Consider the following 102182-nt stretch of genomic DNA (forward strand, 5'->3'; position numbering starts at 1 on the left):
GTGCACCTCCAAGACCACTAACCCAGCACAGGACCACAGCCCTACACCTCCTAGCTACTCACCGCTCCCATTACATACATGCTCTTTGTCTCCAGACATGAAACCCATGTAAAGCATTAGTCAGCATTTTTAGGCAAAAAAAAAAATATCATCTCATCAGAAAGTGTACCATGGGAGTCTTCCTTTAAGTCACCTGTATGGAAAAGAGATCTACTGCTGCTTGTTGTGAAGCTGCCCCTTCTCCCCAAAACTTATCCCAAGTGGTTGTTCAGAAGCCCATCAAGAAGAACCTCCATGACAGATAACAAGACAAGAAAGTGACAGTAACTTCAAAGATTCACTCAGGTTTCATCCCAAAACATTTCGAGAATAATTTTTTCCAGGATAGTGCAAACCACTGACTGGATTCTGAGGGGCATCATATCAGTTATGCACAGATGAAAGTGTTATTCGAAAGATAAAGTGCATGATCACTCCTTCCACAGAATACATCCAATTTATCCTTCAAAAAAACTCACCTCTTAATCTGTCACAAAGACTAACCTGCATTCAGAGGCTCAAAGTAGCACAGCAGTAATCCTCTGTCTACCCCTCCAGTATCTACATATGCAGATTAAATGAAAACAAAGGGAGTATCACAAGCATTACACCGATGTTACTCCCACCAACTCAAAAGGAACACCGTGTCTGACTGCGCAGAAAAATGGAATGGTAAATAAAAACTAGTTTCCTTCACTGGCAAGTTATACAACAGCTTTCCACAAGTAACTGCATTAATGGCTCTGTGGGGGACCAAGTCAAGACAACAAAAGCATTGAACATTCTGCAATTTCAGAGTAAAAAGCTCAACATTACGAATGTAACGTGCTGGCCTTTTGGCTGCAGCTGTGGAAATTGGACAGCAATACTTCAGAAGTTACAGAAATACTTTTAATAAAGTAAGAACCATTATGTGCAAAGAAAAGCGCCACACAAATTAGGGAGCTTTCAGCTACCAGCAAAAGGAATTTAAAACAGCTTCAGTTTTGACAACGGACTCCTGTTTGTGACAATGTTTCTTGTTATACAGAATTTACAAGCGACATTCACAAGTTATGATTTTTTTTCTTTCATAAAGTATAATTTGAATTACAACATTTGCTTTCCAAGCTGCATCAGATCTACAAGGAAAGAGATCAGGTGCTAAGAGATTCCTGGACATGCTTCTCTTTGTCATCTTCTTCATTTTCTTCTTTTTCTTCTTCTACTTTCTCCACCTCAGGTAGAAGTCCATCAAGGTTCAACAGCAAACCTTCACTTGTTGAAGATCTAATAACCAATTTCTGCACAAAAGGACCTAGAACAAAGAACACCACCAATTCAGTCACTCCACCACTTTTCAAGTCTCCAGGCTGATTTATCTTAGTACTAATCTGTACTGTGTCAACCACATAACCAGAATCAGAACTATACATGTAGACACATTCCCCCAGCACAGAGAGTTTAACATCCTCCCTGGCAGATTGGGTTCAAAAGGCAATTCACACCGTGGTGCCGTAACAGGTACTAATTTGACGGCTACCTTATTCCTTCAGTACCTCAGCAGCAGCTGACATCACTGGTGCCCCTGAGCCTTAGAACATACAAGAAAAGCTTCACACACACACTCCTCCCCAAAAAAAAAAAAATAATCAAATACAGGTGGACCTCACTTCAGGAAGTGGTCCTGACTGGCAAGATAGGGGGAAAGTTTGTGGATCACCCAAATGTTCCTACCTGACTACGGGCATAAAAGAAACCATTCCTAATTTAGGATCCTACCATGAAATGCTAAGGGAATCTTTTGACAAGAAGAACTACAGAAATTGTCAGATTTCTTTACAGAAGAGTAAATCTACATTACACTCAAAGAACATGTGCCTGATGGTATTTTTAATCTTGCATTAGATCAAGTGACTCACAGAGGGATGCCATTTTAGTATTAACTACATAGCTGCATGAAGACATACTATTACACATGGGAAGTCTGAAAGGAACTAAGGAACACGTATCCATAACTAGTTGGTCTAAGTAATCTGATAGTTAGCAAGCATATCTGGACTCCATTGTTGTAAAAATGTGTTAATTATCAAGTCTGCTTCCTATAAACAGCAAGTATTGTTAATCAAGACACTAAGAGAACCACCAAAAGAATCAAGCTTGATACCACGAAATCAGTAGAAATGCTACTAAGAGTGGAAAAGCTTACCTTTACTTAACTAAGTTGGCACAGTTTACATATAAACTCATTAAGGACAAATAAATACCACCACTTTCTACTTCTATTTACTTGTATTTCATGTCAACCAACTCCTTATATCTTTTCTTTGGGCTGAAATGTTTCCAAGAGCACATGTACTTGGCTTTTCATGGTCTGCTCTCTGTACAGGAGTTCACTGTTAACAGCATCAGGGGGAGAGATACAAGACAATTCTTTTTGCAGACATTAAGCCAACATAAATATAAAAAGTTGTTTTCTTAGCTTAAACAAGGCTATTCTTCCATAAAATTATGTTCATTAATCACCACCTACACTCCAGCTAAGCAGATGACATTTGTTTAAAGTTTGCCTCATTACGGCAAAGAGCAGAGAGCCTGTTAGTTGTTTGCATTCTTTGCTCAACAAGCAGAACCCACAGGAACAATATGCAAAACTCACACCTTTACTCCTTTGTAACCTGATCCTTTTGCTAAGAAATTAAAAAAAAATAACAGCTTTTCTCTTGGCACAGCATTTTAAATAAATGCCTTCGTAATAGGAAAAAAAAAAAGGTGATATATCTTCAAACAGTAGCTAACCAGACTAGATGTTAACTGAAGCACAGGTTTTTGCTAAGGCAACTGCAGGTGGATTCTGGGTTCAGGTTCTTTGCATTGAGCCAAAACAGGGTCACACCAGTGGGGTAAAACCAATGCACGCAGATGCTGAAGGCCTCCAGGTCTCAAACAGATTAAAGCCATACAAGGAAATCCTTAAGCATCAAGCCTGCAAACTTAAGTTCTGTACAACATCCCACTCCCCTCCTCACACAGACATTTCATAGCACCGCAGAGTTACCATCAATAACAGCAGATTCTATTCACGCCCTTACAGGCCGTCAAGTTCTTAGGTCTTGATTTACTGCGTTGCCTGCAGCTCCCTTCCTCTGTCCCAAGGCAGACAAAGCAGCACGGTCATTTAATAATGACCCAGTAACACACACTCATCTCAATTTTGTTGCTGTAACTTGGACTACCACATTAGAACAGCTACTTACCATCAGTCAATGGCTTGAATGTGCAGATATCATGGATAACTGCTTTTAGATTGGCAATGATCTGCTCAGTAGGCATATCCAGCTGGAAAAGGATAACACAGAGTCAGCCATGGTGACACTTAAAGCCTAGTTCAGGAAGTCTGAAAGCACTAGGTACACATTTACTCTACATTTGGATAATTTTGTTTTTCCATGTTCCCTGTTCAGTTACAAATCCCATTAATATCCTTAATTTAAATGACTCAGAAGAGTTTTTTGTACGTGGTTATATGCTCATCATTATTCTCCATATTTCTTCTCACGACATGAAATTCCCACAGCTTTATAACAACAGATAGCCTTAAAGAGGTAAAAAAGGCTTAAAAACCAATATACGTACAAGTGTTTTTGTAAAAACGATTAAAATAGTCTGAGTAAAGAACATTCAAGAAGTAGCTCTGAAAGACCACAAAACAGATCAACTCAAACACAAGCATCTAAAATTGAAGATCTTAAAAATGCTTAATAGAACCAAATAAATACTTCAAAAACCAGAGTTTCTTTACCTTTTCTTTCCCATTTTAACATATTACATGGAATTTCTACTTTTACATAAAGTACATGGAAGCAGTGAGCTCTAAACATATACCAGTCTGTATCTACCCTTTCTACATGCTCTGGTTCCTGTCCATGGCATTTTTGACCTTCCAAAAAAACCCAAGGACCGACGGATGGCTCCTTGTTCAGCCCAATGTCTTCAACTAATGGAGAACTTAAGCACACCTCACTTCAGACACAGCAGTCCTCACTGCATCAGTCACAGATACTTGGAAGAAAGCCAATACTGTTGTCAAAAAAATTAATACCTCCACAATCTTCCCTCATACACCAATCACCTTCAACCGTGACCACTATTCACCTCATCTGGTCTCTCTTCAAGAATGTGCAACTTACGATCAAGAGACAGGCCAACCTGAACACCCTTGGATCCACACCAGCACTGACCTATATCAGCTCCCCGAGAGCTCCACATGCTTTTCTCAGACTTGATGTTCTTCTGCTATAATGCCCTGCTATGCTTTATTTAATCTGCTGTCTGGTCTCACTCATATCATCCGCGTATCTTTATTTAGAATAAAAAGATCAAGTCCTTTATCTAGAAGTTTCAGCTATGGAATTAAAAATAGCATTTTTCTTATAGAATTAACTCCATTTCAGTACACAAGTATCACTGGGGTCCCCCGTTCCTTTCTGCCACCTCTCAATATAGCATGAGCAGATTTTATCAATATCTCACTTATCTGTGAACACATTACATCTCAATAGAAATACTGTTATAATTGACTACTCTCATTCCAGACCTGGTCCATTAATATCTCTTTACACTCTTCCGGCAAACTCACAATCCAAATCCTCTGCTACACCAGCCAGGACATATTTGTCTTTATCATTATTACACTGATTGCCAAATGCTTAATCATTCATAAATTAACTGATGTAAAAATCTGTTTGTTAATGCTGAGAATTTCACTTTGCTGACAGACTCACCATGCTGTACAGAATTAAAAATAAAGGAATACTCAAAACAATTTAAGCAAAACAATTCATTGTTTCATTCATTAGTTATTGGTAATAACTAATTAGAAACTCTACTTCAAATGAAGGTTTGAATTGCATTCACTTCCAAACCTTACACTACATCCAGGTCTTAAGTGAATCTTCAGTTGTACAATTTCAGTGAGCTACTTGGCATTCACCATCCATCACAAAGTCCAGAAGCATTCATAAGAGACCAAACCGGCAAGCTGCTCCAAACAAGTTACAACTTCTTACAAGGATTTAGAAATACAACACATACTGAGACAAGACTAATTTCAAAATATCAAGACATTAGTTAATACACTTTTATTTGTTAAGATAGGAAAATAGGACACAAGTGACTTGCATTCAGTCAGACAACATGACATATCCCAAAAGATCACATGCTGTAATTTACTATCGATGCTGACAGCTCCATAATGAAGGCAGGTAACACTCAGAGGGTTCCAAGTATTTCAAAATATCCTCCGCATCCAAATAAATATTCCAACTTCCAAATAAATATTGCACAGTAAATCCTCGTGTATACACAGTCATGTGTATCAGCACTTATTTAGTTTAATTCAAACCTTTGCCAAAACTGACAAAAAAGTACTCTGAACCAGATCTTTAAGGCTGTGCAAGCTACTCTGTTCAGATCGATTGCAGTGAGAACTAAACATCTTAAAAGTCCTAAGCCTTCCTGAAGAATAAGCACATCCGCAGAGGGAGCTGACTATAAGCAGACTATAAATAAACTACAAACTAATTTATAGTCCACTTTGTATTAACACTGATCCAGACATGTTTCTTCCAGCCTTTACTTCAGCTGAGGGCTTCCCATATCAAGTCATGAGGACTTAAAACTCCCATAACAAAGGCTGCAATCATCAGGTAATTAAGAGTTTTAGCATCTTCACTCAGAACTCAGGCACCAGCTTTTCTGGAGAGCTATAGGACAAGGCAGTCATTAATAACTACTGATTCCAAAAACGGAACTGGAATTTTTATGGTTTTATCTCATGTAATTTAATAGACCTGGACTGCCTGGTGACCACTCAGTCAGAAAGCTGAATCAGTTCTCGAAGCACCTTAACTGGGTTTATAGTTGTGGCATTGGCAGGGGGAGAGTGGAGGCAGGCAGAAATCTACTCCAAGTCCCCTACTACAGCTGTTGAGAGACAAACCAAAAAGAATAAAAACCCCACAGAGATCCAAAACTGCAGGTTTGGCTTGCTCAACAAAAAGATCTAGAATTCCAACTATCCACAAAAAATACAAATTAATATATTCCAGTCAAATGCAAGAAAAGAAATGAGTTAATGAAATTAGACGTGAGTTTATAGCTCCATTTTCCAACCAGGTATCTTTTGTCTCCTCATGCTGTCTATTAAGACGTTTCCCTTTTTCACCTATTTTACTTTTTCATGAAGGTGAGACTTCTGGAGCACAATGAACTGCCAAGCAATTACCAATAGTAATCTGACCAGCGTCTCATAACAACATGCAACCTCCACATCATTATAATATAACCAAATTTTCTCTTAGTTTGAACACAAAACACTTGACTCTACTGAACTCCGAGAACTTGTTGTCAAATGCCTCTACACAAAATGTTAACTACACCTATTTTAAAAGTCAGGTTTAGAGCTACTCCTAACAAGTTTTATTTTACTTTGCAGCAGCATAATGCAACAACCCCACCTGGCCGTTATTCTGGAACATGAGGCACCCTACATTACACAGCAGAGGCAAAAACGTGCCCCTCTGCCTTCAGGAACAAAAAGAAAGCCCCTGAACCAAGAGGTTAAGTGTTGACAAACACAGCAGAAAAACATTCCTGCACCGTTCACAAAGACATCTGGAGGACTGACAGTATCAGCAAGAGAAGAACACTGATTAATGCTTTTATAGGTTTCTGCTCAGTTACGAACCTTCCTCAGAAAGTCAGAATAAGGGAATCAGAGCTCTGTGTAGGAGCCTGTAACAACACAGACCATGCAGACAGCATTTTCTCATCCTAGCACTCAAGGGAGATGCATTTCCGAGGTAGCAGCTCCATGCAGTTTGCCGGAAAGAAAAAAAAAACGTAGGCATGGAAATATCCTTACTGTGGCTGTTGTAAAGCGTTCTTCCCTATTCCTAGTTTAACTCGCTACAGCTTTTCCATGTCCTTGGTTCTTTTTTATTCCAGACTCAAGCCTTTTGCCAGTATGATACCACTAGGAAGATATTATCCCTTCAGAACCTATGCAACATCTTCAGTTCTGAGGTACATAATTTAAGGATGAATATCTCATCCTGGACTTGTTACTAGGTGGAATAATTTAGAAACAGCACTGCAGACAGGCAAGCCTTTCCATGTGATCTCAACTACAGAACAACTCAAACAGGTAGAAGACAACTGCTACAATCTATGCTTTTTGCATTAATCCCTTCACGCCCCAATAAACATATTTCATCCCTCAAGCATTTGAAATTGAAAGTGTTAGCAGCTCTTCCTCAACTGTGGGATTTCTCCCCTCCCCTGCTTTAACAAATTCAGAGCTAAGGATCCATTAGTCTTTTTTTCTTTTTCCAAGGGACACTGACACTTCAGGCCTTCAATCCCATTAACAGCCAAGGGAAGTGGACGCTACCCCTACTGCAAACTGGCATTTCTGTTTCCTGCCTTAAATCTCACTTCTATACACCTCTATGTTCCGTGTACCTAGTTCAAGAGCTCTCCAGTTCAGTACACATCTCTCCATACTTCTAACCCTGTGAATAAAACAGTGCTCCCGTAAACATGCCCCTTCCCAGAAAATGCATCCTTCCGAACAAACCATACAGCTCCTGAAACCATCTTGCTGCTTTCCACAGAAGAACCATTTCACAGGCAGCTCTCTGCACCGACAGGAAAATACACCAGAAATTTGTTCCTGGTGTCACTTTTGAACTCTGATCTTTCTAAAGAAAACTCCAACGTGGGAGAAAAAATTTTGTGATGATCAACAGCACCCTGTCTGGACTGATGACTTACATCAAAACCCTCAAAAAAAATTAATCTGGCCTCTGCAGATAGCTTAACTCTGAAGGAGATATCCCGAGCATCCTCATTTGTCTCCATTCTGCTTTAAGCTCCATATCTTAAAAGAACATTTTACATTCCAAGTTTCACAACTTCAGATCTACTAATTAAAACTTAACTGCTGCCAACTTCTGGGCTTTTCAAAGACATCTCAATTACTACTAAGGAAACTCCACTGAGGGTGCTGACGTACAAGGGACTGCAGCACTACATCAGGCCACTGGCCATAACTGAACTAACAGGCAACATGAGACAGCAACACTAAAGGGAAAACATCTCTTTGAGAAACGCCAGCTTGGCGGACTCCCAGAAACATCTACACTACTGTCTGGAATACAGCAACAGATCTTCACGCTTCTGTGTAATTCATGAATTATTATTTTCACACTGACAAGATTTAAAAAGCTCTTTATTTAGCGGTGAGGAGATATGCATAACCACTCAAGGCTCTCACAGCCTCCCAGAGCCTTGCCTGCAGTTGATTTCCTTCCAGCGCCACTGCGCGAACAATAGGAAAACTAGGTCAGGTAAAGTATAGTAACTAGAGAGGGTGGAGACATTTTACACAAGCCATAACCACTGAGTAATCCCTCTGCCCACAATTCGAGACACCACAGTGTGACAGAGCATGTCACACAGTGCGTGCAGTTAAGTCACCTCTGCCATGCCGCTGATGTTCATTTAGCACATCTCAACTCTGTCTCCAAGTAAACTCTCATCATACTGCTTCTGACCCAAGATTAAGAGTTCCTTCAAGAGAACCTACTGTTTACTTGTACAGAGTGACACCTCTGGCTGCACATCTCATCTCTGGCTGCATATCTTCTCAAGTGCTACAAAACTGCAGGGCTGAGCTGCCCAGACACGGAACCTAAGGTAATCTGTAACACCAACATCTTTCATCAGTAACAGGATGTGGTTTTAACTTCAAATATTCTAGCTACAGCTGCAGGACACTAACCAGAACCAACTGCAATTGCACTAAATACTGTCAAGACAGAGTTCTTCATTCACCTTTATTAAAAACCCTATTTTTTTTTACTACACAGAAAAAGACTTTACAGTAAGTTTAATTTGCAGGCATTTTTTAGGCTGATACACAGTATAAAATGGCTAAGCTTTAGGCAATCCAAAGCAAAAATTAAAGAATACAGTCACAATACTTGAAACAAAGGCTGATCTATGGATTTGAGGCATTTCACACAGTCGATTAAACTCACAACCAGTTGAAGATACTTCCTGCCTGCATCAAAGTACAATATATAACACATTTTACCAGAATAGTCCCAAGAACCTCAGTTTTGATTATCATACTGATGAGCAAGCCCTTGAAATTCACACGCACAACTCCAAACAGCTAGCCAGAATTAATAAGCTTGCTTATCTCTTAATACTGCCAGACAAAGCTTCAGAGGTTATGTAGCCTGTACGTTTCCTTTCTGCGCCAGTATCAGTTAAAGGAAAACTAAGAATCAGGCAGGATTACAAAGACAAAACAGAATGAAAACAAAACCACACAGTTTGGACCAGGGAAAATGACATAAATATTAAGAAAAACATAGCAAGGGCCTAAAAAAAAAAAAAAAAGATAAGAGATAAAAAAATACTCATATATAAGAGTATAAGATAAGAGCTTGAACTTACAACCCATAGTTCATTTACTTAAAAAAAAAATGAAATAAACTTTATTTTACTCACAGAAGAGTGCTGAGGAAGGCAGGAGGAAAGGGAAGCCTATGTTAAAATGTCAACTCAAAAGGAGATAACTAGGAATAGTATCTTTTTCATCCTATTTTGTTCATTATTACAATTCCTTGTCAATATAGTGGCAAATACAGATCCCATTCTTGGTATCCGTAACTCCTCCGCATCAGGTATGCCTTGCTCTCAGCTTTAGCAGAGCCATCTTCTACAGCCACGCATTTAACAACATACAGGACTCGCATCACGTGAAGATGTCACACAAAGATTTAAGAGTTCCATTTACTTCACAGACCAGTTTAAAAATATATTAAGAATCTCAGAACAAACAGATTAAAAACATGTTTTCCCCCCCTCTTTTAATACTAACTTCAGTTCTGCTTAGTAGAGAAAACTTAAGAACTCTACATAAACTTACTCTTGCTATTCTTGTCTTGATTACACGCTCATCTTGTACCATGTACTCAAGACCTTCTCTGAAGAACTGCAGCATTTTGGGAATATCATGGCCCATGGAATCTAATTTTTTTTAAAAAAAGGCAAAAAAGTTGTCTTGAGTAATGCTTATTAGTGTGCCTAAGCATGACATTAGTAAGAGATAATTCAATCTTTCAATTAAGGCAGTTAAACTCCAATTAAAAAAGCAGTTTCATGGAAAAGACAGTGGTGTCCTCACACATACAGCGTAAATCATTTCTATCTTCTCTCCTCCTTCATTAATCAGCAGACATGAATAGTTAATACAGCAGGTAATGTAACAAAGGCTTCACTTCACATAAATAACCTGTTCATGTACATAAAAACCAAAGCTTTATTACCTAATGCAATTAAAGCAGCTTGAAAGACTAAAACCTGCAGAGTTAGGTTTATAACAAGCCCGAAGTCCTCCGTGAAAACAAAGCCTACCACTACATAGTAGCAAGGTTACGCACTACCTGGAATACATTGGCCCAATCCAGCCATTCCAAGTCAGAACAGCTGTTTCCCACCTCAGCTGCAAGGGCTCGTTTGACATATTTATACCATGACTCAATGGCTTCAAATACACACATTACTTGTTCCACACATCCTTTGATGGCTCCAAGAGAAGTCAGCCCTGGATAAGCTACAAACCAGGTCAGTTCTTTGTGGCATAACAGCTTTTGTTAGTTAAAAAAAAGTGTATGTGGAGTATTCTCTGCTGCAATGTTTTGGACAAGTTAATAGGTTTGTCTCGAATGTTCAGAAATTTAAAAACACTGCCTGCAGCTTGTAAAACATTAAGACAGCAGAGAAGCAAAATACAGTTCAAGACTCAGTGCTTCACACAGCGTGCACAGGCTCTATGTTTGAAAAACAGCTTTTTTTTTTTTCTTATCTGAAATAGGCCCCTGACACATAGCTAAAAGTAAATCAGCAAGGGAGGACAAAAGTATTGAGAGACTGATACCAGTTGCTATGAAAACTTGACCTGAAGAAGAAATGTCTTGAGCATTATGAAAAAGGAGAGATCACACAGATGAAGGAGCAGGCTGTACTAAGGAAAAGCACAAACAACTCTCTTGTTGAGTAGCAATGTACAGGCAGAAGGGGCACACAATTGCACATCGGTTTGACAATATAACTATCTCAGCGAATATGTTTTTTTTCAAGTTGTTTCTCTCTTCCTGGATAACTGCACAATACTATTATGGTTCATCAGGACTAAAAATCATAGGGGCAACTAGCAGGCAAACTTACCTTGAATCTAATTCCACATTTGCCCATTGTAGGAGAAAAGAACAGTTCTAGATTCCTAAAACTATTATTATCCAAGACAAAACATGTGGTTCAGTCACATACAGTCTAATACTCAATGTAATTATACATCCTTGTCAAAAAATTTTCAGTGTCACCTCTAGAGTTAAATGTTGTTCAGTACTTGAGATTTATAAAGAGAAAATTGCTTCTTACTTCTTCTCGTGCTTGGGTATTTTCGCTTTAGTTTGTTTCTTAACGGTATTAACTTAGGCATTATTGCAGGAACAGCTACATAGAAGTCCACTTGGATTTCATCTTCCAAAATCTACAATAAATGCAATTAATATATTTAAGGAATACAATAAATTACGTCAGTATAGAAGTTGACCTACAAGCATGTCTGAGCACAGAAGCCCATCTCTCACTCTTCATATTGGCTACTAACTAGAAGCTAGAGTTTACTAGACATTAGGTTTCTTGCTCTCCCTGCCCCCAGTCACTGTTTAAGTTAGAGGATTTATATAATTCTTAAAAAAAAAAAACAAATACCCATTTGACTAATTCAACTCCTCCCACAACAGCAGCTCCATTTGCTCGAGCTATTTCAGCTTCTTGCTCATCCTGCGAAGAGAGAAAAAAATTAGAGTAATGTCTGTACTACCCATTAATTTGTATCTACAGTACTGGATAAGAGACTTATCTTTGACAACTAGGTATAAAACCAGGATATCTACAGGCTGAGAAGGAAAGAACGCTGTAAGGCAATCAAAGACAAAAAATATCTAATGCTGGTGATTTAATATAGGAACAGCAACTCCACTCCAGGTCCCAAGGAGAAGCAACAGTCAAGTCTCTTAGTCAGCTTCTACGGGAGAAGGAGAAAAGCCCATCTCATTTGCTGAGGAGCTTGATCAAAAACCCAAAATCTCCCACCTCGACCCCCGGCAACTACAATGAACCATCCACTGGAGGGAGCCAAGATCTCACTCCAAGCTTAAAGAAAAGCACAGAACAGGCTACAGAAAACCACTATGAAAAAGGCTGTTCAACTTTTGAAAAGTGCTACTAAACTTCTGTCCTCTGTGAGGTTTTGCTTTTAGTAGCCTGAAATATAGAAAAGTAAAAGGCATCAGTTCTGTAAAAACTTCAGCTCAAGCTTTTGATACAAGCAGATATTTGTGACTTAAAGCAAGAATCAACTTCTCCTCACGAGATTAAACTTAATAGCTTCACACTTCCACCCAAAAGCACTACCAAGTGTTTCAGTCACTCAGCCTTCTTCCACCTACACAACTTCACAAGGCACAGGATCTCCTATTCCACATGAATTTGAGTGCGCAGAGAAGGTTGTAAGATACAGCACCGAAGAACCTGGCATGCTTGGGTCTTCTCTCAGCCCTCCATTCTATAGGAGGATTCTCACCTTGTAGGTCAGGTAGAGATTCTTACAAAAATTAAGCCTAAAGAGTAGGCAGCTCAATCTGTGACAGTTCTCTAGGATTTCATACAGATATATGCCTATCTACTCTGTTAGAACAATTAACTGACAAAGGACAGCAGCAGAAGCTGAAACTAGTCTCATACAGATGCTACAACTGCTCTCCACACCGTTTTTCATTAGTGAACTCCTAGGAGAGCAGACAAAGGGCCTGAGGCAGTGGGCTGTTAAGTTGTTTAGGGGTTTTTGAGGAGAAGTTTCCTTCCCCTCCTCCCCCAAAGGTATCCTGTTACAGCACAAGTTACTGTGAGCAACACCTGCTTTTAATCTGCACTGCAGACCAAGGCTTAAGACAGCAGGCTTGGACATGGCTGCTGCACTAAACCATCTGAGTGTATTACAAAAAGGTGACAAAGGTTTTACTCTGTAAATGACCTTTAATCATCTCTTCCTTAGTCACTTCTATGCAGACGTTCACTCCTTCGGTGTGTAGCTAGAATAACCTACATATACTTAAACCTATCAGGATGAAGGAAATCCAATAAGATGTTTATTAATACATTAAGACGCTGCTGAAGGCGAATCCTAGACAGACTTAGGAGTTCTACAAAGCATCTGCAGAGTCTTCTCAATAGAAGATTTTCAGTACTTTGTACTGGGTCTGGCTTAGCTCCACAGCAGGCCTTACGGTGCTGTGCTTTGTGATGGTAGCTAGAAAGGCAGCGATAACACCCCAGTGTTTTGGCTACTGCTGAAAAGCGCTCGCACAGCACCAAGGCTGTCTCCCCAACCTCCCCCTGCAGCAGGCTAGGGGTGGGCAGGATCCTGGGAGGGGACACAGCCAGGACAGCTGACCTAAACTGACTGACCCAAGGGATATTCTGTACCATATGACATCTGCTCAGATATAAAAGCTAGGTGAAAGGAGAAGGAAGCGGGGCCATTCATTATTTATGACATTTGTCTTCCAGAGCAGCTGCTAAACACACTGAAGACCTGCTTCCTGGGAAGTGGCCTAACATCGCCTGCTGACGGGAAATAAAGAATAACATCTTTTGTTGTCCTTTGCTTCCGCACGTGTGACCTTTGCTACTGCTTCATTAAACTGCCTTTACCTTGACCTATGAGGTTTCTTTCACCTTATTTTCTCCCCTCCTCATTCCGCTGAGGAGTGATAGAGCAGCCTGGTGGGCACCTGGCATCCAGCTAAGGTCAATCCACCACATAACTGCATGGGAACTAGCTGCACTGTAAAAGCATGCTAGATACATAAAATAAGTAATTCGGGCTTACCCACCTCTGTGAAAACCAAGACCTTATTTGTTTCATCTGTAAAGCGATGTGGAAGAACAACAATGCTTGAAAACGGTTCCACTTTTTTCTAGTGAGCAAAGAAAGACAAATATTAGAACAAATAAAAAGAATTCATGACTTAAGGGGAAGTTACACAACTGCATGGAGTAGGTCCCCTAAATAGCAATCTTACCCACAATTTCCTTGCACAGAGGTCATTAACAAGCATGGTTTCTAAGTTTTGACTACTTTTTTAATGTCCAGTATATACTCAAACCTTAACTTGAGATATGAATTAATTCTGCTGCAGTCTGCCCAAGAGAAAGGGGCTGGGATCAGCAACTCCAGTGTAGGATTGCTACCAGGCCGAGGTGCAGCCAACAGCAAACATCAAGATGTTGCGGTTCCAGCTTATCTAAATGGTGTTTCTGATACAATGGCCAACGCAAACCATCAGGCAAGGAATGTCTCTCTCACCAAGCCTTAAGAATGCAACATAACCTCCAAACCAGGAGCAAGAGGTCTGTATTTTTTTAAGCATGAACTTTCTTTCTAGCTTTAAAGGACCCCGGTATAGCAAGAGGATATTTAGTTACAACGCAATGAAACCTGCTCTTAAGTGGCCTCTTTTCTACTTATGGGGGAAGCAGAGGCATTTTAGGGAAAGAATAAACTTGGCTAGACATCTTCAAATCACAAAGGTCAGGCAAACAAGCAATAGCATACTTTCAAGGAATATAATTAAAAAAAAACAAATCAAGACCAGGTGGACAGAGGCGAGAAGAAGCTTGCATTTACACTTCTCTCTATAAGAGTCATCACAGAACACATTATTTTGGTAACACATCTTTAAGTGGAAACCCTAAACAGATGCAAAGCTTAGTTTGATCAGTTCTATGCAGACATGAATTTGAGTCACATAATTTGTGACTGTTTTGAAAATCTGCTATGGTGCTCTCTTCACCTTAGGGGTATGAGAGATGTTTAATCATTATACACATAAAAAGGTACAAAGCCACCTGCAAAACCACGCATTATTCTGACACCAGAGAAGCTGCAAGAGGCAGCTGAGAAGGCCAACAGCAGCATCTGCTCTACACTGAAAACACTGCCTTCCCACAATAAAAAGAAAAAAAAGCATCAAAACTTGTACACTTTCAACCTACCTTCTTCTGTAGTGCCATATCTAGGAATACATTAATATAGACATGCTGCTTGGGGTAAGTGAAGTCCAGTTCCTGAAATTTTTTTAGCATACCCACAGCCTTTTCTACATCATAGGATGGTCGCTTATAATACCACGTCAAGTATACATCATCCACGGGCTTGCTCATCAGCGGCCGCCTGTTAGTTACTTGTTTCTTCTTTCTTTCTTCTTGCTTGGTCTTTTTTGAATCTCTTTTTGCAGTTCTAAGATAAACAAAAAAATATTGTTAGATCAACTGTAGAGTTTGGCACGTGTTCCAAGAGAAAAAGTAGATACTGTCATGTGTCATTCATTTAACAGGAAAAGTTCCACTCAAAGATGAACAGCAACCCTAAATTCACCTCAGTTACTTGTCTCAGATGACCAAGAAAGAAATCAAACATTCAAAAATCAAAAGCTCTGAAGGCAATTAAGCTCCTCAAACAACCTAGCTGCATTGGTGCGGCACAGAACCAAGCTTATGGCCTCCTACCACATCAAAGGGAAACCAGTTTAAGATAACACACTGACTTTTACAAGTCTGGCAACAGGCACTGTGCCCGAGCCACCTCCAAACTGAGTGAGTCTCTCACAGCTTCCCAGTAATGAGGAGCCCCATCTACAGCGCTTTTTTTTCTTTAATGAGTCATGGCAGTCCCATCTTTCAAGAAAGGTTTCTCCTCCCTTTCCTATATCATTTTGCATGCACTTAAAACACTAACCCCAATCCTTATTCCCCTACCTATTTTCAAAGGTTCTCAAACCAAGGGGGAAAAAAAATTGAATAGCTAGACACTCTGTTCCTCTGTTGACTATGGCAAAAGACTCTGCAACACTTCAGAATGTTTGGTGTACAGCACATTTCACTGTTCCGCACACAAAGGTAATTTTTACTTCTCCCGCTTACACCATAATATTAGACTTAAAGAAACAATGAATTAAAAAAATAAAAAGCAACCTGAATCAAGAGGAGAAACAGTCTGAAACCAATTCCATAAGCTTACCAGCTTTCATGCTGACGGTACTGCTTAAGCTGCAATCCAGCCAAACCCTCCAAAAGCAGACATCAAAAATATTAAATAAACCTTTCCCCATAACCGTTACATTATCACAAGAGTAACAGAAAACACTCCCTGTAAGCGCAGCTTTGATCGTCTCTCTCCAGGCTGTTTCTCTCGGAGCCAGCAGCTTGCGGGATGCCACCAAGGCCAAGCGGGATGTTAAAACCAACACTGCAGGCCCCGAAAACACCACACGTTCCTCCTGCCACCACCACCAGGCCACCCGGCGGCCAAGAGAGCCGCTTCGGATAAAAAACGCACTCACTTCGCTGCCGCAGCGTAGGGCCGGCCGGGCGGCGCGGCGCTCACCAAAGCGGGGGCGGCGGCGAGGCGCTGGTCGAGCCCGGGGACGACCCACCCACGACACGGGGCCAGTACTGCGAAGGAAAAGCAGACATCGCCTCAGCCAAGCGGCCCGGCCTCCCTCACCTCCCCGGGGGCCATCCGCCAGGCGCCCCGCCACCCCCGCCCGGGCAGGGCCCACCACTCCTCAGGGTCACCCCGCGACCAAGGAAAAAGCCACCGGCTGGAGATAAAGAGCGGGCAGCCAACAGCCGCGCTGTCCCGGCGGTGAGAGAGACAGCGAAGGCCCTTCACCTCTCCACAAGCAGCGGCCAACGGGCGCCGCCATCTTGCAGAGCCGCCGCGGTGCACCGCGAAAAGCGTTCCCCGCGGCGCCTAAGTGTGCCGTGAGGGGGGGGGGGGGGGGGGGGGCGGCAGCACTTCCGCCGGCGGCCGGAAGCGCACCGGTGCCCCGCTACCGCCGTCCGCCCGCCGCCGCTGCCGGCGCCCGCCGTTCCGCGAGCGCGCCGCTCCCCCTTCCCGCCTTGTGGCTGGTGCCCGATAAAAGCTCGGTTCTTAACCGGCCTGAAAGGCGGCCTCGGTACAAAACCGGGGTTGTCCCCGCAGCCCTGCGGATAAAACTGACACACACACACCCCGCCTCAAGAAGGTGTTCAGTGGGCAGGGCCTGTGTCAGAGACCCGGCATGGTGGTGGCTCCGGGGGGCTGCAGGCATCCAGAGCCACTTCCCTCCAAAACTGGCATGTTTCTGCCCAAAAGAAACATCTGTGTGGGTTAGTGTTGGCCGTTTCTCGCTTAATGTTTTTTGCTGTGAGTCCCAAGTAACTCAAGAAAAATATTTTCTGGCTCCCCATCACACTCATTCCCTTGCAAATGGGTTGGGAAGAGATCTGCCCGATCTACAAACCTACTGGTGGAGCAGCACCCGTTGAGAAGGACTTCATTTCACCACCTCCCCAGCTAGGCAGATCTATGCCATAAACTATAATCCTGCCTCTTGCGACATGCATGCTCATTAAAAGGGGGGCTGTTTGTTCCACACTGATGTGCTTTTGACTAGAAACGTCCTGACTCCTGCAGTTTCATTCCCCTCCCTGACAAATCCATGTCCAAGAAAATTCTTTAACATCCAGTCAAGTCCTTCCTGCTCGAAACTCCTGAGCTCAAGCTCATCCTGTCTGTTGGTTTGTGTGGAAATATTTGTAAAATACCTGACTAGCAATGACACTTCGTTGTTTTCTTGCGGTGCAAGATGATTCAGACTTTCCAGAGAAATGGCAGCGTTTGTCTCCATAGGGACCACGGGCGCTGCAAAGTGGCTGTTGGATGTTCACATCTCACCTGGCATTCCCTGATACGGCAGGGAGCCTCTTGAACTAGAACTGTTATTTTTAAATCAGACAAATGCACGTATATAAAACAAGTCATAACAAAACTGAGATGTATTTGTCCAATGTAACTATACACTCAGTGTCCTGGGAAAGGCTCGAGATAGGGAGATGTGAGGGTGATAAGGGGGAAAGTCCTCCTTGGTTCAAAAGTCTCAGGAGTGAAAAAGTACAAATTTAGAACACATAGGCAGAGCAGGTCTGGGGAAAGGGGTTCGTTTCACATGGCTGTTAGGCATGTATGTCTCCTATAGAGGTAGCGGATGTAATACAAGACTCACCATGTGACTCTTTAATATGCACCTGTGGTCTTCTGCCATGACTCCTCAGTCTCCTTCTGAGCCTTGTTAGACACAAGGTCGCTGCTGTAGGTCATGGATTTTGGCCCTGGGAGGGAACACAGGCTCACGGTTAACATGCACCCACTCCAGATCACTCCCTCACTCCGCAGCCTGCTTCCTATCAAAACCCCTATAGCCAAAGGAGCTACTGCAGAGGCTCCTTTGGTGCTTCCTGTTCTCTGAGCATAAATGAGCTTTTTTGGTCCATCACAAGTCCAGGCAGCTGCAGTAGAAAGCAAGTTCGAATAAAAAGCTCTTGGGCTTGATCTCTTGTCCCAGCCTGTGCTTCCCCTGCCCCCTGCTGCTCCCTCAGACACCTCCCTGCACCTCTCCGATGCTTTTTTTCCCTCCCAGCACCATTTTCCCACCTGGGCTGTCCCATAGGTCAGCCCGCAAAGACCTCCCTCCCTCCCTGCCCCTGGTTGCTGCTTTTATTTTATCTGTCAATCCATCTTTCCCTCACGGGAGGCCCAGGTTCCTCCTGACTGAACGCGGGAACGGCCACTACACGGATTTTGCTGTGCTTGGGAGAAGATGGGCTTCAACACGGGAGTGCCATTTACCTGCGCTTCCCTGCTTCGGCTGCCCAGAAGAGCATCCCCGCCTCACACAGCTCTGCACAACTGAAATGTAGGCGCTGGAAAAGATCTCGCAAAAAACAGGAGCTGCTGCCTGCGGAGAAACAAGCTGTGACGGACACTGAAGAGATGCCTGCCCCTTCAAACCCCACGCTGAACACGGGGGGCTGCCCCCACGGCCTCGCAGGCTGCCATTTCCCGCTGCCAACCCCGCGGCCCCCTGCTCCTCCTGCCTCCACGAACTGGGGGGGCTGCGGACCCCCCGAAATCCCCCTGCACCCACGGGGCACGGCGGGCCCTGCCGCTGACAGCCGCCCCCCCGGCGCCCGCCCCGCAGAGGGCTCCTGGCTGCCGCCAACATCATGAGGTAAAACCGGCGTGTCGTCTCGCCGCGGGCCGCTCGGGGCCCTGGCGGTGTCGCCCCGGGGCCGGTGTCGTTCCCCGCGCCGGGGCAGGTGTTGGCAGCTGCCGCGCGGGGTTGCAGGGTCCGGCGTGTGCGGAGGGCGAGCGGTGGCGCGGCCCCGCGTGTGCCCCAGGTCCCCGCGCTGCGGCCCCGTCCCCGCCCGCCTCCCGCCGCCGCCTCCCGCCTCCCCGCGCCCGTCCCCGCCTCCGTCTCCTCCGCCCTGCCGAGCCCCGGCCCGCTCCTCCCCGCCGCCGCCGCCGCCGCCGCCGCCGCCGCCGCCGCCCCGGCCCCGCGGCTCCGTCCCCGGCCCGGCCGCGCTCCCCGGCGGGCCGCCGCCTGCATGTCGTTGCTGCCCGCCGCCGCCGCCCCGCCGCCCTGCCGCCGCCGGCCCCGCCGCCCTGCCGCGCCGGATGCAGGTGAGCGCCGCGGCCCGGCGGGGCCTCCTGTGCTGAGGGGGGAGCGGGCCCGCGCCGCCATGTCGGGCCCCGCCAGCACCGGGGCCAGCACCGGGGCCAGCACCCGGGGCGGCCGCCGCGGCCTGGGCCGCCTCGCAGCCGCCGCTCCGCGCCCTCGCCGAGCCGTGCGTGCGGGTAGGGAGCGGGGGCTGCGGGCATGTCCCCGGCGAGGGGCGGCCCGGGGGGGGACAAGACCCCCGCGGGGGGCCGGGGCGTGAGGGGCGCGCGGGGGGCCCGGCGCTGGGCCCGGCGGCGGGGGCGTCCCAGGGGGCTGGGCCGCGGCGGCGTTGGCAGCCGTCCCCCGGGCTGCTCTGGGGCTGCCAGGCTCACCCCGCAGCCCCGGCTGAGGGCGGCAGCGGCGGGGCAAAGCCGGGCCGTGTGGGGGGAGAGCTGGGCCCTGCTCCCCGCCGGGCCGGCCGCCATCCCGCCCTGGGACCTTCGCCCGGCGCCGTGGGGACCCGGCGGTGGGGTTGGTGGGGATGTTCGTGGCGAGGGGAGGGTGTTTTGGGGGAGGGGAGGTTGTTTGTGGCGAGGGAAGGGTGTTTTGGGGGAGGCGAGGGTCTCCCCACTTTTTCCCGGTGGTCCACAGCCATCCCGTAGAAGGCACATGGCGGGAATGTCACCTGCAATAAAAGCTGGGCTTCAACCTCAGGCAGCAGTGACTGCGAATAAAATAACGTGCCTAAACACTTGAGTTTTTGTAACAGTTTGGGGCTTGCTTTCTAAACTTAAGTACTCTTGGTAAATATGGCGGAGGGCTCGGTTGCTTTCTGCCGGTTCGTGGCCACACTGAGTTTTTTCTGACTTTCTGAAATATTTAGCCACCAGCCTTTATCAAGCCATTTTTGAAACTTTGCATAGGCTAAGTATTTGCTTTGGGGAGTTACAACTTCTCAGGAGCTGGCCTGCTGATAAGAATTCTAGATAGCCTCGTTTAAGCCGGGGAAGGGGGGCTGCTGCGCTGAAATTCATGCCTGTGCCGTCCCCTCTCCGTGACGCTCTGCTGCTCAGCCAAGCTCAAACACGCTCCCTCGCAACCTGAAACTAACCTGGAGGGGAGAACACCTCATCCTGATGTTGCTCACAGTCGTACTTTGTGTGTGTGTGTGTGTGAGTGTGTAGACATAGCTGATAATGAAAGTGATGATAATGTGTCTATTTTTAGCTCTGCCACTCCTTTGAGATGTTTTTGTCCTGGTGCTTTTTATTTTTTCCCCTAAACAAAAAAAAAAGTACAGTATTTCTAACAACAAAGTGTTCCCTGTGACACAACCCAAGGAATTCCTAGAAGCTGTATCCCAATTTGGAGGGCCAGAAGGCTCTGGCGAAGGTGGAGCACGGCCTTTACAAACACAGCACTGCCAGTGATTTTATTTCTGCATTCTCCCTATCAAAATAGGAAGCGGTGGCGCAATTTGTACTGCCAAATGTCACTCTTCCGACACACAGCCCTCTTCAGGTACAGCCACGTGCCAGCAATACCTCACAAAAGCTGCAGGCAGGCTTTACGTGTGAGGTTTACTTTGCACGGTGTGCAAGCGCCACAGCCTGACCTGACTTCCTGTACGTAGCCTTTCTCCTTTCCACAGCCCTCTGCTTCGGACGGCTTGATTCATTAGTGAATGTAAACGGGTTCGGAGGCACCACAGCGCTTGCCTGTAGCTTTCTTTTCCCCCACAGAGGGTGTTGGGAGGTTATTTACAGTTTCGTTTTGTAATTTTGCTCCAGAGCAGATTGGCAGTGCATGCTTCTGACATCTTGTGGTTCTGTGCTCTGGAATAACGATATGCATCTCCATACACGTGACCCGCAGTATCGTGTCGATTCATCTGAACAGAACTTACGTTTGAACATCAACTCAGGCATTAAATCTCCTTGCCCGCTGTCTTCAAAGATGCTTGAAGATGATGAAAGTCCCATTGCAGTTTGACTGTTCAGTTTAACTGAATGGTGGGAATTTTGCAGTTCTTTGCTGTCTGCTAAACAAATCCCATTAAACACTTTCAGTTTTGTTCTTTTCTTACTATTAAAAGCGAGGGTGGCCTACTCTGAGTGCTTAAGTACAGCAGCTTAATTTATTCCATGTTATCTTTCCTTCCTACAGGGGCTCTTTCTAATTTAGTTTGTGTATTTAATTGAAGGATAAAGCACAATGTAAATGGCTGATAGGTTTTGCCACGTTCCTCGGCTAAGTTTAGGTTTCCTCTCTCCTTGGAAGCCAAGATCCTAATGTGTCAGCGGCAAAGGAGTGAGACTACCCATCATCAGACTGTTAGAAAAACTTAGTTTGGCAGTGGCACGAAAAACATCAAACTTTGCAGATTCGTTTTAGTCGCTGTTGAGTTTCCCACCAGGTCTATGTGGCAAACTTCTGCTGGCACAGCTCTGTCTGCAAGCTCTGTGACGAAGTGTGACCCGTGACTGACATAGCTGTGCCAGCAGAAGTCCCAGCTGTAGAAGCAGTTATCTGCAAAAGTGCACTTTTACTGATATAGCTTGTTTTCGTTTTTAAAGGGTGTTTTTCCCTATCCTGGTAGCCTGCTGCTCAGGGATGCAGTGTAATCAGACATTTATTTCCCTGGGAGCACAGGACATTTATTTCCCTGGCTTCGAAGGTATGGCTGGTCAGGGTGTATTTTCTGTGTGTGCCTCTCCTCTTCCCATCCACAGTCTGTAGGAGCTCGGTCACATTTGCAGTAGGAATTCTCTCCTGGAAGTAAGTGATGCTATGGCTCTACTTGTTTTCTTCCCCTCTGAGGGTGTTTATAAAACTTACATTTCACATTTCATGTGATAAGCTGGGATTTTTATTTTTTTTCCTATGGGGACTGTGGTTGTTTTTCATTAGCAACCTTGGTTTTGCAAAAAGCGAGACAGGCTTTTGACCGAGTTTGCTAAGCACAATAATATTTAGCTTTCACACCAGTGTTACAAGAAATAAGTCAGGAAGTGATCCCAAGGTGTGTGTGGACTCTAGTAGTAAAATGAAAAGCAGCACTGGCAAAAAAATCAATTTCCACACTGGGTAAGTCTTAATTTAAATCTAAAACACTGAGAAGAAAAACTTACATCTAGGTAGATCACAGCACCTGCTTTCCTTTTTTGTTCAGAGTCAGCGTGCACAAATGGGGAGTTGTATTTCTTTTTTCTTACTAAAACCTTTCTGAGGTCATTCTGTTTTTAAGTGGTAAAATTATGTGTCAGGAACGTGCTTAACTTTAGAGCAAACTTTCTTTAACTGCCAAAAAACCCTGCCTAGATCTGCTTTAATCTGTTGGACACTTTTGGGTTACTTAAGTTTAAAAGGGGAGATAACTACAAATAAATGGCTTGCTTACTAGTTATTGGGAGGAACTTTTGGGATGCCAAAAGGCACTCAAGGCACTGGATGTAACCTGATTTGCAGAATACTGAGAAAGCAAATGTAGTGGTGGAGCTTAGTTGTTTGGGAGCGTAAGACGGCATTTGAGAAAACTTTAAAAAATAAGTTAAAATATGTCTTAGGCATATTTAGATTCAGGAGGATTTACTGTGGATTTACTACTTTAGAGCATTAAATGCTAAGCCTCTTGTAATATTCCGCACCCCACCCCCCCCAATTCTGTGGTTCTCCTGATCATAGCCTGTAATCAAGGCTTGGGTGCTTGTTACTTGCTTGCTTCAATTTAACAGAACATTTCTCCTGTTTCAAGGAGATCTGCCTGCACTGTAAAGATGGCTCAGGCTAGTGGAGCAAGCTGCCTTTAAAATGCTGCACTTAACCTTGCACACGACAGCCAGCTGTCAGGTCTTCCTTCACTCTGGAAAGCTGTGTAGAAATTGTGACTAAATCCAAGAGCTGTGCATTCTCCTCCATTTATCAGGTTGTCAGTTAATGTACCTGTCAAAACATGCAGCAAGCTGTTCTGATGGTGCAGCTATCCCCACTGAGCTGATTGAACTTTGCTGGTGCCGGAAATGGGAATGCTCCCAGCCCTGCCACGCATCAGACCCTGTGTTCAGCCACTTTCTCTCACTAACCTGACAGTAAATAAACAAAACAGGATGGAGGCTGCAGGGTGTTCATGTGTTTTAAAAGTGTTGATTCTTAGATCCAACAGTGACAATACTGTGTAACTTCACCTTTTGATTAATTCTTTGGGTTTCAGTGATTTGTCTGTACAGCTTCTCCATCTCACCTGTAATGATAAAAAAAGAGACTGTCTTAGGATGTTTCTTTATCACTGCCTTTAGCTGGTGGCAAAGTTTCTGGAATTCTCTTGCTCTCCTTCCCATCTTAAAAGGCTTATGTATCTCTGGTCCTTGTCAACAAACTTCACACATGTACCTCCAGCCACAAGACCACCCCAAAAAAGATCAAACAGCTCAGAGGGGACAATAATCTCTGAAGTATCCTGCAGGAGATGGCAAAAAGACTTTATATGCACAGGGTTTACTGCATCCATTTGTGCCTTTTTCAGGAGTGCCTTGGTGTAGATCTCAGAGCAGGGTGCCGAGGACTATGTAAAGCCTTTAGCTGAACAGGCTGACTGGCTGTGTTTGGAGCTTGGTAAATTCACAAAAGGGCTATGTGACACCTACCTGTAATGGCAAGGTACTTGACTGGCTGTGTTTGGAGCTTGGTAAATTCACAAAAGGGCTATGTGACACCTACCTGTAATGGCAAGGTACTGGACATGACTTCGTTTCTGTTATTTGGGAGAAAAGTCCTCTCTTAGAGCTGAAAACAAGAAGAAAAAAAAATCCACAAAAAATACCAACCCCAAACTGGATAAAAGAGAGCACTGGAAGAAAACATCTCCAGAAAAGTTGCTCTGGAATCCTGTTGAGAAGAACAACTTTTGCAGTTGCTTGCGCATCTCCCTACAGAGGATCAAGAAGTAACTGAACAGTGTTCAGGCACTGCCAGAAAGCTTTCCCTCTAGGGTTCAAGAGTTGATCATTGAAAATACAATTAAAGGTAGGCAGAAATGCCTTATATAAGACAGAAATGCATTAAATGATGTTCTACAAGAAACAGATTTTATCCCTTTTATGAGGAGACATTAGACCAGCACTAATAAAAATGCTCCGAGATGAAGAAAAAGCAGCTCCAAACAATTTTAGCTACAACTCATGCGCAGTTAGTGAAGAGAGAGGTTTTTGAAGCTGTACGAAGCCAGCACCCAGGGCCAAGGAACAGAACCCCATTTAGCTGTTGCATGTTGTGCACACAAGTAATTTGACTAAAGCTTGTAACCTGCATGTGTACACACGGAACAGATAAGGTTGTGTGTGTTCACCCTTACTGTAGCATTTCCTGATGTAAATGATTAATGGCATTTTATGATGGCGCGGCATTGTAGCTGTTTATGCTTAGCATTTGCCACATGGCTGTCTTTCACATTCTGCTTGCCTGTAAAGGAGCTTTACCTTTTCTCTGAGAAAGGTATATAAAATGAGATTAAAAGGGCTGTAGGACTCTCTATGGATTTCCTAGGATATAAGAATACAGGATGGTATAGGCGCCTATCTTAAATGAAGTTAACGCTGTGTGTACGTTGTCTGCAGGCATGCTTCACAGATTCATAACACAGTCCTGTTAACAAAGGTGCTTGGACCATCTATGTTAGCAGCAGAGAAATTAAATACTTCTGCCTTTTTTGTCAAAACTAAACAGGTTGGGTAAAGTGAAACTTCCACTTCTAGCACAACAGTGAGAGCAGAGCCATAGGAGAGAGGAAGAGAAGGGTTTTCGCTCATTGCCCTGCTGCTGAAAGCAAGTTGAGGCTTGCTTGTGACAGTGATGGTTAAAAGCGGCTGTGTCAAAAATAGCAATCTTGGGATCAGAACAGCAGTACTGCTGCCTGGCTCCAGTTCAAGTAGATCCACTTGAGGGAAAAGTCTAGGAACATAGATGCCAAGCCTCAGGAGGGGGCATATACTTTCTGAGTTAATGGGGTGATGGATCTTCAGAAGGGGTTTTAGTTTTGGGTTCTCCCCACCCCCATTTGCAGCTTGAGGATTGATGAATCTTTGGCTGTTTACAGACAGAACCGATTAATCCTTCAGAGCACCCTGCCATCATCCCGGCTGACGTGAATCAGGATTATTTGTTACCCTGAACAAAGTATAAAGGAAAAATCTATTGTGCCCTCAGCTAAGAGCTGAATTTTTATGGAATTTTTATGGCTGGGAAGCTACTGGAGGCAGGTCTCCTCCAAAGAGCCCATGGGCCTGTGCCCTTCCTGAGTTGGGCACCCACCTGCAGTCTCTGGAGGCCTGTGTTGGAAGGGAGAATGGAACGCAAAGCTCCCAGCTAAGGGCCCTTTATCCTGGCCAGCAATCCTTCCCTAACTACCACTGCAAGTCAAAGCTCCCCAGTCTCCTACTTACAACCATCTGAATCTAAAAACCCAATTAAACTACCTTAAAAGCTTTTTAAACGCAAAAAATACTCACAGGCTGAGGCAGTTCTGCAAGCTGCCGAAGAGAGAGGAATGTTTAGCCTTGTGTTGCTGTGGAGGAAGGTTTTGTTGTCTGCTTTTGGGACAGGTGGGGAGGAGAAGAAGGTCTGCTCACGAAAAGTGAGGGGGAAAGGGAATCATCTTCTTTGTAGAAATACCCATGCTACGGCTCACAGCTACACACAGAAGGGATATGTAGCCTTCACCTTATAGGGTCCCAGCACTGAAAAGGGAGCTTTCCCCACGTAAAAAAATGGCCTTGGTTTTCTTCTTAAGACGTTTTGACAGCTCCAGAAGCCTGACTCAGTAACGCATCATTTTGAAAAGGAGGTTTTTACGGGCTGCTAAGCAAAGTTTTTTGAGTGCTACGATGTAGGCCTTTTGGGTGAATTTGAGACCCAGAAAGGCTCTTGTTTTCATTTCTTTGAGTGTCCATTACCAGCTGAAACAACCTTTCTTTAGCAAGTTTCTTCTCTGAGGGAGCCAAACCTCACGTTGGGAGCAATAATGTAAGTGTCATCCCTCTTCATTTTTTTCCTCTTTGCTTCGGTGTCAGGGTCCATCAAACATTTTTTTAGTTCATCACATTTCACAAGTACAAATATAACTACAAAAAGCATCGACTTCTGGTCAAGCTGTTAATAATAGTCAGGGCTTGTAGATTGTGCTCGTTTGCTGTTTACCCTTTAGGGCAGCTGAATGAATTGATCCGTTAGTTTTCCCCTCGCTTTTCAGGAATGCTTCCATCTGACTTAACATCTTTATGCCTTCTAATCACAAATTAATATTTTTTTTTCTCCTTCCTAAGAAATCAATCTAAAGGTTCTTTCAAAAGGCGCTGGCTTGGCGTTGGGTACATAGAGAAGCACATTGAAGACTTCCTTCTGCAGATTTTTAACTGTTTTTTCCATGTGATACTGGCAGGAAAATCGAGAAAGCAGGAAAGCAGAAAACATACTTTGTATGCTTTGCTGGACATCACCATCCTGTTTTGTAAACAGTGGAGAGGTCCTGCAGGTTTTTGTGTTTTCAGCTATGTGGCCTGCAGCCATTCCTGCTCCTGGTGCTAGAGATTTCATGGCCTAAAAAGGTATTTGAGAGCTTCCAGTGGAAAGGTCCCATTCAAATACTCTGGATGCATTTCTCTCTTCCATGTAAGCTAGGGAGTTTGTTCCTGCAGGGTGGAAGCAAAAGTACACCTGAGACTTGCTTGCCGTATGTACTTGCATGAAGTCAGTAAGCTTCCCAGTGGCACGAGGCAGGGTGTATCTCCTTCAAATAAATGTCTTTTATCTTGAGTCAGCCTTGACATGTGGAGAATACCCTTTGTTCTTCTCATTGCTCCAAGTCTGAGAGCTGGAGTAGAATTAAAACAGTCGGAAGAAAGCATAAAGTTGTCACCCAGTCGTCTGTGGGAAGAAATGCAGATAGGAACCATGGCCAGCCCTCTGAAACTGCCAGTGTTTCCTGGACTTTCGGAAAGGGTTGGTTCACTCACTTCTTGTCGGAGCACATATCGGTATGCACTGCTCAGCCCTTGCACACATGACACAGGCTGCTGCAAGATAAGTTTCCTATCTGTACCAGCAGGAAGCTCTAAAACTGATTTGCAAGGGACATAAAAGCATAGCAGTTGTCAGAAACAGTGCTGTCCAGGTAAAAGAAAACACTCTTTGCATTTTCTTAGACTCATGGAACTTGCAGCTCTGGGCAGGAAAAGGCCAATTGGGACAGTGTGGAATGTAGTTCCAGAAAACTGGTTAGTGCTTCCTCTATACCTTAAAATTCAATTTATATTTATTCTGTTACATGAGTTTACAACTGGCCCTGGAAGTAACACAGGATGAATTATCCACCCAGCAGAAATTTCCACTTGTGAACGCCTTTCCTCTAATCCCTTCTTGTTTTGGAAAGTTAAGAAAGCAAAAGGAAAACGGGGCCAGACGAATTCTCACATACCAGAATATAGTCACAAGTGCCAGGAAGAGTCTGGTTCAGATTGTCAGATGGCCCTTGGCTTGCATTTTTTCCTCCAACCAAATCATGTCTTACCACTGGGAGTAGTTCAGTCTGTAGGCATGCTTTTGTACCTGTGCAATGATCCTCTTCCTTCTCACTCTGGAGTGAAAGACTGGGAATAAGTGCAGTTCATCTCATAAATTAGGAATATTTTGAGTGGATGAGAGAAGCACATACATTAAGTGTTTGAGACCTGCGGATAGAATAGGAGGTTTGGTATTTTTACAGTACTACGATCTCTTTGACATATCTCAGATTACAAGATTATATAGCCTTTTTGCAGATTTATGGAGCAAAGCCTAAGTGAGGCTATGACCTTAGGATATCAGTTTTATTCTTTGATGTATGGTTTGACTTGAGGACTGCACAGTGACTAGTCCTGTGATGACACCTAGTCTGCAAGATGTTTTCCTGCCTGCTGTAGTACCCGTAGGTGCTGCCAAACAGAGCTCCCCCATGCATGTGAATGTGGAACCGTTCAATTTTTAATAGATGGCTATTTATTTCGTGGTGGCTGCTGGTATGGACAAAACAACCCTAGATGTGTATGCGGGGAGATGAGTATAACTCAGAAGTATTTTCTACTTGCAAAATTAGGTGTTGTGTTTTAAAGCCTCAAGCTGTCAACAATGCTACAGCATTCCTGAATATGTACCTGCCTCTTCCGCATACCCACTGTGTCTGTACTCTTGCTTTAGACTCTAAAACAGGGGGGGTGTGGGGGGGGTGTGCTACCCAGCAGTGAGTGACACTTGGTAGAACCGGGGCTTCAGACATTTCTCTTCTTTAACTTCCTTTCAGAGATCATTATGTTCTTCACAGGTTTATATAGTCCTTAGTGTCATGTGTACTTGGACATCCTGGCACCTCACTGCTTTGAAAGCAAGCATCGGGGCCGCAGCATTTGCATCAGTGCCTGATGGCTGTGTAACTCTGAATCCACAGCGAAGGACCATGACCAAAACTCAGCATGATGGGGAGGGAGGGGGAACTGCAAGGAACCCTTTGCCAACACAGACATTAGGAAACTCATGAATTAAGTTCTCACGTGCTAGCATATTAAGAAATAACAGAAAACGGACCTGTTTGAAAAACTTTGGCAGAAATTGCCACATTTTTATTCCTTGGGTAGGTGATGCATGCGCTTTAGATGAAATTCCTTGAAGTGGCTGAACAGAAGAATCAACCCAAGTTCAACCTATCTTCTGGCAGAGGAACGGGCACAATTCACTTCAGCTCTTGGCCATGACCCCTCTTGCCAGCTGACATATACCTCAGGGTTTGTTCCCATATGGCCTGCTTCCTTCCAATAAACTATTACAGTGATCGTTCTGGGCAACAGAATTAGCCTGCTGCTAATTTTGGTTTAAAGAACAGGATACCTCCTCCCCTGGGTAGTGTCTTGACCCACTGGACATCACAGCCTTTGTGTGTTTTGCTGTGGTCAGATTTTATAGGTGCTCATAGTTTAACTTCCAGATACTCACATCTCACCTGTCAGAGGTGAATTTCCTCATCCCCGCAGAGATTGTCTTGGGCTATTGTTGCTGTAGTTTCTCATTTTCCACCTTGCTGGAACATAGCTAGAAGAGTACGTGTTACTCATCAACATTGGTTTTAAAACTACATCCAGTATACAGAAGTTTAAGTGTGGTGTAAACGCACATGGGAAAGATTTGGATAATCAGATACAGAAGCAGCTGAACTAACTCCCTTTTGATATCCAAATAATATGCTTTTCTCAGGCTATCAGGCAAGCTTTTTTACTTCTTTGATTAAAGAAGTAAAGTACATTTAAATATACCCTATGAGAAAAGGGTTTATGCCTATAAACTGCTTTATTTTAAAGAGATCCACTTTCCTTCTCCTCCCTCTTCTGAGCATACAAGCCTAGCTACTTCGAGCACTAGTGCAACGTCCTGTGACCTGTTGAAACTGGGCTGTAATACCAAAAGGCTAATTTATTGTGCCAGCAATTGCAAAACAGTTTCCACTATTGGTGTGTACTTTTTTCTCTGGCTTCTTATTTTTTTATCTCCTTTCTTTTATAATCTAGAGCTTTGACTCATCCAAATCTACGTGTAGTTGAACAGAGCAGGCCTTGTAACTTTAAAGCTATCTGAAGTAAGTTTTACAGTGGCAGATTTCCCTGTTAATTATTGCTGCAAAGCACAGATTGTGAGCGATAAGCTGGCCATTATCTTTCTGTCATATAGGGAGAGTAGCTGAAGTGCTGCTGGGCTTTGCTTATTTTGTTAAAGTGTTGGCAGCCTACCATTTAAAGGGTAAGATAACATTGTAGCTGCAGAAATCGTCTCATTTGTTCCTTTCTCCTAGCACAAACTTTTCTCTGAAGGATGAAAGGTTATTGAGGACTCCAGTTGTATTTTTAAAGAAAGGGAGAAATGTTCATTGAGAAGACCGCTTCTGAGTCGCTGCAGTGGTGTAGGTGAATTAATAATTCTGGTGTAGTTTCGCTCAAAAAACAGGTCGATAGCTGACTTCTCTCCAACTATTGATCATGAGGAGCTGAATGAGACAAGGTGTTGGCTTGGGGCAACCTTAACAGGGTTTTTATCGTTTCTAAGCAAGTGACTGAATGAGCTGAGGTGTTGGATTAGGCTTGTCAATAAAACAACTCTTTCCCTGGAGGCTCAGAAGGATGCTTGCGCACCACGCCACTTCAGGCTCACTCAGTTCTTGGTGTGGAGAGTTCTGTCACCCTGGTCCTGTTGCTGTCAAAGTGGACCTAGGAAAACCTCCAGCTTTAAGTTGCAGCTGTGCACGGCTGCTTTTCTTCTGCGCTCACAGCCCAGGACAGCATTTTGTCTTCAAGCTTGCTACTGATCCAGCACTGACTGCTTCCTTCCTCAGGCTCCCAGCGACTTCAGTTCTTAATCCTTTAAGCCACTCTGTCCTGTATCTCATTAAAAGACCAGCGCTCTCCAGGGGATGGGGCAGCATTGCAAATGGGTCATTTCTTTGAACTAGTGTGGGATGCTCGTGTAAATAAATGCAGTATTTAAGCCATCCCTTTGGGGCCTTCTGGTTAGATTTATTTACAGGCTGGCTGTTGAAACTCTTCTTGCCCTATAATAGATCCCTTGTATGCATTTCTGTTGAGCAGAGCATTGCTTTTGAGGAGCTACCTACCCTGTGTTTGCATGTCAACTAGCCCCTAAGAGCTCCTGTGAAAGCAGCAAGCGTAAAAGGCATCTGCAGACAAAGGCATGTTTTACTCTATGACTTGATGCAGATATTCAAGAGTTGTCATGTACACCATGAGAGGTAACAGCCTATTTCAACCAGAGCAGAAACTGTTCTTTGGAGTAAGGACTGAAATGTTAACCAAATACAGAAATTAAAAATCACTACGGAATGCTACATAGTATTTCCATGCAATAAATAGTTTAACTGTTCTTGTAAGTGGGGGTGTGACATAAAGGAAGAGGAAGGGTGGAAACCTGGATGTTCTTGTGTTACCTGTGCTTTAAGAAAAGACTCTATATTTCATTTAGAGGAGATGAGGGAACAGGGGGAAATAACTAGTGGGTGTATGTCAGTAGGACAATTAGCATTTCCATCAAGTGAGTGCCAGTTGGCTCTAGAATTAATCTGATGGAGCTCGTTCCCTCCCTTCCCACTCCTCCCCTTGGCTTTGGCTGTTTTTCTCCAGGGTTTGCTTATATGACTTTTCTGTTTTTCTCTGGGCTTTTATGGTCTTTGTTGAAGTGATAACATGAAGCCCCCTGGGCTCCCACCACCACTGAATTTACAATCAACTGCAGGTTCTTGGTTACCTCTTGCATTTCACTGTTCCCACCCCCAGTTTGAATTTCCCTGCGCTGGTATGCCAAGACAGACAGAGGAGGCAAAAAGCCTTGTGGGCTGTGGTTGTGAACACCTCTGCAGCCGGCTGTACACCTTGTGTTGCTTGCCTTACAGGGACTCAACAGCACGCGAGCAGCTCTGTGTAAGCTGAGCCAGCACCCTAACCAGCGTGCTAGGCACAGGCAGTTCCTTGCTGGAAAGGAGGAAAGCTGTGTAGTTAAGGTAACGGTGACTGTATTTTCAGTCCCTGAAAACAGTCTCTTTGAACGACAGCCTCTAGCAGATCCCTGTGAACTGCTGCGCCTCTTGCACAATGAAGAGCTTGCTAATGAGCAAAGAGAGGATTTTCTGTGGAACTGAACAGACAAAACTTAAATAGCCTCCTCGTGCTGAGCCTAATCTAAGTACCACATGGAATAAAAACTAGAGCAAGGTTTGGACAAATTCCATTGTATTGTTGCTGTGCTTGTTGTCGATATGTCCTTTTCACTATGCTTCTGGGTTCGCTAGCTGGAGTGGGGAGTGCAAGCCCAAAATCCTGCATGCAGGTTCTGGCGGGGTTGCCACTGCTGTGGCACAGACTGCAACAGTTTACAAATGGTCAACCAAAGTCTATCAAGGAGTAGTGCTCTTTTCCTGACCCTGAAGTGACTCCATGAAGATGCCTCCTGCCTGTGCAGCCTTGTTCCAAACCTGGTGGATGGCTGTGAGTTTCCCTTGACTATGGCAAAGATAAAAGGGCTAGGCAGGGGCAGCACCATAATAAAGAGTCTGTTCCCATCTGCTTCTCAGCACAAACATGCCTCCTGACCAGCTACAGCTTAGAGGAACAGCTTTTCATCCTCTCAGCATCAGTACAGAGATCCTACCAATTAGGGCTTTACACTTCTGCTTATTTTGCCTACATCAGCTGCAATATAAAAGCTACAGTCCTTGAAGGACATCTGCCTTGTGATAGGTACAAGGAAGGACTATGAAAATTACTTCTGAAGCTTATTTTGTTGAAGTATTTTCTACATCTAATATTTATCTTGATCATGTAGAAGAGGTGGCAGTTTTAAAAAAATGTTCAACTTGCAATGTGTGTGAAGACTCCCTAAAAGTTTCAAGTTAAGGAATGTAAGTACTGAACCTAAGAGTAGCAAAGATGTCATACTAAAGCAAGTTTGGTTTTAGATGCGTGACCGATGTCATTCAAGAAAACCCCTGTATTACCTTGCTGTATTTTTAAACGCATTAGCAGATGAGAAGAGTACAAGCTGATGTAATTTTCTAGCAGCATTACAGAAATAAGGTTCTGTCTCTTTCCCACTTGGAGCCCGGATTATTTTTAAAAAGTAAACTAGGCTGAGGCCCTGTCTACAGGTTTCTATAGAGGCAGAGTTAATGTTGCTGTAGGCTTGGAAGGAGATACAAGTAAATGACCTTTAATGATCCATATTTCCATAGTTCTCCTAACTATGTGTTTCTGGACTCTTTCTGCTGAAGAAGAGACTGCTAGTGGGTAGAGATCAATAGTCCTACTGAGCTCACATAGAGGAGCCCTCTGCATAACAGAGTCAGTGTACTTTCTTGTGAGAAACAATTTTCATGGATGGATGGTACAAAAATAAATAGATCTTTTTACAGATTTCTAAAACAAAACTTTTTTTGTCATTTGCACTTGTGGGCTTCATCTTTTGTTGCTAGCTCCATGGTGCTAAGATTGAAATTTTAGTTGTTCCTTAGATTTAATGTTCACTTCAAATTTCATCTTTTGCCTTGCGTTTACTTCCACTTACTGTTTAACTATCCTCCTGTTGGTAGGATACTTACTTGTGTCCAGGTAGTCTCTGTTTATGTACTTTGATTATACTTCCCTCAAAATTGTTTGAAATCTCAGTATTGGGAGATGACAGTAACAAAAAAGCTTATTTTCTCTTTTTAATAAAAAAACCCCAACATGTTGAGACATTTTTATTTCTTTCACTGATAAGCTCTATTCCCAGTCAGGTTACTTGGAATAAGAAACTGAAAGGAGACAGTTGGCAACCTTTGGCAACTCACAGTGCTCGTTGAACTCTTGGTAGAGACAGCACATGCAGAGGTGGTTGAACATGTTCCTGCAGGAAAGCACAAGGAAGAAAATGCAGATCCAGGCAAAAGACTATCAGAATTCTCCATGCGTATTTTTGTGCTAGTATATATACACTAGATACACCGATAAACTAAATAGTTTACCTTAAGCATATACTAGTATTAGCAGGTTTTTTTAAATCCCCTTAACATACCCTTAAACAATCACCTTATTTTCTGCATCTTCACACACACACACACCCCCCAAGTACTCTTAAATCGTGTTTGTGGGTATTGGTTGTACTTCCCCCCCCTCCCTCAGGAGGCTGAAACAGGGACACTTTTGTCATATGCTCACATAAAAGCAAAACATGCTTACTACAGATGAGTAGCCTTCCTCTCCTCCCTTTGCAACCATTTAGTCCTGTTTACGAAATACATAGATAAAAATGGCTCAGTTTTCCAGCCTGTGGTCCAACTTTCCAGGGTTAAATGTGTGCCTGTGTGTATACACGCGCATGCACACACTCTGGCTCGTCAGCCAGCAGAATTTTTAATTCCTGGGAGGGATCACCATATGGAAGTGGATGGACAGTAAGCTGTTACTGCACAGAGGAAGGAGGAATGATTCAGGGCCGTCTGCTGGATAGTTTTCAAAATGCTTTGGCAGTTTGACTCATCTATATACAGAGACTGAGGGGGGAGTCACAAAGAATGTCACTCTGCTGGAGGCGAGGATTTTGAGTTGTGCCAACACATCCATGAACATAGGGCTGAAGCAAGATGAAGTTGCAGCTCTTTTCGATTTGCTTCCTCGTTAGAAACGAGAGAATTCATTTATGCATTGAGGTATGAACAAACTTAAACAGAACAACATGTTATAGTCACCAAAATTTAAGAAATGCATCTTCTAACCTCTGTGGGGAAGGGACTGGTCATTACTTTGCAGCAGCACGTAGCTCTAAGGGACTTCGACCTATCTGGCTTCAAAGTCCTCCTGCAGCGTAGATGCCAAATAATCTGGACAGCTTTAAGCAGGCTTTCCCTTTCCACTGGACACACGTTAATCCTTCTACTTGATGGGGGGTATTTGCCTTTGGAAGAAGCGATCCAACTTCACTGAAAATGATAGTGATGCAGTTCATCTCTCATATCGACCCTGAGGTAGTTACTTTGGTTGTTTGGGTGTACTCTGTAATGGAAGAGATTTTCTATGTTTGCAGCTGCTGTTGATTTCCCCCACCCATATAAAAAAAAAACACTATGAGTTAAGAAATTTCTTAATCCCTAGCATAGAGTCCTTTTTTCTCATGTTCTGTTGATGCAATTTGTAGGACTGCCTGCAGCTTCTCCCTAAGAAATTCACAGTTTATATTTCATACTGCTAACTAAATCTTCCCCATCTCATATTCTCCACACCTGTATAACTTGAGAAAGTCTTAGATAGTTAACTACAGAAGAGTGATTATTACCTGGTTGTCTGAAACTCCAAACGTGCAGAAGCTCCTGTTGTTTGTTGTCCCCCCAAAAATGTGTCTTCAGAGTAGAAGCCTAGGGTGCAGCCTGATGGCTCAAAACTTTATTCTTTCACTGTTCACACCTTCAGTACTATTACATTATTCCTATTTTTAGCTTTAACTGATAGTCAGCATGCCCCATACACAGAAGCCAACAAATACAGCAGCCTATAAACACAAGAGTAAAAAAAAAGACAGCCACAAACTTACAATACTTGCAAACCAAATCACCTCCCCCTAGCCTTTTTATATACAGCTGAGCTAGAGCTGTTTGAGTTCACCTGGGACCATACTCAGGGTTTCAGCTGAGTAACCCTGCTGTGCCAGTCATGCCGAGGCTTTGGGGGGTAACTGGTAGCGAAAGAGTTGGCACATAAGCATGACACTGTTAGGAACTCCCAGCTTTCAAAGTTTGTTCAGAGCTTAAATACTGTTGTTACTAATGTATTGTTGTTCTCATGTTCAGGTTTTCTTTAATTCACACAATATCAGGGTCATACTGTTTCAGCTTACAGCGTTAGATTTGTAGTGGAGAACAAGTTTTAGTTGCTTCAAAAGTTTCCGAAGGGAACTCTTCAGAAGAAAAGCTGGCAAGAATTTTTTTTTGGTCCCACTTGAGAAGCAAAGGAACTGAGTGCACGTATTTTGCTCAAGTCACACCTGTATTAGCTGAATTTTAGCAAAAGCCTTACTTGAACCCACAGGATGCAACTCCGCTCAAGCTGACCTAAATCAGCGCTACTTCAGTCCTCCTGTCTCTGCCTGGAGCTTCCTGCTTTGTTCCTTATGACTGTGCTAATGTATGTCTGATTTGGGGGTTAACTGATTCAGGGAACTCAGTGTAGCTCCCCAAAGACCGAGCTAAAATAGGTTGGGATTCTTGGATACTGGTTTAGTTCCAGGACAAGCAGAGGGAGAGATGGGAATGATACAACTTGGGAACTTGGGCAGAATTCATTTTTACTTCAAAAAAAAACACATGTGGTGGCTTTCAAGTCTTGCTCAATGTTGCTGTTACGCAGGGAAAAAAAAAAGTATATTTGATTTAGATTTGTTTTCCCTTTTCTGTAACTGTGGAAATTACGCTGATGCTCATTTGACTCACTACTATTTCAAAATAATATTGATGTGACTAATATCTGAAAAATGTGCGTGTCGTTTGACTCGCAGTTCAGGGCTCATTTTGTTGGAGGGCCTCTGACTGCCGCAAATTGCTTTAAATTGGCAGAGCACTTCTCATAATGAGCTATATTTCAACATAATTTAATTGGGTTCCCTGCCAAGGAGGAAACTGTAATCCTGAAGCTTTTTGATGGTGTCACCTGGGCAGTGGTCATCTCTTGGCTTGTGGGCAGGTGTGGATGAGTACAGGGTGACTCAGATGGTCTAACCACTGCAGTTTTAAAGACTTAATCACCAGGCCCTGGGATATTTATCCGACTTCTGCCCCATTGTGAGGAGCTGCTGGGGTCTGGCAGTGGGAACAGCAAGCCCTGCTCTGGTTTCCAGTGAGGCTGCTCAGCAGCTGGAGGAGACTGCTGCTGCTTCAAGACTTTGAATCGACGTGCGTGTGACAGCCAGGACCCCTGGCTGGACTGAGCCTTCCCAAGCTGTTAGCCATCTGTGTCTGGCTTGGGATGAGATGGCAAGCAGAAATACGGATAATTTCCCGCTTGCTTTTTTAGCTGGAAATGCACCTTGAGAAGCCCATAGGAAGGAACTGTGGCCAAAGCTTTTGCCCGCAGTACATGGGGCAGGGAGGGGACCGTATGCAGAAACTGAAATTTAAATCTGCCTGGGTCTGATATTACTATAATACTATGCTGTAGAAAACAAGAATTACAAAGACTCGGTGAGCACAGCATGTTTAATAGAGCACTCACCTAAGTGCTGATGCTGGCTACAGGGCAGCAAAGTTTGTGATGTCTTGGGACCCCTGCTGTGGTAGAAGCACGGATTGCTTTAAGATGTAACTGATTAAAAAGCAATATGAAGACTCATCCTGGGTCAGTTCAAATGTTTGATGGTTAAGAGTTAAAGATCAAAAAACCTCCTTTCTGCCATAAACCCTTAACCCTTTTGTCAGTATTCTGCTTGATTTTCACCACCGAGCTTTCAGGTTTCCCTGTTCTAATCTGCAGTATGCCTTGCAGATGAAATAAATATTGCCAGGTAATGAAATCTCATTTTCTGTTAAAGGATCATTGCAGGTAATCCTGTGACAGTGATGTGACAGCTTTACTTGCTGCAGAACTAGCTTGCTGCTTTGTGGCATGGGCAGACTCACTCTGTTTATGCCGTGTCTGAAATGCTAGGACCGAGGTCTTGATTCGGGTGTATAGCACGTAAAATTTGTATTGAGTAGTATGCTAGATAATATAGTCTGTGCTAGTTGAGGCGGTTAGGCTTTAATGCAAAGTGTGGTAGTGTTGCAATGTGTTTCCGTGCAGGCATTGTGACTGGGGCCGTGCTCTCTGCAGCTGCCAGGGACTGCAAGCTCTCCCAGTGCTCGGGTCTTGGGCCCCCCCCCCCCCCTCAGCAGTGATTCACAGCTCTGCTGGATGTCTCCAGTCGCTTCCAGGGGTCTAGCAAAATCCAGGAAAAGCCGTGCCGAGACTCACTGGAATGTGGATTAGTTTCATACGCATCTAAGGGCAAGAATGCCCAGGAGAAAAGGTGAAAGACGGCTCTTACGCCTCTCAGCAGGGGCTGTGAGGAATCTGTTTATGGGGCCGGGGCTGCTCCCTGCTTTTGCACATGCATGTGTTTAACAGTGAGAATAAAACCAGCAAAACCCACACACCGGAGATGTAATGCTCCTGAAGCATAACCTGTAACTCTGATTTTGTCAGGAAGTGCCGTTCACGATTTTGGGGTTCTGAAATGAGAATCAAAAGATTTCAGGTCTAATCCCGTGTTCTTAAGCAATCTGTTTCATTCATCACCCCGAACTGAATTGCTGCAGCTGAGCAGTGTGAGTGCAGAATCCTCTTACCCTGTAGCTTTCCTCCCCGTATGACTTCACCGGTAAATAGAAGTTGGCTATAATTAGACATGGGGCTCGCATCTGCCCTGCACTTGCAACAGGGAGCCTTAATTCAGTGTGAATGGAATTTCCTTGGGCGTCAGGGAAGGAAGCACCAGGAGACCCTTTGCAGGGCACAGCCCTGACAACTCCTGTTGTCAACTCCTGTTGACAACTCCCAACTGCGCCTGTGCAGTGCTGGAATGCTGGTTTGGCTATCTGCATCAACTGGGAAAAAACTGCAGTACTTTAAGCTCATAAAGGGGATGTGTGATCTTTGTTTAGTTGGACTAGCTAAAAAAACCCTCAAACTAGTTTTCTCAAATTCTTCATCGTTTTCTGTCTTGTCAATTCAGCAAACCAAACGAGTTACAGTTGTTCTAACAACTTCACAGCTATTGCAGCCAGTTGTAGTAGAGATGTGTATATGAGGGAAAAAATGAATCCTGCAGACCAGCTGCTTTGAATTTGTGTAAAATCAGGGTTTGTGTATTTTGTGTGTCTGGGGAGGAAAAGACCAGTGAAGAGCAAATTCAGCTAACCTTATGTTTTTAAACTAAACAACCCCTCTCCCTGCTGAGTCTTTCTCAGCACAACAGTCTGGGGAGGTATGGAGGGAAACTTCACCCCGTGTCATCTGGAAAGTGTATGGTTTTTGAACGGGACCTTGGAGCTCTCTTCTGACAAGAATCTGGAAAACGAGATCAGTTGAATTTGTGTGTGCGCAAGCTCACCCTTAAGACACGAGTGCATCTGGTATTAAAGCTTTGAACTGGGCTGAAGCCCTGTGTGCATGAGAACAACTAATGAGAATTTTACTGGAGCTTGTTTTATGTCTCCTAGGCCATTAGAAGTAAAAAGGTCTTGACTGATACTGAGCATGAAAAGGCACAAAACAGAAAAGCTAGTTCATTAATGGAAAAGTTGAGCTAATTCCCCTTCAGACTGCATTTTCAAGTCTTTTGTAAGTGGAGTGCAAAAACGGGACTTTGTATGTTGAAAATAATTGCTGTGCAAGCAAAGAGGAGAGCCTTCCATTCAATCGTTGGTTCCCTGTGAAAACTACAGGAGGGAGCAGTCCGTGTGCTTTTGCCGTGAACAGGGAAATGCTGTCATCTTGTCTGCAGGTTCTGCACGCAGCAAATAACTCAGTGATGACATAGGTTGTGCTTTGGTCGGGGGGATAAACTAGGGAATCCAGAAAGTCTGTATCGGGGCAGTACAAGGTAACTCTGCAGACGATTGCAGAGGACCAAACTTTGTGGGAAGAGAAATGCCCTTTGGCATTACGGACCCGTATTCTGCAAAGGTCTGAGCACCTGCTGAAGTCCATGCGCTGGGAGCGGTTGGGCTGATGTCAGCGTGATATTTGTTGTATGTAAACTCCAGGGCATGTGTTTTTGCAGAGCGTCACTGGGGAAGGTAATCACCTGGAGGGCTAGAAATGAAGAAATGTTGTTGAGTGGCAGATGGTAATGGTTGTGATGGTCTTTCAGACTAACAGGGATGCCAAAGGAAAAATATGATCCCCCAGATCCTCGCAGAATTTACACAATCATGTCAGCAGAAGAGGTAGCCAACGGGAAGAAGTCGCACTGGGCTGAATTAGAGATCTCGGGTGAGTTGATTTCGTTTTGAATTTTGGTTCGGCGGAGTTGTCAGTACCCCAGGATTGCATCAGAGTCTTTCAGATGGGGGATCCTGTTGTGAAAACAGCTATTCTAAGTTGGGGGAGGAGGGCTAACAGACTTAGCAGATTGCCTTCGAGCTTGGCTGGCTCACGTTCAGCCCAGTTGATTTAAAACACCAACTCGGACTGGATGTGAGTTTTTGCGTAGCACATCAGCTTCCCTAGAACCATACCTCTGTCTCTATCCTTTTAACTGGGAGGGTTAGGTAAGTAAAGTCTGCTCATAGAAAAGATACGCGAAGGTATCTTTTGCAAGTGCCACTGAGTGTTCCAGTGAAGTGGTGGAGTTTCCAAAATGGAAATCCCATAGTCTGACATCCCCCATATAGTTGGTATCTGATGGTCTGAGAGTGCAAACCTGACTGAAGAGGTGACTCTTTTCTCTTTCAGGTAGAGTGCGGAGCTTAAGTACGTCACTTTGGTCGCTGACGCACTTGACTGCTCTGCACCTCAATGACAATAATCTTACTCGCATTCCACCTGATATTGCCAAGCTTCATAATCTGGTTTACCTGGATCTGTCATCCAACAAACTCAGAAGTTTACCAGCAGAACTAGGAAACATGGTATCTCTCAGGTGAGAGAAATTGTTCTGGTTGAACCTGTCAAAAAAATCTATATTCTGGGATTTGGACCACAGTTTTCCTCTAGCTTTCCTTCTTGTATTTAAAATTATTCTGAAAAATTCAAGATTGGTGCAAGGCTTCAGTTCTAATAATTACTTCTGGGTTCATTACCCTTCTTTTCTATCACTACAGATACATGTCTATAAGCTATGTAGTCTTCTGCTCTGAAACATTCCTTGAGACTTGGTGACTGCCTGCTGTTTAAATTCTCCCTGATTTAATTTCGTGTTTTGGATTTTTTGTGGCTATTTTTTTTCCCTATTGAAAGTATTTCAGTCATGCTTTGAAATGAGAAGATTGACATATCTTTCCATAATACAAAAAAATTCAGGGTGAAAAGTGTCATCTTTGAAGATGAAGCAGCATAGAGCGCTTTAAGAGTTTTCTTCTGAAGTGATACTCATGAAAAATGTTTTTGCATTTGCTGCAGGGAATTGCTTTTAAATAACAATCTGTTACGGGTTTTGCCTTATGAACTTGGACGGCTCTTCCAGCTACAAACCCTAGGTTTGAAAGGTGAGTTCCTGACAGTTAAGCATTCCTAGCAGTACTCTTGGATGACTGAGGGGCCTGGGATCAAAAGCTTTGTGTATTACATGATTTTCTTACAGTTTATTTGAGATAATGAAACTTGTAGCAAAAATGACCAGCCAGTTTGGAAAACAATGTTTTTCTTTTTCAATGCTATTAAACTTCCTTACAAGCCTGTTTCAAGTCTGTAGATAGGTAAATAGACCCTTTAACCCTGATCGAGGTGAGCTGAAGGAAGAAAGTCTGTGTGTGCTGGTTATTTCTGTAGCACTGTTACTGTGGTATTCTACAGTTCCAAGTTAAGCAACCTAAAGATCTTCTGAGTCAATTTGTCTGTTCTTATTATGGGAGGTTTTCTTTGGTTGGAAAGCCTCAAGAAAGTCAGGCAGCTAATCACCCAGTTGTTGTTTTATGCTGTTGGCAGGCAATCCTTTATCACAAGATATTCTCAGCCTCTACCAGGATCCAGACGGAACTCGAAAGCTACTGAACTACATGCTTGACAATCTAGCAGGTGACAGCCCTACAAATCTGATTGACAGAAGCGGTTTAAAAGCATACATTTCTGACAGTATTTGCTGCTAAAACAAGAATCTGAACCACGGAAGGGAGAGTATTTTCTAGCTGCTTTTGTGTTTTTGTCAAGTGGTTCCAGTCGTACACAGGCACGCTCGCACACAATGGAAGAGGTTGACATGTATCATCTAAGCTTTTCCCATGTTACCATATTACAGCCAGTTGTTCCCACTCTTCTGTTTGAAACCCTTCAATTACCAAGAAAGTGCAAAGTCTTCCTTGCTGAAGCCATTGTGATACTTTCCACTAAAAATTATAATCCAAATGCAAGCAGAATGTCGAATTCAGATCTAGAAACACCAAAGTGATTAAAAATATCAAGTTTAAATCCTGCTTCGTGGTTCTGTAACAGAGCTTTCTGTTTTGCCACTTGATGTCTACCAAGTTACAACACTGCAGGAATGATGGCTATAGGGTAAGGTTCTTGGAGAAGGGGAGTGTGGATTGTCTGAACCACTACAGGACTTACCCTTCCTTCTACAGCAGTGTGTTAAAAGTGCAGGAGTGTTTTGGTGGTGCTTCTAGGTTTGAAAGCAAGAGAGAAAAATAGTCGTGAATCTTACAACTGACAAATTTGCTTTTACTGTAGCTAGCCATTTAAATGATTTTTGCCTCCCCTGGAGTGTAAAAAGACTTGGAGAGTTGAGGTTGCAGAGCACAGTATGGACATAGTTGTTCAGTCATCATTTTGACTTAGAAATTGTGAGTTACAAATATAAACCCTGAATTAATCACTGGTTTAAATTTGTTTTAGTTCATCCAGAGCAGCTGCCTCCAAGGCCATGGATTACTTTAAAAGAACGAGACCAAATTCTGCCCTCAGGTAAATCTGTGGTTCTTTTCCCTGTGTTCACACAATGATGAGCTGAAAGACTTTTCTTTGGCTTTATTTTCAGATAAGTCTTCTGCCTTACGTGCATCAGATTGAAAATAGCAATTAGCGTTCATTTGTACTATAACAATTAACATATGGCCGTGCTGTAAATACCATTTTTGTGATTTGAATGGGATGCCGGTCATTTCTTTTCCATGTTAGGCTTTTCCAAAACTGTTCCAGGCAGTGATGCCAGAGAAAAAGAGCTTTTTTTAAAAAGAATTCCTTTTTCAGAAATAGTAAGTTTAAAATAACTGTATACAAATGCCGTGTGCGCGCACAGGCTGGCTAAAGTGAGATTAGAGAAGTCCCTATGTGCAAGTAAACACGTGGAGCGCCTGCTATTGAAGTTAGTTTAATGCCCTCTATTGTTGCTTTCCGTCAAGTGCAAGAGGCAGCATTTCTTCAGGCTGTCCAAATCCAGTGGCTCTTCTTCCCCTGTGCATCCTGAATATAGCCCTCAAAAGGCATCCGTGAGCTTGTATAAAGAATCAAAATGCGAATATTGTATTGCAGAAGGTCAGATTAATAGCCAGCAAGAATAACATGGCAAGTCTTCTGTACTTTTTTCTTTTTAGAAGCGTGAAATTGGCAGGTCTTCAAAGCTTAACTCAGTCGTGCGTTAGGCACGTGTCACTTTTTTTGATATTAAAGAATGACAAACCAGAAAAAAACCAAGAAATGGAAAATGCTGTAAGTCCTGTAAGCCACCACAACATTAAGTTCTGCTTTTCTATTTCAAATTCCCTTACAAATCAGTATCTCAGCAGAGTTTTACGGACTTTGGTTTTATTTTTTAAAACCAAACTTCCTGAGCAGAAACAGAATTCAGAAGACATTAGAAAGCATAGCATTAGGTGAGTGGGCTGTGGAATATTTCATGGTAGAAACTGTAACAAGCCAGTTGGTTGTTGTTATAAAATTGAAACAACCAAACAGCAAAAATCTGCTTTGACTGCGAGTATATAAAAAACCTGCAGTTGTAGGGTAGTCTAATAGTAAAAACTCGCTTCTTTCCCTGCAGATATGAGCAGGCTTTTCCAGTGGCATGGTGCTAAGATGTTGTATTTACCTTTCTTTTTGTTTTTTTGATGTAAAATCTAGGGTAGTTGAGAGATTTGTGTGTGAAAGTATTTCACACTGAATGATCTGATGAGCTGCATGCTGACTTCTCGTGTTTTTTTTAAATGTGGCCTAATAATGTATTAGGTGCTTGCTAATTTATGACTTCATTTTTTCTTCACTTCCCTGCCCTCACCCAGAACTCTCTCTCCCCATTCGCCTCGATAGACACAGATACAACTTGATACAACTTACAAACCTTGTACGGGTGCTAGGAAAATTGTACAAATATTCAAATATTTTGGAATCAGACTGCCTAAAACCAGAGCATTCTAAAGGAGCATTTCTGTCTGACGCTGTGGTATTATGACACAGCGACGGCTTCTTCAGCAGCTTGGTTCTGCTTTTGCTTTAGAACTGTACAGGTCACTTAAGCCTGAAGTTGCTGTATCAAGGCACCTCATGCAATAAATACTGGGGTTTGACTCCATCACTGAAATGCCTGCTCTTTTCCCTCTCCTTACCAAAGACAGTGACTGTTCCTAATACTTGCTGACCCCTAAAATGTCACCCATCCCCAAAGGTCGTAAAGAACTGACTGAGAAATGGGATTGCATTGCTTTGTTACGCACGTGCCGTCCTCTCATTTTGGTAGTAATGCTGATTTCTGGGGGGGAAGAGTTTAGCCTTAGGTGGTAACTGCTGGCTCAGCAGAGCCTTTTTTACTCCTGCTTATGAAACGCTCAGTGGAATGAGCCCACTGACTCGTGTTCAGTAGGGCCTCCAGAACAGACCCTGCAAGATTCAGTATTTTGGCTTAAGTTCAGCCTTTGTAATCTTCAAAGGTTGATAACCTTTCCCTTTCTTTCTTTCTTTCCTTCCAGCTTCATTCACAGTTATGTGTTACAATGTGTTGTGTGATAAATATGCCACCCGGCAGCTCTACGGCTACTGCCCGTCTTGGGCCCTCAATTGGGAGTATAGAAAAAAAGGAATCATGGAAGAAATTGTCAACTGTGATGCAGATATCATTAGTCTTCAAGTAAGTGGAAAATAACCGTTTTTCATCAGAAACAGATAACATTAGCTTCCACCTTTAGAATTAAATGCTCTCTTGAGAACACTGTGTTCGCCTGCTTGCTAACAAATTCTGGGGCTTACCAATACAAGCTGTGTGCGTAGCTCCTTGTTTATGCATTGGCTTGTGTTTTATGACGTGAAACAAAGTAAGTGAGATACAATTAGTTAAATCAGTGGGTAATCTGCAATGGAAGATCTGGGTCTTTTCCCCCTCAGATAAGCATCCTAAATACTCTCCCTCTGGGTGTACGGGGTTTACTGCGGAAGGGGAGAATGTAGAACGCTATAGCCCCAAATGCCACTGTTCCTAGCCCATTCCAGGTTGGTACAGAAGGTAAAGTTACAAAAATACTCGCATTGGCAAAAGGGGACTCTCACGGTCAAAGTTAAGTATCAGTTGCCATTGTTATGTATATCCTGCTGTGATATTAGAAATTTATTGCTGACGTTTACAACAGTTGGATGCTCCTGCCTTTAAACAGATCTTTTGTTTTTTAAGCAAGTTGTGGTAGGCAAAAATCTTACACAAGCAGAGAGTAGTTACCTTGGTCTGCAAACCCCAAGAGATCAACCTCTGACATCCTCTTGGGAGACCAAATGTTACTACAAAGAAACTGTATTGTTACAGAACAGCGAGAGACCCTTGTGTGAAAGAGCACTCCATTGTGAAGGAGCTTTAATAATTAAATATTAATTGCTGCTGCATATCTGTCAACCCCTCAGAAGTTTTAACCTGGGATGGTATCCACATTCAGATTGTCAAAAATATCAGGTGTAATCTATTCCTACTCAAAATACACCTGTCACTTTCCCTTTTAGGGGGGATTCCAGGATATCCAGGAATGTAAATCTGTTTCCAGCAGGCCATTAGTCTAGGAAGTGACATGATTTGTGCAAACAGAAGCTTTTTGCTTCGGTGAGAGCTGCTGACTGCAAGCCGAGGCAGGCGCAAGCTGCCATACAACGATAGGAAGGGTTTTCTTGACTTTATTAGCCTAAGATGTTTGTGTTCAATTCCAGGAAGTGGAAACAGAGCAATACTTCACCCTTTTTCTGCCAGCCTTGAAAGAACGAGGATATGATGGATTCTTTTCTCCAAAGTCACGTGCCAAAATCATGTCTGAGCAGGAGAAAAAGCATGTGGATGGCTGTGCAATATTCTTCAAAACTGAAAAGTAAGGGCCAGAAGTAGCTTGTTAAAAATACATTAAAACCAGGTTGATTTAGGTCTGAAAGCTTTTCTCTCCCAGGGTACATGGTAACTGAAATACTGTGCTATAAAACAGAAGATAAAGTTCACTGCAAAGAATGATCCTCCCTTCCCTTTTGCTGCTCTCTTTGCAACACAGTCCTTCCATTCCCTTCGGACTATGAACAAAGATACCACTTCAGAACAGGGAAGTTGCAGGAGGGCTAGTAAAAGTAAAAACTTAAGTGCTTTGTGTGCGTGGGTTTTGGCAGATCTAATAAATTACTTCACCGTCTCTGCAAACTTCTACCTTGCTTGACAGAAGTTTCACCCCTCTAAAGATCTATAAGTTGTGCTGGCTTAATCTTCAGCTATTTAAAAGATGTATTGCTGCCAAAGGATCACGGAATATTATGAATCAAAATGTTACATTGTTGAATACCTGATCCAAAAAGTTCTGGTACACTAAAAGCATCAAACTATTGGAAAAGGAGGAGAGGTGCTGGCATCCACACTTCTGGTCTGTGTAAACTGCTCACAGGTTGTACCACATCAAGTATCCCTCTGAATATTGCCTCAGAATGGTTTTCAGTGATTAGAATGGAAGTTTTGCAAAGCGTTAGCTCTCTTTCAGAGTTTTCACTGCTTCCAGAAAACAAAAATATGCCTTTGAGATCATATATAAAAACAACTCGACTGATTTTGAATAGAGGAAATCTGTGAAAACAAACTGACGTTTTTCAAACCTCAAAGCTAACAAGGGTATATAGAGAACTGATTATTACTCTGTGGCTTTCATGGGTGAAAACAGAAGACTAATAATACTCTTTATTAATTTTCTTAGAGCACAAAATGAAGAAACCCCCTTCTATAGGTAGGCTTCAGTTTGTGCTGAAGCAAGGCATTTTCAGGCATCCTAAGGCTGGAAAGGAATGAAAAACCAATTTCACAAAACTAATGGTGGCAGCTAGCAGTTTGAAAGAAGCTGGTTTTTAGTAATGCATTTGCCGAAAGTAACAGCTAAGCCTTTAATTACCATCTCATCTTAATTTTTTTGCCTAGAACACTCCTGAGGAGGTGCAGTAACCCGTGAGCATTGCTCTGAATAGTCCCCTCAGAGTGCTACGCTGAAACAAATAAACACTTCCTAAACCCCAGGTATCTTGTCTCCCCTGAGAGTATCTCGCCAGACCGAGAGCTGTATCCTGACTGGGGGAGTACTTCTAAGAACTGTTTTTACTTTTGTAAAATGAGAGGACAAAAGGAATGTGCCTTAGCGTGTCTTTGGATGTGGTTGACTGGAGTGCAGACAGAAACCATGTCTTTTCATGTAGCTGTACATCACACATTCACATGTGATTCTCTTTATTCAATCAGATTTACGCTGGTGCAGAAGCATACAGTGGAGTTCAACCAGGTGGCAATGGCTAACTCTGAAGGTTCGGAAGCTATGTTAAATAGAGTGATGACGAAGGACAACATCGGAGTTGCTGTGGTGTTAGAGGTGCACAAAGAATTATTTGGAGCAAGTGAGTACGCCTGTGGTGTTCTCAGTGATTATTCAGTTCCACATAAAGGCATGAGCTGTTCCTAGATAATACGGCTCTTTAGAATATTATTGCCATTGGTGGGTGGTAACCAAATACTGGCAGATGAGCCAGCGCTGTTCACTGTGCTGATTTGAGAAAAGATAGCCCATCGGTAGCTAGGAGAGGACACGTGATACAATTTGCACTTGCAGCCAGGTGCCCAGCATTTAGCTTGCTCTTTTCAAGCTTTTGTCTCTGCTTACTTATTCCGTTAAATTCTGCATGACGAATTCAACTTTTCCAAGGTCAGTGTATTTATGTGCATATGCTTTTACCAGTAGTAACGTTGGTACCAGCTGGTAATGTTCAACTTCCGTTTTCAACTCTTGTTTTTCCCCCTTGATTGAATTCTTCCATCTTCCCTCAGTGATTATATGATAGTGCTGATGTACTGATGGGGAAAAATGAGATGATCAGGTATCTTGTCATGCCACTTGATTGACTGACTGTCACACTTTGATTAAGTTTGATCAGATGCAGTAGATGATTTCAACATACTTAAAATTGCCACCCTGCTCTGTCTGCCTGTCTGGTTTTTTGATCGCTTGTTGCTGGCGTACCCTTCAAAGGAGCAGAATGTCTGAATTGTAGGACTGGAAGGAGCTGCCTGTGACTTCATGCCCCATCTTTCAGAGTACTCTTTCTTGGATAAATAGTAAAAGCAGCTCCAGCGTTCATATTGCATTCATTTAAGCAGGTTTGAGTTTTTCGCAAGGGAACAAGTTGCCGTACTGTGGCAGCTAAGAGTCAGAAAACTCCCTTGTGCCTGAAATATCGAACAGTGGTGCAAGGTCAAGTGATGACCACCTGAGCAGTAGAGAAGGAATGCAATTGTAATGGTACCAGATTTTGCTGGCTGTTTCTTTCCTATGTTGGAGCAATTTAGTTAGTGACGTAATATCATGTGAATGCTGCTAATTTAGAAAGCGGTAGTGGTTCAGGTAATGCCTTTTTTCCAGCAATGAAAGTATATCCATCTGCTGGTGTGTCCCACTTGGAGTCCTTAGTAGCTAGACCCTGAAGGTTAACAGGGAGGAATCCGCGTATTCACACAATCAGCCCTTCCCTGATGAAAATGTGTTTGGTTATCCAGGTATGAAATCACTTCATGTGGACAAACAGCTGCTTATTGTGGCCAATGCCCACATGCACTGGGACCCTGAATACTCAGATGTGAAACTCATTCAGACTATGATGTTTGTCTCGGAACTGAAAAATATCCTTGAGAAAGCCTCAAGCAGGCCCGGTAGCCCAACAGCAGATCCTAACTCTATCCCTCTGGTGCTGTGTGCGGATCTCAACTCATTGCCTGATTCAGGTAAGACTGGTTTGGGCTTAATTTTTAGCTTACCATTTTAGAACGTTTGAATCCTCTTTTCCTCCGAGGGCACTGGGGCAGTTTGCACTTCCCTGGGTAGGTGTGGATGAAAGCTTTCTTAGTAACAACTGTCTTTCGAAATCTGGCTGAAGAGAATGCAAGTCCTCCGGTTGAGTCGACTGCTTTTTGCGATCAGTTTTGTATGCTCCAGAAGAGTTGGTTGTGCCTACAACAATGTAGAAAAGCACAGGTAGTTCTTAAATAAGTAGTTAAATAAATGCCCATGCCTTGAGCAGAAATAACAAGTAGGAAAGACGCAAGTTCGTGGTGGACCATGAAAACTTTCTAAGGAGACCGGTTTGCTTTAGCAATGATGATGTTCAGTACTGCAGTGTCAGGTGTACGTATGAAAGCTGCCTCTCTAGCACCCCGTCACATGTGTACTACAATACATGCACCATGGGTTTTACTGTAATCCTCAAAAGTCCGTGTCAAAACCGCTGGAGAGCTTCAGTTCCCTGGCTGCTTGTCAGAAAGGTGCGTACGGCTCAGACATGGACAAGAAAGCTGCTGTGTAGATTTCCCCTTAGATGGGGAAAAAAAAGCTCTTTTCTAATCTCATGGTGTGGGGTTTTTGGTGTTTTGGTTTTTAACTCCGAGGCCAACATTCCCTGAACGTTGTATTTTAAAGCAGCTCCCTGAATCCTTTCCTTTGCAAACAGGTGTAGTGGAATACTTAAGCAATGGCATAGTAGCTGACAACCACAAGGACTTCAAGGAGTTGCGTTATAACGAGTGTCTCATGAACTTCAGTGGCAACGGAAAAAACGGGGCTTCTGAAGGAAGAATTACGCATGGCTTCCAACTCAAGAGCGCCTATGAAAACAACTTGATGCCTTACACCAATTACACTTTTGATTTCAAAGTAAGCAGCGATTTTTCTGAAATGGCAGACATTGACCTGGTCTCCCCAGGATGCTGTCGTAGTTTTCTGATCATTGGCTGTCTTTCCCTCTGTTCCTGTAAGTGCTTCATCACTGGTTCCTACACTTGCTGGACACTTTTCCTACCGCACACAAATCCTTGATTTGCTGGCATTTTTAAGCTTCCGACCTGGCTTTGGCCAGTGACTTAATGAGAACAGATGCAGCGCTTCGAACGTGAAACGCCGCACGCGTTTCTTACCCTAACTCCAGCGCTGTGCCTCTTCCCGTGAATTGCAGCCAGAAGCCAGCTGAGTTCAGGGTGCCAGGAGCGAGGTCTGTTCTCACTGTCGTGTTTCTCTTTCTCCCTAGGGTGTGATTGACTACATTTTCTATTCCAACACTCACATGAACGTGCTTGGTGTCCTGGGGCCTTTGGACCCTCAGTGGCTGGTTGACAACAACATCACTGGGTGTCCACACCCTCACATCCCTTCAGACCACTTCTCACTGTTAACACAACTCGAACTCCATCCTCCGCTCCTGCCTCTTGTCAACGGTGTGCACTTGCCGAACAGGAGGTAGTGGAGCCCTGCCCCTCTGCGGGCAAGGACCTGTTGTTATGGACCTGTACAGTTGTAAATCAAAGTATATAGGAGTGAAGTATGGCCAACCTTAAGCTGCTTCTTCAAGCTCCTTTCCTTATGTGTTTGATATGAGATTTTGCACATTTTGGTGCATATTGGTATCATTTGGCACTAGGGCTGGAACCAAAGTATTACTCCCTTTCCAGGTTTTTAATTTAAATTTAAAAAAAAAACCAACTGGCAAGCTTTTTCTTTTCGGTAGGAAGCTGCACTTACAAATGGACAAATGAGATTATAAACCTTCGTACTAACATATTTCAAGATAATGCTTGTTTTTCCAGAATGTGGCAAAATGAACCAACCTTTTAGGAGAAAGGAAAACAAAAATAGAAATGCTTGGTTTGTAGGAAGAATATTAGAAATATTTGTTTGAATCCAAAACGGAGACTGAACTCTGCATCCGAAATAAATTTTGCACGTTAGCGAAGCACTTAATACCTGACTATAAATGACTAGCAGTGTGGCCCTGCCCCTCGTCTAACTAATATTGGAAAACCAAAGATAGCTTAGTATCTGTGATAAAAGCTGAGGTCTAAATTCTCCTGATGTAATCTCATTTACGACGAAATTTCCAGCAAAGCTATGTCTCACGAGAATTTGCAAGCGAGCGTTTAATGCTGTGTGTAGATTGCTTGCTTGCCAGATGCCATGGTGACTTTTTTCAGAGCTCTGAAGAACTGGGTCCTTTCTGGGCAAGATGCGCAGGGATCCAAAGGAGCTCTGTGAAACAGAGCTGCCTCTGCTTCGGCAAGCCCGGGCGACATGCTGCTCAGCAGCACAGTTTGGGAGCGGGGCTTAGAAATGGTAAGAAATTGCACTTGAAGCGAGCGAGCCGTTGCAAGTGTTTGGGTTCTGGGTGAATAAAAAAGTTGCAAATCCGTCCTAGGTTCCTCTTTCCAAAGTTCAGTTGCAAAGATGGGAAACTTGGGATTAACTGCTTAAGCGTAGGGTACAGGAAAAAGCTGCTGGAAATGACCTTACTTCTGCCTCCAAGGGCGCGCAGAGGAGCTGTCGGCATGCTTTTTTCACTGGGGGAGCAAGTGGCAGCCTTAGTCATTCCTTGGATTATTTTTCCTGACCCTAGTTGCCAAATAGCCATCACACTTTTTTAATAATCTTTCTTTTCTGTTGTCGGTCAGGGTTGAATTAAAAAGCTGCTGGTTCATTCCCAACTGTTAATGCTCTTTGGATGTGTTGGAAATCCCCTCCACCTTTTTTTTTCCTTTTTATGCTCTAGGTGGCCAGTTCAAAACGTTGTGCCTCGAGAGGCTTTAAACGTAATGCAATTTTCTGAAAAAAATTGTTTGGCTGCTTAATGTTAAAAAAAAAAAATGGCACAGTGATAGGAAAAGGTTGTGTCTGTGTTTTTAAGTTTTTCTTTATTCTGCTTTTTTGCTGCTATAAGATTTTCTTGAATTTATATTTTAAACTTTTCATGCACTTTACTGTTTCTAGTCTCAAAATGTGATATTTTTAATAAATGAAAAAATTTTCCATTATGTGAATGAAATTTTTAAACAGATTGATAGCCTATATTTATGTCTCATTCGTATACTTTAAAAAGTCAAATTTAAATTGTGAAATTAGTTTTAAATACTAAGGAGCCATCTTCTGTCTTGCAAAACTGCTAAGTCAGGCTGTTCCTCTACTCTTTAATTAAACATTTCCTTTGTCGTTTTATACATAGGAAATTATCCACAGGGGGAAATAAAAAATTAATTGGACCTAGAGTAGAAACCATTCCCTGACTCTTGTTGGGGGCCGGGGAGGGGGTGGTGCGGGACAGAACGCAGAAATGGGTTCAACAAAACAAGAACTCCCTTTTAAAAGAAGTGCCTAAAAAACGGAGGCGTCATCTATTGTCTACTATAAATTGGAAGCGATCATAGCTGGGTGAAATTCCTGTACAGAAATTGTTTTGTGCAGCACCAAAAAAAACCCAAAACAAAACCCTTTCTAAAGACAGATATTCCTCTAGGTGCAGGTATCTCTTTTGTAATATACCTCAGCATTTGCCACCTAGCCGTTGCAGATAAATTGCGAAAGCGATTTGAGAGTATAGTACTGGAAAGTAGAATAGCATGAAAAACTTAATTTTGTGGACATTACCTTTCTGTAATCAGCTACTGTATCTTTTTTGGAGGGGGGGGGTGCTCTGCTCTGGGCGTGTGCACTAACAAACCCTTCTCCTCCTTTTCCTACACGCATGTTAACTAGCAACGTGAGCAGTATTTCCTACCATACTTCACTCCCAATATTTTTTGAGATGTTTGTATAAAATGGAATTTAAAATTCACCTATGATTGTATATGAACTGCAGAGGAGCCCATTTATTAATAAAAATAAAAACCAACAACAATGTTTTGTAATATCGGGGTGGGAGAGAATGGGGATGGAAAAACAAAACGAACCCTAGCAAACATTGTAAACTGCTTACGTTTGACTTCCCTTTGGTTTCTAACCGATTGAAGTGTTCTGTTGCGGGAAGGTGTTTAATTGGATTTTCTCTGCTGCAAAATGCACTTCTGAACGTCCATTACGCTGTGCAAATTTTTTTTTAAAAAAAAACCACGTTATTTTAACAGACGTTGCACAAAACCTCTGGATTTAAAAAAAAAAAATAATGAGTCTTGTTTATGTTTCAGTCGATGCACATAACTGGGGACACATTTACCTGCCTTTCATGTGTCTGGCTCCCTCCCTGTTTTTCTTCTGTTTTTTCCCTTCCCAGCAGGAGCAGTAAGGGGATTGCGCTTTTTTTCCAGCTGAGCAGCAACACTGCTCTCTGTAGCGAATTTCTGTTCTGGGAAGAGAGGGAGCGGGGAGCAGGCAGCCACCGGCCTCATGCGCAGGATGAGATCCCTTTCTGTAAACGTACACATCGTCCAGATGGCAACGCTAATTTTCTTTTGACTTGAGTGGAAGCTGACGGTAGGGTGTTTCCCAGGGGAGAGGGAGGAATATGAACCAAAATATCCCTAATCCTAAGCAGAGATGGGTGGGAAACCATCAGCTCTCTCCATCGCTGACCCTCAGTTCCCAGCACGACATGGTGCCCTTGCAGCCAACACCTGGGAAAAAATGCTCTCAGCCCTTTACTGCTCCTTGCTGCCCTGGTTTGCTTTCAAAAAATATGGTGCCTGGTGTCAACTTCTAAGCAACAGCACTGCCTAAAGCAAGCAGAGAAAAAAAAATCCAACACCCTTCTACAAGCAACTTTTTAAAATTCAGTATGGTAAATCTGTTAGATACGGGGTTTTGTGTGTGTATATATATATATAAAAAAAAGAGAATTTTGTACAATGTAGCTGAATATTTTTGTTTCCTTATTTCGGTGTAAGGAGCGTGAACATTTGCATACCACACGCTGAAGTCAGGTATGGCACAATGGGGTCTGAGACCAGCTTTCCTTCCCATTTGCCTCATTAAAAGCTTTTGTCGTCCCTCTCTAGCATTCGTTGAGAAAATATTTCATTTTTTTGGTAAGCTTTCTCTGTCTGTTAGAAGCTGCTCCTGTTTAGTCTGCAGAAACATTCAGGAAAGGTCTCGTTAGTTCCAAGTCCTCGCTGTTCTGTGTTTTATAGAATAGAAAGCCAAAATCTTTGACTCTTAATCTTTTCAGAATCACTTGCCACTGACCTAACGCAGCTTTCAAAACCGTACCATGACCTTCAGCATTTGGGTAACGCTGCAGGTGGCTGCTGGTCTCCCACCTTGCTGGCTTTGCTGTGGAGCCTCCTAAATCCATGTTCCCACTCTTGAGCTCCTGAGGCCCACTTTACAAAGGTGCTGAGCATCCACAGCTCCCACTTAATCCTGAATTATTGCACTTCTGGAGACTGGCTTTCCACACCTGGATTGTGAGACATTGGGTCCAAATCAGGAGCAAGAATTTGAGACCTCAAATGTTCATAGCACTTTTTTCTCTGGGGTTGGTTTTGATCAGGCAGTGAGGGGGAAGCCGAAAAGGCTTGTTGAAATTCAGTTTCTCTGTTAATTTAGGAGATGGGTGGGGAAAACACTTGAAAGATTCCCCAGGGCAGGAGTGCACTATTCACACCACCTTAGCAGGGAGCAGGAGCCAGAAAGGCCCTGCTGGTCCTCACTCTCTGAAGACCAGATTTAAATCCAGCAACACAGCAGCAGTTCCTTCGTTTTCACAATGCATTTTCAGCATCTAGCATCAAAACCTTCCTTTGGCATGAGGCTTGGCATAGCAGGGTGGAGTGAAAGGTCTTTTAGTCCTCTCCAAATCAATAACCTGCATTAGAAACACCACACAAAGGTGATGCGCACCCTTGTACTGGTTTAAAAGGGAATTTAATCGCAGATAGCGTTGCCCCCTCCCCAGTGACCTCAGCTTTGTGCATAATTACAATTTCTCTGTTCTTGGCTTCCACATAGATCTTTTTCTTGTAACGGTAGCAGAGATCTAAGGCCTGATTTAAACCTAAGGAAGGACCTCTCCCTGTTGTATGGGGAGGTGGGTGATGGAAGCACATCCTTCCTTGGCACGCGGGTACGAGGCAGCAGCAGGAGGTGGTTCAGCTGCAATCAATCAGGCTGCCAATGTCAAAGAGCAGCGGGTCGTTGTCCTACTTGGTCACCACAGAGATGCGATGTTCTTCTGGGCGGTCTTTGCAATCCAAACAGCAAAGCAGCACACAAGACTCGCTGAAGTTCACGTTGGCTTCAGAAGCGGTGTGGTTTCGGCACCAAGCACGCTCATTGAAAAACCTTGCCTGCCTAATTGTGTGTGTCCCAAAAGGAGCTGAAGAGCTTGGTCTTGGAGGGGTTTTACCCAGTGGGACAGAGGACCTGGTTTGTTAGAGACCTGCAAAAAAGAAATGAGCCTCAGATGCAGAGAGGCTCAGGTTTTTCTGATAGACGTTATTATTAGCTGAGTTCCTCCATCTCATAGTGAGGCAAAGCACCGTGCGATATGCAGCTCGCAAGGTTTTTGTAGGATTACAGAAGTACAGTCACGTGCCCTCCCTTTCTTGCCCTTCAGCGTTCAAAGGTGACACGAACCCCAGGACAACCTGGTGGAAACCATTCATGTCTTGTCTTAAGTCTCTATGCCAAGCATCAGCCAAGAAGAACTCACTTGTAAGACCAAAAACCAATTTAGAAGGAGGCTGTAAGGCTCTAGATCCAGGCACAGCTGTACGTGGTACTGTATTTTCTCCTGTGACCACTCTTTGCATTGACACTGACCACGGGTTTGCTTTTCCTCCAGGAAACAAGAGCAGGGACAAAAAAAATGAGCAGATGAGGCAGGTGCAGGCATTGTGCGATCAGAAGAGGGACAAAAATAATACCTTTAAAGAATAATACCTTTAAAGAACTCCTTAATCCGAAGAAAAACTATTTGACTTTATAAAAGTATTAAAAGACTGATAAAGTTTGCTGGTTTGGCTGTGTTTGAGGATGACGGACTTCAGTGCATCTTCTTGGAGTCTATCTGGCAATAAGCATGACAATAGAGGAGTGCTCTTTGGTACTTCAGGGTGTTTTAAACAGTGTTGATGGCAAAGCACGCTAAGCGATATGACTCTCTCTTTTTTCCCTCCCCTCCTGCAATCTTATGGTGTGTTTAGCTTGCAAAATCTCTCACCGTTTGAGTGGTGAAGGTTAGAGCGATCCTGGTACTTGGTCCTGTCCTCTTTGTTAAACGGTTCCTACAGTTTAGGCATTTACTGAGTTTGCATTTGTCTGTATTTGTCTTTGTTCCAAAGCAAAAAAAACCAACAATCAACCCAACCAAAAAAACCCAGCCAAATCAACAACCTCATGGTGGCTTTCTTTACGAGTGACATGTTACATGACTTTGGCTTTGTTTTCCGTTTTTACTTACCGCATCGTGTGTTTGCTTTCCACGCAATTAAAAGTGTTTGTGTGCACCATTGTAACTAAATATGCCCTTAATTCATAAACTCGCTGGCTGGACCAGAGCAGCGGTGATGGGAGCCCAGGCTGCCCCTCCAGCCCATGGCAGGGTGGGTATTTTGGGAGGTGGGGGTGGGGGGTGTGTTGGTTGAATTTCTTCCTTGTGTGTTGTCTTTGCAACCACAAGGTCCTGTCCCTCAAAAGGTGGAAGCGCATGCGGAAAGGGAGGAAGCTGTGGTGTCACTCCCAGGAGTACTTACACTAAAATTGTAGGGAGGTTTACACCTTGTTTTATGCAAACGGTGGCTTTGCTTTATATCGTGAGTGTGCTGGGCTCTTGGATGGGGAAACTGCTGCTTGCAGGGCTGCAGCCAGCCGCCCAGCCCTGGTTTTGCTTCGCCTGCCCTGGGGCAGCTCTGCAGCCCACCACCACCCGGGGGGCCCTGGGAGACTGCCTTCCCCTCCAGCCCTGGGACGGGGCAGGTCTCCCGGGCAGATAGCTTAGCAAAGTCTGACACCAGCCCTAGGCACCATGCCTGCAAGAGCAGCAGCCTTCACCTGAGACCTGAGCAAAAAAAATTTGAGTAACTTGCTTATTCCGTGTTTCCCACGAGAATCAATAGGAAGAAGCCTTCTTTCCAGCTCTCTCCTTTGCTCTTTACAAAAGGATCCTTTTTTTCTCTCCCTTTGAAAGAACTCATCTTTTAGAGAAATTGCCATGCCACGGTGCAATTCCCCCCATAATTATACTTTGCATGAAAAACTCACCGAGAGAGAAAATTCCCATCGGGTAGGAATCCAGGTGGGAACCCAGGCAGGGGGGAGACTGCCCCCCTACAGAAATCCGGCCCAGACAAAATAACGACGATGACTGAGCTGAGCAGCTTTGCCTTTCTTTAACCTTAGAACAGCTCAGGAAGGCGAGGTCTTCAAAACCCTGAACTATTACTTTTTTCTTCCCTTTTTAATTTTTTTTTTTTTTTTAAACAGACACACCCACACCATGGAGATAGGGCACTGCTCACACGTGATGGATAGGGCTAAGTATCTGCTTGTTTCTTTCCACCTATGTACTTTTGCTTCCTTCTGTAGGCAATAAACAGCCCTTTTGCAACCACTCTTGTCCCCTGCTATGGTTCCTGAGGAGCACAGGGTGGGAAGGAGGGGGACACGGGGACTGGCCGGGTGTTTCACAGCTTTCCACTGCCCTGGGATGCGCTTTTGGCAGCCAAGGTGGTGGGGTGGGTGACGCAAATTTGATTCCTGCCCTTCTGGGCAGCTCCCCAGACCTTAGAAACCTCCTACCAGCATGGCCAAGCCAGATTTTTAGATGGTGATAATTCTGCACAGGATTGCAAGTCACACCCGCATTGGCTCGGTCCATGTGGCCGAGGGGACATCCCTGTGCCATGCCGGGGTCCCCGCGGGACTTGTACATCCCTCCCAGGAAAATGAGGGTCCATGGAAAGAGCCTCAGCTGATCGCTGGGAAATTTCCCAGTATCTCCCGTTTCTCCTGTGCTTGCACAGCTGGGAGCCAGCACTGAGGTCAGACCCCATCCAACTCCTGCCAACACCCTCCCAGGAGCAGTCAGAAAAAGGCACGACAACGCGGGGCAGAGGAAAGGCGGCGCGTTCGGAAGTGCCCTGTGGCAAAGCAGCCGAGGGCTTCACAGTGCCGTGGTCCAGTCTAACTCCCCCAACCCCCAAAATCCCAATTTTTACACAAATCCGTGCAGAAGGAGCTGTTGCAGCCGAGGGGGGAAGCACGTTCATCCTTTTATTGCCGGCGCCCAGGATGCCCTGCACGGGGGGCGATGCCGGGTGCCCGAGAGGGAAGCCTTGTTTTGGGGCGAGCGAGGAAGGCTCCTGTCACCGTTAACACCGCAAAACCCAGCGTATCTCAGCACAGAGGGGCTGTGTCACCGCTGTCCCCGCATAGGAGTAAATAACCACGGCTGGTTATTTATTACTGTGTCCGGACAGAGGGAGATATGGGGCAGGGGGGCTGCGAGGGGGCTGGCACCACTGCTGTGCTCCCCCAGCCAACCACTCCGCCTTGCGCCGTGGCCGGGCCTTCTTGATGGTGTTCCTGCAGATTTTGTGGGAGGAAAGAAATGAAAATAAAACTCGTCAGGAGGAGAGGGGACCGTCTTGCCAACGCGTTTGATACGCTGCTTGGTTTTTTTGGCTGCTGGGTGTTGCATACCTCTGCGTTAGCTTGTGGATGAGCAGCTGGATCCAGGGTGCCTCTGGGGCCACACACACCTTCTTATTTTTCTTCAGAGTGAGGCTGCAAGGTTACAAGACCCCCTCAGACCCACACACACCTCTTGCTCAAAGCTTCTCTAACCACGCTGCCGTCTGCAGAGAAAACCCCTCTCCCTCCCCAGAACGACTATGAGCACAGCCCTGCAACCCTTGCCGGGAGGTAGGTGGGATTTTTTGGACCTCAACCACACACAACTTTTGGACCTCTGTGAGCCACACTGGGGGTAACCCCTGTTAAAACGGGCACTTGTGCACCAGCCTGTGCCTTGCAAGAGTCACCATGAGATCTGGGAGCTTTGGAGAGGGTGCAAGCGCCCACCTGTTTTTGCACCGGTACATGAGCAAGCAATTTGCAGGAGCTGGTTTGCAGGCTTTCCACTTACATGACCTCCTTCCTCCTGCAGTGAATACCCGGCGGTGTAACGTCGATGGCGAGGATCAGCCCCAAGTTGATGATCTGGGCGGTCGATTTGATGCACTTGCACCGCATGTTGGTCAGCAGGCTTTCCAGCGACAGACCTGCACCCAAAAGCAACCCACAGCCCTGTCTCAGCCCCCCGTGGGGAGGCAGACTGGGACCCCCACCATCCCCATGTCACCGTCCTGTCCCCTCCCCGGTGCCCACGGGGCCGTTTGCAGCCATGGGCTGGTGTTAGTGGGGTTTGCAGCAGCAAGAACAGTGAGGCTATGCAAGGCTCATCCCTCCTGGCATGGTCTCAAAGCTTTCTTTTCATCCATACAGAGGGGGGGGAGCTTCAGCTTTTCCAAACTTTACCAACAGTTTATGAATTAAAGCCCTTCACCCGCCCACCAAGCGCTTGAGTTTCATGGGGGTCTTGAAGAGAAGCAGCTTAAACCCATCAGGCAAATCCCTCCCAGTCCTGAGCGTCCCCCTCCAGCTTAGCCACCGGGTTTAAAAAGGAAACTCAAGTCCGAAGATAGGCAAGAGACAAGTTTGAAAGCTTAGAGGAGCCCACGGCCAGCCCCACCGGGGGCACCCAGCTTCGGGATTCGGAGGGGGAGACAGACAGACACCCCAAGGTCACTCACCGCACCCCGGCACCAAGTTGCTCACGAGCAGGGCCAGGGCCAGCGCTGCCGGCAGCAGCCCCATCCTCACCGCCAGCCCCCGCTGCCGCGGAGCCCTCTTTATAGCCTGCCGCGCCGGGGATTTTGCAGGCTGGGAAACGCCGGGGCAGGGGGGGGAGAAAGAAGCTGCCCCATGCTTCGACTTCCCTGCCGTCGCTTCCCCCATCGCACGTGGCCCACACCACCTCCCCGCCGACAAAGGCAGAAATGGCTGTGGTCACCTCCAAACCCCTCCTGCTTGCTTCCATGTTTCTCCATGGAGAAGCGCCGGTGCCCCCCACTCCGCTCCCCACCCCGCGGGGACCAGCTCCCCTGCACACCCCCGTGCCCTGGCATGCTGCAGGAAGGGACACAAGTGACAGTGACCGAGAGCTGCTGCCTTTATTGGGACCTCTGAGGTTGTGCCCGCAGGGGACATCCAGCAGATCATCACAGGGAAGCGGAGACTGTGGTTTTAAGGGCTTAAATGTATAAAATGCAGAGGAAGAAGGGGCTCAGGGCACCACGCAGTGGCATGCTCCCCCCACACCGGGGCAAGGATGCAGCGGGATGCAGTGGGATGCAGGGGAGGCGGGGGGGGAGGGGTGTCCAGTTTGGGGCCTGGCACATCTGGCCATCCCGCCGGTGGCAGCTTCCTCAGTGGGGAGCCTCTTTCTTCCTCCTGCCAAAAGCAGAAGGCGGGGGGAGAAATGTGTGAAGAGCGGTCCCCATGGGATGTCCCTGGTCCCACCGGGAGCCCCTTTTGCTGGGGGTGGAGCGGGGCTTACAGGTTTGCGAGGTCCTGCAGGAGTTTCTTCACCCAAGGGGTGTCAGGATCCACACAGACCCTCTCCCGGCTTTTTAGCTTGATCCTAGAAAACACGCAGCATTTAAGCTTCCCTCTCCTGCAGTAGGGGGGCTCGAGCAGCCAAGCCCTCTTGTACTTCTCAGAAAGAAAAAGAGCATGAAACGGAACTAATCCAAGACGGACGGAGGGGAGCAGAGAGCTTGGACCCCCCCGGAGCCACTTACATCACCTCTTGGCGCCAGCAGCTGCTCCCCACTGGCCGGACCTCGATGCTGCTGTATTTCCACGGGGGGATGAAGGTCCTGGTGGTCTTGGCACAGCGGCAGCTCAGGTTGCCATTGGCTTCCAGGAGAGCTGGAGGGGCATACAGCCGCAGCTCACCCATCACCCAAAAACCCACTGCCATCCCCAAAACCCTTTCTGGGCAATGCATCTCCTGCCACGTCCCAGCAGGGTCACCACATTTGCTTGCAAAAGAGCCTTGGTGGTATTTAAACCTTGGAGACAGCGGTGGGATGCCACCTCCGAAAACCTCACACCCACCCACCCACATCCCCCCCAGCATCCTCCAGCCACAGGGGCACGGGGAGCCTCACCTGCACCCCCAGGGCGGTGGGTCACCAGCAGCACCCCCAGCAGCAGGGCCACCCGCGCAGCCATGCTGGCCCCATCCCTGGCACCAGCAGCATCCCCCTATTTGAGCCGGAAAATAGGAGAAGTGAGGCGGTGTGGATGGGAGGCCCCAGGGGCCGGCGGGGTTGGCGTGGTTTTTACCCGTCTCCCTCGCTGAGTTTGCAACACTCTGATGAAAAGGCTTGGTGGGGTCCAGGCTTCCCGAAACCCGCTCCGTTTTCCCCTTCCTATGAAGCCAGGTCTTGCAAAGATATATTGGTTATTTCCCCTGATGTTTATTCTTAGCCCAGGCAGCCGGGAGGGTTTTTGGGGTGTTTTTTTCTTCTGCCCGATCAGCTGTTACTCATTTCTCTCGAAGCAGATTTCCCCCCTGCAAGGTGCATCCTAGCTTTGGTAGCCTTTGCTTTTGCTCTTCCCCTCCGCTGCTGTGGCCGATTATCCCAAAACCCTGCCGGGCGACCTCGCACCCATCCCCTATAATTCCTTATTGGCCTTTTCTCCTTTCAAAAGCCTCACAGCTGCCTGCAGACCCCAGCCCCACCACAGACACCGGTGCTTGGATGTGGGGCACATCAGCTGTATCGCCTGGCTCCCTGCCAGCAGCACTGTGCCCTCGAGCCAGCACCGAGGGAGGCAGTGGGTTGTGCTGGGAAGGAACTTTGCTTCCCACCAGCTGCACCAGGGATGCCGGGCACTTGCTGGCAGTTCAGGGCTGGGACACCCATCCCAGCCACCGCTGCTGCCTTGGACAAACCTTTCTCTGCCCCTGGCTTGTTTCTCTGTGTAAAAGGGGGTTTTGTTGTGCGTGACACCCCTGGGTGCTGCCCTCCTTCCCCCACCTATAGCAGAGATACCTCCCCTGATGTATATTCAAATGCCCATTTTAATGCCTGTGGCATATCTGTGAAAGAGCATCAATACGAGAGCAGTGGGTGTAAACAATGGCAAATTCAGTTCCAGGAAGGCTACGACAGCAGGGTCTGTCAAAGCTCTGCCAAAGCTCTTTGTAGCAAGGGGATCCAGGGAAAAATAGAGCAGAAGAAAAGAACCTGGATTTTATTTGTCTTGAGCTCTCTGGGCAGGACATGCCACACCGTGTAGGAAAAATCCCAGTGACACACTGTGGATGGGGGCTGCGCCTGGAGTCACCACGTCCTTCCTGCAGAGGCCCCTGGCAGAGGGAGTCTTCGCAGTCTATAGGCAAGGAAATACATCACGGGTTCGTGGTCCCACCGATCCAGGGATGGACAGCAGAGGGGAAACACCCCCACGAACCTGCCGCGGGGCTGGGGTCTGCAGCGAGCTGCCCCCACTGCTGGGGCCGGACACAGGGCTTTCGGGACAGGGGGAAGCAAGGGCAAAGTGAGGGTCTGCGCACCGGTACATCGCCTGCCGGCCCGTCTCGGCACTCTGAAGCACCAACTTCCTTAGCAGGAAACTTATTTTTTCTTCCTGCGAAAAGCAGAAGGAGGAGAAATGCATGAACACAGAGAAAAGCGGGTGCCGGGGGAGGAAGCTCCTGCCCCAGCCAAGGGAAGTCGCCACTGTTTCCCTGGGACAGGCATCACTGGCGGGGACGTCTCCCAGCCACCCCTACGCTGCGCCACAAACCCGGGCACGACAAGGGAGGGCGGCTTTCCCTGCCGGGCATCAACACAGCGCTGCGCTTGCAACGAGCAAACCTTGCTCCTGCCTTGCCTTCCACCCGCTCCCCAATTTATTATTTGGGGGGAGGGGGGGGACCAAAATGTTTCCAGAGGCGCCGTACAGTGCACCAGCTGGGCAGAGCGCAACCCACGGACGGCAGCATCGGCATGCTGAGCGACACAGCGCTGCTTCGCACAGCGAGGCTTTGCCCCCCCCTCGCCTCAGGAGCAGGTCCCTTGGCCCCCGGCAGCCCCACCGAGAGCCCTCGGTGCGGCAAGCGCTGCCCGGGACCGCAGAGGTGGCGGGATGCTGTCCAGGGCCGCCTGTGCCAAAGGGTTTTTTTCATCAAAGCAACTTACGTGCTAGCAATACGCTTCAGCAGTTTCTTTACCCAAGGGGCATCAGGATCTACGCACACCTTCCCGGAGGCTTGTAATTTAATTCTAAAAGGCAAGGAGACTTTATGAGCATCGCCCTCCCCTCCAAAGGCAGGGGTTCGAGCAGCCAGAGCAGATTTGCAACGCTCAGTTTTCATTCACAGCACCAGCGGATTGCAGAAAGCTGCTAGCAACAGGGAAAGCCGCAGGACCGGCAGGGAAAAGCAAGATGCAACATGTTCCCATGCAGAGCGGAGACCGTGCTTGAAGCCCAGAGGTGACTGTTGCAAGACAATTGTCTCTGTAGATTTACAAATGTATTGATACTGAGCAGTTAAAGAAATCTTACACTTCTGCTTCATGCACCGCATTAGTCATGAGAGAAGGGCTTGACCCGAGATGCTGTTTGCCCTCGGGAGTGTTGCATATCGGTGATGGAAAAATGGGTTGTGGCTCATCCTGCCTGGGTATGCAAGGGTGCGCTTCCTCCAAACAGCCTCCACTAAGCACCAGTACGAGGCAATCATTTTTCCCCTTGCTGGAAGGGTTCATTTTGGTCCTGGGGACCATGCTTCCCCTCGCTGGAAAGGCTCGTTTAGGTCCTGGGGACCTCTGGCAGGTTAGCTCAGGTGCATTGCCTTCACCAGAGGAGACCTGCTGTTTCTCAGCCCTGAAGCGCGTGTGAGCTTGCCGGCATTTTTCAAAAGCTTTAGTCCACAGAAAGGGAGCGGAGCAGCAGGGTGGCTGCAGAAGCGAAGGTGCAGTGCTGGCCCTGGAGGAGAAAGCAGCTCTCCACCCCGCAAGCCACCCATGGCACTTACATGATCTCTGTGCGCCTGCAGGTGCTGCCCACAGGTCTTATCTCGATGCTCTCGTACCTCTTGGGGCTGATGTAGCCTGAAGCTGTCTTTACACACCTACAGTTCAGGTTTCCGTTCACCTCCAGGATGGCTGAGAAAGACAGAAGGCAGCGACTTACTGAGACAAACAGCATTAGGCAGAGGTGCAGCAACCCCAAACCTCTTTGACGGCCAAATAAATTGTCCCTTTCCATGCTTTCACTGACAACACTGCAGGGGCGATGGTAAGAAACTGTTATCTGTGTCTCTACCTCAGTCCCCTGCTCTCACACAGCTCCTGAAAGCTGAACCAGGTCCTAACCGAGGATGGTCTTGCTTTTTCCTTGGCTACGAGAAAACCCCTGGGCTACACAGCCAGGAGGAGCCCCTGTCTCCTCCTGTCCCTTTTGGCACAGGATGCAGGTGATGCCCACTCATGGTGAGGACCACATGGGGCTGGGTATCTCTGCCAAGCCTGGGAAGCTCACCTGCACAGGCTGAGTGGGACATCACCAGCAGCAGCAGCAGCGCCAGGAGTGCGGGGGCTCCTGTCCCCACCCCAGCCAGCGCTCGCATCCTCGCAGCAGGCTCAAACGCAGAGCAGGTCTGAGAAACAGGGTGAAGAAACACCCCTATTTATTCAGGAGGGTCACGCTCCGACACAAGTGACAAGATTCAAACTACAGCAGTCGCGTCTGACCAGCCGACCGTGAAAAGAGGTGACGTAATTTCTCGGATGCTCCCCGCAGCCGGGCCAGAAGCTGAATTTACAATATTATTGATTAAAAACAGCCATTGGGACAAAGGACATATTTAGATTCCCCACGTAATCTTCCCCACACCCTGATTCTGATCAGCTGCGTCTGTGCAACCACCACCCTTCGTTCCCTTTAGTGCTTACTCCTCAGACCACAAGAAGAGCCCAGGATAAAATCAAAGTGCAAGCCCCGGGTAAGCAGGGTTTTTTTTACCATGCTCTGATATTTACATATTTCTTTCTTAGGGCTATAATTCCCCCACGCTATTTTTGCTATTTCTCACATCAGCAAAAAATGCCTAGCACCCTACCGTGGAAAAATAACCTCTCTGCTATACGCTTCCACTCAGAACCTTCAAACCTCGCACTTCGCCGTACGAGTAAACCAGCCATGAAATGCAAGAGATGACTGGTGCGGTGGCTACAGCAAAAACCAAACCTACATCTCCCCACATTTGTGACTAAGTGCCGATGTGGGCATTTACCAGCAGTGACTCTCTTGGCACCAGCAACTTGGGAGCGAAACATGGATGGATGCCAGAGAACGGTGGCAGAAAAGCAACGGGGCTGGGATGGACTGGGAGATCTGTGAGGGTGAGACCCGAGCTCCCCCCTTGCCGTGTCAGGACTGGAGGGAGACGGTTGCAGCCTCGCTGTTTCCCTTGCAAATGTCCCTCTACGTTATGTCCAGATGCTGTAGGGATCAAATCCCCACGTGGATGCGCAAGGAGCCACGGGCCAGCACTGGGGATAGTCTCAGGGGTCTTTCCTATTTGGCCCCATTTACCAGCCCATTACAGCACTTGGGAACTGGAAGAGTCTGCCTGATTTAGAGGTGGCCTACCTGCCTACCGTTTCAGGAAAAGTGGCTTTTATTAATTTATCAGCTCCAAGGAGCTGCGTGCTGTGCTGCCAGCGAACCAGCTCTCCATCCATCACGGCAGGGGTAATCACGTGGTAGCGGGCAAACTACTGACACCACAGTAGACGTGTGCATGGTGGTGAGAAACCATAGGAGCATACAGAAAGAGACATCAGACCACACATATCCTTCCAATGCCACGTGTCCACAAGGCTTTAAGGCTTTATTTTGGCAACGCAGAGTCCTCCAGGCCCTACACATGAGGGAATAGGCCGCCCATTTCAGGGGGCCGCCAGCTGGCGCTTGGTCCTCCGCACATTTCACAGCATCTTTTGGGTTTCTCTTGCAACGAGCCACAGAAAGACCCAAGCGATGCCTTTTGGCATGCGAGGGGTCAGTCCTGTGCTGCCAACACCTTTGGCTCTCAGGATATTCCAGGGACACCACTGCAAAGCGCTGGCTGCAGCGGCACCCTGCGAGACGAAAGCGAAGTCACCAGCCGGGAAGCAAAAGGGGAAGAGGACATGCGGCCACGACAGCGAGGGGGAAGGAAGAGGGCAGGAGAAAAATGATGTGGTTCTGCGATAATGTTGTAATTTGGAGCCTTCGAATCACATCAGCATTTTATATAGTAACAAAATGGTAAACTCAAGGAAAAAACAGAAAGTCTTCTGCTCAAACTGTAAGCTACTCGTCTTTCTCTTAAAAACTTTTTCCCTCCAAGATAGGTCCAAAAGTCTTGTGAAGACCTTGTTCAAAAGATCAAGGTCAAAAACAGATGAGGAGGAGTTTAACCCCCTATGCACCAGGGTCACAGAGAGGCCAGGGACAACATCTGTGAGCTGTTCCCAAAGTCCTGCAGAGGGAACGAGCCTTGCTGCTAAGGCAGCGGGAAAAGAAATGGCTTTAAAACTAGGGTTTGTTCCATACTTCCAGAGTTTTCAGTTCTCTTGCGGAGAGTTATTAGAAGGATCCCAACCTAGGACTGGTTTAAGTGGTTTTTCTGGGCTGTGGCAGGGGTCTCCTCAACAAAAAGCCTGCAAAACAGTGGGGAAAGCAGTGATTTACCAGGAGAGATGGCTGGTCACCTACTCAAAGTGCTGTGGAGGCACCAAAGAAGTTTCAAAGTCTTTCTGAAGTTCATGAATTCAAAACAATCCTGATTTTATAGCCGAGGAAAGCCAAGAGAAGTGAAAGCAACTTCCCCAGAGCTGCATGGAGGAGACGGTGGGCACGTGGCCAGCACTCCAAGCGTGGCTCTTCCATGACCGAGGGAAACCAACACCAGTGGACAGACCAAGATAAATCATGAGCAAGATCACAGCCCAGATCTGTGGCTACAGGGCAGGTGTCCATCTCCCATCTACCCTGGAGATAAATGGGAGCTACAGAAGCATGCTTTGGCTGGATGGATTCAGAGAGGTGGCTTTAGAGGAATACTGAGCCATCAGTTCGGCCACAGTGACCTCAGTTTTAGCCTGGGGCAGATGTTTTCCCCCAGACTTATGAAAGATTCCAGGTGCTTTCACTGGGGTTGTCTCCTCTGGGGACACGCTGTGTTGTGCCGGCATTTTGCTTTATGCCTGTCCTTGCAACACTCTTCCCCTGACAGTCACGGTGTTCACTGACTCACATTGCACCCAGGATGAAACCCACACGTCCCTCAAGGGGAGGACAGGAGGGCCTCCTCTTCATCATGACCTCTGAAGAAGTTGTCCCCTCTACAGAGGTGGCCTTGGCAGCAGCTCCCCTCCAAGTAGGAGAAGTCAACACTACCTGGACGAAATAAGATGCTGAGCCTGGTGTTGTGGGGAAGCCACAGCTATCGTGGCTTCCTTCGGGCAGGCAGTGCTGCCCAACTGTCCCTGGCTTGGCCCATGGATATGTCTCGAAAGACAGCCCAAAGTGCGGGCTCGGCTCTGCGATTTCAGGTGCTGGGGTGGCATGGGAGAGGTTCTTCATCATGAGGGTGGTGATACACTGGCCCAGGCTGCCCAGAGCAGCTGTGGGTGCCCCGTCCCTGGCAGTGCTCAAGGCCAGGCTGGATGGGGCTGGGAGCAGCCTGGGCTGGTGGGAGGTGTCCCTGCCCATGGCAGAGGTGGGAACTAGAGGGTCTTCAAGGTCCCTTCCAGCCCAAACCATTCTGTGGTTCTATGTCAGTCATTGCCTACACAGCTACGAAGATGAGCAGAGCATAACCAGCAGTTCCCTTTCAGACGTGCCCTCTTGATTCATACCTAGACGCAGATTTTCATAGCGAAGCTCAGCCCTGGCTCCATCTCCGAAGTGATGCGTTCGGGTTTCCCCCAGGATGCCAGGGCAGTTTGGTGAATCCCCACCACATCACCCCAGAAGATGTACATTTGCCTAGCTGGTCCTCAAGCTGCTACAAGTTACTTCTCCAGATAAGAAAGGCGAAATAGATGTGGACGTGGCAAGAAAGGAGAAGTGGACAGAGATACTGTAATCCCAAGGTTTCTGAATCATCTTGGTAGTAGTCACGGTGGTTTTGATGTACGACTAATGTGTATATTGATAAACATTGTGGTGTTTTCTCAGGAAGGAAAAGCTTGCAGTCGTTGCGGGCAGCTAATACTTGTGCGTGCTGAGTGGTAATTCTGCAAAGGGAGAAGGAGAGTGAGGGTCTAGCCTGTCAATATATTTAAGCTAACCGCGAACCGCTTCCTGGATGCCAGTAATGGAGAAGAGTGGCCCTCACATATCCATCTGTGGGCTTAGCCAGGCCAGCACCAACTGAAACACATTAGACGTATCCTACCAGCTTCTGTATTTTCTGAAGCAGCTGTGCATTTGCAGGCAAAAGTTTGCTTTGTAAAAGAAGTAAAAATTTTTTACTTCCATTACTTTTATTAGATTTTGAAAAAATTTTTACACCCCCTGGGTCTTCCAGATGTCATTCCCACAGTACCTAAAATCAGAGGCGTACAAAAGCGTGGTGCAAATACCTCCCAAAGGCTGCAGTCGTGGTAGGAAAGAAGTGCTCTGCTGCGTGGCTTTGCTGGGCTTCTGCAGCCATCTAACCCATTAAAAACATGTAATTTAGTGTCACCAAGCCATAGGAAGCCTCAGGCCAGTTCAGTGAGGTCAAAGATTTCCTTGAAGACACTGAAAGACAGGTGACGGGAAATGAGAGGGGAGGTAGGTGAGGCATATGTCGAAAGAAGAGAGATCATGGGTTGTGGCAGAGGGAAACCGGTGGGTTTGCATGCCTGAGCCCGCTCTGAAAGATGAGGATGGAAAACCTGTCACAGCATCTCCAAACTCATGAACCGGGGACAGAGTGAGAAGCTGGTCTGCAACAACAAAGCACCTTCAGAGATGAGTAGAAAATGACCTAAGTGGAGCAGGAGGAAAAAATAAAAATCTAAAAACCCTTTTCCATGTTGGATCGCAATGGGCAGAAACCCAACCATGATGTCAATGCCATGGAGGTGCCAGCTGCCCTGCCCTCCGGTGAGGACCTGCATGCTCCACAAGCAACTACGTAAAGATTCATGAGAGGCTGCGTGGGAGATGCCTGCAGCAAGAAAAGCTCTGGGCCATGCTGAAACCACTAGGTTTGTTTTGAGAGAAAGTGAACTTTCAGTACACCCCTCCTTTCCCCACAAACCATGCAGTGCTCCTTGCTGGAGAGATAAAAACTGTTTGCGTGTGGGTTGGGGTTTGTTGTTTTTTTTTAAATTACCCACCCCCAGAAAACCCAACTACAGTGAATTGTCACTGCTGTGGTTTGTGGTCCATCACCTGCTTCAAAGATAAAGACATCTCCTGCCGAAACCTGAGGGGAGCTGCACCCCGTGCCAACCAGGCCAGCGCTGCATGGAAACCCAGGCAGAGGCACCCAGGACCCAAGCACAGCGCTGGTTTCTCTCTTATCATACAAAAGCGTCCCAGCTACTTTGTGCAGCGCCCAGTTTCCAGCCCAGGCCTCCTTCCAGCCCAGCTGGAATGCTCTCCATCCCCTCATGCCTCCTACACCTCAAAAACACGTTCCCAAACCGCCTGTGTTCATTTATCCACATACAAAAAGAACTTCTTTAGCTCTTTGTGCCCCTGATGTCCCTTCTCCTGGTTGTGTTTAAAGAATCGCTCCCTTTACGCAACTAGTCTTCTCTCTTCCAAAAATTTACTAGCCCCAAATCTGCAAAAAATAACACCGACGCAAGGGTAAAGCCCAGGGGAAGGGGATGCCTGACCAGGAGGCATGGGTCTCCAAGGTCCTGTGCTGTTGGTTACCAGCGGAGGTGCAACTCGGTAGAGTTTTATTCGTACTTGGATGCAAAACAGATGGTGCTTACTGCGGAAGATGCCAGCTATAGAAGTGAAATTTCAACACGAGAGCACCAGAATTAGCCAAAGTCTAACGAAATCTGTCCAAAATTAGGTTGCTCAAATCACCTTTCGAGTTCATTGTCACTTACTGTCTTTGGGCAAAAGCGCACAGCTTTGCTGGTGATGTGGCATGGGGACAAGATCTCCTTTTTGGCTCATTTTTGGAGATACCAAAGCAGTGTGACCACATCTCTGCTCTGCATATCTGCAAGCAGATTAAAAACCTGCTACAGACATCTTTAAAAGTAGGGCTCAAGTATCTGGTCTGCTCAAGGGCTAAAGAAAGGGAATAAAGTAAGAGGGAGCTTTGAAAGAGAACAGATAAGGAGGAAGGAGAAGGGCTCAGAGCAAGAATAAAAGCTCAATCAGGGGGAGAGAAATTAAGGGAAGATTCTAAGAAATGTGAATTCGATATTCCTGATTCCCTGTTCAATCCTGAGCCATAGGATCTCTGCAGAGCCGTGACCGGGCGCTTTCTGCCAAAGGGAAAGGGATAGTACGTGTTCAGCAGCATGTCAGAGCGTGCCACCCAGCCCCAGAGCAGGGACAGTTTCTGGGACATCCCGTCCACCCCAGAGATGCAAATGGCACCTAGCAAGCGCAGGAGAAAATCCCCGGACTGCTGCGCTAATTTGCACTTGCTGCTAGAAAAGCACGCTGGAGAAATACCCCGGCACCCCCGCGCTCCTTTGCCTGGAGCTCTCCATGCGTTTCAAATACGCGTTAATCCAAAACTGAAGCAGAGGAGCAGCATTTTTCCTCAAAGGCATGCTGGAAAAAGCAGAAAGTGCCATGCTGCCTGGCACGGAAGATGTGAAGCAGGAACAAAACTCAAGAGCTTTGCAGAATGCGGCGTCATGGCTCGGCCACCGGCCCCAGCGCCCTCCCCGCACATTTGCATGCGGGCGCAGGAACCGGTCTAGACGCTGCAGGTGCTGCTGGGCGAGCGCCGTTAGCCATTTGCATAGGGGCTTCATGCGATGGGTGATGGCTCGACCCCCAGCACGGGAGCAAGCCGATGGTGAGTGGGGACGAAGGTGGGCTGCCACAGGGAAGGAGCCAATGCACGGCAAGGCGGTGCGTTATAAACCAGACGTGCCTGTTGACACGGTCTTGCTGCTCTCGTTGCGTAGGTGGTGCGACTTCAACCCATGTCCTCCACATCACTGGCAGCTGAGAGAGCAAGGTCTCTTGCTTTAAACACTTTGCTCTTGGGCTAGCAAAGAAGCAGTCCAGGTCTAATGACAAGGGCTAGACCAAAACATCCTCCCACAAACTCCCCCAGCTAGATCCAGCCTGTGCTTCACAAGATGGGAAGTGTCCACCGAACTCAAAGGCGGCTCCCACAACCCCCAGCGCCTTTACCTGGCATAGAAAGAGGACCTGGCAACGCTGGTGAAGATGCTCCAGCACTTCGGGAGACTTACCCAACAGGTGCTAAAGAGAAGCAGCTCAATCAGAATGGCAGGATTACATCATCTGCTTGCCCCGCAGTGCCAGCAATCCAGCCAAGGTGCTGGTGGGAGGCTGGGGATGGAGCACATCACTGCAGCAGCTCAAGGTTTTAGCTGTCTTCTGCATCTATATCAGCAATTACACTGCTAGCTGGGCAACTGGAAAAAGGAATCAGACCCAGGGGACCGCCAAGGTTTGGAAGGAGCCACGTGAGCTTTCACAGTTGGACCCTTCTGTGCATGACAAGGAGGAAAGAGGTGCCAAAAATGCCGTAAAGGACAGAAACACAACAAAGATACTGGCATGTAAGCACATTTCCCCTCCATACCTGAGGGAGCCGCCTCCTGGGGGCACATTTTAATTGCTTGAGCTGAGTTACATCCTATTTGGTTAACTTACTTAGGCAAACAGCAACAGTCCTACCACCAACCTCCCAAGGAGCATTATGGCAAGGTCTCCTCCCTCTCTTCTCAGAGTCTGACATCTCGATAAATGCAGCTAGAAGCTGCCAGGCTTGGTTAAAGTGGTTTTTATATATATATAATTAGATATATAAAAATGAAGATTTTTAGTTTTCCGCATATTAGTGGTTTGAGTCCGAAATTAAGCTGTCTCTGTGTTATTTGGCCTGCAGAGTAACCCATAACCATTATTCTGGTAGAGCTAAACATGGTCTTGACCCATCTTCTACTGGTTAAGTCAGAAGTTGTTACTGACTTGGTTCCCAGCAAATATCATTTCTTTTCAGACTATCTGGGTTTGATTGCCACAGCATATACGACTCCGTCTTGCTGTTCTCTGCCCGTTCCAAGCAGTACTGACAGATCGCGTGCTTGCAGTAACTTGACATCTCCCTTCTGACTAACATCTCCCTTCTGACTTATCCACCCTGCCTGCAAAGCTCGCCACCTGCACACGAGGTCCAGCCCCCACCTGAAAGCAGGATCTCATCTGATGAGGTTTGGTCTGATTAAGTAACCCGAAGGCGACAGGAGCTACGGGAGGGGTTTGCAAATCCCCGCTGCCCACAGGAACTGCTTCTCCAAGTGGGAATTGCACACAGAGGCCACAGCCTGGGATGAGCTGTCTAGAGGATGGGAAGCCAGTAAGGCAGGCTGACCAGCTGAACAACCATGAGATGAGCCACAGTCCTGCTCTGAAGAGATGCACAGAAGCCACCAGAGGATAGTCCTTGCAATGCACAACTGCCTACACCAAGGTCTGCTCTGCAGAGCTGGTACTGTGCAAGTGACATAGTCAAGGGAAAAGGATGTGCCCAGCCACCTTTGAGAGCCACACTAGCCCTGTGCGGTGGGTATTTCTGCCTGCCATATCTACCGACGCTGCTCTAAGTCCTAAGCCTGCTGGCAGGAAGGTAAAGTGCCTGTAAGCGCTGCCTGGAGCACCAAAAGGTGCTGCTTTTGGAAGAGCCAAGTGGTGGGGCAGGAGAAGGAGCAACGGTCCCAGCCACAGACAGGCACAGATGAGTGCTTGCCATCCTACCAGGGTTAACCACTGCTGGAGGGGCTGCCGTCAAGGGTCACGGGGGTCTGTGAGGGGTGGGAGGCTACCCAGCTAGTGAAAGTTTTTCGGGAAGGAGAAGGATGAGATACTTGGGAAATGGCTGTGGGGATGCAATTGTGCACTGTGGGTGGGGGTGTCCCACCTCCCAGGACATCTCAGCCACATCGCGTCATGGCTGCTGGAGGGACCACCATGTGCCAGCCCCATCCACCCTCCCCTCCCAGTCTGGCAGCAGCACATCACACCCAGCTACTGGGTGATGATGTTTCTGGCTGGGGTCCTGACCCCAGCGCAGCACAACACACTCGAGTGTATTGCTTCTGCCACAAGGCGCTTCGTACCCTAACACAGCAGGAATGGACCCAAACTCATTCATCAGGCTTGTGCTTACACCCAGTCATTATTTTCACTAATGTCTACTTAATGTTTCAGGGCCTCTCCGTATCCTCTTTTTGCCAGGTGCCTTCCCACCCCTTCTCCTTGGGGAAGATGTTTTCCCTACAGCACCCACAAGACACCATAGGAATAGTCATATTTAAAAAAAAAAATAAAAAAAATCCAGGGGCAACTCTTCTCTAGCAGTGAGTAGAAATGCACATGGTAAGCAGGGGAAATCCAGGTCTCCACCAAGAAGGAACCACATCACTGAAATACAAATGTCTTTCTGGGGAGATAAGCAGCCTCCCACCCCTGGAAAGCCCCTTCTCAACCTTTTCTCTTGGACCCAACACCCCAGAATCAGCACTTTGGACATCAGAGCCTTGCGCACTGCTGAGCTGACACAGCCACCCAGAGATGCTCTCTGCAGAGAAAGAGAAACTCAAGCCCAGCTTCTGCAGAGGACGGAAATCTCACCAGCTCAGAGAATCGATACTGAAAGGAGTTGTCTCACAGTTAAAATAATCCAAGATTGGTTTGGGGGGATGAAAGAAAGGCTGGTTGAGCTCACAAGTCATGTTCAAGGCTGGAAGGTCAGCAAGCTCTCGCCTGCCAGGTGGAAATGGGGCGGCAGATAAAAGGGCAGCAGGCAGAGAGGAAAAAAAAAAAGGCTTAGGGGGATACCGGAAAGTGAAACCAAGAAGCACAACCAAGAACCATAAAACCCATGAAATCCGCTTTGATCTTTCCTCAGCTTTTATCTTGGTTGTTGCTTACAAAACACACCCTGAAAACCAGTAAGACCTAAACTGCTGCATCCATCGTGGGGCGCAGCCTTAGGTTGGACACAGAACATCTGCCCGTGCATCTCCTCCACCCTTCACAGCCCACCTTCCCACAGCTGGGGGGACTGCCTCTTGCCAGCACAGCCTAGAGCATCTCCCAGCTTGAGGTTTTGTTGTGCGAGAAAGGTTTTCCATCCCAAATCTGAAGCTTTCCGCAGGTGCTAGCCATGCACAAGTGGCAAACAGGGAAAGTAGGTCTTACCCAACCGGGGTGATTTGTTAGGGGTATGCACCAAGGAGGCTGATATGGGGATGAATGCTCCTGCTTGAGCTCAGCCTGCAGAAGAGAGGTATTCCAGTTAACTTTTTCTCCCACTGTTCATTTCCCAGAAAGGATTCATTACTGCTCTCCTCCTCCTCCCACACTCCTCTCAGCACAGTGATTTATTCCCTTAAGGTCAGAGAAGACCGTTTGCAGTCTCCCCTATATTGGTGGGTAGCCTGGGCCAGCACGACCCCTGCAAAGCACCGACCAGTGGGGAGACCAAGCACCCAGGCTCCATGCACACATCAGGGGCTTCTTCATTTCCAGTCCTGACTCAGCCTGCAGACCCAGCACCCACTGGAAGCCAGTCCACGTCTCCTGTGCTGCCTCATCCCCTTTGGTTTCGCCAGAAGGGAACTGATTTCATGCCCTGGAGGACCACTGCACCAGGTGGAGCACAGCACTGTGAGCAGGGATGCTGGGGATGTTTGGTTCAAAAAAACCCCAAACCCCAACACTCCTCCCAAAACAAAAAACTACACCCACCCAAACCTAGTGATCCCAACGGAGACAGTGATGTAAATGCACACTAAGATCAGTTCAGCCCGAGATGCCTCATCATAGCAAGCCCCGGATTGTTTCTTCAGTTGGGTTAGAAGAAGAGGAGGCCAGGGGAGACCTTATAGTGGCCTTCCAGTGCCTAAAGTGGCCGACGGGAAAGCTGGAGAGGGACCTTTACAAGGGCCTGTAGTGACAGGGCAAGAGGGAACGGCTTTAAAGTGAAAGAGGGTACGTTTAGACCAAATATTAGGAAGAAATTCTTCACCGTGAGGACGGCGAGGCGCTGGCAGAGGCTGCCCAGAGCAGCTGTGGGTGCCCCATCCCTGGCAGTGCTCAAGGCCAGGCTGGACGGGGCTGGGAGCAGCCTGGGCTGGTGGGAGGTGTCCCTGAGCCTGTGGGAGTGGGGTGGGAACTGGAGGGTCTTGCTCCCCACAGCTGCCTGACAGGGGCTGTGAGGGGGGGTCGGTCTCTGCTCCCAGGGAACAAGCGACAGGACAAGAGGGAACGGCCCCAGGCTGCGCCAGGGCAGGTTTAGGCTGGATATCGGGAAAAATGTCTTCAGGGAAAGGGTGGCCCGGCACGGGCACAGGCTGCCCGGGGAGGGGGCGGCGTCACCACCCGGGGGGGTTTAACACACACACAGATGCGGCGCTTGCGGTGGGCTCGCTGGGCTCACAGCTCCTTCCCAGCAGACATGACGCCATGATCTTTAAGGTCCCTTCTGACCCAAACCATTTACGGTTCATTCAGGAACATGTTGCACCAGCAAAAAGAAGGGGGCACCTGCAGGGAGGGGGAGCACATTTACTCTGCCCTGTGGATGCGGTGGAAGGGATGGGGGGATATTAGCAAGCTATTGGCATGGGTGGTACCAGAAGCAGCACAGCTATTTGTCATAACCTCGCAGGAGAATTCAGCTATCCCTCTTTACAATTGCCATGCTAATCCCGCATTTGAGCACTACCATATTTTTACAACAAAAAGGCAGAGCAGCTCTCCAGGCTGCTCAACGAGAAGCACTACATAAGGCACGTTCTGGGTTTTTTGAAGTTCATTCCCACCTTAGAAACACATGCAAAGACAGGAGAACCCCATGTCTTGTCCTGTGGCTTTGCTTTAAACTCCTGCAAGAGGCAATCCATCGTGAATCAAGATGTTTACTTCGGGTCAGCACACGTGTCTGCGTGCCCGTGAACATCGTGCCTTGCGCAGGACTGGGCAGCCTACAGCCACGAAGAGTCGGTGATCCATCACAAAAGCTTTAAAATATCTGAGAGTGATTTTTAAAACCTACGTGGAAACACAAAAGTCTTTGCATTTTGGGGTACATAATCACTACAGTTGACTTGCAACCAACACCAAACAGGAATATCTCTGAATTCCAACCCTTATCTAAGAAAAAGAAAGGGGGCAGCTGTGTTGAGAAGCCAAAATATTGGGAGGAGCCAGAGAAACTGGTCAGACCTTGGAAACCAAAGGGGGACGAGGCTGCACCAGAGGAGACGTGCCCTTTGGAATTGTGTGCTTCCCAGCAGCCAGGCCAGCCCTTTGCAGAGCGAAACACGCATGGCTGGTGCTGGCATAATACGGCTTTTCTGAGAAGGTGCACCTCTACGGCCGAACACACGGCGTTGCAAAATGAAGATGCTAATAGGGTCAACACAAAGTTAAAAGCTAATCTGGAGGTTCAGTGATAGAAAGCAGAAAGAAACGGTGTCCGCCGAGCGCTGCAGATGAAACCCTTTAGTTTTGTTCTATCCTTTACACAATTATAGCCCTGCTGCTGACTTGAAGGCTTAATGAGACATCTAGACACGTGTGTCTCCAATCTGATAAAAGCATCCACACAGAACAGTCAAAAGGCGCACACTTAGAAAAGTCTGGAGGCAAAGGCAAGCACCGAACATGACGCAGTTTGCAATACCTCTCCTGACTATGGGGATACTTGCTCAGTTATTTTCCAGAGCCAGAAGGGGAAAGAAAAAAAAAAAAGAAAACAAGAAAAAACAAGAAGAAAAAAACAAAGAAAAAAAAAGAAAACCCAAGGAAAAAAGGAGAAAACCCAAGGAAAAAACAAAAAACAAGGGAAAAAACCAAAAAACAAGGAAAAAAAAACCAAGGGGAAAAAAGGGAATCTTTAAATACCTTTATTAAACAAGCGACCCTGACATTCAGTCGCTTGAAGCCATTCATTTTTTGCCCAAAGCAAGCAGCAAGGCAATTCATCAGCAAAACACCTGCTGCAGGCTGGATTGGACAAAAAAAATAAATTATCAAAGGCACAATGGGCTGAGCTGGGCACAGGGTGGGAGCACCCAGGGTGTGGGTGTGCGCACCCCAACCCCTGGTGCCTCAGGACATAACAGAGACACTGGCACAGGTTTGCAGAGAGGGTCTCAGCCGGGGAAAAACCCTTTCTTGAAGAAAAAAAAATTTAAAAAATAATTAAATTGCACTGGCATCCTAGTTGAGAGAATATCATTGAAAGCCCAGCATAACCGATATGCGAGGGAAACTTGCTTTCATCCATTTCAATAGGTATTTTTCCTCTTCCTTCCTGCCAGATGCACTCTGTGGGTTACACACAAGATAAACGCTGACCCCTCCTGCACCCAGATTTGTCGGAAAGCAGCCTTTTCCTTTCCTTAGTTCGCTGCTCCCCGCTGAAGATGCACAGACGGCTTGGAAGAAAACTACAAACAATATCCTGTAGAAAACCTGGCTTCTTCAACACATCAACTACTGTGACAAACACAAAAAATATCTTTTTTTTTTTTTTAAGGGTCTTTCTTCCCTCCTTCGAACAACAATATAAGAAGCAAAATGGCCCAAGGGCTAACATTTGTGCTGCAAATTAGGGAAATATCACAGATGATCCGAGCTGACCCATCCCAAATTTATTTGATTATCGTCCTGTATTAAAGTGCATTTTCCAGTGAAGTCAGGTCACCTGTTGCACGTTGTTCTGGCATCAGACAAATGGGATTGATACTGAAATAGAGTTTGGCGTCGCGTCTCTGATCTGTATTTTAGACCTGTGCTTCAGAGAGGGTTACTATTGCTAGCAGGTTGGTTGGAATCAAGTTTTTATTTCCTTTTTGAGGACCACTTGGTTGTCTTTATACACTTTATTCCAACAAGTTGCTGCTTATACTGTTTTCACCTCTGAAGTTGCGACTTTACTGTTAAATGGCAAAATAAATCTAGAAATGGTAACTCAGACCTCAGCATCTCTCTCTGATGTATTTATATACTCACTGGGACACAGCTAGGGGCCACTAAGATGGCTCAGGGATTGAAGGGTCTGAATTTCAGCTGACAAAATCCAACCTTGTTTGATGAACAGGGCTGCCAGGCAGAGCAAAACCCCTTACCGTGCTCGCCACAGACAACCAGGTCTCCCCAAAGCCTTCCCCTTTGCTGCTGGGGACTGTGGCACAGCAAGAGCAAGCATCCAGGCTGCCGGTACGGGAAACGGTGAGCCAGAGCAGAAGGACGTTAAGGCTTAGAATTTTTCTCTCCTGGCCAGGGGATTTTCTGTTCTACAGTATTTGCTGAGGACATTTGATGGGCTATCAATGGTCTCTGTGGCAGGCAGGAACAGGTATTTCACCTGGCAGCTTCAGCTGTGTGGAAGGCAGAGATGCTGGGCAAGGGAGGCACTTGAGAAGATGTTTCCCCAACATGACATATCACCTCAGCACAACAAAACATGGGACTTTCCTCCTGCCTCTGAGCATGGGACTGGGAACCCGGGCAGCTTAAATGCTCACATCATGTAGATACAGGAGTGAGACTTGCCATGGCAGATGAAAGTACTGTTAAAAAACAAACAAACAAACAAAAAGCACCAGCTAGGCTCTCACTTTGCAGTGATACCACAGGATTCATGTGCAGCAAGTTAGAACCCCCCCCCCCCCCCCCCCTTTTCCTTTAGTTTCAGAGGTATATATGCTGGTTTATTCCATTGCACTGATCTTAGGGCACAGCTGTGGTAGCTAAACTCTGTGCAACACGTACCAATACCCAGAAATTATTCCCCGCCCCTGCTTCTTAGAGGAAGACAATTAATTTGGTTTGAGGAAAGACCCCGAGAGAGGCTGTACTGGGTGAGAGGCAGCCCAGCATCCCACTGCAGGCAGGGTCTGGCAGCAAATGCCCAGAGGGGGGGAGACGTACGGACCAGCACATCCCTAAAATTCCCCCGAGCCCTCTCCAGCACCTGCACATGTGTCCATATTCAGCACTTACGTGAATAAATGGTGCACAGTGGGGCTCCCCAGGTGGCTCAGCACCACTAGAGAGCGGCAGACACCAGTGCCGTGGGTGGCGGCTGGGCAAGGAGAAATGGAGTGGGAAGATGTTCATACAGCCCGGGATCTATCCGTGCATCCAGGTGGCAGGCAGATCATGGTCAAAGCTGGTGGATTGTACAGGAAAAATGTAACACCTTTGTAGGTGTCAAAGTGCCTGCTCTCATCATGGAGGGAGGTTGGGTTTTCTTCTACTGCCCTGCTTAAGTAAAGTGATTTTTAGAATTATTTCTGAACCACCAGCTTCAGATTTTTACTGTGTTTGGCGCTGGGCCCCTCGCTGCATGGGGGGCGCTGGGGGGCTGGAGTGTGCCCAGGGATGGGCAGGGGGCTGGGGAAGGGGCTGGGGCACAAGGCTGCTGGGGGGGCTGATGGGGGTTGGTGTCAGCCTGCAGGAGGGGGGGCTTGGGGGGGCCTGACCGCTCCCCACAGCTGCCTGACAGGGGCTGTGAGGGGGGGTCGGTCTCTGCTCCCAGGGAACAAGCGACAGGACAAGAGGGAACGGCCCCAGGCTGCGCCAGGGCAGGTTTAGGCTGGATATCGGGAAAAATGTCTTCAGGGAAAGGGTGGCCCGGCACGGGCACAGGCTGCCCGGGGAGGGGGCGGTGTCACCAGCCGGGGGGGTTTAACACACACGCAGATGCGGCGCTTGCGGTGGGCTCGCTGGGCTCACAGCTCCTTCCCAGCCTGAACGGTGCCGCGGTTCTGTGATTCCTGTTAGCGACTGTGGTGCGATAGAGCTGGAGCTGGCCAGTGCCGCGGCATTGCCCAGTGTCATCAGACCTGAATGCGGTGCCCCAGAGAGGGGACACGGAGGTGGGATGCAGCTGAGAGGGACCAAGTGACCGGGTGTCAGGTTGGGAACAAACAGAGGAAGCTTGGGCCTGGGAAAGGAAAAAGAAAAGGAAAGAGAGGAAGTAAAAGGAGGGCTCCCTCCTCTCGTGAAATCTGCGGGCTGCTGCTCTTTGCTCAATTCCCAGGCAAGAGCAGTAGCAACCTGTGGAACTGGCTCATCTTGATGTTCTGCAGCGAAGCACAAGCACAGTTTAGGGTAGGTTTTTGGGTGGGGAGAGGCACAGAGGCATCCTGGAAATCTAGAAATGCAGGTTAGACCCTACAGCGATGTAAAGAGACCTTCCTTTGAGGGAGGATGGAGGAAGGCTGCTGCATAAGGTGGCGATCACCCTGAAAGATGATGAGGAGAAGGAGATGTAGGCAGAAAGCCACTTTCTGCACCGCTGGGGGACCAGCTGAAGTCTACGGTGAGGGAAAGAAAAATAGCCTCCAGCCAACATATCGCCCCGGAGAAGAGCATTTCCAATGGGACAAAGTGTGCAGGACCATCTGTGGGTGGAAAGAGGAGGCTGGAGAGCAAGCCACCTGAAATGGAGTAAGTAATTGCACAGCACCATGCCTGCTGCAGGCAGGTGGAAAATGCCTCCTGTGCCAGCCAGGGAGAGCTGGCACTGTCCTGGGGAGGGCAGAAGGAAGGGAACACTCCTGCGCATCTCCACCATCACCAGTGCATCCCCAGCGCAGGGACACCCCTGTGCATCTCGATCACCACCAGTGCATCCCCAACACGTTCAGAGGTGTCGCCCCCACTTACAGAGAATGGAAGCAAGCCCAGACGAGCAAACTCAAGATGCATGTTGCCATGTAGGCAAAGTACTTTGGTGACTGAAAACACAGAGGCAGGAGGGCACCGGCGCAACACATAGGGCAGAAGTTTTTGCTCTGCTCTTCAAAATCTGGCATCATCCTGCAGAAAAGCTGTTGCTCTGCGCATCAAGCATGGTGGGCTTATGAATCACACAGATGCCTAGTCCTATCTTACAAAAGGCATCCCTCTGAGCAGAACCAGGTAGTGGCTGCCATTTGTTAGCCTGGCAAGCTGCATATGTTGTACACTGCACTGCTTCGAGCTCCAAAGCGCAGGCTTTGCTTCAGAGAGGCTGCAGGACCCTGCTTTGCAAATACACACAGGTATAACTGCTACAGCACATCTTCCTGACTGCAAGTGGCCTAAAATATCAGAGTTATTCCCGAGTTGACCAAAAGACATATTCCTGGTGCTCATGGCCTGAAAGAGTATTAACATCACTATGGGTCCTGACTGAAGGCAGCAGGGCTGAGGGGTAGCTGCAGAAGACTGCCGCCGCTGATGTTTGACACTGCAAGCGTGCCAGCGTTAAAAGGACAGCCAGCTGGGAAAGTATCGCTCCTGTTTTCCAAGTCCAGAAAAACTTAATGGTATATCTAGAGTTTTGCTAGCAGCATCATGATGTGAGTTTACCTGCAGTGCCTTTCCAGTACGTGCCTACCAGCTCTATTCCTGGCTGGAAAGCTGGAAGGTTAAGTAGTCTTTACGCCGAGACATGAGTGTTACCGTTCAGCTGCAAACCTGGAAACGGCTGGAATCTGTTAGTGTCGCAGGAAGCCAGCGTGCCACATAAAAGCAAGGAAGCACTACAAGGGCTGAGGCTTCCCACCGGGAGCAGCCAGAGAACCAGAGCGTCCTGCCAGCCTGGGAGCTCACCCCACTGAAGTGCTGGGAGAGCGCGTACATGGGATCTTGGTTTTCATGAATTCCAGAGAGGAGCACCAGTGGCGCCGAAGTTTAAGGGAGCTCAAGGTGAACTTCCTTCCTAATTTCTCCTGGGTTTTTGCTTGCAAGGGAGTTTTGCACCCCACAGACAGACAGTGCTGGGATGCTTATTTGCTAAAAAGCAGCATGGGTGCAAGCCCGCAGTTTAGGGCTTCCAGAGATGAAGGATAAAGGAGGGAGAGACTGAGGAACAGTACTCTTACCCACACACCTAGCTAAGCCTGTGAACCTTACAAGGAACTACTGAGTTACTCCAAAGTCCTCCATCCCAACAGCTACTGAGATTTGCCCCTGTGAAGTGCAAGAGGCAGCCAGCGAATGTGACACATTGTGACCCACTCGCTTTTGTAAAGTTATTTCCTGGTTTTGTGACAACCAGTACTTCCAAGTAAGTGAGATGAGTAACTACATAGTAAGTGACTGAGTAAACTACACAGTTCAGTAGAAACACACTATAACACTGCAGCATGTGTAGACGCACTGCCTGGTTCTTTCCAGACAGCCGCAGGAAGGTGATAGGGGAGCCGGGATAGCATTTCCCCCCAGTGCAAACCACCAGGAAGCCTTCAGTCCTGGGCATGGTTGATAGAACCAGCCTAACAGTTATGTTCGAGCCTCACTCGAGCCTGGTTTTCCCTGTCTGATGGCACAACTGGTTATCAGCTGAACTGCAGGGGAGCAATGCTGGGGAAGACACCGGGCTGGAGAGCGTCCAGCTGCTTCCTGCAGAGCAGCACAGCTTTGCAGGGAGGGCAGGTAAAATGCATTTCCACGCCAAACATGCTCAAAAGCTGGGATTTTTAATACTTTGGAAGTAACAGCCAAGACAAGCTATTAGTTAAATGATGCTTTAAAGTCTACCGCACAGTAAACCTTACCTGCCTCAACATTTATACAGCATTTGTAGGCAACTGCAATGGACCCTCCTAACTGTTTAATTTGTCATGCTAAACAAATGATGTTTATCTGTCCAGAACTCACATGCATGAGACCAGGAAACTGTAATGCGATGGACAGCATCACAGCAGCATGATTCTCAGCAGATTGACACTAAGCCCTGCCTCACCCAAAGTGTTTTCTATACGTTGAATCAGCCTGTGGAAGTGTTTAAAGGTCACAGTGCTAAATGCCACTGGAATGTTTTTGCTAGTCAAAGGACTCCTTCTTCTATCAGCCCCAGGATTGTGCCTCCATCGCTTCAGGTGAGGACAGAAAGGCTGCTGCACCCTGCCTCCACCGCCACGAGGTATTTCATGATGCACACAAGCTGCCTACCGCAGGTCTCGCACAGCTCCAAGGGGAGCACACACGTTTTGTCCCCATCACTGGCTCTGCATTGCTTTCTCACCAGCCTCTCCCACGACACCCTCTCAGATGGGCAGCTACAAACACCTCTGCCTGCCTCCCTTCCTCTTCCTCTCTTTCAGACCAGGGCAAATTGAGGTGAAGGTACAAATCCAATTACACACCCGTGTCACCCTCCCACATCGTCACCAGTTCCACCTCCTCACAGGTAACGCCACAACTATTTGCCCTACCCAGCTGATACTTCCTTGCGATATTTCCTCTGCGTCTGAGTTCCTGAGTTATTTTCTGAATGGCTTGAGCTATCGGAGTGTTTGCATAAACAGCAGCACACTCACGCCTTCCCTCCCCAGCCTCTCCTAAGGTTAGTCACCACTCAGCCTACCCTCAGACCAACCTGCAACAGGGAGCCCACGTTTCTACCACACCTACACAAACCCTTCTTTTGAGGTGCAGTGACCCTGTGCTACTCATAGCCAAAGTGCTCGCATTTCCATGACCGAAGCCCACCACATGCCTGCTTCCATATAATAAAGACTGGGAGACGTCAGGAGACCCTTTGCCAACATAGAAGATCTGAAAGATGGAGGAACTGATCCAGGCTCGTCATTCTTCCCTGCGCCACGCATCCCAAGCGGCAGTCCATCATGGCAAGCACCCTGTGCCTCCTTGAGCAGGTACATGACCACACAACCCTTTCAAAGCTGCGTTTGAAGAGATACGAGTCAAAGGATCATCAGCATCGGGTCAGGCAGCATTATTTCAACAGGCAAAGGAGAAAATTCGGTCACTGGCGGGTGCTGTCTGAATGCCACACGTACAGGTACTGAGCAGAGGCACTGGTGGATGGGGATGCAGTCACCCAGCCCAATGCACTGCCTCAGGTTTCCCTCAATGCGCTTTCTCAGTCCCCTTTAGATTCAGATTTTTCCCTGTGTCCTTCCCCATTAGGGCAGCCACGCAGGATGCTCAGTGCACCGAGGTCTGCACAGTAATTTGCCTCCAGCTTGCATCAGTTTAAGCGAAACACAAGCCACACACCACTTTTACCCCAAACGTATTGCAGTGCTGTTAAAAGCCTCTTCCCCACCTCTCATTGGAAACACGCTATGAGATTTTCCCCCTTCTCCACAATACCTTGTAGCAGTTCACGGGAAGCAATGGACCCTTTTAAGTCTTTATTTGAGCCTGAGTGAGTTTTTATTTGCAAGCAAAATCCCTGCTCCTTACCAGAGCTTTAGATGATTTTTGCTGCCGATGTTTTCCCAAGAGGCTGGCTACCTCGCCGTACTCGAAAGAGAAGAGGATCCCCACAGCTCATACGTGCTTCCAGGCTCATGGAGGAAGCTGTGGTTTCTTCTAGAATTAGTAACAAAGAAAAGCCAAATCTCCTTCCACCTTTCTCTCTGAAGGAGCCTGGGACCCGCCAGCACCTTTGTACACATCCCTCCGTTTCCAGCACCCACGCATCCACCAGCAGTACCAGTGTGTTTGTGAAGTTACTTCAAATTACAGGTACTTAAAACCAAAGTAAAAACAGTCACTGTTCTAACCCGGAACATCTGTTCCATAGACATCATTTCCACTGAGAAAGCCAAGTTGGTTCAAAGACACGACAGGAAAGTTTTGGACTGAAAAAAGTAGGATCCTGGGCAGTAACAACATGGATTTTCCAAGGACAGAACTTCTTTCCTCCTTCAGAGTCCCAACAGCCCCAGCCTTCCCCAAAAGCCAGAAGATCCTGTCACAGGGCAGTAAGTATTTTCCTCACTTGCTGCTCTATTTGAACAGCCACAGCCCTCTGAAGCCATCATTGCAAGCCCTTCCTGTGCTTTCAAATGACTTGGAAGCAGGAGCGCTGCTTTTCCCCTTCCCTTCCTGGCCCCGAGCTCCTCAGCTCCCAATATTGGGTTGGAAAAGCTACAAAGAGTTTTGGACTAATCTCTTTTCCCCACAGCTAGCACGAGGGTGAAGCCAGTTTCCCAGGCAGTGCAGAAGGGCTTGTTTGGGACCTGGTGGCGTTGAGGAGTTGTCTTTCCTGACCTAAATAATTGTCTTTTCTAATCTAAAAGATTCTACACGGTGAACTCAGTAGTCCTGGGTTAATGGTTGGACTCAATGATCTTAAAAGTTCTTTTCCACCCAAAATGATTCTATGACTTTATGTGTGGCAGTTACCTGAACCCTTGTGTCCTGCTAGACAGGGACCTAATTTGCAGGCAAGCTAACTTAAGAGCCTAGCAGAGGAGCCCATGCTCCCATCACTGGTTCAGTTGGGTTTTTAAGTTGTGGTTGGAAAAAAACCAGCATGGACTCATTTCCATCATTCCATCCATTCATCCCTCGTTTCATCTGTTCCTCAGTCTTAAAAGCCTGACTCTACCCCTGTTGCCTACATCCCAGGTCCTACTACTTTCAGATGCTCCACCCCTCCACTGGTAGCACGTTACTTGCCAGCTCTCGGTGAGTGGAGAGCAACTACCCAGCTCTAGGAGGTTTAGGACTTCTCAAAGGAGCAGGTCGAGTTCATGGGTTATTATTTTATTGCAATGAAGTTTCAAGCCCTTGAGGTAGACATGTTTCCTCTAGGAAGCTTTAAAAACGTGCAGGTGAAGAGGTCCCTACAATTCACTGGGGCCTTGGAGCCAGAACTTCAGCAAGTCTTTTGGGATCAAATGTAGCAATATCCAAGGACCACACCGTCTACATGAGCTTCAGCGCTCCCTGCCCATTCCCTTCCTCAGGCATATACTGGCTCTGCTCTTCCCTTCATTCGTCCTCTTCTTACCCCTGTACTTGTAAGACAAGCCTGGTTTGGCAGCCAAAATAACACACCTCTCTCCAGAAAGAACAAACCAGAAGAAACAAGCCAGAAGCCACCCAAAAGGCTATTGCTGTGGGTTCAGGACAGGGCAACAGTTGCTCTTCCCAACACATGCCTTGCTTGTTTCAACTCAATTAGAGAAAACAGACTCTTTCCTTCTTCCCTCAAGGCCATCTTTTCAACCATTCAGAAAACTGCTGTGTTGGCATGGACCTCTCTAACAGAGAGCAAATTCCAGTGCCATTTCTTCCAAGACAAGATGCATTGGCACCACCGAGCCCATGTTCTCCAAGGGAGAGTACGCACCGCCTTACCCTCACAGCTGCTAACATCCAGCCCAGAAAAAGGCTCCCCACCCTGCAGGCAAAGAGAGACTTCACTTGCATCTGAAAGAAGATGAGGTCAAGGTGTTTTTCTATGAGTAACCAAGTTCCTACTCAAAAAGCAGCCACCAGCAGAAACTACTAGTAAAAGAACTGGGAAAACCGTGCGTACTTGCGTACAGAAGTCTAACCGCTGCCAGGAAGCTGTAAGAGGAACAATGAAACAAGAGCCTCATCATCTCTGCGTCCAGATCGTGCTCCACAGCTCTGTTCCCAGGTGCCCCTTGACTAAGACAGACGGCCACCAGGCTTCCTACCACCAGCAGGCAGCTCGCTGTGGGGACAGCCTCCACCTGGGCTCAGCCAGGAACTGGTATGCTGCCCCATCCCTTGTAAAGCGCTCCCACCTGGGAGCCAGGCAAGGCGAGTCAGAGGGATGCTCGCTCCGGTGCATTCCCCAGCTATCTGGTGATTGGCAACAGGAGGAGAAGATGAGCTGAGCTAACTGGAGAAGACAGGAGCAAGTGAATGGCACTTGATCCCCTGATTACTTCCCTACAGGCGTCTGTCATCCCTTCTCTGCTGTAATTTCCAAACTTTAATTTTACAGGCTCCGAGGGGGGTGTTAGTTTGCAAAAGTGCATCACCCATTAGGGGAGCACGCGGGTTTTTTCTCTACCGGAGAATCCACAATGTTGTCCCAAACACTGGGACAGGGGACTTGGACTGCACCCTCCCTGCCAAGGGCAGGGGAACACCGGGCACGTCCTTTGAAGTGCGAGGAGAGGATGCTTGGGGAATTTTACAAGTGCACTGAGTTTTCTTCACAGTGTGGAAAGTCACCCCCGTAAAGCGGTACTGAAGTGGGAATGCATTTCCAAAAATCCTCAAATGCCTTAGTTGCTTTCAGGGGCACAGGCTTTCCCTTCCATTTATGTTCTGCTGCTCTCTCCCCGCGCTTTGTGGCAAAGCCTTCTAGCACATGTCAATCCCTCAAGTCAGAATGTGGTTTAACATTAAATTTGTGCTCAGGGAACCAAAAAATCCAGGATTGACAGGTTATCCTCTCTCCTTTCCTTCTGCTTAGACATTTCCAGTGACCCATTTTACACAGCCTTGAGGGCTGAAGGGACTCTGCAGCCAGACTTCTCCTAGTTGCTGGTATTTCCACGCGTATGTAGCTCTGAGCTCATTTTTTCCTAGCCATGATAAAGAGGATGCAGATTGCCAAAGAAGTCATTTCTGACTATTCCAGCCACTTTGCATCAGGCTACCCAGAACAGCCCTACAATGATGCAGTAAGAAACAGAGATGAGTTCAGGTAACCGATTGAGACTGACATTAAGTACTAAAAAAAAAAATAATTCAAACTGCTGTTATTGCTGCCCTTTTTTTTTTTTTTTTCTTGAAGCCTAATTACCCGAGAAAACTAATGAAACCACAGCATAAAACATACGACTTTCAGGAGATGACTTTCCTTCCTAGCCTCAGAAGACTTTGTTTTTCTTAGTTCAGATAACACTCGCCTAAAGAAAACTTTAGGAAGTCCTTGGCAGGAAAGCCTTACTGCAGGATTAGTCACATTCCCATCACCTGCTCCATCAGTGATCTGCTGGGCTGGGATCACGTAACGTTCGTCCACAGTGCAATACCCCAGATAAACCCAATGCCTCGGCTGAAAAATTCCCCTTACAGGCTGCGTGTAGAGGCTTGTCAAGCCTCAAGTGCCCTGCAGGCTGCACTTTAAAAACCTCTGTCTTAGATGATTTATTTGTCAGGTAGGTTTCTTTTCCCCCCTGGCTCTCCTTATTTGCAGGTGGCTTTCATCTGTGGAAGTTTCATTTCTGCTGATGCTAATGAAGTTGAACCCTAGGAGAAGAGCCCGATTGCTGACAAGCCCTCCAGCTCTCTACAGAGCTGATGTAAGCTCAGCTAAGAAATCATTTCTCTCAACATCTACTGTCTTCCTACAATTTCTTCTATTAACAGGCTTCTCTACATGAAAGCATTTCTCTGCCATTTCCCATCAATGGCACATGGAAGAAGAGACTGCCATTTCCCTAATCTGTCTTGCCTCTCCCTTTCCACCCAGGCTTCCCTTAAATGATCCCCCACCACTTAAAAATGACAGCCACAGCCCTATTTTTCTAATCTGCAGCTCCCTCTTCTAAATCTAAACACATGGGACAGCTAAATGGCTCCTCTTTACCCCTTCCCCCCACCCAGGCTGTTTTATAGACTAGCAACAGCCATCACTCGGCACTTCGTCCCTATATAACCGCTGGCTCTGCCCCTCTGCAGAAGTCACTCTATTGCTCTTATGGGTCTCACACGAAGCATAAGCAAACAGGGGACATCTGCGTCGCACATCACTCTTTACCAAGAGGATGTTGTGGGCATCTTTTGAGCAGCTCTTAGCTTGCAGGCGACTCGCTCGTCCATGCCATTTCACAGTCAGGAGGACCAACCTGGCTGAGCACCAGCGCGAGGTCACACCAGAATGCCTGTCCCCTGCAAGGGGCTGGCCCTGCGCTCTTGGCTCAGGTTTTGAGCTGAGGTGAGGTTGGTGGTGCCTATCTTGCCAAGAAACACACATGCAAGGTGAACGTGACATCCCCTGAGGAGCATTTTGTGGTCACAGCATCAGCTGCTCCTATGAAGCCAGGCCAGCCTGCGGTGCAGCTGGCAAGGGGGTAGGTACGGGTGGAGGAGCTGAGCCATCTATAAAAGCACAAGAGAGGTTTGGGTGGGTTAGAGATGTAAACTTGGAAGCGTGGAGGAAAAGAAAGGTCTTTGATCTTTGTAATACACTCCCAGTGAGGGGTTGGCTTGGTTTTGCAAAACAGCTGCATCGGAGCTACTAAGCGTGCTTGAAAGAACAGGCTTGCGAGGCACCCGGCTACATGGGATCAGATCTTTCCCAGCTGCCAACAGCAATTTCACTGGAAGACCATAAACAAACAGCCCTGGAGAAGGACAATTCCTCTCTGAGGCTGGTGGTGCAAGATACGGTGCATCTTGCTTGCATCCTCTATGTCTAAGGGGGGTAACGGCATCCATGGGGTTATGTCTGCTGCTGCAGCAAATCCACTTGCCACAGGTGAGCGAGGGCACAATAATCAGCACCTCCCTACCATGCTGATTGACTTAAAGCTACAAATTCTACCTCTGAGCTTGGAGTACTGTCCAAACCTTTCCATGGAAACACAAGACAGTTTATCCATGACAAGTACCGCTTTCTTGCCATTACCAGGCGACCACATAAATAGCAAAGGCGTCCTCTGTTACTTTTTTTTGTCATATAGGAACCTGCTCTCCAAGAGCTTCCCAACTCCAGGAAGGTAAAAACCCCACCCAACTTCTTGTTCCAATCTCACTTGTTATTTCTCATTTGGTGAGGTGAAAGTGTTGCTGCCCTTGACTATTACAGCATTTTGAGAGTTTCAAGACACTGGAGGGGACATAAATCGTCCTGATTTTTTACCTAGAAGGGCATGGCAACGTTATCAGGAGGTTCAAGTAAGTAGTCACATTTAAAACATTTTCAAACATTTACCAAAAAGACTTGCATGCCTTACTTATGCCAGAAATGGGGGAGGAAGTGCTCCCCCAGCCCAGGTTTTTATATTCCATAGGGGCTGCTACAAACCGTAACAAGCCCATTGCTTAGGTATGGATGCCTGATGAAGGCTGGGGAAGGCAGTAGTGAGCTGAGGAAGAAATACTGTACTGGAGCCAAAGGAAAAAAAAAAAAAATGTGGCTGAACTAAAAGGAAAGTGAAAACAAACTATTTGCTAACACTCTGCTATCGGGACAGAGCGGAGCGTGTTGCAGCACAGGACAGCTGACCTCCGGATCGGCCCAAAGTACGGAGTGGGAGACAAGGCTCAGTTAACCGGGCTCGTGCGGGTTTAGTGTTTTGCTGGGTCAGGATTTTGGGAACCAAATGCTGGTGTAATGGATACCTACGCAGAGCAAATGCCACAGCTTCATGGTATGGGGGAACCCGTGTTTCAAGGATGGGCTTGGCTGCATGCCAAAGTGGAGATGGATCTCCAGTTGCCCTGCATCCTTTAAATTCTTTTGGGTTTTTTTATATCCTTCTCAAAATAGTTTATTTTCAGGCTTTTAACGAGAAAATCTTATGTCCAGGATCTCGTGTGCCTTCTTTAGCATTGTAGGGCATGGGAAACTGCTTCTTCTAAGCCCTGACCCTCTCGAAGTTGTGCTGCAGCCTAGGTCCTCCTCTCTGCACCTACACACAAACCAGCCAGCATCGCTAGCCAGCTTTGTGACTCCAGACAAAATAGTGAAACAGATATTCTCCACCTTACACCTTGTGATCTTTGCTTATATCTGTCTGCTCAAAGCTTCCTATTAAGACTCTAGGTCTGGACAATTACTCCTGGCTCTATTCACTGCAAGGTATTTCTGCTTCTGCCATGGAAATTAAAAGACTGGCCCAGTCTCAAAGCACAGATTTGAATTTCAGACTTCCTGAAGTTCAGGAGCATTCCGACTTAGGTTTAATTCAGCCCACAGTAACGGGGGACTGTTTTGCTTGTTTGTCTTCAGAAACCTGATACTGAAGATAAAAACTTACTCAAGCAAGCATTTGCAAAACTCGGGTGTTGATTAGGTATTTTGCATCCAAAGTTTTCCCTCTGGCATAACCCTAGGATGTACGAGATCAGAGTTTTGGAGCTCCTAGGTTTTTTCAGCTCCTTCAGAAATACTGGCAGATGGAGATGCTCAGCTATGGGGAAAATCACCCTCTCAGCACACAGATAGAGAAATGCCACTCCTGTTTCGCATCCCTGTAGCCTCCATAAACCTCCTCTGCTAGGAACCTGAACAGTCCTGCTCAAGCAGTGTTCATCAAGGAGCTACAGACAACACATAGGCATCGTGTTGAAGGAGCAATCCCAGCTCCAACAGCAAGCTCTACACCCACAGCCCAGCCCACACTCCTGTTGGAGGAGACCAGCTATCTGCCAGCCCACATTCGGCGCTTATGGCACCCAATGAAGGTGGACCAGCAGCAGAAGCCATGCCCCAGGCTTCAGATTCATTGTGTGTTAGAAGAACTGCTGCCAAAGCAAGTCCCTGTAGCTACCTCCCTCCCCTTCCTCAGAGACAGTCAGTCCTGGGTACCCCTGAGTGAGACACAACACAATGACTAACGCAGAGATTCCGTGGCCAGGATGACACCACAAGACTGCACCTGACACCAGCAGCACCACCAGCAGCATTGCCCAGGGACGTGCAGCTTCTGCCGTACAGAACTCGTTGCCTTGCAAACCGCCCGGCCAAATTTCATATGCAGATGGCACAGGGGTTTCCGACCAAATAAAAGCCAGAAAGTGGCTTTACTCTGCTGCTGAGTAAATTTCCATCACATAAACGTGCTCCTTAAAGCAAACAGCCTCTTGAAGTCAGGTTTGAAGCATGAAGAAGAGGAAGTACAGAAACACGCGTGCTGCTGTTGGCTACTTGAAGAAGGACTTTGATATCAGGAGCTGGCTACCTAATACTGCCCAGAAGCAACATGCTTCACAAAGCACTTTATTTGCCTTTTATATCACAGTGAGGTACACAGGACATCACTTGAGGGCTAAGTACCAGATAGAGAGTGCTGTCATCTACTACCACAGATTAAAAAAAAAAAAAGTTATTTCCCACTCACAGCTCAAGAAATGATACCAAGAGATACAAACCAGTCACAGAGCAACAACGTCCAGCGACAGGCAGTGCAGATCTAAAAGCTCCACATGGCACAGCATCTGAAAGATCGGCCTGGGAAGATGTAAGGAAAGCAATAACATAAAAGCTCAAACCCCGGTGAAGCAGAAAATGATTTATGACCAGCACTGGCACGGTTTTAACCCCCTGAGGATTGAACGCTGTATAGGAATAGAGTCCACCAGCCCTGTGACTTCAGGTGGACCTTTTGCAACAGATGAACAACAGGGGCATTCAGAGGGCAGGCTTCTATGGCAGCAGTGGGCAAAGCCATTAAAAGGAGCAAAAGAGTTAGCAAATTCTCCATTACACAAAGTCTCTTTCTGATAACTGTGGCAGTACAAAAAAAATCCCCAATAAACACTGATTAAAATGTACATCAGTACACCCAGCACGGTGTAAACAGGACTTCAGATTTCTACAGAAAGCAGCTAAAGGCTTGACTGTTAAATGAAGCCATCCTAATCTTTTTATGGAGATTTACATGCCAGTTACAGAATGGCCTCTAGATTTTGTATCTATGATCCTGTATTAAATGCAAACCCCTCAACAACCTTCTTGCAACTCTGCATTTGCATGCAATGGCTATGCATTCAAGGGGGGTGTTTCTTATGGAGACAGTTAGGTGTGTAGAGGTGGGACTTCAAGGAAAGCCCTCAGCAGCACTAGCAAGGACAGCAGGGATAAGTTAGTGCTGGGCACCTGGGGAAAGTCCAGCTCTGCAAAAATTTAAAGTCCCTCAGGCTCCTTTAAACACAGACACAGCTCACGACTTGTGTTTGAAAAGCAGTGCTCTAACAAGAGGGCTGGCTGAAGATCCTGCCCTGCACAGTCAGGCAAGTTCTAGAAAAAGGGAGGCTGAAGGGCTTTGTTCCCCTCGTGATCCAACATTAAAAGGAAAAAGAGTATAAAGACTGAGAGGTTTTACAAATTAATTCAGTGTTTTGTAGTTAGGAAAGAGAATGTTGTCCTCACCTGTACAACCACCTGCTGCTCTAAAAGCGACAGACAGTAAAAACCAGTGAAAAGCAGCAGTGAGTGACCCTGGTCCCCCTCCAGGTATAGCTGCCAAAGCCAGCTCAGATGCCTCTGTGGCTTGCAGCATAGATTTACCCTTGTTCCTGCCACAGTCCAACTCCTCCAATGCTAACACCCGTCTCTGTAAGCTCCTGGGAAGACTACCAGGCTTCCTTCTCATTCCAGGGGTGCTGGAAATACGGGCTAGTGAGATCTTTCTCCAGCTGCTGGTGTGCAGAGAAGCTTTCCACGTTGCTCACATCCTCAATACACTCACACCGGTGGCTCACACTTCTCCCCACCTCCCCTGTACTCTGACACGGTACCCTGGGAGTTGCAGCCATTGCCTGCACCTCCCTTTGGACGTAGAAGTGTTGATTGCTTTTAATAACAGGGCATATCTGCAAAATTGCACACATCCAGCAGCCTCTGCAGCTAAAGGTCACCCTAAGGGAACTAACAGGGCAAAGCTAAGCCACCTGCTGTCACTGTCTCAGACATTGCCTTTTCTTGCAGAAACTAAGGAGAGGGATGCTAAGCGGTTCATTCAGGAAGGGATGATGATATCCTTAAAAAGTGTTTCCTAAACCCTGACACTAAACAGCAGGATTCTGCACAGGAATGGCTGGTCCCACTTCCTGCTTAATTGCATCCAATTGCCCAAACCTATTTGTGAATATGTACTTACTGCACGTGCAGCTGCCAGCAGCCTGTGTGACAAGTGAAGTGGCAATAAAAAGGTCCCCTCGTCCTACAGTACCATTCTCTGATCATCAGACAGGTTAATTGCCTGATTTTTCTCTGACTGCACACCTAGAATCCAATGTTTTTTCTGCTTTGTAACTATGGCCTGGCAAGATCAAAGCTGCTGGGCAAACACCCTGGGCCAGACCCCACTGGGCAAGAGCTACCTGCTGCACCCCAGGGACCGCAGCATCCCAGAGCTTCGGCTGAGCCGGGCAGCAGCCCTGGCCCTGTTCAGCCCCATCAGCTGTCCTGATTTTGTGGTCTCTCTGGTCTTAACATCCCAGGAGTGCTGAAATAGTCCCCGACGAAAGGAAGCTGAGGACCAAACCAGCCCTAGCCCCAGCCCCCAAGTCCTTTGGTAGCTGAGTTTGGCTGGAGGCCCTGGGCCAACCAGCATGAACACCCACCCAGACAGATTGTGCCTCCAGGATCACCTTGGCTGGAGGAGCTGGAAGGCAGAAGCGGGAAACACTGGAGAATGCACAGTGGCATGTAACTACGAGCTGCAGACTGAAAGCTCTGATGCTACATCAATCCGGAGAAGAAAAGCTGAAGGATTATACTTGGCTGCAGGTGCTCAGAAGTCAGGCATTGCTGCCAGGTTACTTGAAGAAAGCACAGCAGCAGAGGCACTGATGCAGATATGAGACACCAGGGCAAGCTAAAGCTGCTGCTGTTCCCCTGGAAGGAATTAACCCAGATTCATCCTGGAGATCTAAGAAGAGCATGAGGTTACCACCACAGGTAAGTTCTTGTATATTAAAGCAGCTAGCAGATGAGAAGGTAAGAAACCAGATGTCATTACAGCCAACAAAATAGCCCTTAATTATCATGATCTTTTGCATTTAGTTGTATCTGAAGATACCAGGTGAGACTGCTACATGTGAGTGGAAATAAGGTACTGTACATAGCAAGTAAGTGCACGGCACTTGGGTCACTGTAGTGACATGCCAAGCACGCCTAAAGAGATAGGGAGAGATTAGCATTCTCATTTGGCAAATGGGACAAAGATTAGCTAAATTTCTATGGGGTAGGACAGCAGCTTTTCAAACGTTGTGTTGAAAACCCAAGACAAAGCAAGGAATCCATCCTGTATTACCTTTATGCCAGTCAAATGCCTTAACCAACCTTTCCGGTCTATGGGAAACCACATAACCTTAACAGTGTGGATGACAGCAAAGATGGGCCCTTTTCTAGAAAACTATGGCCACCGCCTTTAGGAAACCTACCTGCAAGCAGTGACTGTGCCAGTACACAACTAGTATGCAATCAAAGATGTTACAAGCAAGGTCCAATGCTTGGCACAGTATTCCTTCTTCCCTCTTCCTGTTTTTTTGGTTGTGGGTTGTTTTATTTTTTTTAAGTACAAAGATTATAGCTGCAGGGTGGAAAGACAAATCCAAAGCCCCTGCACCTCAACCAAAATAATCCTACAGAGGCTGCCAAGGTGTGTGGAGGGGAAGGTCTGTTCCTGTTAGAAACTTGTGGAAGATCACCTGTATTCAACCGTTTTCTGCACTGTCTCACTACAAACCAGAAACTGGAGGAGCTCTCTTCTGCCCTGACCCTGCTCCTGAACCAAACCATGTGGAAGAAGAGTGGAAGTGCACTTCCCCCCACTTGGATATTTAAGGCGTGGCACACGCTTTAAGAAAAGCCCATAGGTTGCCCACAAAACCAGAAAGCTTCAGCGTGTGCCAGTTACCCCAACATCAGCCTCAATAGCAAGCAACAGGAATGCAAGAGTTACAAAGTCTTTAGTACGGTCCCAATATTAATGCTGCAGCTACCTTGCTTGGAAAAAGTTGTGGATAAAAGAAAATCACACTAATTACTAATGGTACTTTTGAGCAAATCCGTAAGACGTGCAGTGTTCATCCAGATAAGAAAATCTCAGGACCCAGACTCCGAGATGAAAGCCACCCCTCATGCCCAACATTCCCACCAGGGATTATTTTCAGAGCTCTCTCTCCTAAACAGGAGAACATACCTCCGGCGAAGGCATCTCCCATCGAAATGGGAAACACACATAAGAGTCATCTAGTGCTCAGCTAACTACGAACAAACATATCTCACGTTATATGACTGTGCATTCCTCTCTGCTTAGCAGGATAAGGAAATCCATGTTTTAATAAGCATTAAGAGCCACACAGCATATGGGCAGACAGACCAGAGGTCCGTCACCTCCATTACTCACCTGATGGTGATGAAAACAACACCCCAAAATATGTGGAATTAGAGAGTTTTGGATGCAAGAGTGAATCTCTAACTCAGGCTTGTAAGAATACTACAATGGCTCTCCCAGTGGCAACGGTAGGCTGCGGAGGCAACCCACCAAAGTACACCCCTCAAGAAAAGAACAAACCCAAATTCCTTCAACAGAGCCACACTGGATTTCACAGCTGACACTCATGTTGAGTTTGCAGCATTGAGCTTTGTGTGGCTTTTCCAGATTGCCCAGAGACAGGATAAAGGTGGCAGGATAACATTTAATGGAACAATAAAAGCTTAGGAAAGCTAAAGGCAGGCAGGTGACCTCTAGATGCACTGGGCAGCACCTCTGCTCAGACAGCACTGCCAAACTTGGTAAGGGGCATTCCGAGAAGAGGTGGTCTTGGCCTCATGAGCAATACCCCAAAATTGGTTCCCAGAGCACAGTTTGAGGGAGGGACAGCAAGTGGCTGCTGCAGGAACACAGAGCATCCGCTGGGACCTGCGGCGTCCCTTTGCTCTCCTGACAACAGGAAGGGAGGAGCATGCTGCTTGGCTCTTGGCTGTGGAACAGCTTTCCCCTCCAGTTTGTCTGACACCGTTCCAATGCCTTGGGCAAGGAGTTGGCATGTAAACCCCACCGAGCTTCTGATCGTCTGTGGCACAAGCCGTTAGACTGCTGGCCTTTGCCTTTGTAACCCTGGCCAGACAGCAAGCCAAAACCAGGTTGTCACCTCACATGCTTTTGCTCCCCAACATAGTCAATAACTGAGCACTGCATTGAGAACAGTTCCTAGATGCCTGGCTCAGTCACTGTACATGAGAATACTGTTATTTAGACCACAATGTTTTCCAAAGTTCCTTGGAGCCTTAGGATTATAAATTCAACTCTAACCTTTGCAACATTTTACCCACAGCTACATGCCATCCTCAGAGAACAAGCACACAGGCCCTTGCAAAGTAAACACAGACATTCCATTCCAACCCTTGCATAACTTGCACAACTGCAACTCCCACGTGGATCAGCGAAACGTGGGGCAGTGGGCAAAGCCCTCTGTGCACACACAGGGCATCAAGAAACGATACCCTTGAAGGCACAGCACAGAGCTCTGAAAATGCCACGTACCTCCTCCCACAGCAAGCAGATGGGGATGTTACCGACAGGTCATAGCACCGGTCCTGCCATGCCAGCAAAGGCAACATCATGTTTGAGTGTGAATCCTTGCCAGGGCACCTCTTTATACAGGAGCAATGAAATTCCCTCCTGGGAAAAACCAGGCGGCCTCGCTCAGCTCCCACCCCAGTCCGCAAGCCCTGCTTTCTCACGGGCCCTTACACACGCTGCCTGTCCCCAACAGCTACGTAGCTCCCTCTTCCCAGCTGATTTATCCTTGGTGACTGTGAACTACCGTAAGGAGCCATACCCATCTTTGCTTTACCGAGAGGGAACAAAGGAAGCAAGAGATTCAGAAATACACACAAGGTCAAGGAGGAAGAGTGGGACAGAGGAAGGAATTGCATTTGCCTTTCTAGGTCCAGGGCGAAATTCCTCACCGTAGGCTAGTTCTCCCATTCACTTCACTGGGTGGGAACAAAGCCAGCACCGAGTGCTCTGGGAATCCCATCATGAATGCTTCCCTCGTTTAGATGTTTTAATAGCATTCACATTTCTCTGATGAAGTTGTACTTGCTGCAGCCAAAAAAAACACACCCCACCAGCACTCTTTGAAGGAGAAATGAAATGCTTCATTAATTCAAAAATTGTTGAGATTGCAAATCAGAAACAGAACATACAGGTCTAGAGGCAAGACTACTAATAATTCATGAGCAAAACGCTATGTTTATGCAACACTAAGGATGAGATTTTAATTGCTTATTACTCTAATTGATTTCATTCAGTTGTTATGGCAACTTTCTCCTTTTAGTATATGCACTACACTAGATGCTTAGAGGCTTATGCCATGAAGTAAGGCTATGTGACACATCACAGTTGCCACACATATTTTAAGATAAATACTGATTATCTGCTCACATGATACATAGTGAATAGAGACCATAGTTAGAGCTAACACTTTCTGGTCTCACATTTTATTATTGTATGCAGCTTCTCACTGCTGTCCCAACTGATGACTTCCACGCTCATCTCCAGCACGAACTATTCTCCATTTACACCACTTGGCACTCTGCTTGAGCAAAGCCAGTGGCTATTTTGTGAAGAAACTAGTTAGCAATGGTTGCTTTGTCCGCACATGTGTTAGACATTATCTTATCTACACTCTTGTCCAGAAACAACAGGAATTCAGAGCAAGAACTCAAAGTGTGACAGCGGAGACCTGAAGTCAAACCCATGCCCTTCTGCTGTTCATGAGGAGGCATGCGGTTCACTAAAACGAGACCACCCAGCACAGGCTTTGCTCAGCTATACTTACACATCCACTCCTTTTAACCCCTCCTGCCCAGTCTCTCCCCAGCAATGGTGGAACTGCTGCTCCTGTGTAAATATACCCACCAACTCGTGCACAGCAAAACAGATCTTGCTCTCCAGGCATCTACACTAGCAAAGCACGTTCAGCTGGTCCCTGGAGTAAATCCTTAAAATCTCTTGCAAGTCAGTCTCATATGCGTCTGGTTTTTAGGGAGCTGAAGACAGCAGCTGCGAGTTAGATGTTCTTTGGAAATGGAAACACAAGACACTTTTCCCTTGTTAAAGGCCCTATGCAATCTACATTGAACTGGAAACCACAGGAGCTGGTTTCTGGTCTTGCCCCAGTATCTACTGATTGGTATTTTGCTGAGCTGCAAAGCCCTGACAGCCAGCCAGTATCACAAGAACCAGGCGTTCACCCATCAGTCCAGCCCCTTGCAAGCAAAGAAATGGTTGTTGGCTTTTTCTGTGAGACCGTGCTGTCTTTTAGATCCACTGTTCACTGTATGGTTCAGTCTTTCACACTCCAGTTGAGCACAAGAGCCTGCTCTAAAGCATTAGCTGACAAATATATTACTTATTCCACCAGAAAAAAATGGGGAGCTGTTAAGGATCAGGGTCTGAACACATCAACTGACTTACGCTGAAAGATTTTACTGCTTCATGTCACTTGTCATGTAATCAAGTGGTGGAGAAATCAAGTTTCCCGTTTAAAAGGCTGTTATTATTTAATTATGGAATGACAATTCACCAGGAACAGGAGCGGTTCCACTGCCGACCCCCAGCAGCTCAACCACAGGAGAGCAGCATGATAACATCTCAAGACCCTCTCCGCAACCAGGGCTCGTCTACGCCGATGTGAACCTTCAGCTCTACACTTTACGTGGGTTGAGCAACACACTCCCTGTGCCTTGGTGAGGGGGCAACATCCCCGAGCTTGTACAGAACTGTACAGCTAGGAGCTGTTCTGGGGGACGACATCTCCACAGAAATATTCCCTTTCAGCCCCCACCCAAGCATCTTACTGACAAGGTAGTTATGAAAATGAGCACGTATTTAAACTCTCAAGACCGCAAGCATACAAAGCTTCACCTCATGGTAAAAGAAAGTCCAAAACAGCATTTAAAAACACCATGCACACCTCTGCTGTTAAAAACAAGCCAACCACCAAAAGCCCCGTTCTTTGAACAAAGCCAAGCAAGCCTCCTTTGAGGGATACGGAACTATCTGACCTGGCAAATATGAAAGTCAAGCTTAAATTATCAAACCACAGAAGTAAACCTGACAATGTTCTTGCAAGCAAATTTCTTTTCATGCTGGGACCAACTTGAAAGGGGCTGCATGGTACACCTCAAGCTTTATTACACAGACTAATCTCGCAAGCTGTTAGCAAACCCAGGGACATCGCCCATGGCATCCTACCTTTGTAAGAGCCCACCTACGCGGCACATGCACAATCCCTCAGCTCCCGAGCCAGGTGGTTGCTGCACTGAAGCGACCCAAGTGGGCACCTTTGAAGTAGAACCTGAACGCCTTTGCTGCGGTAGCTTTCATGTTCAAAGCTGTCGCCACAGACGGCGAGGAAGCCCATTGCTCTTAAAACACTGCAGTGCACATTTCAAAGATGAACAGTTCCACTATATAATCAGCTTACGGTCGTATGCACCAGTTATTAGACAGAAGGGAATTTTGTACAGAACTCTTTGGAAGATCAGCTGTCCATCCCTCATCTGTTGTATGCAATACGAGAAGCCTTGTAACCTGTTCCTGTTGTTTAAAAGTCACTATAGAGGCCACCAAGGAAAAAATTATTACTACTACACTCAGAGGATTATTTTATCAGTAGCAGTGGCCCTATCCTTCCCACACGTGCTCCCTGCCAGTGAGTGACAGCACCCTATTCATTGCCAGCCCCAGCCCACACACACTGCCCCAACACTGGAACATCCAAGGGAGATTTTCCTTTTGCAGCAGCTGGAGCTGGGAGACAGGCTGGCCTGGCAGAGGCAGCACCTTTGCGCTTTCTCTCACTTTCATCTCTTGCACAAGGACAAAGACGCAAGATCTGTACCAGGCTACAAGGGTCTACCATGATGCTCACAGCCACCTCAGCAGGCAGCCGAGTGCAAGTCCTGGCTCCCTCTTCCAGTCTCTCTAGGGCTGGGAACATCTTTCCAGCAAGAACCATTTACAGCCCCTTATTCCTTAATTTTTGCATCAAAGGCACCATTTGGAAACACTCTGGCAAGATAGGCAGGATAAGACAAAAAGGAAATGAGCTCAAGTTTGCCTTTGATGAGCTATTGTAGGATTTCGGATTGCCAAGATACAGACACATCCTGAGACCAGGTTGCGCTCAGAAGACCAGCAACAGCAGCCACCACAAATCCAGCAAACCCCAGTGTGTTTGCCTGTAATAACTCCCAATTTAACCAGCAGCAGGAGCTCCCACTTGCCAGATGTGCACATACACCATTCGCAACACTCCTCCCAGCAGCACAGGGCACAGCTGCAGCTGTGTGGTAAAAGCAGGGGACACCCCACACCAGCTTCTACAACTGCCAGGAGCAAAGCTGAGAAGTGATGCACATCCACGAACAAACCATCCAGAAGTCTCTCCCTTTTCTTTGCAAACCACTTACCAGAACTTCTGGGAACCTGGAACACAGACCATAAAAGCAATACGGGGGGGGGGGGGGGGGGGGGGGGGGGGGGGGGGAAGCACCAGCCAAAAGCTTCAAGTGACCAACCGTAACTCACACCAGCAGTTAACAAATACAGCACTTGGTTTATTTTTGTTCTCAACTGAAACAAGACTCAGTAGGTTTGTTACCTGCAACCAAAGTACCCCATTTCAGAAGTCAGCTTCCAGGTGCAGAGACTTGCAGTAAGAACTCTTCAGATGTACAGTATATCTACAGAGTACACAATAAATTACTATCTACATGCAACATACCTACAAAAAGTTACATACAATGTAAAAAAATACAGTACTTTCTGCTCATTTTTTAAATTTTTTTCTGTACATTTTTTAATTTACATTTTTATATACATTTTTGTAAACTTTTTGTATTTTTATAAAACTGAAATCACACAACAGTCATGAGCTTATGGCACTGCTCTTACCACTCTAAAACAACGCTTGCACCTACAAAACACCTTTTAGCTTGTTTGCTCCTTCATTTCTACTTTGGCACCAACACACTTCAAAACCATTATTCTGAGCTAATTAGTCCACTTGCTACCTAGCCGTGTTCTCAATATGGAGAAACACAATCATACTTCAATTTGTGCTTCAATGAAAAAGTTCAGAAAAAACCATTACATTAACTACTTCATCACATTTACCTGATATTACTGCATAATATCAACTTTTCCTGCACTAACTGCTTTACATAAGCATGCAAACAAGTCTGATTATGACTCAAT

The 102182-nt window shown here is 46.6% G+C and overlaps 5 protein-coding genes and 1 long non-coding RNA gene across 10 annotated transcripts; 1 reads left to right on the forward strand and 5 right to left on the reverse strand.

Annotated features, from left to right (window-relative positions):
* Positions 1–912: 912 nt before the first annotated feature.
* Positions 913–16995, reverse strand: MRPL1 (mitochondrial ribosomal protein L1). The gene is made up of 9 exons (XM_055794251.1): positions 16898–16995; positions 16566–16677; positions 15220–15463; positions 14058–14141; positions 11872–11943; positions 11536–11647; positions 10022–10122; positions 3276–3357; positions 913–1336 (listed from the first exon to the last, which is right to left on the reverse strand). The coding sequence occupies exons 1-9, from the start codon at positions 16929–16931 to the stop codon at positions 1176–1178; spliced, it is 1002 nt and encodes a 333-aa protein (XP_055650226.1). The 5' UTR covers positions 16932–16995; the 3' UTR covers positions 913–1175.
* A 30-nt stretch (positions 16996–17025) lies between these two features.
* LOC129783721 (uncharacterized) lies at positions 17026–19138 on the reverse strand. Its single transcript, XR_008745561.1, has 3 exons — positions 18896–19138; positions 18273–18378; positions 17026–17985 (listed from the first exon to the last, which is right to left on the reverse strand). It is a non-coding gene; the product is annotated as an uncharacterized LOC129783721 (long non-coding RNA).
* A 70-nt stretch (positions 19139–19208) lies between these two features.
* CNOT6L (CCR4-NOT transcription complex subunit 6 like) lies at positions 19209–56683 on the forward strand. 5 transcript variants are annotated; one of them, XM_055794248.1, is made up of 12 exons: positions 19209–19729; positions 40158–40279; positions 40742–40928; positions 41408–41493; positions 41933–42022; positions 42839–42907; positions 44905–45062; positions 46121–46275; positions 47667–47818; positions 48972–49196; positions 49919–50121; positions 50492–56683. In XM_055794248.1, exons 2-12 carry the CDS (start codon positions 40168–40170, stop codon positions 50702–50704), a joined length of 1650 nt encoding a protein of 549 aa, XP_055650223.1. In that variant the 5' UTR covers positions 19209–19729; positions 40158–40167; the 3' UTR covers positions 50705–56683. The 5 variants fall into 5 exon arrangements, with proteins under 5 accessions (XP_055650223.1, XP_055650225.1, XP_027650727.1 ...); XM_055794250.1 differs by lacking the exon at positions 19209–19729 and adding an exon at positions 19758–19903; XM_027794926.2 differs by lacking the exon at positions 19209–19729 and adding an exon at positions 22361–22484.
* A 1734-nt stretch (positions 56684–58417) lies between these two features.
* LOC114013781 (C-X-C motif chemokine 2-like) lies at positions 58418–60134 on the reverse strand. Its single transcript, XM_027794965.2, has 4 exons — positions 59976–60134; positions 59309–59444; positions 58864–58947; positions 58418–58746 (listed from the first exon to the last, which is right to left on the reverse strand). The coding sequence occupies exons 1-4, from the start codon at positions 60037–60039 to the stop codon at positions 58617–58619; spliced, it is 414 nt and encodes a 137-aa protein (XP_027650766.1). The 5' UTR covers positions 60040–60134; the 3' UTR covers positions 58418–58616.
* A 236-nt stretch (positions 60135–60370) lies between these two features.
* On the reverse strand, positions 60371–61549 carry LOC101920136 (C-X-C motif chemokine 13). Its single transcript, XM_055794252.1, has 4 exons — positions 61398–61549; positions 61026–61155; positions 60782–60865; positions 60371–60675 (listed from the first exon to the last, which is right to left on the reverse strand). Exons 1-4 carry the CDS (start codon positions 61459–61461, stop codon positions 60651–60653), a joined length of 303 nt encoding a protein of 100 aa, XP_055650227.1. The 5' UTR covers positions 61462–61549; the 3' UTR covers positions 60371–60650.
* Positions 61550–62466: 917 nt separating this feature from the next.
* Positions 62467–64890, reverse strand: LOC101919965 (C-X-C motif chemokine 2-like). Its single transcript, XM_027794964.2, has 4 exons — positions 64786–64890; positions 64280–64409; positions 63441–63524; positions 62467–62886 (listed from the first exon to the last, which is right to left on the reverse strand). Exons 1-4 carry the CDS (start codon positions 64871–64873, stop codon positions 62874–62876), a joined length of 315 nt encoding a protein of 104 aa, XP_027650765.2. The 5' UTR covers positions 64874–64890; the 3' UTR covers positions 62467–62873.
* Between the last annotated feature and the right edge of the window lie 37292 nt (positions 64891–102182).

This window comes from Falco peregrinus, chromosome 2 (genome assembly GCF_023634155.1).
Source record: "Falco peregrinus isolate bFalPer1 chromosome 2, bFalPer1.pri, whole genome shotgun sequence".
Classification (NCBI taxonomy): Eukaryota; Metazoa; Chordata; class Aves; order Falconiformes; family Falconidae; genus Falco; species Falco peregrinus.

What these genes read in the sequence shown, in the direction of transcription:
- LOC101920136 (XM_055794252.1), bottom strand. Translation starts at nt 61,461, where the DNA reads ATGGCTGCGCGGGTGGCCCTGCTGCTGGGGGTGCTGCTGGTGACCCAC. An exon ending in CCACCGCCCTGGGGGTGCAG is followed by an intron (nt 61,156 to 61,397) that starts GTGAGGCTCCCC and finishes ATGCCCCTCCAG; the next exon opens with CTCTCCTGGAAGCCAATGGC. An exon ending in CTGCAGGACCTCGCAAACCT is followed by an intron (nt 60,676 to 60,781) that starts GTAAGCCCCGCT and finishes TGCTTTTGGCAG; the next exon opens with GAGGAAGAAAGAGGCTCCCC.
- MRPL1 (XM_055794251.1), bottom strand. Translation starts at nt 16,931, where the DNA reads ATGGCGGCGCCCGTTGGCCGCTGCTTGTGGAGAG. An exon ending in ATACCCAAGCACGAGAAGAA is followed by an intron (nt 10,123 to 11,535) that starts GTAAGAAGCAAT and finishes AAAAAAAATTAG; the next exon opens with ATTCCATGGGCCATGATATT. An exon ending in TCAAGACAAGAATAGCAAGA is followed by an intron (nt 3,358 to 10,021) that starts GTAAGTTTATGT and finishes ATCCTTTTCCAG; the next exon opens with CTGGATATGCCTACTGAGCA.
- LOC114013781 (XM_027794965.2), bottom strand. Translation starts at nt 60,039, where the DNA reads ATGGGGCTGCTGCCGGCAGCGCTGGCCCTGGCCCTGCTCGTGAGCAAC. An exon ending in CAACTTGGTGCCGGGGTGCG is followed by an intron (nt 59,445 to 59,975) that starts GTGAGTGACCTT and finishes TTTTGGGTGCAG; the next exon opens with GTCTGTCGCTGGAAAGCCTG. An exon ending in TGCAGGAGGAAGGAGGTCAT is followed by an intron (nt 58,948 to 59,308) that starts GTAAGTGGAAAG and finishes GTAACCTTGCAG; the next exon opens with CCTCACTCTGAAGAAAAATA.
- CNOT6L (XM_055794248.1), top strand. Translation starts at nt 40,168, where the DNA reads ATGCCAAAGGAAAAATATGATCCCCCAGATCCTCGCAGAATTTACACA. An exon ending in AGACCAAATTCTGCCCTCAG is followed by an intron (nt 42,908 to 44,904) that starts GTAAATCTGTGG and finishes CTTTCCTTCCAG; the next exon opens with CTTCATTCACAGTTATGTGT. An exon ending in ATATTCTTCAAAACTGAAAA is followed by an intron (nt 46,276 to 47,666) that starts GTAAGGGCCAGA and finishes TTATTCAATCAG; the next exon opens with ATTTACGCTGGTGCAGAAGC.
- LOC101919965 (XM_027794964.2), bottom strand. Translation starts at nt 64,873, where the DNA reads ATGCGAGCGCTGGCTGGGGTGGGGACAGGAGCCCCCGCACTCCTGGCG. An exon ending in GTCCCACTCAGCCTGTGCAG is followed by an intron (nt 64,410 to 64,785) that starts GTGAGCTTCCCA and finishes TGTCTTTCTCAG; the next exon opens with CCATCCTGGAGGTGAACGGA. An exon ending in TGCAGGCGCACAGAGATCAT is followed by an intron (nt 63,525 to 64,279) that starts GTAAGTGCCATG and finishes CTTGCCTTTTAG; the next exon opens with AATTAAATTACAAGCCTCCG.